Raw genomic sequence first — 133,220 nt, 5'->3', positions numbered from 1 at the left:
GTATGCGTCTCGTGATTAGCACTGACAGAGCCCTTCAATCCTCAGGTAGAGGAGGATGTGGTTAGAAGCCTGTACATAACTACGGCCAAAGTCTCACACACAGACACACACACACATCACAAGGTGTTAAGTCAGTACTAAGACATATGAAGAGAAAAGACACAACAACAGAAAAGTGAGATTACATTAGAGATTCGAACTCCTATTGCTACCACTAATCCCTTTCATCGACCAATCAAACGTCCAATTCATCAATCACTCTACAAATCAATGAATCAGAAAATCAATTCATGCACTCAGGTGGTCTTAATGAACTATGTGTGTGAGCGTCTACTGTACTGTAACCTACTTTAAGTAGTGAATCCTCCTCACCTGGTTATTGTCTGTACCATCTACCTTAGCAGGTGTGTGTGTGTGTGTGTGTGTGTGTGTGTGTGTGTGTGTGTGTGTGTGTGTGTGAGTGTGTGTGTGTGTGTGTGTGTGTGCAGAAGGGTTTCCTTACTGGATTTTATCCTATAGGATTCTATTTTATAGGATTCTATTTTACAGGATTCTATTTTATAGGATTCTATCTTACAGGATTCTATTTTATAGGATTCTATCTTACAGGATTCTGTCTTATAGGATTCTATTTTATAGGATTCTATCCTATAGGAGTCTATCTTACAGGATTCTATCCTATAGGTTTCTATCTTACAGCCTTCTATCCTATCGGATTCTATTTTATAGGATTCTATCTTACAGGATTCTATTTTATAGGATTCTATCCTATAGGATTCTATCTTACAGGATTCTATCCTATAGGTTTCTATCTTACAGCCTTCTATCCTATCGGATTCTGTTTTATAGGATTCTATCCTATAGGACTGGTTCCAAAATTAGGATTTGTTTTGTGGACTAGGGTAAAATGTACTTTTCTTTGGAGATGGGAGTTATTTTATTGACTGGACAGATGTAAGTGCAGACAGGGATACAGAAAGTGGTTAAAGACAGTCGAGGCTCAAACCCACGTCGCCAACAGGGCATAGAGCATGTGGTCCGGACTCAGGACCTTCGACCCCTACACAAGACTCCAGCATACTGATATAATGGTTCTGTTAGATTCTTGTATATAAAATCCCATATAAAGTCCAATAGGACTGGTTCCAGTAGCATGGTTCCAATAGGACTGGACGACCCAGTAGCATGCAGCCCCTCCTCTAGCCGGCCCAGTAGCATGCAGCCCCAGCCCCTCCTCTGGCCCAGAAGGATGCAGCCCCAGCCCCTCCCCTGGCACAGAAGGATGCAGCCCAAGCCCCTCCTCTGGCCCAGTAGCATGCAGCCCCAGCCCCTCCTCTGGCCCAGTAGCATGCAGCCCCAGCCCCTCATCTAGCACAGAAGGATGCAGCCCAAGCCACTCCTCTGGCCCAGTAGCATGCAGCCCCAGCCCCTCCTCTAGCACAGAAGGATGCAGCCCCAGCCCCTCCTCTGGCCCAGAAGCATGCAGCCCCTCCTCTAGCACAGAAGGATGCAGCCCAAGCCCCTCCTCTAGCCCAGTAGCATGCAGCCCCAGCCCCTCCTCTAGCACAGAAGGATGCAGCCCCAGCCCCTCCTCTGGCCCAGTAGCATGCAGCCCCTCCTCTAGCACAGAAGGATGCAGCCCAAGCCCCTCCTCTAGCCCAGTAGCATGCAGCCCCAGCCCCTCCTCTAGCACAGAAGGATGCAGCCCAAGCCCCTCCTCTGGCCCAGTAGCATGCAGCCCAAGCCCCTCCTCTGGCCCAGTAGCATGCAGCCCCAGCCCCTCCTCTGGCCCAGAAGCATGCAGCCTCAGCCCCTCCTCTGGCCCAGTAGCATGCAGCCCCAGCCCCTCCTCTAGCCCAGTAGCATGCAGCCCCAGCCCCTCCTCTGGCCCAGTAGCAAGAAGCCCAAGCCCCTCCTCTGGCCCAGTAGCAAGAAGCCCAAGCCCCTCCTCTGGCCCAGTAGCATGCAGCCCCAGCCCCTCCTCTGGCAAATAAGCATGCAGCCCCAGCCCCTCCTCTAGCCCAGTAGCATGCAGCTCCTCCTCTAGCATGCAGCCCCAGCCCCTCATCTAGCCCAGTAGCATGCAGCCTCAGCCCCTCCTCTAGCCCAGTAGCATGCAGCCCCTCCTCCAGCCCAGTAGCATGCATCCCCAGCCCCTCCTCTAGCCCAGTAGCATGCAGCCCCTCCTCTGGCCCAGTAGCATGCAGCCACAGCCCCTCCTCTAGCCCAGTAGCATGCAGCCCCAGCCCCTCCTCTATCCCAGTAGCATACAGCTCCTCCTCTAGCCCAGTAGCATGCAGCCTCAGCTCCTCCGCTAGCCCAGTAGCATGCAGCCCCAGCCCATCCTCTAGCCCAGTAGCATGCAGCCCCAGCCCCTCCTCTAGCCCAGTAGCATGCAGCCTCAGCCCCTCCTCTAGCCCAGTAGCATGCAGCCCCAGCCCCTTCTCTAGCCCAGTAGCATGCAGACCCAGCCCCTCCTCTGGCCGACCCAGTAGCATGCAGCCCCAGCCCCTCCTCTAGCCCAGTAGCATGCAGCCCCAGCCCCTCCTCTAGCCCCGTAGCATGCAGCCCCAGCCCCTCCTCTAGCCCAGTAGCATGCAGCCTCAGCCCCTCCTCTAGCCCAGTAGCATGCAGCCCCTCCTCTAGCCCAGTAGCATGCATCCCCAGCCCCTCCTCTAGCCCAGTAGCATGCAGCCCCTCCTCTGGCCCAGTAGCATGCAGCCCCAGCCCCTCCTCTAGCCCAGTAGCATGCAGCCCCAGCCCCTCCTCTAGCCCAGTAGCATGCAGCCCCAGCCCCTCCTCTAGCCCAGTAGCATGCAGCCCCAGCACCTCCTCCAGCCCGAGAGCATGCAGCATCAGCCCCTCCTCTAGCCCAGTAGCATGCAGACCCAGCCCCTCCTCTGGCCGACCCAGTAGCATGCAGCCCCAGCCCCTCCTCTAGCCCAGTAGCATGCAGCCTTAGCACCTCCTCTAGCCCAGTAGCATGCAGCCCCAGCCCCTCCTCCAGCCCAGTAGCATGCAGCCTCAGCCCATCCTCTAGCCCAGTAGCATGCAGCCCCAGCACCTCCTCTAGTCCAGTAGCATGCAGCCCCAGCCCCTCCTCTAGCCCAGTAGCATGCAGCCCCAGCACCTCCTCCAGCCCAGTAGCATGCAGCATCAGCCCCTCCTCTAACCCAGTAGCATGCAGCCCCAGCCCCTCCTCTAGCCCAGTAGCATGCAGCATCAGCCCCTCCTCTAGCCCATTTTTAAATCTTGACACAATTGAGACAAGGATTGTGTATGTGTGCCTTTCAGAGGGTGAAAGGGCAAGACATAAGATTTAAGTGCCTTTGAACAGGGTATTGTAGTAGGTGCCAGTCGCACTGGTTTAGGTGTGTCAAGAACTGCAACACTGCTGGGTTTTTCAGGCTCAACAGTTTCCTGTGTGTATCAAGAATGGTCCACCACCCAAAGGACATCCAGCCAACTTGACACAACTGTGGGAAGCATTGAAGTTGACAAGGTAAAAATACAGTGCCTTGCGAAAGTATTCGGCCCCCTTGAACTTTGCGACCTTTTGCCACATTTCAGGCTTCAAACATAAAGATATAAAACTGTATTTTTTTGTGAAGAATCAACAACAAGTGGGACACAACCATGAAGTGGAACGACATTTATTGGATATTTCAAACTTTTTTAACAAATCAAAAACTGAAAAATTGGGCGTGCAAAATTATTCAGCCCCTTTACTTTCAGTGCAGCAAACTCTCTCCAGAAGTTCAGTGAGGATCTCTGAATGATCCAATGTTGACCTAAATGACTAATGATGATAAATACAATCCACCTGTGTGTAATCAAGTCTCCGTATAAATGCACCTGCACTGTGATAGTCTCAGAGGTCCGTTAAAAGCGCAGAGAGCATCATGAAGAACAAGGAACACACCAGGCAGGTCCGAGATACTGTTGTGAAGAAGTTTAAAGCCGGATTTGGATACAAAAAGATTTCCCAAGCTTTAAACATCCCAAGGAGCACCGTGCAAGCGATAATATTGAAATGGAAGGAGTATCAGACCACTGCAAATCTACCAAGACCTGGCCGTCCCTCTAAACTTTCAGCTCATACAAGGAGAAGACTGATCAGAGATGCAGCCAAGAGGCCCATGATCACTCTGGATGAACTGCAGAGATCTACAGCTGAGGTGGGAGACTCTGTCCATAGGACAACAATCAGTCGTATATTGCACAAATCTGGCCTTTATGGAAGAGTGGCAAGAAGAAAGCCATTTCTTAAAGATATCCATAAAAAGTGTTGTTTAAAGTTTGCCACAAGCCACCTGGGAGACACACCAAACATGTGGAAGAAGGTGCTCTGGTCAGATGAAACCAAAATTGAACTTTTTGGCAGCAATGCAAAATGTTATGTTTGGCGTAAAAGCAACACAGCTGAACACACCATCCCCACTGTCAAACATGGTGGTGGCAGCATCATGGTTTGGGCCTGCTTTTCTTCAGCAGGGACAGGGAAGATGGTTAAAATTGATGGGAAGATGGATGGAGCCAAATACAGGACCATTCTGGAAGAAAACCTGATGGAGTCTGCAAAAGACCTGAGACTGGGACGGAGATTTGTCTTCCAACAAGACAATGATCCAAAACATAAAGCAAAATCTACAATGGAATGGTTCAAAAATAAACATATCCAGGTGTTAGAATGGCCAAGTCAAAGTCCAGACCTGAATCCAATCGAGAATCTGTGGAAAGAACTGAAAACTGCTGTTCACAAATGCGCTCCATCCAACCTCACTGAGATCGAGCTGTTTTGCAAGGAGGAATGGGAAAAAATGTCAGTCTCTCGATGTGCAAAACTGATAGAGACATACCCCAAGCGACTTACAGCTGTAATCGCAGCAAAAGGTGGCGCTACAAAGTATTAACTTAAGGGGGCTGAATAATTTTGCACGCCCAATTTTTCAGTTTTTGATTTGTTAAAAAAGTTTGAAATATCCAATAAATGCCGTTCCACTTCATGATTGTGTCCCACTTGTTGTTGATTCTTCACAAAAAAATACAGTTTTATATCTTTATGTTTGAAGCCTGAAATGTGGCAAAAGGTCGCAAAGTTCAAGGGGGCCGAATACTTTCGCAAGGCACTCTATCTCTGCAGCACCCGGCAAAGTGTGTCAACATTTATAGATATAAACGAATGTTGAAGAGAGTAAGGCTTAAGCTGCATCCCTGTCTCACCCCACGGCCCTGTGGAAAGAAATGTGTGTTTTTTTGCCAATTTAAACCACACACTTGTTGTTTGTTTTCATGGATTTAATAATGTCATTTGTTCTTCCCCCAACACTACTTCCTGTCAGTTTGTAAAGCAGACCCAAATTGAGCCAAAAGCTTTTTTGAAATCAACAAAGCATGAGACATTTCCTTTCTCTTGGTTTATTTGTTTGTCAGTTAGGGTGTGAGTATGTGGTAGGTCGTACAGTAATTAGGTAAAAAGACAATTTGACGTTTGCTCAGTACATTGTTTTCACTGAGGAAATGTACAAATATTCCGGAGCTCATCTGCTCATCTGCTCTCTCTCTGTCTTTGTCTCTGTATCTCTGTCTCTGTTTTTGTCTCTGTCTCTCTCGCTCTCTCTGTATCTCTCTCTCTCTTTTTCTTTGTCTCTGTCTCTGTCTACCTGTTTCTGTCTCTGTCCCCGTCTCTGTCCCTGTCTCTGTCTCTGTCCCTGTCTCTGTCTCTGTCCCTGTCTCTGTCTCTGTCTCTGTTTCTGTCTCTGTATCTCTGTATCTCTGTCTCTGTATCTCTGTCTGTGTCTCTGTATCTCTGTCTCTGTCTCTGTATCTCTGTCTCTGTCTCTGTATCTGTCCCTGTCTCTGTATCTCTGTCTCTGTCTACCTGTTTCTGTCTCTGTCTCTGTATCTCTGTCTCTGTCTCGGTATCTCTGTCTCTGTCTCTCTGTCTCTGTATCTCTGTCTCTGTATCTGTCTCTGTCTCTGTATCTCTGTCTACCTGTCTCTGTATCTCTGTCTCTGTATCTTTCTCTGTATCTCTGTCTCTGTCTCTCTGTCTCTCTGTCTCTGTCTCTCTGTCTCTGTATCTCTGTCTCTGTCTACCTGTTTCTGTCTACCTGTTTCTGTCTCTGTCTCTGTCTCTCTGTCTCTGTATCTGTCTCTGTCTCTGTGTCTCTGTATCTCTGTCTCTGTATCTTTCTCTGTATCTCTGTCTCTGTCTCTCTGTCTCTGTCTCTCTGTCTCTCTGTCTCTGTATCTCTGTCTCTGTATCTCTGTCTCTGTCTCTCTGTCTCTGTCTCTCTGTCTCTGTCTCTCTGTCTCTGTATCTCTGTCTCTGTCTACCTGTTTCTGTATCTCTGTCTCTGTATCTCTATCTCTGTATCACTGTCTCTGTATCTCTGTCTCTGTCTCTGTATCTGTGTCTCTGTATCTCTGTCTCTGTATCTCTGTCTCTGTATCTCTGTCTCTGTCCCTGTCTCTGTCCCTGTCTCTGACTCTGTCTCTGTCTACCTGTTTCTGTCTCTGTCTCTGTCTCTGTATCTCTGTCTCTGTCCCTGTCTCTGACTCTGTCTACCTGTTTCTGTCTCTGTATCTCTGTCTCTCTGTCTCTGTCTCTGTCCCTGTCTCTGTCTCTGTCCCTGTCTCTGTCCCTGTATCTGTCTCTGTCTCTGTCTACCTGTTTCTGTCTCTGTATCTCTGTCTCTGTCTCTGTCCCTGTCTCTGTCTCTGTGTGGGTTCAATAGGATATACAGGTATGTCTGTAGGTGGTTAGCTATGTGTGTGAGTGGAATGGTGTGTGTGTTAACATGTGGTTAACTGTGAGTGTGTGTTAGTTAAATGTTGTTTTCACACAGCAGACGGTCTGTTCCAGTAACTGCTCTATGTATGACTGTGACTGTGGGTTAAAAAGACAGAAAGGTTATATTATGTGGTCTGTTTCTTAGACGACCACAATGGAAATGAGTTTTTTTTCTTTCTATCTTCAGCCATTTTTTTAAAATATGTTTTATATAGAATGTAAATGTTATCTGTGGCTGGAGCAGCCCACTACTTTCCATTAAATCAATCTTAAACAGGAGGGAGTGAAGTGTAAACAACAGACAAGATGTGGATGAGTGTTGCTGAAAACAATGAACCCTGTCCTCTCCATAGCAGTGTTTGTTTATATCCTGGTACCGAGGAATCCACTAAGGAACTCATCATTAATCCTTAGATTAGTGGAATCAGGTTTGTAATGCCATGGCAGAAACTAAAACGGCAGCTAGGCTTGGACAGTATACCGGGGTATCTGGGGGAGGGGGGGGGGACACGGGATGTTTTTTTCAATACTGCTGAAACAATTCCAGATACATTTCCTGTTGTTATGCTTACAGTTCATCTCTCATTTTATCTTTCAAAAATAGGCCGTCTACACTGATAAACTTACAGGACAAAATAATCTACACAGAGTGCTGTCTGCTGATAGAATGCCCATTAATGAATTCTCATTTGTGTTTAGAAGTGCAACTGAAGCATAAAATTTGTCTGAAATAATACAAAAAAATGTGTTTGATGCCGAGCAGAAATTACAATAAGAACCATTTTAGATCTGTGTTTACAAAACGCAGCAAGATATTTCTTATGTGTTTTATATATATATTTTCCGCGTGAAAAACACAGAATGATGCGTTAACACGACCCCCGTGTGATTCACATCAATGCGCTATGTATATATCAATAATAAGTGATATCCGTATCACCGTAGACTACACCACTGCTGTCATCCTGACCTCCAAGCATTTATTCAAGTTGGATAATCTTTGGATGCCAACAGCAGTCGGCACCATTGGAAGACATAGCTTGGACTGTATAGCCTACAAAAGCCTATTCCTGCTATTTTCCCCGCGATCCATCAAACACATTTGTTGTGTCATCATAGTGGTCTCTGATTGGTGGTCATCATTTGGTGTGTCATCATAGTGGTCTCTGACTTGTGGTCAGACTTGCTCAGGTGGAACAAATTTAAACTTGCGCCTTTTTTCAAAGCTGATTTGAATGTCATTGAGAAAACAGAGAAGTGTCAAATATTTTTTTCCCCAGCAAACTACCTTTCTGAATTTAAAAGTAATCGTCTAAGAAATCATCTAGTTTTTCAAAAGTAATCTGATTACAATATTTTTGCTGGTAACGTTAAAGGATTACAGTTAATGTTTTTTGTTGTAATCTGTTACTTCCCAACCCTGTTGGTAGGTGAGGGCAGGAGGTCCTGTATAAACACAAACTAACTGCTCCGCAAAGCTCAATAAGTATGAATGCCCTGACTTTTAAAGAGGTTCTGGTCATTATAGTGTATGGCAATGCATAGAATATTATGTTATTACTGTATCCTGTATATGCTAGTCCTAGCATTCATGTCAGTGTATATTATATCTAACCTAGATGACTATTTCATTACATACAACTTATTTATGTTCCTCCGTAGAAACACTTTTATAAACTCTTACTTTCATCACGGAGCAGTGTGGTGTGTTGAATCCATTATCTGAATAAACCTGTTTTGAAGATATCTTAGACTTGATTCTTGCTGGACAGACGGCTGAACCTTATCCACTGGCCCCTCTACTAGTGCCCGTTCTACATGGTCCTCCCAGATCAGATCTTTACTCATTTTTCACATCTAGTCACAACCCCATGTACAGTATGGGTTGTTTCATAGGAGGTTGGTGGCACCTTAATTGGGGAGGACGGGCTGAAATACGTGGAATGGCTGGAATAAGTGGAATTTAATCAAATATCTCAAACGCATGGTTTCCATGGTTTCCATGTGTTTGATGCCATTCTATTTTCTCAGTTTCGGCCATTATTATGAGCCGTCCTCCCCTCAGCAGCCTCCACTGTCTTGTATAGTTGTTGTGTTTTTGGAGATGTCACTTCTTGCCACTGGGTGGCAGTAATGCATAAGGTGATGGGTCAGGTTAGCTTTAAAGGTAGACTCGGCGAGATGACAGATGCACCAAGTAAACAGTAGTAGTGGGTCAGTCTCCACAACAACCAGGAGCGTTGAAGCATGTTTTGTTCCTACCCTGATGAAGACAGCTTATCTGTCTGTCTGTCTGTCTGTCTGTATCAATCTGTCTGTTGGACATCAATATTTTTTTGCATCTGAGCTTCTAGAGTGTGCGGCTCTCCTTCATTTTTTAAAAGTGTTCTACTCCGCGTGTTCTACTACTTTGCGCCTAAATAAGTGTGCGTTTATTTCGCCTCTAGATTGGTCCTGGAGCTACCGCGTTGTAGCAGCTGAAGCGCGCCCGTGCACATGCGCAGATCACTTTTGTCAAGTCGATCGTCACCAGTCTTTCACGGTGTGTTGCAGTCTGCGGATAAAAGTTGTCCGTTTTGCGCCTGATGTCAACTGCATTAACTTGACAAAAAATCATGTCATCAAAGGTCATGAATTTTTCACTCTTCACCAACTTCATCCTGCAGACATCAGTGTGGGGGGCTCTGTTGTTTTAATTTGACCTACGTGACCAAAGACTGAAACAGGAACCACTTTGCTGCGATTAATGTGGATATAAACATATACAAATACCACAATAAATGTGATATCTGGACGCTGAATCCAGAGAAATAGCGGACCATGTAAAAAAAACCTGCTGGTTGCTAAATCCCGGAGAAATGGTGCACACCCTGTGGTAGCGTGTGCATGCAAAAGACTATGTTTACCAATACAACAATTAAACCACTTCTGCAAAAGTAGTTGTGCAACCAATGTAATAACACTTATGGCAATTCAAAATAATACTGCATACGATAAACAATAGGCAAAGCAGTATTGGCAACTCTTGACATAAAAAAAATAGTAACAGCCATACAGTAGGACATATGGCTGAAAGCTATCAAAGTAACAGGAAGTAATTAGTGGTAATTACCTAATTATTACACAGCATGTATAAGCCCCAATAACAACAACTCTGGAACTTACATTTCAATGCACACACTGTTGTTCAGACATTCGTGTTACTCAACAATAAAAAGTAATTCGGAGGATGATAACACTGTGACCTGAGTGGGCCGGTGCAGTGTCCAGATGCGCATTTCCAAGCGCCCTGATTGGTTGGGAATGGCAGGGAAATGATGGGTGAGGGTTAACTAAGGTAGGCTGAGCAGCCAAACTAACGGGACTTAATGGAAACTAAAGGGACTGTGAGAGGAAGTTAGGTAGAGAGGAGAGGAGCAGGACTGATTTTTTTAGTGACCATACAAAACATAAGGAACACCTGCTCTTTCCATGACATTGACTGACCAGGTGAATCCAGGTGAAAGCTGTGATCCCTTATTGATGTCACTTGTTAAATCCACTTCGATCAGAGTAGATGAAGGAGAGGAGACAGGTTAAATCCACTTCGATCAGAGTAGATGAAGGAGAGGAGACAGGTTAAATCCACTTCGATCAGAGTAGACGAAGGAGCGGAGACAGGTTAAATCCACTTCGATCAGAGTAGATGAAGGAGAGGAGACAGGTTAAATCCACTTCGATCAGAGTAGATGAAGGAGAGGAGACAGGTTAGACTATTGTGACTATTGAGACATGGATTGTGTATGTGCGTCATTCAGAGGGTGGATTGGCAAGACAAAAGATGTGTGTCTTTGAATTGGGTATGGTAGTAGGTAACAGGCGCACAGGTTTGTGTCAAGAACTGCAACGCAGCTGGGTTTTTCAGGCTAAACCGTTTCCTGTGTGTATCAAGAATGGTCCACCACCCAAAGGACACCCAGCCAACTTGACATAATTGTGGGAAGCATCGGAGTCAACATCGGCCAGCATCCCTGTGGAACGCTTTCAACACCTTGTAGAGTCCACGCCCCGACAAAATTGAAGCTGTTCTGAGGGCAAAGGGAGGGGGGGAACTAAACATTAGGAAGGTATTCATAATGCTTGGTATACTCGGTGTACATTATAAAGAAAAACATTATATAAACAATGTCAACACTGCCATGTTGATCTGAGCCTTGCTGTTGGAAAACCACATTAGTGTCCAACTTTTCGGCTGTCGCAGATGCACCTCTTCAGACTTCACGTCTCTTTCTTCTACAGTTGGTTGCTTTAGCCCTACCACTCAAACGGATCCAATACCCGTGGTGTTGCTCATGGCAACACCATCTCACTAAGTCTACGTTTATGACAATCTTAATGTGACCCGCCAGATTCTGAAGCTTGATAACCTCATTAGAAGAAGAAGAAAAACCCCGTCAAAACCCCATTTTGAAAACCCTTTCAGAAGTTATTCATTAGTTTTATATTTTAAATTTGTTTTGGCGTTAAAGATAACCGTTTCAATGTATTTTGAGTTTGACAAACGAGTTTGTTAATTATTTTGTTTCCGTTTACTAAATCGTGTTTTCATGATTCATTTTAGTCTCAGTTTTAGTTTACTAAATAATCTATAATATATATATATTATATAATAACCTTATAACCTGAAAGAATAGAACCAGGTGAGTGTGAACAGCCTGCCTCTCCTCCTCACTTCTCACCTACAACAACAGCCTTTGACCTACTAGAGACAAACGCCTAACTAGTTGATCAATAATTTAGAATAGCACACTTCTCTATATATTACCATAGATCCCGGCAGATAATTCATATTTCAACACACATCCATAACCGCACATTCGGCGATCTGGTGATCTGCGTGTAAGATTAGCCTCGGGCTTTGAGTTAATCATTTTCCATAAAAAAAGCATTTGATCTTTTAACCGGTTGCCTTCAAGAGCGTTTTACAGCAACAGTCGCGCTGCGCTGATCGTCAGATCTCAAATCAAAAATCAAATCAAATGTTATTTGTCACATACACATGGTTAGCAGATGTTAATGCCAGTGTAGAGAAATGATTGTGCTTCTCGTTCCGGCAATGCAGTAATAACCAACGAGTAATCTAACCTAACAATTCTACTACTACTACTGTGGGAGTAAATGATACATATAGGGACAGATATACGGCTATAGAGCAAGGACATCAGACCACAGGAGGAGAAGGCGACACTTAAGTACATAGGACAGCTGAACATACTCATGTTAGAGGGACACATAGTCTACTAGTCCTAATAAGGACAGACATACCAAAGAAGCACACCAAGCTAAACATAAGTACGAAGACCAAAGACATGGGCCCATAGGATAGATGGACATATTTTATTTTTAGGACATGAAGGGGTCCTGCCACCATTATAACTTAACTGAAAGCAGACGTAAACAAGCAGGACGCTTAGACTGAAAGATAATGGTGGCAGATGAACTGAGGGAAGGAACTTCATTTGCATGTGGGATGGACTCATGTGTTGTATGTGTATAAGAACAGAGCCAGAGCTCAGGGTCCGTGGTGGTTCCGCGGACCAGCTCGGCTTCTGATATTTTGTATTAAAAAGCCTTTATTGAATTCACAAGTTCTTGTAAGTGTTATATTTGGAAGACGATTTCCCACCACACTACCTTATACACACAAGTGTAAAGGGATAAAGAATATGTACATAAAGATATATGTGTATGTGACAAATAAATTTGATTTGATTTTGATTTGATTTGATTTGATATATGAATGAGTGATGGTACAGAGCGGAATAGGCAAGATGCAGTAGATGGTATTGAGTACAGTATATACATATGAGATGAGTAATGTAGGGTATATAAACATAAGTGGCATAGTTTAAAGTGGCTAGTGATACATGTATTACATAAAGATGGCAAGATGCAGTAGATGGTATAGAGTACAGTATATACATATCACAACGTCTATATACACATCACAACGTCTATCTCAGGACCCACAAACACAGTAGTGTGACCGTTTCTTCCTGTCCCACAAGTCAGCGAGTCAGCACACAAATGATTTTTATTTTATTATTTTTTTATTAGTGGGAGGATAGTGTGTTTATTACCAACGCTGCAATCATGGGACACAGTATGTTCAGTCCTCAATATTAGCAGCACTCCCACAACAATTCTCCATAGATTTGCTGTGGATTACCCAGAATTCCATAATGTTACCACTGAGTGCATTATACAACGCAAACACACCAATCTGACAGGAGGTGGCGTATTACCCATTTTAAGCAGAAATTCAACTCAATTTATTTACTACACTTTTACAGCAGCAGTTTATCATGTGCACAGCGGCACGAGTACATTAATGACGACCTAGAACGCATCGACTCATTTAGGGGAGGAGTTGTGTAGCGATAGAACATTATTACATAAATTGTTCTCAGTAGGTCAGAGTTTCACTTTGTCACCCACCTCCCCTGTCCTCAGTAGAGACTCCCCCGGACAGAGAGATCGGTGAAATGGCGACCAAGAAGGCGGTTTTGTTCAACCTGTGGGGGGTCGTTGTTTCTCCCAGCCCTGCAGAAGTTTTCCTCAAATTCGAAGAAACCCTCAAACTCCCCAGGTAGGAATCAAATCTTTTTTTCAGCGGTGAGATATAGTGCAAACTAAATCTCATGCATTGTTCAGCGCGTACTGACGGACACTGAAACATCAGTTAGTTAAGCGCATGTTCGGGAATAATAAACATTTGGCTACACAACAACATAACGGTGATTTTGTTACTGAAGTTACAGTTTGACCATAGATTTGTTAGATATTACTTGTTAGATATTGCTGCACTGTCGGAACTAGAATAACACGCATTAATATATTGCTACACTCGCAATACTATTTGCTAACCATGTGTATGTGACCAATAAATGGGACATTTCACCAGGCAAGTCCGTTAATAACACATTCTTATTTTCAATGACGGCCTATGAACAGTGGGTTAACTGCCTTGTTCAGGGGCAGAATGAAATAATTTAACCTTGTCAGCATAGGGATTCGATCTTGCTACCTTTCGGTTACTGGCCCAACGCCCTAACCACTAGGATACAAAGCCGCCCCCAAACATCATGTCATTGGATTTAGGCTAAATTGGGTGAAGAAAAGACAACTCTTAATATTGATTACTTTTTGGAAATCCAATCAGTTTTCCGCGTTGATTCAACGGCATAACATTATTTACCTTTTTCTTATGACCTGTTGATTCAACTCGTCCCCCCCCCCCCCCAATGGGTAGAGACAAGGGGCTAACTTGCCCCCCCTAACATCAATGTGAAAGACCGGCGGAGAGCATGCCAAGACGCAGGAAAGCTGTGATTAAAAAAATCGGGGTTATTCCACCAAATATTGATTTTTGATCTCTTCCTAAGTTAAAACATTAGTAGTGTTTAAAAATAAATATGAACTTATTTTCTCTGCATTTTTCGAGGTCTGACAACACTGCATGTTTTTGTTATTTTGACCAGTTGTCATTTTATGCAAATAAATGCTCTAAATTACAACATATTTATTAGGATTTTGTGAGAAATGTTGTCAGTAGTTTATAGAATAAAACAAAAATGTTCATTTTACCCAAACACATACCTATAAATAGTCAAACCAGAGAAACTGATAATTTTGCAGTTGTCTCTTAATTTTTTCCAGAGCTGTATATATCTTCATTGTTAGACTATGTCTACAACTTTTTTTTTTAAATTGCAACAAGGAGATCAACTTACCACAAAATCGTTTGGTTGAAATATCTCCAAAAGTTGTGATGACACAGAGGAACTCTTTTGTTCAGCAAGAACAGTGACAGCCAGGGGAAATAATTTGGTGACATCTTGTGGTCTTTAGGTGAACTGCAGGGGGAGGGGCAGTTACTGCAGGGGGCTAGTTACCCCCTACTACCCTACGTCACCAGTAGCCTCCTTTTACATGGACTGAATGGAAGAGAATGTGGAGTATTTAAACAAAACAAACAAACAAAATCCATCTGAAATGGCTCTAAACACTCAGACAGATTGTGTGTGTGGTATGAGACGTTCTATACGTTGATACCTTCGATTGTAAAATATTCAACTTAACAACTGATAAGTCAAAGCCGCAATACAGTAGTGTGGTGTGTAATTGAATGGTTAAATGGTTCTGTTCTGTTTTAGTGGTTTTCTGAAGAAGGTGGTGACTGACAAGCACAGCGCCATGGAATGCGCAGAGCGGGGCAAACTCACACTCTCTCAGGTGAGTTAACTTCTTATGGGCAGGTGGGACGGCAGAGCGGGGCAAACTCACACTCTCTCAGGTGAGTTAACTTCTTATGGGCAGGTGGGACGGTAAGCGTCCCACCTGGCCAACATCCGGTGAAATTGCAGAACGCGAAATTCAAACTACAGAATTATAACATCACAAGTGTAATACGTCAAAATAAAGCTTAACTTCTTGTTAATCCAGCCGCCGTGTCAGATTTCAAAAAGGCTTTACAGCGAAAGCAAACCATGCAATTATCTGAGGACAGCGCCCCGCATACAAAAGCATGAAAAACATATTTCAACCAGGCAGGTGCGCCACGAAAGTCAGAAATAGTGATATAATAAATGCCTTACCTTTGATCTTCTTCTGTTGGCACTCAAAGGTTCCAGATACATCACAAATGGTCCTTTTGTTCGATAATGTCCTTTTTTATATCCATAAAAACTCAGTTTAGCTGGCGTGCTTCAGTCAATAATCCACCCAGTTTCCCTCCATCAAAATGCATACTAAATTAATCCCAAACGTTACTAATAAACTTTTCCAAACAAGTCAATCAATGTTTATAATCAAACCTTAGGTACCCTAATACGGAAATAAACAATACAATTGAAGACGGAGAATCGTTATTGTCTTTACCGGAGAAAAATACCAAAGAACGCGCTCTCATCCACGCGCTTGGAAACACTACAGCCAAAATGGGAGCCACCTAGAAAAACTACAATTTCTGGCTCATTTTTCCAAAAACCTGGATGGAACTCATTCTAAAGACTGTTGCCATCTAGTGGAAGCCATAGGAACTGCAATCTGGGAGGACTTGGCCTTACAATAAATGTGACAGCCATTGAAAACAGTGGTAGGCTGAAAATATTTTGGGGGGGGGGGTGGTTTGTCCTCTGGGTTTCGCCTGTCATATCAGTTCTGTTATACCCACAGACATAAGTTTTAGAAACTTTAGAGTGTTTTCTATCCAGATCTACTAATTATATGCATATCCTAGCTTCTGGGCCTGAGTAACAGGCAGTTTACTTTGGGCACGTTTTTCATCCGGACGTGAAAATACTGCCCCCTACCCAAGAGAGGTTAAAGGCGCTGCATGGTCAATCCGAGGGGCCGTGCAGCATTTACGGTGATTCGGCCTCTGTAGAAGTCAGGGCATCCGTACTTCCTGCGCTTTGCAGAGCTGTTGTCAAGGACCTTGTTCAGGAAGTAAGTTTGTGTTGATACAGAACCTCCCGCCCTCACCTACCATCAACCAATCATGTCAATGCAGAGCTATAAGGGGCCCTCCTGATGCAGTATGGAGTTCGGTTTGGCCTCTGCATGACCCGTAATTGCATCACACCATCCATATGACGTATCCAACCACATTTACAGACCAAGCATACATTTCCTTTTACACAGGCAGCCTACTCAGACAAATAACGTCACATTCAAACGACCAACATGGTCAGAACTCCGTTGCCAAGGTGTTAACTCTAAAAGTTCAAGATCTTGATTTTATTTAACAAGGCAAGTCAGTTAAGAACAAATTCTTATTTGCAATGACAGCCTAGGAAGAGTGGGTTAACTGCCTTGTTCAGGGGAAGAACAACAGATTTTTAATCTTGTCAGCTCTGGGATTTGACCTAGCAATCTTTCAGTTACAGACCCAACGCGCTAACCACTAGGCTACATGCCACCTCAAACATTGGTTCCTCAATGACCCCTGGAACTGGTACAAACATGACACAGCAGAAATAGTTTAGTCAATGGATATTATAATCCATGGAAATGGGCCCTCTATTGAAATGTGTTCCCTCTATTGAAATCTCTTCCTTCGATTGAAATAGGCCTTCCATGGAAATTCTTGCATCACCTTACATGACATGTGACAACAAGTCATTGTGTGTGTGTGTGTGTGTGTGTGTGTCTACCACTGTGTAGATGATCCCAGAGCTTGATGCAGAGTGTGTGAGTGCAGCATCAGATCAGAAGGTCAGTCTTCCTGCTGGGTTCTCTGTTAAGAGCCTGTTGGAGGAACTCAGAGACTCAACCACCGTCAACAAACACATTCTGCAGACCGTAGCTACGCTCCGCAGCCAAGGTAACACACACACACACACACACACACACACCTGACACAGAGTTCACATTGTACAGTCTAAGGTCACATGTCATGTCCCGCTTCCTTGTGTTGTCTGTCAGGGTTATTGACAGGCGTGTTGGCCAACCAGTGGGTGGATGACAGTGGGAGTGGAGATAGCTCTGGCCGGCTCCTCTCTCTGCTGGGCGGCCATTTTGATGTGGTGCTACAGTCCTGTCGTACAGGCCTCAGGGTCCCAGAGACCGACCTGTTCACCTCCGCTCTCACACAGCTGGGAGTGCCTCCGAAACAGGTATACACACACACTGGCACGCTTGCACACACACACACTGCACGCATACACACACACTACAGCGCACACACACACTGGCATGCTTCACTCATGCTGCCAAACATACCCTTGTAAAACTGACCATCCTACCGATCCTCGACTTCGGCGATGTCATTTACAAAATAGCCTCCAATACCCTACTCAATAAATTGGATGCAGTCTATCACAGTGCCATCCGTTTTGTCACCAAAGCCCCATATACTACCCACCACTGCAACCTGTACACTCTCGTTGGCTGGCCCTCGCTTCATACTCGTCGCCAAACCCACTGGCTCCAGGTCATCTACAAGACCCTGCTAGGTAAAGTCCCCCCTTATCTCACTTTGCTGGTCACCATAGTAGCACCCACTCGTAGCACGCGCTCCAGCAGGTATATCTCTCTGGTCACCCCCAAAACCAATTATTTCTTTGGCCGCCTCTCCTTACAGTTCTCTACTGCCAATGACTGGAACGAACTACAGAAATCTCTGAAACTGGAAACACTTATCTCCCTCACTAGCTTTAAGCACCAACTGTCAGAGCAGCTCACAAATTACTGCACCTGTACATAGCCCATCTATAATTTAGCCCAAACAACTACCTCTCCCCTACTGTAATTATTTATTTATTTTGCTCCTTTGCACCCCATTATTTCTATCTCTACTTTGCACATTCTTCCATTGCAAATCTACCATTTCAGTGTTTTACTTGCTATATTGTATTTACTTTGCCACCATGGCCTTTTTTTTTGCCTTTACCTCCCTTATCTCACCTCATTTGCTCACATTGTATATAGACTTATTTTTCTACTGTATTATTGACTGTATGTTTGTTTTACTCCATGTGTACTCTGTGTTGTTGTATGTGTCGAACTGCTTTGCTTTATCTTGACCAGGTCTCAGTTGTAAATGAGAACTTGTTCTCAACTGGCCTACCTGGTTAAATAAAGGTGTTCTCAACTAGCCTACCTGGTTAAATAAAGGTGTTCTCAACTGGCCTACCTGGTTAAATAAAAAAAAATCAATGTCTTGAAAGTCACAGCTTCTACCTCCCTTGAAGAAGTTGTTACATTCCTAAAACCTCTGCTTATACATATCAGTTTACAACGTTTACACATGCCACGAGAAATCCTTATCTGACCTCCCTGTGTAGAGTTGCTCTCAGCTATTGTGTCATTAACAACAGGAAGTTATCTGTGTAACAGAGTTCAGAATGTGTTGTAAGCTCACTCCACAGCTAACTTGAAATGTTGCCAATGGTGCTATCGAATTCAAGTCCTTTTCTATAGCTCAACTGGTTTGTACGTTGTCAAGCGGGTGGTCACCTGTGTGTTTGTACGTTGTCAAGCGGGTGGTCACCTGTGTTTGTACGTTGTCAAGCGGGTGGTCACCTGTGTGTTTGTACGTTGTCAAGCGGGTGGTCACCTGTGTTTGTACGTTGTCAAGCGGGTGGTCACCTGTGTTTGTACGTTGTCAAGCGGGTGGTCACGTGTGTTTGTACGTTGTCAAGCGGGTGGTCACCTGTGTTGGCGAGGTAGAGGACCTTGGCTCAAGCCCAGTCAGAGGCGGGTTGATGGAGGCAGGGTCATTTACAGAGTGGTCAGACATTGGCGACAGTTCTCATACTTCCTTCTCTCATTATAACTAACACATTACCTGCGATTCTACACATTTTGCAGAGACCGATGCCACGTTCTCGTGCTGTCAGAGTTATTGGCAGCTCCTAGTCTCCATTGTTGTTACAACTCTGAATTCTGGGTGACGTTTCACCCCTGACCTTGAACCTTTTCAACCAAAAGATTGACGATTACAACTTTATCAATATGGAGAATGTAGCTAGTTTGACCTTTATGTTAATGTTAAGCAAGCTAGCAATAGTAGCAACCTGGACGACACTGGGCCAATTGTGCGCCGCCCTGTGGGACTACCAATCACAGCCGGATGTGATACAGCCTGGATTCGAACCAGGGACTGTAGTAACGCATCTTGCACTGAGTTGCAGTGAGTTGCGAGTGGCGCAGCGGTCTAATGCACTGCATCTCAGTGCAAAATGCGTTACTACAGTCCCTGGTTCGAATGTGATCGGTAGTCCCATAGGGTGGTGCAGAATTGGCCCAGTGTCATCCAGGTTTGGCCGGAGTAGGCCATCATTGTAAATAACAATTTGTTCTAAAATGACTTGCCTTGTTGAATAAAAATCAAGCTAGCTAAAATCGTATTGGTTGAAGCTAGCTAAAATCGTATTGGTTGAAGCTAGCTAAAATCGTATTGGTTGAAGCTAGCTAAAATCGTATTGGTTGAAGCTAGCTAAAATCGTATTGGTTGAAGCTAGCTAAAATCGTATTGGTTGAAGCTAGCTAAAATCGTTTTGGTTGAAGCTAGCTAAAATCGTATTGTTAGAAGCTAGCTGAAATCGTATTGGTTGAAGAATTGTTCTGACTTCAAAAGCACGTGAACACAATCATGTCGGACTTATGAATTCCCAGTTTCCCACAAGCACATAAAGCCACCCATATGTCATTTTAATTATAACTGAGTGAGGGTGATGAACAAAATCAATGGGCGCCCCCTGGAGGTCAGGGCACATGCTCTGTCGGTATTTGGCCATGATTAACAAAAGTTTTTAGATTGGTTAACTTGCTAATCTAAAACCTGTTAGCTGACATGGCTAATTGAGTTACTGTCAGTGACTGACACAACAGGATAAAAAAATAGCTGATGCAAAACCAAATGTCGAACTTCTAACTCTCAATTCTAAAACAAAAAAAACAACTCATTTTTTGGAGGGGGGATTCAGGGGCCCCCTAGTGGCCTGGCGCCCTATGAAATGTCGCTTATGCCTGGAGCCGGCCCTGGTCTCTCATCTGTGTTCCAGGTGTTGTGAGTGGACAGCTGACCTGTCCGTCTGTTTTTCAGGCTCTGTGGTTGGGTGATGACGAGGAGGGGGTGGGAGCAGCAGAGGCAGTAGGGATGACAGCTGTTCTGGTGAAGGACCTGCCGGAAGCTCTGAAACAAGTAGAGACCTTCACTGGCGTACAGGTAACACACACACAATGATATACAACTTTTCTTGTCCGTCACAATGTCTGTGAGAATGTGATGGTTATTTTTTTCAGACTTAAAGTAAACGTGTCATCGCTGACTTCCCAGATACATTAGCCAGCTGCAGGATTCCAAACCCTTTTTTTTTAAATTAAGTCTTATATTTCAAATGTTATGGTGATTTCAGGAATCTCCGTTCTGAGGGCTGATTAGCAGATAGATGATATCTCTGTTTATGCCTATAATTTACATTTCCTCTGGGAATCAATCGAGTAGCCTATTATTCAATGTAGGTTTTGTTATGGAGGAGGCGTGTGTGTGTGTGTGTGTGTGTGTGTGTGTGTGTTCCAGGTCGTAACAGGGGAAAGCTACCCAGCCTCTTGCAACCCAGAGGAGGTGTCTCATGGATATATCACCATCAAGGTAACAACACAATGCTTTATGAAGCAGAAAGCGTATACGTGATTACACAATGGTATTACTTTATTGAAGATCTCACTCACCTCTCTCTCTCTCTCTCTCTCTGTCTCTGTCTCTCTCTCTCTAGCCCAGGGTAAAGCTGCACTATGTGGAGATGGGAACGGGGCCTCCAGTCATGCTGTGTCATGGCTTCCCTGAGAGTTGGTACTCATGGAGATACCAGGTACACACACACACACACACACACACACACACACACACACACACACACACACACACACACACACACTACTCACTCACACACCTCTCTCTCTCTCAGATTCCAGCTCTAGCTGATGCAGGGTTCAGAGTCTTATCTCTGGACATGAAGGGCTATGGAGAGTCTACAGCTCCACCAGGTTAGTGTGTGTTGGAACATTGTCTATATGTCTATAGTGAATTGAATTATGACGGTTACATTTGGGCACTAATTCCTAAGGGTTAAGGTAAGGGATAGGGTTGAATCTAAACAATATATAATGAGTGCTTGGCACTGAACACGGGACCCTCGGAGCCGGAGCTCGCGGCTTTACGCCCACCCGCCGTCCACAACACCTTACTTGATGGTAATAGCACTCACCGTTGCCCCTAGTGGCCGGTTTTAGAGGCATCTCCTGACGTACTGGGGACCTGGATGAACAACACATATAACCTTGGATCTGGAGTGACCTGGCTGGAGTAGGGTCTGGAGTGACCTGGCTGGAGTAGGGTCTGGAGTGACCTGGCTGGAGTGACCTGGCTAGAGTAGAGTTTGGAGTGACCTGGCTGGAGTAGGGTCTGGAGTGACCTGGCTGGAGTAGGGTCTGGAGTGACCTGGCTGGAGTAGGGTCTGGAGTGACCTGGCTGGAGTAGGGTCTGGAGTGACCTGGCTAGAGTAGAGTTTGGAGTGACCTGGCTGGAGTAAGGTCTGGAGTGACCTGGCTGGAGTGACCTGGCTAGAGTAGGGTCTGGAGTGACCTGGCTGGAGTAGGGTCTGGAGTGACCTGGCTAGAGTAGGGTCTGGAGTGACCTGGCTGGAGTAGGGTCTGGAGCGACCTGGCTGGAGTAGGGTCTGGAGTGACCTGGCTAGAGTAGGGTCTGGAGTGACCTGGCTGGAGTAGGGTCTGGAGTGACCTGGCTGGAGTGACCTGGCTGGAGTAGGGTCTGGAGTGACCTGGCTAGAGTAGGGTCTGGAGTGACCTGGCTGGAGTAGGGTCTGGAGTGACCTGGCTAGAGTAGGGTCTGGAGTGACCTGGCTGGAGTAGGGTCTGGAGTGACCTGGCTGGAGTAGGGTCTGGAGTGACCTGGCTGGAGTAGGGTCTGGAGTGACCTGGCTGGAGTGACCTGGCTGGAGTGACCTGGCTGGAGTAGGGTCTGGAATGACCTTGCTGGAGTAGGGTCTGGAGTGACCTGGCTGGAGTAGGGTCTGGAGTGACCTGGCTGGAATAGGGTCTGGAGTGACCTGGCTGGAGTAGGGTCTGGAATGACCTGGCTGGAGTAGGGTCTGGAGTGACCTGGCTGGAGTAGGGTCTGGAATGACCTGGCTGGAGTGACCTGGCTGGAGTGACCTGGCTGGAGTGACCTGGCTGGAGTGACCTGGCTGGAGTAGGGTCTGGAGTGACCTGGCTGGAGTGACCTGGCTGGAGTGACCTGGCTGGAGTGACCTGGCTGGAGTGACCTGGCTGGAGTAGGGTCTGGAGTGACCTGGCTGGAGTGACCTGGCTGGAGTGACCTGGCTAGAGTAGGGTCTGGAGTGACCTGGCTGGAGTGACCTGGCTGGAGTGACCTGGCTGGAGTGACCTGGCTAGAGTAGGGTCTGGAGTGACCTGGCTGGAGTGACCTGGCTGGAGTGACCTGGCTGGAGTAGGGTCTGGAGTGACCTGGCTAGAGTAGGGTCTGGAGTGACCTGGCTGGAGTGACCTGGCTGGAGTGACCTGGCTGGAGTAGGGTCTGGAGTGACCTGGCTGGAGTAGGGTCTGGAGTGACCTGGCTGGAGTGACCTGGCTAGAGTGACCTGGCTAGAGTGACCTGGCTGGAGTAGGGTCTGGAATGACCACAACATTCACATAACCATCTTTATGAGAAGTGCTGTGTGGCACCTTCCTTCCTTATTTATACCCTATGAGAAGTGCTGTGTAGCACCTTCCTTCCTTATTTATACCCTATGAGAAGTGCTGTGTGGCACCTTCCTTCCTTATTTATACCCTATGAGAAGTGCTGTGTGGCACCTTCCTTCCTTATTTATACCCTATGAGAAGTGCTGTGTGGCACCTTCCTTCCTTATTTATACCCTATGAGAAGTGCTGTGTGGCACCTTCCTTCCTTATTTATACCCTATGAGAAGTGCTGTGTGGCACCTTCCTTCCTTATTTATACCCTATGAGAAGTGCTGTGTGGCACCTTCCTTCCTTATTTATACCCTATGAGAAGTGCTGTGTGTGGCACCTTCCTTCCTTATTTATACCCTATGAGAAGTGCTGTGTGGCACCTTCCTTCCTTATTTATACCCTATGAGAAGTGCTGTGTGGCACCTTCCTTCCTTATTTATACCCTATGAGAAGTGCTGTGTGGCACCTTCCTTCCTTATTTATACCCTATGAGAAGTGCTGTGTGGCACCTTCCTTCCTTATTTATACCCTATGAGAAGTGCTGTGTGTGGCACCTTCCTTCCTTATTTATACCCTCTATCTTTCCTTTCTCACGCTAGAGAAGTACAGTTATGTGATTGTAGACACGTACAGGGTTTACTGACAATGTCTCGTTACATGGTTTTACAGATTTAAGTTTAGTCTGCTGTTAGTTGAACAGTTTAAAGCCTTGGTTTCTCCGTCTCCCTGCTGTTAGTTGAACAGTTTAAAGCCTTGGTTTCTCCGTCTCCCTGCTGTTAGTTGAACAGTTTAAAGCCTTGGTTTCTCCGTCTCCCTGCTGTTAGTTGAACAGTTTAAAGCCTTGGTTTCTCCGTCTCCCTTCTGTTAGTTGAACAGTTTAAAGCCTTGGTTTCTCCGTCTCCCTTCTGTTAGTTGAACAGTTTAAAGCCTTGGTTTCTCCGTCTCCCTTCTGTTAGTTGAACAGTTTAAAGCCTTGGTTTCTCCGTCTCCCTGCTGTTAGTTGAACAGTTTAAAGCCTTGGTTTCCCCGTCTCCCTGCTGTTAGTTGAACAGTTTAAAGCCTTGGTTTCTCCGTCTCCCTGCTGTTAGTTGAACAGTTTAAAGCCTTGGTTTCTCCGTCTCCCTGCTGTTAGTTGAACAGTTTAAAGCCTTGGTTTCTCCGTCTCCCTTCTGTTAGTTGAACAGTTTAAAGCCTTGGTTTCTCCGTCTCCCTTCTGTTAGTTGAACAGTTTAAAGCCTTGGTTTCTCCGTCTCCCTGCTGTTAGTTGAACAGTTTAAAGCCTTGGTTTCCCCGTCTCCCTGCTGTTAGTTGAACAGTTTAAAGCCTTGGTTTCTCCGTCTCCCTTCTGTTAGTTGAACAGTTTAAAGCCTTGGTTTCTCCGTCTCCCTGCTGTTAGTTGAACAGTTTAAAGCCTTGGTTTCTCCGTCTCCCTGCTGTTAGTTGAACAGTTTAAAGCCTTGGTTTCTCCGTCTCCCTGCTGTTAGTTGAACAGTTTAAAGCCTTGGTTTCTCCGTCTCCCTGCTGTTAGTTGAACAGTTTAAAGCCTTGGTTTCTCCGTCTCCCTGCTGTTAGTTGAACAGTTTAAAGCCTTGGTTTCTCCGTCTCCCTGCTGTTAGTTGAACAGTTTAAAGCCTTGGTTTCTCCGTCTCCCTGCTGTTAGTTGAACAGTTTAAAGCCTTGGTTTCCCCGTCTCCCTGCTGTTAGTTGAACAGTTTAAAGCCTTGGTTTCTCCGTCTCCCTGCTGTTGGGGGACTGTAGTGTCAAACACAATAGGAACACCATAATTATTACAGATCAAGATGGATTTATCCAAGTTCAATAACACTCTCGCTTCCTCTTTCCTCTCCCACACGTTCTCTCTCTAGACATAGAGGAGTACTCACAAGAACAGATCTGCCAGGTAAAGGACACGCTTACATACGAACAAAACATCCTCTGTCTATCCTTGACATGATTGTAATGGTTTTCTGTATGTTCTTATCTCTGTTGTAGGATCTTGTGACTTTCATGGATAAAATGGTGAGTCCACTCTCAATAATCAGCCCTGTATGTTAAGCTATCAGGGTGATGTATTAGTCGCCACATGGGCGGTGTGGTGCTACAGGAAGAGCTCAACGCTTCCTTTAATGCCCTCTCTCTCGCTCTGTCTCTCTCTCGCTCTGTCTCTCTCTCGCTCTGTCTCTCTCGCTCTCTCGTTCTGTCTCTCGCTCTCTCGTTCTGTCTCTCTCGCTCTGTCTCTCTCTCGCTCTGTCTCTCTCTCGCTCTCTCGTTCTGTCTCTCTCGCTTTGTCTCTCTCGCTCTGTCTCTCTCTCGCGCTTTCTCTCTCTCGCTTTCTCGTTCTGTCTCTCTCTCGCTTTGTCTCTCTCGCTTTGTCTCTCTCGCTTTGTCTCTCTCGCTTTGTCTCTCTCGCTCTGTCTCTCTCGCTAACAGGGTATTCCCCAGGTGACTCTGGTTGGTCATGATTGGGGTGGAGCTGTGGTCTGGAACATGGCCCGGTGTCATCCAGAGAGAGTCAGGTAGACTAAAGGGGTCTACACACCTTACGCAAACGGTTATGTGAATGTCGTTTTACGGCATAAAATGGGCGTAGTCCTGCTCAAATATTTTTACGGACTACACAATTCCTTCCGCGGCGGTGGGGACCGCGTTGAGTAGTATGAAGCTTTGTATTTTATCACCAAACTCACTTTGGTTGAAAATGGAACTTCTAAACGAAGGTATTTTTTTGTGTATTATTAACTACCTAAAAACAGCCTCAAGCCATGTGATTTTTCTCTGTGAGCAAAAAAAGATTTCATTCAATTTTTTTGCTGATATTTGGAGACGAATACATTTAAGCAGCATGTTAAACTGCGATAATGTTCGGCTTGGTTGGGTTGTGTATCGGAGGACGCATGACTTTCAACCTTCGTCTCTCCCGAGCCCGTACGGGAGTTGTAGCGATGAGACAAGATAGTAGCTACTACAACAATTGGATACCACGAAATTGGGGAGAAAAAGGGTGTGTGTTTTTTTTTATATATATATATATTTTTTTAAAACTGCGATAATGTTGTAGGTTACACTAGCAAGTATAAAAATATTTACCAGGGCATATTCTTACATTTATAAATGGGATTATTTCACATGGGGGAGAGGTGGGAAACTAAAAGCCTAGTTTGCTTGCTGTTTTTAGCCTGCTAGCTAGCAGGCTGCTAGCGGAACAGCCTACAGACAACAGACAGGCACCAAACGAGGTAATGTAAAGCAAACTTAAACTTGTAGCTATTATTCAACATGCAGTTGGTTTTCATTGAAATTAGCTAACAGTGGTGATGTTTTTGATTCACAAGTGGTGATGTTTTTACCACAAGTGGGGCCGGCAGGGTAGCCTAGTGGTTAGAGCGTTGGACTCGTAACCGAAAGGTTGCTAGATTGAATCCCCAAGCTGACAAGGTACAAATCTGTCGTTGCCCCTGAACAAGGCAGTTAACCCGCTGTTCCTTAGGCCGTCATTGAAAATAAGAATTTGTTCTTAACTGACTTGCCTAGTTAAATAAAGGTCAAATAAATAAAAAGTGGGACGACATCAGGAAGATTAGCTAGCGTTAGCTAATGGGGATCCTAATAAAAATAAGTAAAAAAATTACATCAAGAAAATCTCTGCTATCGCCCCCTTGTGTATGTTGCTATTGGGGGGTTTAGGAACACATGGACAAGGCTATTATGTTACACCCCCCCCCCCCCCCCCCCCCCCCAACATCTGACTCCACCCAAGAGCACACATGCGTGTAGGTAGATCTACGCACGTTAAGTATGTGGAAACCTTAACACACACACGCACACACACACACACACTCCCTGAGACGGTAAAAAATTAAACCAATACCTTGTGTGTCTGTGTGTGTGTCTGTGTGTGTTTGTAGAGCGGTAGCTTCTCTGAACACCCCTCTGTTCCCTGTGGACCACTCCAAGGATCCTATGGACTTCCTGAAGACTGTGCCAATCTTTGACTACCAGCTCTACTTCCAGGACCCCGTAAGTGTGTGTGTAGAACGGAGGAGAGGAGAGGAACTTTACTCTATTGTCTCCCTCCTGTACGGTACCATATTCATCCATTATGCCTCAGTACAACAGCTTTGGCAGCCAGGTCACTCGTGATACAAGTCAGTGTTCGACTTCCATCCATGTCTGAGGATGTCAGGAGATGACGTGGAAACCCACCACTAGAGTGCTGTTACCTTTAAATAGGTTTCAGTTGTAGAAGGGGATGGGGGATGGGTGTAAGCATCTGACTGACTCAAAAGGTCCCAAACATGAACTCTTACCTTAACCATTTAGAGATAATGATTAACCTTAATGTCCCAAACCTTAACCCTTACCTTAACGTCCCACACCTTAACCCTTACCTTAACCATTTAGAGATAACAACTAACCTCAACAATTTGGAGTTAATATCTATCTTTAAACACGTAAAAATGTGATGATTGAACAACATCGAAATTTGACGTTTGAGAAACATGGAAGAACGTCTCATTTTAACCTGAGACTGTGAAAGCTAGTTGGGTCTTGGTTCCAGTTTTTCGTAAGTACTCAATTAATTGTTGCTAGTGCTAAATGATCCTCTAATTACTCAAGTTGCTTTTGTTTACATTGTGAACAAAGTCAATGTAGCTAGCGAGAGTTTGTGCTAGCTAGCAGCTTCTTGACTTTATACATCTTAGTACAATAACCAGTGGTGTGTCTAGTGGAGGCCATATGCAACCAAAATCAACTTTTATTTCTCATTATTTCAATTCACAAGATAGAATGAGCACGTGACACACAGCACACCGAGAATTGAACCTCTGTGATTCTTGAGCTTGGACGCTGCCATTGGACATGACTCAACACGAGTGCATAGGAGCTTTCATTGCTTTTAACGGGAGGATTTTCTCAATGCTCCTCTACAGGGTGTAACAGAGACCTGTCCTTATGAAACTCCTCTACAGGGTGTAACAGAGACCTGTCCTTATGAAACTCCTCTACAGGGTGTAACAGAGACCTGTCCTTATGAAACTCCTCTACAGGGTGTAACAGAGACCTGTCCTTATATAACTCCTCTACAGGGTGTAACAGAGACCTGTCCTTATGAAACTCCTCTACAGGATGTAACAGAGACCTGTCCTTATGAAACTCCTCTACAGGGTGTAACAGAGACCTGTCCTTATGAAACTCCTCTACAGGGTGTAACAGAGACCTGTCCTTATGAAACTCCTCTACAGGGTGTAACAGAGACCTTTCCTTATGAAACTCCTCTACAGGGTGTAACAGAGACCTCTACAGGGTGTAACAGAGACCTGTCCTTATGAAACTCCTCTACAGGGTGTAACAGAGACCTTTCCTTATATAACTCCTCTACAGGGTGTAACAGAGACCTGTCCTTATATACCTCCTCTACAGGGTGTAACAGAGACCTGTCCTTATATAACTCCTCTACAGGGTGTAACAGAGACCTGTCCTTATATACCTCCTCTACAGGGTGTAACAGAGACCTGTCCTTATGAAACTCCTCTACAGGATGTAACAGAGACCTTTCCTTATATAACTCCTCTACAGGGTGTAACAGAGACCTGTCCTTATGAAACTCCTCTACAGGGTGTAACAGAGACCTGTCCTTATATAACTCCTCTACAGGGTGTAACAGAGACCTGTCCTTATGAAACTCCTCTACAGGATGTAACAGAGACCTTTCCTTACGTAACTCCTCTACAGGATGTAACAGAGACCTGTCCTTATATAACTCCTCTACAGGATGTAACAGAGACCTGTCCTTATATAACTCCTCTACAGGATGTAACAGAGACCTGTCCTTATGAAACTCCTCTACAGGGTGTAACAGAGACCTGTCCTTATATAACTCCTCTACAGGGTGTAACAGAGACCTCTACAGGGTGTAACAGAGACCTGTCCTTATATAACTCCTCTAAAGGGTGTAACAGAGACCTGTCCTTATATAACTCCTCTACAGGGTGTAACAGAGACCTCTACAGGGTGTAACAGAGACATGTCCTTATGAAACTCCTCTACAGGGTGTAACAGAGACCTGTCCTTATGAAACTCCTCTACAGGGTGTAACAGAGACCTGTCCTTATGAAACTCCTCTACAGGATGTAACAGAGACCTGTCCTTATGAAACTCCTCTACAGGATGTAACAGAGACCTGTCCTTATGAAACTCCTCTACAGGGTGTAACAGAGACCTGTCCTTACGTAAATCCTCTACAGGGTGTAACAGAGACCTGTCCTTATATAACTCCTCTACAGGGTGTAACAGAGACCTGTCCTTATATAACTCCTCTACAGGGTGTAACAGAGACCTGTCCTTATGAAACTCCTCTACAGGATGTAACAGAGACCTGTCCTTATGAAACTCCTCTACAGGGTGTAACAGAGACCTGTCCTTATGAAACTCCTCTACAGGGTGTAACAGAGACCTGTCCTTATGAAACTCCTCTACAGGGTGTAACAGAGACCTGTCCTTATGAAACTCCTCTACAGGGTGTAACAGAGACCTTTCCTTATATAACTCCTCTACAGGGTGTAACAGAGACCTGTCCTTATATACCTCCTCTACAGGGTGTAATAGAGACCTGTCCTTATATAACTCCTCTACAGGGTGTAACAGAGACCTGTCCTTATATACCTCCTCTACAGGGTGTAACAGAGACCTGTCCTTATGAAACTCCTCTACAGGATGTAACAGAGACCTTTCCTTATATAACTCCTCTACAGGGTGTAACAGAGACCTGTCCTTATGAAACTCCTCTACAGGGTGTAACAGAGACCTGTCCTTATATAACTCCTCTACAGGGTGTAACAGAGACCTGTCCTTATGAAACTCCTCTACAGGGTGTAACAGAGACCTGTCCTTATATAACTCCTCTACAGGGTGTAACAGAGACCTGTCCTTATGAAACTCCTCTACAGGATGTAACAGAGACCTTTCCTTACGTAACTCCTCTACAGGGTGTAACAGAGACCTGTCCTTATATAACTCCTCTACAGGGTGTAACAGAGACCTGTCCTTATATAACTCCTCTACAGGGTGTAACAGAGACCTCTACAGGGTGTAACAGAGACCTGTCCTTATGAAACTCCTCTACAGGGTGTAACAGAGACCTGTCCTTATGAAACTCCTCTACAGGGTGTAACAGAGACCTGTCCTTATGAAACTCCTCTACAGGATGTAACAGAGACCTGTCCTTATGAAACTCCTCTACAGGGTGTAACAGAGACCTGTCCTTACGTAACTCCTCTACAGGGTGTAACAGAGACCTGTCCTTATATAACTCTTCTACAGGGTGTAACAGAGACCTGTCCTTATATAACTCCTCTACAGGGTGTAACAGAGACCTGTCCTTATGAAACTCCTCTACAGGGTGTAACAGAGACCTTTCCTTATGAAACTCCTTTACAGGGTGTAACAGAGACCTGTCCTTATGAAACTCCTCTACAGGGTGTAACAGAGACCTTTCCTTACGTAACTCCTCTACAGGGTGTAGCTGAGACTGAGATGGAGAAAGACCTGGCAAGGACCTTCAAGATCTTCTTCCATGGCAGTGGAGATAAGGTGACACACACACACACACACTCTCTCTCTCTCTCTCTCTCTCTCTCTCGTGAATGATCTCTCTCTCTCGTGAATGATCTCTCTCTCTCTCGTGAATGATCTCTCTCTCTCTCGTGAATGATCTATGTTGCGTTGTTCTCCAGGATAATGTTCCTGAGATCAACACTGCTGGAGTTTGTGCCAGAGGTGAGTCTAGAAGACAAACCAACGTTCTGATTGGAGGCTTGGGGCTGAAGGCTTGACCTATGGTATTCAACTAACTAACCAACTGACTGGATGGACAATATTGTGCTGTAAAACTTGTGCAACATAGTACATTGCTGTCAATAAATCTTCACACTGCAGACTACACTGTGTGTGTGTGTGTGTGTGTGTGTGTGTGTGTGTGTGTGTAGGTGGTCTGTTCGTAGGACTGCCTGACGAGATACCCAGGAGTTCTATCCTCAGTGAGACTGCTCTGCAGTTCTACATCACTCAGTTCAAAGACAAGGGATTCAGGTACACACACACACACACACACACACACACACACACAATGGCAGCAGCAGAAGGAGAGTGACAGAGTGTTCTGTTTTTCCAGAGGGCCGTTGAACTGGTACCGAAATGTTGTGAGCAACTGGAAATGGCTATGCTCCCGACCCAGGGCTAAGGTAGGGGTGTGTGTGTGTGTATACTGTTACACAGTTACAGTATAAGTTGAGGAATGATGGTGGTTTCCTGTGTTTGTGTAGCTCTTGATGCCAGCTCTCATGGTGACAGCTGGTAAAGATCCTGTCCTGCTGCCTGTCTTCTCCAAGGGAATGGAAAACGTGGTGAGACCACACACACACACACATATTTATACACACATGTATACATGTAGATGCCACGTGTGACTGTGACATCTCTGTGTGTCAGATCCCGAACCTAACAAGAGGACACATCGAAGAATGTGGACACTGGACCCAGATGGAAAGGTCGGTCCCAGTGTGTGTGTGTGTGTGTGTGTGTGTGTGTGTGTGTGTGTGTGTGTGTGTGTGTGTGTGTGTGTGTGTCCTTGCAAAGACCAATGGATGGGAGGCTGACTGTGTGAACTCTGCAGTCAGTTCCTGTTAGTCCCCAGAATAACCTCTGATCTAAAGCCCTGCTGAGGGAGACGGGTCAGGTAGAGGTTAAAGGTCATAGCTTCACTTCTGCTCTGCAGTCTAAAGAAGTTGGTGTGTTGTTTTGTGTGGTATAAACTGTGTAAAGTGTACTGGTTGAAAGAGTTGTGTATATTGGCTGACATACTGTATTTGGTGTGTGTGTGTGTGTGTGTGTGTGTGTGTGTGTGTGTGTGTGTGTGTGTGTGTGTGTGTGTGTGTGTGTGTGTGTGTGTGTGTGTTCTTTTTAGGCCGTCTGAGCTGAACACCATTCTGATCTCCTGGCTGAAAGACACTCACAACAACACCGGGGTTGCCATGACACCCAAGCTGTGATCAGTTACCAGGACAACATATTCCTTTGTATTCAGAATTATTTCTACAACTGTACGATGCCCTTTTAAAAACGTGAAAACATTTTCTCTTCTAAAGACGCACACGCTGCACAAGTAGACTGTATCAACAGCCACGACACCTCCAGCATGATGTCTCAAAACGGCCCTTTTTGAGACATTTCGTGAGAAAGTGCGACTGACCTATACGTTGAGTGTACAAAATATAGAAGAACACCTGCTCTTTCCATGACTTAGGCCCTATTCTACACCTGCATTGCTTGCTGTTTGGGGTTTTAGGCTGAGTTTCTGTACAGCACTTTGTGACATCAGCTGATGTACGAAGTACTATATAAATACATTTGATTTGAATTTGATTTGACAAGTGTTACTATAGAATGTCGATTATGTCATTATTACCACAGCTTGTCTGTTTTTTTCCAGTGGACGATTCAGACGGGATTAGTTTTTACCAAACTGCCCCTGTAATTATTTTTGTTCCCCCGACCCCCTGATTGGCCGTTACGACGGAAGCCTGGAGGCTCGTCTAGGTCGTGAAGATATTTTAAATGTCTAGGGATCAACCAGCTCTGTCTCACAATAGTACAAAGTTTAACAGGTGCTGCACCCAGTTTGGGTAAGAACCCCAGAACAAATGTATGCTTAAAACAAAGTGCTATACAGGTACCCTACAGATTAATGATTTGTTTTGTTAAACAGCAACTTTTCTAGTGCCACACTTCTCTTTCAATAGATGAAGTGGACGATATTGTGCCAATGAATTGATCATTTGCCAAAATCCGTCAGGTAATTAAATGTCTGCGTAGTTTACAGTTCATGGTTCTTATTAATATGCATTCTCATTATTATTATTATTATTATTATTTAGTCTTTCTCCGAACTGAAGGCCATTAGCTCAATATTAGGCAATCCCTAGACATTTAAAATATCTTCACGACCTAGAAGAGCCTCCAGGCTTCCGTCGTAACGGCCAATCGGGGGGGGGGGGGGGGGGAACAAAAATAATTACAGGGGCAGTTTGGTAAAACTAATCCCGTCTGAATCGTCCACTGGAAAAAACAGACAAGCTGTGGTAATAATGACACACCTGACTTTCTATAGTAACACTAGTCCCGTACGAATAGGGGGTAAAGAAGGATTTTTAAGCCTTGAGACAATTGAGACATGGATTGTGTATGTGTGTCATTCAGAAGGTGAATGGACAAGACATATAAGATTCAAGTGCCTTTTAAACGGGGTATGGTAGTAGGTGCCAGGCGCAACGGTTTGTGTCAAGAACTGCGAGAGTGGAGGAGAGGGTGTAGGAAGAGGAGAGAGTGGAGGAGAGAGTTGAGGAAGAGGAGAGAGTGGAGGAAGAGGAGAGGGTGGAGGAAGAGGAGAAAGTGGAGGAGAGAGTTGAGGAAGAGGAGAGGGTGGAGGAAGAGGAGAGCGTGGAGGAAGAGGAGAGAGTGGAGGAAGAGGAGAGAGTGGAGGAAGAGGAGAGCGTGTGTTATCATCAAACAGCTTCCCTCTGTAATGCTGTACACACATTCACACTATAGGAGAAAGCGCTTCGAAGATTAAATTACTTTTCTAAGTAAATGCTTTCCTTCAATGTACCGCGCCTTTTCATTCCCCAGAACACAAGCACAAAGAGCAGATTCATATTTTCGCCATCGATTCATGTCCCACATCACCTTAACAACAATATGAGATCGAATTCAGGGCTCTACTCAATCCGCATCGTGGAAGTACAGCGTGATTGAAACGTGAAGGCAATGTTCCCGCGTTAGTGGAGACTGCATTCACGGTAAACGCTGCATATGTCAGCACATATACAAATTACCTTTCCATTTCTGTAACGCTTTGGCAGTACAGATTGAATGGTGCCCACGTCCCTTACACTGAAGTAAAACCCTCACCCCCCCCTTCTCTCTCGCTCTCTCTGAGACACACAGAATAATGGGAAAGTGTTTTACTGTATTTTATTGATGTGTGTATATATATATATATATATATATATATATAAAAAACAGTGTTCAATGTAACCCTGAATGTAAAAACTCAGATAGAAATATAATTGACCCTATATCAGCATCCTACACTGATGAGTTACATTTAAAAAATGTACTGTTATGATTCTCCTTGTACCTCGTTAGTAGATATCTAGAGGGAATTAAACTGTAGACCGTGTTCCAATCTAGAACACAGCCACGGTCGTCGTCATGGTTACAACTTCTTCTTCTCAAACGGCTTCTTCCAGGTGGGCAGGATCTGGGCGTAGACCTTTTCAATCTGTAACCAATGACAACAGATCTTCTCAATCTACAACCAATCACATCCGACATTGTTGCACATCATACCCCTCTTCCCCCTCAAAAGACACACACACGCACTCACCATCCCTACCCTTACCTGGGTGGACTTCTTGAGTCCGTATCGGAAGAGCGTGGCCTGGTGTTCAGAGTTATGAAACAGGATGTCGAAGGTGACGTCTCTACCTATCATGTCGTCTATAGCAGGTTTCACCAGAGAGTAGAAGTCCCTGGGAGGATGGACCTCATCCAGCAAGTTCCTCACCTGCATACATTCACACAGAGGAGCTATAACCTCACCTACACACACAGTAAATATTTTAGTACTATAGTTTGCATCTGAGTGAGTGTGTTACCTTGTATTTCCGTCCCACTAGCTCCACTGGGTCCAGTTTGACCTCTGACTTTAGGGCTCGACCAAATAACAGCAGCTTCGTCTCCGAGTCTACACACATAGTCGATCAGTACAGCATAGCAAGTGTGTGTGTACACGTTTTACGATACTTGTGATTACTTAAAAAATATATATTGAACCTTTATTTAGCTAGGCAAGTCAGTTAAGAACAAATTTTTATTTACAATGACAGGCTAGGAACAGTGGGTTAACTGCCTTGTTCAGGGGCAGAATGGCAGGTTTTTACCTTGTCAACTTGGGGATTCGATCTATCAACCTTTCTGTTACTGGCCCAACGCTCTAACCACTAGGCTACCTGCCACCTCTACACTCTAACCACTAGGCTACCTGCCACCTCTACACTCTAACCATTAGGCTCCCTGCCACCTCTACACTCTAACCACTAGGCTACCCTGCCACCTCTACACTCTAACCACTAGACTACCTACCGCCCTGGTAGCCTAATGGTTGGACTTGAAGATAGTTAACCAAATGAAATTCAGAGAAGTGAAGACATTTTGACGGTTCTCACTTGTAAAAAAGGCCAATTTAGGCTTCGGGGTTATGATATCAAATGTTGGTCCCCAAAAAGACCTCACAAGTATAATAACACAAAAACGAAAACAAATGCAAATTGTTGTGGACATGGAAACAGGTTGTCTGAATTCAATAAAGTTTTGCGTCTACTTTCCCCTAACCTAAACACTGCCCGCAGATTCTGAAACAGGTTGTCTGAATTCAATACTGTTTTGCGTCTACTTTCCCCTAACCTAAACACTGCCCGCAGATTCTGAAACAGGTGTGTACGTTACCACTGTAGTTGTCTTCCAGAGTAGACGATGTTTATGAATTCGTGGGCATTGTAGCATATTTAGGGTCCTCATTTATAAACCGTTACTTGACGTGAGAATGTGCTTGCCACCCCACAAACCTGCGATATATGCGTACGCACATCTGGTAGCAGTTGAAATATTGTATTGCGTTGCTGGAAAGTAAGTATGTCGTGCAAATGGGGGATATGATGTAAAGCTTACCTTGTTTTATGCTGTGTCTGAATAGCTTACTGTAAGTTGAAATGTCTCAAGGTGAACATTATTTTATTTATGATACATAATACATAGTTCTTTAACACCTTTTCTGTCCATGACGGTTCATATTCCAGAATAAGCTTTAGCCCAAAACAAATTCAGACTGGTCACCCATGACACAAGTCAGTATTCCATCCATGTGTGTGGATGTCGGGAGATGACGTGGAAACCGGCCACTAGGGGACGCTGTTACTTCACGTAGGTTTCAACGTTGTGGACGGCGATAAACATCTGCCTCTGAATCTGAAAGTTGCGTGTTTGAATCCAGTTATAGAAAGTTGTTTCGACCCTTACCTTAACCTTACCTTAACCATTCAGAGTTAATGCCGAAACCTTAAGAATTCAGAGTAAATGTCTAAACTTAAACATTAAAAAAATGTGACATTTGGAACAACTTCTACATTTGGCATTTGAGAAACATGAATGAACGTCTAATTCTGACAAGAGTTTGAAGAACAAATTACCATGTTACATCTCTCATTTAATTGAGCCTATCCGTATTTTGCTCTATACATCTGAAAGGGAACGCGGTTTATAGGGTAATACTGAGTCGAATTTAAAACATGGACAGTTGATATTTTGCTTTGAAGTGTGTAGGCTATTGCTAAAAATTAAGGCTACTGAGTAGACAGACAGTAGGCTTCTAGACAATGTTTCAGAATATGCGGGCAGCGCAGCACATTTAGGTTTGGGAAAAAGTAAATGCAAAACATGATTGAAATCAAACGATCAGTTTACAGGTACACAACACATTTATTTTTATTTTTTTACTGCAAATAATTCAATGTATTTGTAAAAAATGTAAACATTCTGACAACAGACATTTAATCAAGATTGCCATTGCTCCTTATTTTAGTAACTTGTCTAATTCCAATACTTTTAGTAACTTCCCTGGTCTAATTCCAACACTTTTAGTAACTTCCCTGGTCTAATTCCAATACTTTTAGTAACTTCCCTGGTCTAATTCCAATACTTTTAGTAACTTCCCTGGTCTAATTCCAATACTTTTAGTAACTTCCCTGGTCTAATTCCAATACTTTTAGTAACTTCCCTGGTCTAATTCCAATACTTTTAGTAACTTCCCTGGTCTAATTCCAACACTTTTAGTAACTTCCCTGGTCTAATTCCAACACTTTTAGTAACTTCCCTGGTCTAATTCCAATACTTTTAATAACTTCCCTGGTCTAATTCCAATACTTTTAGTAACTTCCCTGGTCTAATTCCAATACATTTAGTAACTTCCCTGGTCTAATTCCAATACTTTTAGTAACTTCCCTGGTCTAATTCCAATACTTTTAGTAACTTCCCTGGTCTAATTCCAATACTTTTAGTAACTTCCCTGGTCTAATTCCAATACTTTTAGTAACTTCCCTGGTCTAATTCCAATACTTTTAGTAACTTTCCTGGTCTAATTCCAATACTTTTAGTAACTTCCCTGGTCTAATTCCAATACTTTTAGTAACTTCCCTGGTCTAATTCCAATACATTTAGTAACTTCCCTGGTCTAATTCCAATACTTTTAGTAACTTCCCTGGTCTAATTCCAATACTTTTAGTAACTTCCCTGGTCTAATTCCAACACTTTTAGTAACTTCCCTGGTCTAATTCCAATACTTTTAGTAACTTCCCTGGTCTAATTCCAATACTTTTAGTAACTTCCCTGGTCTAATTCCAATACATTTAGTAACTTCCCTGGTCTAATTCCAATACTTTTAGTAACTTCCCTGGTCTAATTCCAATACTTTTAGTAACTTCCCTGGTCTAATTCCAACACTTTTAGTAACTTCCCTGGTCTAATTCCAATACTTTTAGTAACTTCCCTGGTCTAATTCCAATACTTTTAGTAACTTCCCTGGTCTAATTCCAATACTTTTAGTAACTTCCCTGGTCTAATTCCAATACTTTTAGTAACTTCCCTGGTCTAATTCCAATACTTTTAGTAACTTCCCTGGTCTAATTCCAATACTTTTAGTAACTTCCCTGGTCTAATTCCAATACTTTTAGTAACTTCCCTGGTCTAATTCCAATACATTTAGTAACTTCCCTGGTCTAATTCCAATACTTTTAGTAACTTCCCTGGTCTAATTCCAATACTTTTAGTAACTTCCCTGGTCTAATTCCAATACTTTTAGTAACTTCCCTGGTCTAATTCCAATACTTTTAGTAACTTCCCTGGTCTAATTCCAATACATTTAGTAACTTCCCTGGTCTAATTCCAATACATTTAGTAACTTCCCTGGTCTAATTCCAATACTTTTAGTAACTTCCCTGGTCTAATTCCAATACTTTTAGTAACTTCCCTGGTCTAATTCCAATACTTTTAGTAACTTCCCTGGTCTAATTCCAATACTTTTAGTAACTTCCCTGGTCTAATTCCAATACTTTTAGTAACTTCCCTGGTCTAATTCCAATACTTTTAGTAACTTCCCTGGTCTAATTCCAATACTTTTAGTAACTTCCCTGGTCTAATTCCAATACTTTTAGTAACTTCCCTGGTCTAATTCCAATACTTTTAGTAACTTCCCTGGTCTAATTCCAATACTTTTAGTAACTTCCCTGGTCTAATTCCAATACATTTAGTAACTTCCCTGGTCTAATTCCAATACATTTAGTAACTTCCCTGGTCTAATTCCAATACTTTTAGTAACTTCCCTGGTCTAATTCCAATACTTTTAGTAACTTCCCTGGTCTAATTCCAATACTTTTAGTAACTTCCCTGGTCTAATTCCAATACTTTTAGTAACTTCCCTGGTCTAATTCCAATACTTTTAGTAACTTCCCTGGTCTAATTCCAATACTTTTAGTAACTTCCCTGGTCTAATTCCAATACTTTTAGTAACTTCCCTGGTCTAATTCCAATACTTTTAGTAACTTCCCTGGTCTAATTCCAATACATTTAGTAACTTCCCTGGTCTAATTCCAATACTTTTAGTAACTTCCCTGGTCTAATTCCAATACTTTTAGTAACTTCCCTGGTCTAATTCCAATACTTTTAGTAACTTCCCTGGTCTAATTCCAATACTTTTAGTAACTTCCCTGGTCTAATTCCAATACATTTAGTAACTTCCCTGGTCTAATTCCAATACATTTAGTAACTTCCCTGGTCTAATTCCAATACTTTTAGTAACTTCCCTGGTCTAATTCCAATACTTTTAGTAACTTCCCTGGTCTAATTCCAATACTTTTAGTAACTTCCCTGGTCTAATTCCAATACTTTTAGTAACTTCCCTGGTCTAATTCCAATACTTTTAGTAACTTCCCTGGTCTAATTCCAATACTTTTAGTAACTTCCCTGGTCTAATTCCAATACTTTTAGTAACTTCCCTGGTCTAATTCCAATACTTTTAGTAACTTCCCTGGTCTAATTCCAATACTTTTAGTAACTTCCCTGGTCTAATTCCAATACTTTTAGTAACTTCCCTGGTCTAATTCCAATACATTTAGTAACTTCCCTGGTCTAATTCCAATACTTTTAGTAACTTCCCTGGTCTAATTCCAACACTTTTAGTAACTTCCCTGGTCTAATTCCAATACTTTTAGTAACTTCCCTGGTCTAATTCCAATACTTTTAGTAACTTCCCTGGTCTAATTCCAATACATTTAGTAACTTCCCTGGTCTAATTCCAATACTTTTAGTAACTTCCCTGGTCTAATTCCAATACTTTTAGTAACTTCCCTGGTCTAATTCCAACACTTTTAGTAACTTCCCTGGTCTAATTCCAATACTTTTAGTAACTTCCCTGGTCTAATTCCAATACTTTTAGTAACTTCCCTGGTCTAATTCCAATACTTTTAGTAACTTCCCTGGTCTAATTCCAACACTTTTAGTAACTTCCCTGGTCTAATTCCAACACTTTTAGTAACTTCCCTGGTCTAATTCCAATACTTTTAGTAACTTCCCTGGTCTAATTCCAATACTTTTAGTAACTTCCCTGGTCTAATTCCAATACTTTTAGTAACTTCCCTGGTCTAATTCCAATACTTTTAGTAACTTCCCTGGTCTAATTCCAATACTTTTAGTAACTTCCCTGGTCTAATTCCAATACTTTTAGTAACTTCCCTGGTCTAATTCCAATACTTTTAGTAACTTCCCTGGTCTAATTCCAATACTTTTAGTAACTTCCCTGGTCTAATTCCAATACATTTAGTAACTTCCCTGGTCTAATTCCAATACTTTTAGTAACTTCCCTGGTCTAATTCCAATACTTTTAGTAACTTCCCTGGTCTAATTCCAATACTTTTAGTAACTTCCCTGGTCTAATTCCAATACTTTTAGTAACTTCCCTGGTCTAATTCCAATACATTTAGTAACTTCCCTGGTCTAATTCCAATACATTTAGTAACTTCCCTGGTCTAATTCCAATACTTTTAGTAACTTCCCTGGTCTAATTCCAATACTTTTAGTAACTTCCCTGGTCTAATTCCAATACTTTTAGTAACTTCCCTGGTCTAATTCCAATACTTTTAGTAACTTCCCTGGTCTAATTCCAACACTTTTAGTAACTTCCCTGGTCTAATTCCAATACTTTTAGTAACTTCCCTGGTCTAATTCCAATACTTTTAGTAACTTCCCTGGTCTAATTCCAATACTTTTAGTAACTTCCCTGGTCTAATTCCAATACTTTTAGTAACTTCCCTGGTCTAATTCCAATACTTTTAGTAACTTCCCTGGTCTAATTCCAATACTTTTAGTAACTTCCCTGGTCTAATTCCAATACATTTAGTAACTTCCTTGGTCTAATTCCAATACTTTTAGTAACTTCCCTGGTCTAATTCCAATACTTTTAGTAACTTCCCTGGTCTAATTCCAACACTTTTAGTAACTTCCCTGGTCTAATTCCAATACTTTTAGTAACTTCCCTGGTCTAATTCCAATACATTTAGTAACTTCCCTGGTCTAATTCCAATACTTTTAGTAACTTCCCTGGTCTAATTCCAATACTTTTAGTAACTTCCCTGGTCTAATTCCAACACTTTTAGTAACTTCCCTGGTCTAATTCCAATACTTTTAGTAACTTCCCTGGTCTAATTCCAATACTTTTAGTAACTTCCCTGGTCTAATTCCAACACTTTTAGTAACTTCCCTGGTCTAATTCCAATACTTTTAGTAACTTCCCTGGTCTAATTCCAATACTTTTAGTAACTTCCCTGGTCTAATTCCAATACTTTTAGTAACTTCCCTGGTCTAATTCCAACACTTTTAGTAACTTCCCTGGTCTAATTCCAATACTTTTAGTAACTTCCCTGGTCTAATTCCAATACTTTTAGCAACTTCCCTGGTCTAATTCCAATACTTTTAGTAACTTCCCTGGTCTAATTCCAATACTTTTAGTAACTTCCCTGGTCTAATTCCAATACTTTTAGTAACTTCCCTGGTCTAATTCCAATACTTTTAGTAACTTCCCTGGTCTAATTCCAATACTTTTAGTAACTTCCCTGGTCTAATTCCAATACATTTAGTAACTTCCCTGGTCTAATTCCAATACATTTAGTAACTTCCCTGGTCTAATTCCAATACTTTTAGTAACTTCCCTGGTCTAATTCCAATACTTTTAGTAACTTCCCTGGTCTAATTCCAATACTTTTAGTAACTTCCCTGGTCTAATTCCAATACTTTTAGTAACTTCCCTGGTCTAATTCCAATACATTTAGTAACTTCCCTGGTCTAATTCCAATACATTTAGTAACTTCCCTGGTCTAATTCCAATACTTTTAGTAACTTCCCTGGTCTAATTCCAATACTTTTAGTAACTTCCCTGGTCTAATTCCAATACTTTTAGTAACTTCCCTGGTCTAATTCCAATACTTTTAGTAACTTCCCTGGTCTAATTCCAATACTTTTAGTAACTTCCCTGGTCTAATTCCAATACTTTTAGTAACTTCCCTGGTCTAATTCCAATACATTTAGTAACTTCCCTGGTCTAATTCCAATACTTTTGGTAACTTCCCTGGTCTAATTCCAATACTTTTAGTAACTTCCCTGGTCTAATTCCAATACTTTTAGTAACTTCCCTGGTCTAATTCCAATACTTTTAGTAACTTCCCTGGTCTAATTCCAATACTTTTAGTAACTTCCCTGGTCTAATTCCAATACATTTAGTAACTTCCCTGGTCTAATTCCAATACTTTTAGTAACTTCCCTGGTCTAATTCCAATACTTTTAGTAACTTCCCTGGTCTAATTCCAATACTTTTAGTAACTTCCCTGGTCTAATTCCAATACTTTTAGTAACTTCCCTGGTCTAATTCCAATACATTTAGTAACTTCCCTGGTCTAATTCCAATACTTTTAGTAACTTCCCTGGTCTAATTCCAATACTTTTAGTAACTTCCCTGGTCTAATTCCAATACATTTAGTAACTTCCCTGGTCTAATTCCAATACTTTTAGTAACTTCCCTGGTCTAATTCCAATACTTTTAGTAACTTCCCTGGTCTAATTCCAATACTTTTAGTAACTTCCCTGGTCTAATTCCAATACTTCCACAGTATACAGCAGATAAGGGTGTAATATTGTCACCACAAAGGGCATTTTTTCAGGCAGAGTTTTAATACTCGTTCACACGTGCAGTTTCAAGACGGGTCAGATTTATATTGGGGAAAAATGTGCATGTATTGCTTGCGACAAGTTTCTAAATCTTTTGTACAAATTGTTTTCAGAAATGGCGCATGCAGATATTTAGTGTCAAATGTACGCAGAGGATATAAATGAGGCCCCTGTTCTTCAGGGGGCCCCCTAATGATTTTGTTAGTCACTCTCACTCAGATATCATATTAACAAAAATGGCGCCTGGAGAGGAAGGCAGATGTATCTCATGATAAGCTGTAGACCACACTATCTACCTAGAGAGTTTTCAGCTGTATTTTTCGTAGCTGTTTACATACCACCACAGTCAGAGTCTGGCACTAAGACAGCATTGAATGAGCTGTATTCTGCCATAAGCAAACGAGAAAACACTCACCCAGAGGCGGCACTCCTAGTGGCCGGGGACTTTAATGCAGGTAAACTAAAATCAGTTTCACCTAATTTCTATCAGCATGTTAAATGTGCAACCAGAGGAATTATTTTAGAACACCTTTACTCCACACACAGACATGTACGAAGCTCTCCCTCACCCTCCATTTGGGGAATCTGACCATAACTCTATCCTCCTGATTCCTGCTTACAAGCAAAAGCAGGAAGCACCAGTGACTAGATCAATAAAAAAAGTGGTCAGATGAAGCAGAGGCTAAGCTACAGGACTGTTTTGCTAGCACAGACTGGAATATGTTCAGGGATTCCTCCGATGGCATTAAGGAGTACACCACATCTGTCATTGGCTTCATCAAGTGCATCGATGATGTCATCCCCACAGTGACTGTACGTACATACCTAAACCAGAAGCCATGGATAACAGGCAACATCCGCACTGAGCTAAAGGCTAGAGCTGTCGGTTTCAAGGAGCGGGACACTAACCTGGAAGCTTATAAGAAATCCCGCTATGCCCTCCGATGAACCATCAAACAGGCAAAGTGTCAATACAGGACTAAGATGTACACTCTTTTCACTCATGACTGCACGGCCAGGCGCGACTCCAACACCATCATTAAGTTTGCCGATGACACAACAGTGATCGGCGTAATCACCGACAATGACAAGACAGCCTATAGGGAGGAAGCCAGAGACCTGGCCGTGTGCTGCCAGGGCAACAACCTCTCCCTCAACGTGATTAAGACAAAGGAGATGATTGTGGACTACAGGAAAAAGAGGACCGAACACAACCCCATTCTCATCGACAGGGCTGCAGTGGAGCAGGTTGAGAGCTTCATGTTCCTTGCTGTCCACATCACCAACAAACTAACATGGTCCAAGCACACCAAGACAGTCGTGAAGAGGGAACGACAAAACCTATTCCCCCTCAGGACACTGAAATGATTTGACATGGGTCCTCAGATCCTCAAAAGGTTCTACAGCTGCAGCATCGAGAGCATCCTGACTGGTTGCATCATTGCCTGGTATGGCAACTGCTCGGCCTCCGACCGCAAGGCACTACAGAGGATAGTGCGAACAGACCCGGACGTTACTGGAGCCAAGCTTCCTGCCATCCAGGAACTCTATACCAGACGGTGTCAGAGGAAGGCCCTAAAAATTGTCAAAGACTCCAGCCACCCTAGTCATAGACTGTTCTCTCTGCTACCGCACGGCAAGCGGTACCGGAGTGCCAAGTCTAGGTCCATGAGGCTTCTAAAACAGCTTCTACCACCAAGCCATAAGCTATTTGTATTGTTCCCCCCCCTTTTTACACCACTGCTACTCTCTGTTGTTATCATCTATGCATAGTCACTTTAATAACTCTACCTACATGTAAATATTACCTCAACTAACCAGTGCCCCCGCACATTGACTCTGTACCGGTACCCCCCTGTATATAGTCTGGCTATTGTTATTTTACTGCTGCTCTTTAATTACTTGTTACTTTTATTTCTTATTCTCATCCATATATAGAGATGTTTTTTTAACTGCATTGCTGTTTAAGGGTTTGTTAGGTTCACTGTAAGGTTCACTGTAAGTTTCACTGTAAGGTTCACTGTAAGGTTCACTGTACCTGTTCTATTCATGTGACTAATACATTTTGATTTGCACATGCGAGTCATTGCAACATTTGTAGAATTGTAGGAAATATCTTTAAACGTGCACAACTTTTCCCCAACCAATGTCAAAATGTGTAGAATTGTAGGAAATTAGCTGTAAAACTTCAACAACAACAAAACAAGTTCTGTAAAGCAAACTGTTTTGTTTACCTTTGTTGACAAAATATATAACAGATCCCTCTGTATGTATTTAATAATTTTTCATCCCGGTGCTGAGTTGATGTGTCGTGGCTAATCTGTGTTTGTAGATCAGTGAATGGAGCTACAACAACCAAAGAGATAATGGCTGGGAGGGGGGGCTCACTAAAACTCAAACCCTGTTTAAGGCCCTGTGTGTGTGTGTGTGTGTGTGTGTGTGTGTGTGTGTGTGTGTGTGTGTGTGTGTGTGTGGACACAGACCTCTGCAGGTGAGATGTGCTACGTAGGGCACTCCATCCCTCTCTCCGTAATAAATTCCAAAATGGGAGAAGTATTTATTCAGAGGAAACTCCAGGATGTCTCCTGGGAACGGCTTCGGATGGGAACTCCCCTACAAGGGAGAGAGAAACTGGAACTGAGACATGGTTACACACACACACACACACTTCCCCAAACTCAGAACCAAAACCCCACTACAGTTCCTGTGTTGACATAAAGTGCTAGTTGCTACAGATTGGTCTTTCCTCTAAAGTCATTATAGAACCAGTCTAAAATATATTAATCACGATAACAAACACTACAATAATGTCTCATCACATAACAATCTTAGCTCAATAACCAATAATGTAGCTGCAAGCAGCAATGAACGGGGTTCACAGGATGACAGAAAGGACACGAGAGCAGTTGGATAACAAAGCAAGGACTGTCCTGTAGTAACTATGTTCCTTTATGTGCAATCAGTGAAAGCATTACCACGTTTATCTCTCAGTAACACAAGGATGAAGTTTGGTCTTTGGATACAGCAGGTAATCATTCTTAGGGCTCCATTTTACCAAACGTAACACAATGGTAAATTGTACCGCTGGAGCTAGGTCTATAGGTCCGGGTGTGTGTTCGAAATATTGTTTTTGCTATTTTCACTGTGGGCATTATCAGCGCAATAGCTGGAGGTGGCACGAAAGGGCTGTTTTGATAAATATATTATAGGTGTGACGAGGGCTTGGCCACTCATTGGCCAATCAACACGCTGCATGCCGTTGTCTCAAGTTCTGTAGGTTATTAGCAGTATTTGCGTTGTCATCAACCTGGGGGCCAAGGAATATATTCTACCTAGTCCATTGTGGATTGATACAGTTTGGTTGATACAGTTGTTTAAATAAGATAAGATAGGCTACAGTAATGAGTAATAGCAACAGTAAAAAATAAGATAATCCATTGTTTGCTCTACACATTTGGAGTGTTAACAGCCAACATTGTTGCAATTGGCTTAAAATCTCTGTTTAATTAAGACGAGACAGACTTCATGACCAAAATGATCCTATTTAGACTTTGCAGTACATTTTTACACTAGAATAAAAGTTTGTTGACTCACATCAATGCCACAACATGCCGTTTTTAAAATGAGAAGTGGATTTTTAAAAATCTAACATTCATTTTCATGAGACAAAGTCCACTTGATCGATAGTTATTGATCTAATATTTCATGGTGCCAATGACATCTATAGCGCCACCAACTGGTCTGGTGAAGCCATCTAAGGTTGAAGTGACTTTATATTCACACAGTTTCTAAGGGCATAAGGTTTACATACCAAACGTTATGGTCCCATGTCCATCGGTTCAATCCTTATAGCCCTGTTGTGATATGGTGCCATCTAGTGGTGTAGCGTGGCCCACTTTGAATGCAACAACAATCATTCTCAAATCGAGTCAATCTGATTCACGGTTCATGAGAAAACCATATCTAAAAAGTGTTTTTAGCATTAGCATATTGGGAAAAGTACATCTGTGGTTCATAATGAGAAAATTATTGCAGATGAGCATTAAAAGTTGCATATGCTAATAATTAGTTGCTAATAGTTTCCTTGTGAATACCACATTCAGTGAGGTTCTTCTAAGGGACGTCCATGATGGCGATGGCACGTTTCAAGTTCATAGGCCAGTGGTTTAAATCGACTTGTAAAATCTAATTTGTGATTTGTCAATAACTCTGCCATCTTTAGACCAATGAGTCATTTGGTCCTATGGTTCATGAGAACATTTCCAGTATTTTTTGTCTGCATAATAACGTATTTGCTAGCATCTACTGGTATTAGTGTGCCCATCTTTGAATGCATCAACGTTTTGTTTCTCAAACTCTTTTGGGACTATTGTGATGAGTCGAAAGACCAAATTTGCTGTGAATCTGGCTTTTAGTCCATGAGAATAATTTGGGGAATTATTTTAAGCATTAGCTTTACATAATCAAAAAGTGAATTGTCAACAGTTATTCCTTTTAAGATATCAATGCCAAACTTGTTATTTGTAAATCCCATCTCTTAACCAATCCCTTAGCCTTGCTGAAACGAAGTTAAGATGTACAATTGGCCTACATATTTAATTTCATGTTTTTGGGGTTTATGGTTCATGACATTATTTTTTTAGTTTTTAGAGGTTTTCCAATTATGTGCAATATAAAGGAAAAATCTATCCTGACGGACATTGAGTCATTGAGGCAAATATGTTCAGCCTGAGGAAAGACACCTGAATACGTTTCAGCGCCACCTACAGGCCAACCAGCGCCATTATTTTAGACCAGGTTGCTCATGGCTTCTAGTTTCTGCATGCCAAATTAGAAAATAAAGTTACCAATCTATGCTTGAGTTATTTGACCATGTCAAGGAAGAAAAAAATTATCAAATAATAACAATAGGTTTCACAGATTTGCTGTGAACCCCTAATAATGCCTAATCATATATGATTAAGTAGAATCCTACCAGGTAGTAATGACAAGATAATATAACAATGACAAGATAATATAACAATATGATTAAGTACAATCCTACCAGGTAGTAATGACAAGATAATATAACAATATGATTAAGTAGAATCCTACCAGCCCCATGGGTGTTGGTGTTTCTCTTCTGTGTGCTTTGAAACTCCAGTCACAGACACACACTTTAGAGAGACACTGAGAAATGCATAGATGATCTGAGAGCCTCTACTATCTTAATAATATCTCAGTCGTGTTTTGCATAAGGGACCGTGATAATATGACCCCTCTTCAGTCAGGAAACACCTGTTGACACAGCCACACACCCTCAAATATAGAGAAAGATATCAGATGGATTACAAGCATTACACATTACACCGAAACCACTCCTATTACAAGTATAAACTCTCAAAGGGTTCACAGTTGACTGTCTTTATTTCAGGATTGGAGAGATGTATAAGGCAACGTGTGCAGACAGAACTTTACAGTGGCCCTGTCCATTCTCTGAGTAGCCTTGCACTCAGCTGTGAAACATTGTTGAAATAATGATTAAGAAAATAACTCATATATAAATCATAACATTTGTACTTTCACAATTCGGGTTCATTGCAGTTTATAAAAAAAAATATTAGTCACACAAAACCTGATTGTGAAATGGGCTGCAATCCAATCAAAACAATTTTAAACATTGAATCCACTGAATTAAAAACTGAATGTTACCATTCAAAAACAAGATCAATCTTTAATGGCACGCCCACATGCCCTTTAATGCCCAAGGTAAAGGTCAGTGCAACATTCACATGCAGTACAGCGGCTCATGTAGCTCCGCCTCTAGAGGCACCTGAGATAAGCCCCACCCCTCTGAGGCCTGAGCAGAGGAAGGGGGTCACTAGTGTAATAAACACACACCCCCTCCCCCCAACTACACCTCTCCCTGGCTATGGTTCCCTGTCTCTTGAACCCAGTGTTGGTCTGTGGTATGTGGTGGTGTGTGTTTCTCCGTTTTCTCCTGTGTGTTCCAGCCCTCGCTGTCTGCTGCTGTAGTGTCCTGGTGTGTGTGTTTGTCCCAGCTGTCTGCTGTAGTGTCCTGGTGTGTGTGTTTGTCCCAGCTGTCTGCTGTAGTGTCCTGGTGTGTGTGTTTGTCCCAGCTGTCTGCTGTAGTGTCCTGGTGTGTGTGTTTGTCCCAGCTGTCTGCTGTAGTGTCCTGGTGTGTGTGTTTGTCCCAGCTCTCGGTGTTGTGTCCGTGTTTCCTCTGATGGCGTTTGTAGTTGTCCCAGTGTCCCGTAGTGTAGTCACACTCAGCACAGCCATACGGCTTCTCCCCCGTGTGTCTCAGCATGTGTCTCTTCAGGTTCATACTCTGGTTACAGCTGTAGCCACACACAGAGCAGTGGAACGGCTTGGCTCCAGAGTGAATCCTCTCATGGCGCCTCAGGTTGGCCAGGTTCCCGCAGGCGTACGAGCACTGGGGACAGCGGTAGGGCTTCTCCCCCGTGTGGACCCGGAGGTGGCGTTTCAGGTTGTCCAGGTGGGCCGAGGCGTAAGGGCACTGAGGGCAGCGGTGGGGCTTCTCCCCGCTGTGGGTGTGGGCGTGTCGGGCCAGGTGGTTGGGGTAGAGGGAGAGGAAGGGGCAGAGAGGGCAGCGGTACAGCTTGCTGGCCCCTGACTGGAGTGTGTCAGTGGGGTTTGGGGACCCTGGTTTCTTGGAGATGAGAGTCTCAGAACATTTATTACACACCTGCCCTCCGCCCTCCCCCTCCGTCTCTCCTCCTCCTCCCTCCAGGGTGAGGCCACAGGAGCGACAGCAGAGGGGGAAGAGGAGGTCAGGGAGGGGAGCGGAGGAGGGGAGACGGGGGGAGGAGGGAGAGGCTACCCCCTCTCGGTTCTGGAGGAAATCAGAGTCCTCCCTCATACACACTGTCAGGTCTGACACCATGGCATCTGAAGGAGAGAACAGTACACACACACACACACACACACACACACACACATTAACACACAACTGGGGGTGTGACAGACCGTTCAGTAGGGGGACCTTTGTCACCTACTAAGGAAATGGCCTCTCTGACAGCATTTTAGGCAGTTAAATGTAACAAAAAACATTATTTATAAAAAGCAATATATTAATATGTTTTTTGAACACTACAATTTATTTACAAGCATGATGGCTGTAGGCAGCTAGCTGGCCATCAGCCAATCTGTGTTTCTCAACGAGTTAAAAATCACATAATTGCATCCAACCGGTATTTATAACCTCACAACAGGTAAATTCCCACCTTCCACATGGTTACAAACACAGCATCGGGGTGTAAACTTGAGGCACGACATAACAATCCTGTCACAACAGACAACGCCAAGAACATTTTTTTGGAATGGCGTTTCAAAACCGAACCGTAACCCCAAAACTGCAACACATACGGACCGTGGGTTTGGTGAACCGGAGAGACACCCGTCAACAGCGGGAAATGTACGTGCGTAGCCGGAGTCAATGCACTCCGAAGCGCATGCCAACGTCGTCATGACAATCCATAATAAACAGTTGTATTTGTTTGATATGTAGCCCCTGGGAGTTGTTGTCGTGAGTTCCCTTTGACTCACCTTAAATGTACCTGTGCTAAACTGTTGTTGCTTTGCTAGCCCTCTTCATCGACAAAGAGTAACGTTATTCTCTCTTGACATCGGACTCGTCTACTCTTCCAGCCGTAGCCTGCCTAGACTATATGCCTATGATGAAAGTTAAACACCGCTAAGCTGCAATTGTTTTCAAATATCTAGCCTATTTGATTGATAAACCTTAACTTTACAGGTCAACTACATTTAGTCTACTTGGTATAGGGAAGATCATAAAAATCATAAAAATGTATTTTCTAAATCGAACCACACAATTTATCCACTTATTTTTAAAGCAGGAGTCAACTCATTCCCACGGAGGGCCGGGTGTCTGTGGGGTTTCGCTCCTCCCTTGACCTTGATTGATACATGGAGCCTTCGCCTGATTGTCTTGGTCTTAATCGAAAGGGAGAACAAACTAAAAAAACATCTGCAAACACTCGGCCCTCCGTGGAATGAGTTTGATACCCAATTTAAAAGCAGTGCTCTGCGCAGACGTGTAAAATATAGACTTGCTTATGACTCCATAGACGTCTGTTCTCTCATTTGCATTCTATTTCCAGCATGAGCATGTTCGTTCAAGTGCTTAAACAATTATTATTTTTTTTTAAATTTGAATTAGGCGTTGCAGCCCGACACACAACCCAGAGATCTTAAGTTCAGTAACCAGCCAACCAAACAGAGCTTATTCCTCTTTTCTAACAGTTTCAGGAAGTTAACCAACACTTCTCCTTTCACTCTGAGCTGTGTGCTACAGGACATAATGTTATCAGTAAAACTATCCTCTAACATTTAACTAACTCCCAGTTTGAGTGAGGATCATTGGTGCTGGTTGGGTAAATATGTTGAACAGGTGTGTGTAATGCATATATATATATATATATATATATATATATATATATATATATATATATACACACCTCCAGGCTGTGTAAGGGCTATTTGACCAAGAAGGAGGGGTTCATCAGATGACCTGACCTCCACAATCACCCAACTTCAACCCGATTGAGATGGTTTGGGATGAGTTGGACCTCAGAGTGAAGGGAAAGCAGGCAACAAGTGCTCAGGATATGTGGGAACTCCTTCAAGACTGTTGGAAAAGCATTCCAGGTGAAGCTGGTTGAGAGAATGCCAAGAGTGTGCAAAGCTGTCATCAAGGCAAAGGGTGTCTCCTTTTAAGAATCTAAAATATATTACGATGTGTTTAACACTTCTACATGATTCCATATGTGTTATTTCATACTTTTGATGTCTTCACTATTATTCTACAATGTAGAAAATAGTAAAAATAAAGAAAAACCCTTGAATGAGTAGGTGTGTCCAAATGTTTGACTTGTTGTAAAGGTGACATGTACATACAGTGCCTTGCGAAAGTATTCGGCCCCCTTGAACTTTGCGACCTTTTGCCACATTTCAGGCTTCAAACATAAAGATATAAAACTGTATTTTTTTGTGAAGAATCAACAACAAGTGGGACACAATCATGAAGTGGAACGACATTTATTGGATATTTCAAACTTTTTTAACAAATCAAAAACTGAAAAATTGGGCGTGCAAAATTATTTAGCCCCCTTAAGTTAATACTTTGTAGCGCCACCTTTTGCTGCGATTACAGCTGTAAGTCGCTTGGGGTATGTCTCTATCAGTTTTGCACATCGAGAGACTGACATTTTTTCCCATTCCTCCTTGCAAAACAGCTCGAGCTCAGTGAGGTTGGATGGAGAGCATTTGTGAACAGCAGTTTTCAGTTCTTTCCACAGATTCTCGATTGGATTCAGGTCTGGACTTTGATTTGGCCATTCTAACACCTGGATATGTTTATTTTTGAACCATTCCATTGTAGATTTTGCTTTATGTTTTGGATCATTGTCTTGTTGGAAGACAAATCTCCGTCCCAGTCTCAGATCTTTTGCAGACTCCATCAGGTTTTCTTCCAGAATGGTCCTGTATTTGGCTCCATCCATCTTCCCATCAATTTTAACCATCTTCCCTGTCCCTGCTGAAGAAAAGCAGGCCCAAACCATGATGCTGCCACCACCATTTTTGACAGTGGGGATGGTGTGTTCAGCTGTGTTGCTTTTACGCCAAACATAATGTTTTGCATTGTTGCCAAAAAGTTCAATTTTGGTTTCATCTGACCAGAGCACCTTCTTCCACATGTTTGGTGTGTCTCCCAGGTGGCTTGTGGCAAACTTTAAACAACACTTTTTATGGATATCTTTAAGAAATGGCTTTCTTCTTGCCACTCTTCCATAAAGGCCAGATTTGTGCAATATACGACTGATTGTTGTCCTATGGATAGAGTCTCCCACCTCAGCTGTAGATCTCTGCAGTTCATCCAGAGTGATCATGGGCCTCTTGGCTGCATCTCTGATCTGTCTTCTCCTTGTATGAGCTGAAAGTTTAGAGGGACGGCCAGGTCTTGGTAGATTTGCAGTGGTCTGATACTCCTTCCATTTCAATATTATCGCTTACACAGTGCTCCTTGGGATGTTTAAAGCTTGGGAAATCTTTTTGTATCCAAATCCGGCTTTAAACTTCTTCACAACAGTATCTCGGACCTGCCTGGTGTGTTCCTTGTTCTTCATGATGCTCTCTGCGCTTTTAACGGACCTCTGAGACTATCACAGTGCAGGTGCATTTATACGGAGACTTGATTACACACAGGTGGATTGTATTTATCATCATTAGTCATTTAGGTCAACATTGGATCATTCAGAGATCCTCGCTGAACTTCTGGAGAGAGTTTGCTGCACTGAAAGTAAAGGGGCTGAATAATTTTGCACGCCCAATTTTTCAGTTTTTGATTTGTTAAAAAAGTTTGAAATATCCAATAAATGTCGTTCCACTCCATGATTGTGTCCCACTTGTTGTTGATTCTTCACAAAAAAATACAGTTTTATATCTTTATGTTTGAAGCCTGAAATGTGGCAAAAGGTCGCAAAGTTCAAGGGGGCCGAATACTTTCGCAAGGCACTGTATATAGATAGCGCTAGAGATATATAATATATATATACACACACTACAAACTGAACAAAAATATAAACACAACATGTAAAGTGTTGGTCCCATGTTTCATGATCTGAAATAAAAGATCACAGACATTTTCCATACGCACAAAAAGGCTTATTTCTCAAAAACGTAGTACAACATATGTGTTTATACCTGCGGGATCGTCTGAGACCAGCCACCCGGACAGCTGATGAAACTGAGGACTATTTCTGTCTGTAATTAAGCCACTTTGTTGGGAGAAAATAACTGTGATTGGCTGAGCCTGGCTCCCCTGTGGCCTCCTAGGCCAACCCAAGGCTGCTCCCCTGCCCAATCTGGTGAAATACATAGACTAGGACTCTTCAAATGAATCTATTCAGCTATTTCAGCCACACTCGATACTGACACGTGTATAAAATCAAACACACAGCCATGCAATCTCCATAGACAAACATTGGCAGTAGAATGGCCTTACTGAAGAGCTCAGTGACTTTAAACGTGGCACCGTCATAGGATGCCACCTTTCCAACAAGTCAGTTCCTCAAATTTCTGCCCTGCTAGTGCTGCCCCGGTCAACTGTAAGTGCTGTTCCATATTAACGCTACAGTATACAATGACATTCTAGACTATTCTGTGCTTCCAACTTTGTGGCAAAAGCTTGGGGAAAGCCTCCTGTTTCAGCATGACAATGCACCTGTACACAAAGTAAGTTCCATACAGAAATGGTTTGTCGATATCAGTGTGGAAGAAATTGACTGGCCTGCACAGAGCCCTGACCTGAACCGCATCGAACACCTTTGGGATGAATTGGAACACTGACTGCGAGCCAGACCTAATCGCCCAACATCAGTGCCCAACCTCACTAATGCTCTTGTGGCTGAATGGAAGCAAGTCCCTGCAGCAACGTTCCAACATCTAGAGGAAAGCCTTCCCATAAAGAGTAGAGGCTGTTATAGCAGCAATGTTCCTACATCTAGTGGAAAGCCTTCCCAGAAGAGTGGAGGCTGTTATTGCAGCAATGTTCCAACATCTAGTGGAAAGCCTTCCCAGAAGAGTGGAGGTTGTTATAGCAGCAATGTTCCATCATCTAGTGGAAAGCCTTCCCAGAAGAGTGGAGGCTGTTATAGCAGCAATGTTCCAACATCTAGTGGAAAACCTTCCCAGAAGAGTGGAGGCTGTTATAGCAGCAATGTTCCTACATCTAGTGGAAAGCCTTCCCAGAAGAGTGGAGGCTGTTATAGCAGCAATGTTCCAACATCTAGTGGAAAGCCTTCCCAGAAGAGTGGAGGTTGTTATAGCAGCAATGTTCCATCATCTAGTGGAAAGCCTTCCCAGAAGAGTGGAGGCTGTTATAGCAGCAATGTTCCAACATCTAGTGGAAAGCCTTCCCAGAAGAGTGGAGGCTGTTATAGCAGCAAAACGGGGGACCAACTCCATATTAATGCCCATGATTTTGGAATGAGATGTTCGATGAGCAAGTGTCCACATACTTTTGGTCAAAGCAACTTACAGTCGTGCGTGTACACATTTCACATATGGGTGGACCTGGGAATCGAACCCACAACCCTGGTGCTGCAAGTGCCTTGCTCTACCAACTGAGTCATACGGGACCCGTGTGTGTTTGTACATGCCTGATTGTGTGCTCTTAACTTCAGCGTTTCCTCGGTGTGTGTGTTTTCGTCTGCTGCGTCTCTTCAGTGTGTGCGCGCGTTGCGCCCGGGGTTCCTGGCTGTGCGAGCGCTGGTGCCTCCGCAGGTTCCCCAGGGAACTACAGGCATAGTTGCAGGCGTTGCAGAGGTAGGGCTTCTCCCCGGTGTGTGTGCGCGTGTGTCTCTGCAGGTTGACCCTCTGTGTAGAGGCGTAGGGGCAGTGGGGACAGCGGTAGGGCTTCTCTCCATCATGGGTTCTCATGTGGCGTTTGAGATGGTTGGAGTAGCGAGAGGAGAAACTACACAGAGAGCATGTGTACAGCTTCATACAGACTTCTTCATCACCCGCCTTACTCCTCTTCCTCTTCCTGTCTTGCACCGCATGGGATTGGACGGCTGGGGTTGACTCCTCCCCTTGTGAGGTGTCCTCCAAGGCTGTGTGCGATTCTGATTGGACGTCCTCCTCACAGGTCGTGCAGTAGAGTCCCACCCCCAAGTGTAGTCCCGCTCCTAGGTCAAGGTCGGCCCCAATCAGTTGACCACACCCCTTACAGGAGAGGAATGCTGGGAAGGTGGAGTCATCCGGGGCTGGAAGGCTGGAGCTTTCATCACTCAGAGAGAACACCGTCATGGCTGGGAGAGGAGATACAACAGCATTTAGTCAAGGACTCTGAAATCCATGTGTGTGTGTGTGTGTGTGTGTGTGTGTGTGTCTCTAACCTGTGTCTCTGTCCAGCCCCATGATCTCCGTGTCTCCAAACTCACAGAGCTCTCCACTAAGCAGGAAGTCACTGTCCAGAACCAGGCATCCTGGATTACAATCCACACCGTCTACTATATCACACACACAAACACACACACACACCACACATCATTACACTACACACCGTCTACTGCAACACACAGCATCATAACACTCCACACACATCATCATCACACAGAGCATCATTACACTCCACACACAGCATCATTACACTACACATCATCATCATCACACACAGCATCATTACACTCCACACACAGCATCATAACACTCCACACACAGCATCATAACACTCCACATACAGCATCATTACACTACACACACAGCCTCATAACAATACACACACAGCATCATAACACTCCAAACACAGCATCATCACACTACACATCATCATCATCATCATCACACACAGCATCATTACACTACACATCATCATCATCATCATCACACACAGCATCATTACACTCCACACACATCATCATTACACTACACATCATCACACTACACTGTCTACTATAACACATCATCATCGTTACACTTAGTGGTGCAACGGATCACAAAACTCACGGATCGGATCACAGTTTTGAGCCACGGATCGGATCACAGTTTTGAGCCACGGATCGGATCACAGTTTTGAGTCACGGATCGGATCACAGATTTGAGTCACGGATCGGATCACAGTTTTGAGTCACGGATCGGATCACAGATTTGAGTCACGGATCGGATCACAGTTTTGAGTCACGGATCGGATCACAGTTTTGAGTCACGGATCAGATCACAGTTTTGAGTCACGGATCGGATCACAGATTTGAGTCACGGATCGGATCACAGATTTGAGTCACGGATCGGATCACAGATTTGAGTCACGGATCGGATCACAGTTTTTCACTATATATTTTACCTCTTGGGGATGTTATTCGAAAACATAATGTTAACTTTCACTGCTATGCGGATGACACACAGCTGTACATTTCAATTAAACATGGTGAAGCCCCAAAATTGCCCTTGCTAGAAGAATGTGTCTCAGACATAAGGAAGTGGATGGCTGCAAACGTTCTACTTTTAAACTCGGACAAAACAGAGATGCTTGTTCTAGGTCCCAAGAAACAAAGAGATCTTCTGTTGAATCTGACAATTAATCTTAATGGTTGTACAATAGTCTCAAATAAAACTGTGAAGGACCTCGGTTACTCTGGACCCTGATCTCTCTTTTGAAGAACATATCAAGACCATTTCAAGGACAGCTTTTTTCCATCTACGTAACATTGCAAAAATCAGAAACTTTCTGTCCAAAAATGATGCAGAAAAATTAATCCATGCTTTTGTCACTTCCAGGTTAGACTACTGCAATGCTCTACTTTCCGGCTACCCGGATAAAGCACTAAATAAACTTCAGTTAGTGCTAAATACGGCTGCTAGAATCCTGACTAGAACCAAAAAATTTGATCATATTACTCCAGTGCTAGCCTCTCTACACTGGCTTCCTGTCAAAGCAAGGGCTGATTTCAAGGTTTTACTGCTAACCTACAAAGCATTACATGGGCTTGCTCCTACCTATCTCTCTGATTTGGTCCTGCCGTACATACCTACACGTACGCTACGGTCACAAGACGAAGGCCTCCTAATTTTCCCTAGAATTTTTAAGCAAACAGCTGGAGGCAGGGCTTTCTCCTATAGAGCTCCATTTTTATGGGACAGTCTGCCTACCCATGTCAGAGACGCAAACTCGGTCTCAACCTTTAAGTCTTTACTGAAGACTCATCTCTTCAGTGGGTCATATGATTGAGTGTAGTCTGGCCCAGGAGTGGGAGGGTGAACGGAAAGGCTCTGGAGCAACGAACCGCCCTTGCTGTCTCTGCCTGGTCGGTTCCCCTCTTTCCACTGGGATTCTCTGCTTCTAACCCTATTACAGGGGCTGAGTCACTGGCTTTACTGGGGCTCTCTCATGCCGTCCCTGGAGGGGGTGCGTCACCTGAGTGGGTTGAGTCACTGATGTGGTCATCCTGTCTGGGTTGGCGCCCCCCCCCTTGGGTTGTGCCGTGGCGGAGGTCTTTGTGGGCTATACTCAGCCTTGTCTCAGGATGGTAAGTTGGTGGTTGAAGATATTCCTCTAGTGGTGTGGGAGCTGTGCTTTGGCAAAGTGGGTGGGGTTATATCCTTCCTGTTTGGCCCTGTCCGGGGGTGTCCTCGGAGTGGGCCACAGTGTCTTCTGACCCCTCCTGTCTCAGCCTCCAGTATTTATGCTGCAGTAGTTTATGTGTCGGGGGGCTGGGGTCAGTGTGTTATATCTGGAGTACTTCTCCTGTCCTATTCGGTGTCCTGTGTGAATCTAAGTGTGCGTTCTCTAATTCTCTCCTTCTCTCTCTCGGAGGACCTGAGCCCTAGGACCATGCCCCAGGACTACCTGACATGATGACTCCTTGCTGTCCCCAGTCCACCTGGCTGTGCTGCTGCTCCAGTTTCAACTGACCTGAGCCCTAGGACCATGCCCCAGGAATACCTGACATGATGACTCCTTGCTGTCCCCAGTCCACCTGACTGTGCTGCTGCTCCAGTTTCAACTATTCTGCCTTATTATTATTCGACCATGCTGGTCATCTATGAACATTTGAACATCTTGACCATGTTTTGTTATAATCTCCACCCGGCACAGCCAGAAGAGGACTGGCCACCCCACATAGCCTGGTTCCTCTCTAGGTTTCTTCCTAGGTTTTGGCCTTTCTAGGGAGTTTTTCCTAGCCACCGTGCTTCTACACCTGCATTGCTTGCTGTTTGGGGTTTTAGGCTGGGTTTCTGTACAGCACTTTGAGATATCAGCTGATGTACGAAGGGCTATATAAATAAATTTGATTTGAGCCACGGATCGGATCACAGTTTTGAGCCACGGATCGGATCACAGTTTTGAGCCACGGATCGGATCACAGTTTTGAGCCACGGATCGGATCACAGTTTTGAGCCACGGATCGGATCACAGTTTTGAGCCACGGATCGGATCACAGTTTTGAGCCACGGATCGGATCACAGTTTTGAGCCACGGATCGGATCACAGTTTTGAGCCACGGATCGGATCACAGATTTGAGCCACGGATCGGATCACAGTTTTGAGCCACGGATCGGATCACAGTTTTGAGTCACGGATCGGATCATTTTCGGATCAGCAAAATAATAAAAGGGAGACAAATAACTTTGCTTTCCATTTATTACTTAAATAAAGAGCAATTAAAATAAAGGAACTTTTCAATGTTGAAATAAAATCTTAAAACAAAAATATTAAATTAGTGAATTTAAAAAAAAGTGCCTTGTGTCCAACGTCATTAAACAAAACCAGTCATGTAAAGAAAGCAAAGCAGACCTGAGCTTGAAACTTCAAATTCTTGTAAAAAAAGAGAGAGAAAAAAAAAAGATGAGGTTGTCTACATTGTCTGGGGAGAGGGTAGACCTCTTGGCAGTCCCCTGCCGTGGAGAACACCCTCTCGCTAGGAACTGAAGTGCCAGGCACAGCCAGGTAGCATCTTGTCGTCATGGTAATGTGAGGGTATTTACACTCATTGCTTTTCCACCATGTCAGTGGATCACCATCCAGTGGAACGCCGCTCGCTGCCTTGCAGGGTGTCACCTCCTCTTTGATGGTGTTGGCAAACGTCTTGTCTGTGTCCTTGTTCATAAAGGTCTCCCCGAAAAACTCCTTCATGGCTGAATGAGTGTGTGGAGGAGATGCCTCTGAGTCTGCTCCTGTTGCTCTGTGGCTTGACCCTGCAGAAAAAAATGACTTGATCTATTAAACTAACTAATTATTTATTATACTATAAAATGTGGCAATAACATTTAATAAGCCATTATTAATCCAAATCCAAAAAGTATTATTCTAATAGCAATAGACTAAGATTAGACTGCAGTATATTTATTATGTAAGACATTCACTCTTATTTTAAAAATGTTTACCTGTTCAGTGGCCACAATCTCAGTGGTGAGATCACTGTATGCCCTCCGGGTGTAAGGCAGGCTCTAGGTGAGACAGGGACTTGAACCTTGGATCCAGTGCAGTAGATCTATGAAGGTAGTCCTGTACATTAGGGGGGGGTGGTATCTGGGGTTCAGGTCCTCTCTAATGGCAGCCGTGACATCTCTAGTGATGGTGCTGTCTTCCTCACTTGGGGCCATGGATTGTAGAACCCTTGTTTTCAGAGTTAGGATCATGGACACAGACGGTGCAGTTTCAGTGCTCCTTAGGGTTGTAACCATTTTGAGGGGTTTGAGCACCTGGAGGACCTCCTCTGCCACTTCCACGTCATCATCAGACAAGGTGACGATGTCTTTATATTTTTCCAGGGTCTTGTCTGTCAGTGCAGAGTATACAGCTGTCTGCTGCTCAAGATAGCTCTCCAACATGTCATAAGCGGAGTTCCATGTTGTTGTGACATGGTGTATGAGCTTGTGGGTCGGTAGCTGGAACATTTCCTGCTTGGTCTTAAGCACATGAGTGGCTGTTGTTCTTCGATGGAAAAAGGAAACCGCCTTCCTGATCCTCCCGCCTCGGTCCATCTGGTTCACTGAGAATCCCCTTTAGGATCCTAAATTGATCACGTGCAAAGCAAGCTATCTGTTGCCCCAGTCCAGCCTCTATCACTGCATTTACTTGGTTCTGGCATTATCTGTGGTGATTGGGATATTTCTATTGGGCTTCTCTAGCTTCCACTCTGCTACTGATCCCAGCAGTACCTGCACCAGAGTTGTGCCCGTGTGACTCTCATAGAGGGGGCATGTCTGTAGCACCGGACTTCACATCTCCCACTCCTGTGTGGTGTAGTGAGCAGTCACAGTCACGTAGCTTTCCGTTACCCTGGAGGTCCACTCCTCTGTGGTGTAGTGAGCAGTCACGTAGCTTTCTGTTACCCTAGAGGTCCACTCCTCTGTGGTGTAGTGAACAGTCACGTAGCTTTCTGTTACCCTAGAGGTCCACTCCTCTGTGGTGTAGTGAACAGTCACGTAGCTTTCCGTTACCCTAGAGGTCCACTCCTCTGTGGTGTACTGAACAGTCACGTAGCTTTCCGTTACCCTGGAGGTCCACTCCTCTGTGGTGTTGTGAACAGTCACAGTCATGTAGCTTCCTGTTACCCTGGAGGTCCACTCCTCTGTGGTGTAGTGAACAGCCAGTCATGTAGCTTTCTGTCACCCTGGAGGTCCACCCGTCTGAGGTGAGGGCAACAGAGGATGTCTTGGATAATTCGTCGACAATTTTGATATTTTTCCTGTTCATAAAGACCTGGCATGATCTTCATAGTGAAGTGGATGCGCCAGGGGATTTCGTAGCACGACTCAAGCACTTTCACCTTATGTTTTAACCCTTTGTTTTCCACAACAGAATATGGCCTCACGTCTGCAGCGTTAAAACATCCCAATAGATTTGGTGATGGCTATAGTCCGGTCTGACTCTGCAGCAAAGGGCTGCTTAAATGTCGCGGTGAGAAGTTGTTGTCTCTTGGCTGAGTTGGCTCCCGTCACTGACACACCGGGGTGATGACGCTTTAAATGTGTGGCCACGCTCCATCTATTTCCATGATCATACGTCTTTCTTGTGGCACCTACACGCCGTAATGGTGTTGTCCACCACCCTTCTTCCGTCATCATATTTGACAGGGAAGCCAAAATGCTCCCATACATGAGACTTAAATGAAGCGGGAGGCTTTTCCAGTTCTTCAGCTCCTCCGCCAGCCATGTCTGTCACCGCTCTTTTTTCTTCTTTGCTTTTTGCAACGCAAGCCTCCAGGATTTATTCGTTGGGATTCAACATGCCCCATTAACATGAACAGTACAAACAACTGCTTTAAAAAAATAAATCAAATCAACCTTCAGGCTTCAGAGTAAAACACAGCACACATTTGTCTTGTCTTTATCATATCACTGCAACTCTGCAATTATTACTTTAAAAAGTAACAGCGTCAGTGAAACTGTATTTTACACTATGATGGTTAGACTTTGCAATTGATCAGCGGTTCACATGCGTGCCGAACCGTGGGGGGTGATCCATATGGAACACCACTAGTTACACTACACTGTCCACTGCAATACACACACACACAGGAGAGGGCAGAGGGGGAGGAGAAAGAGATGGAGAGAGAGAGGTAGGGAAGGACAGCAGGAGAGTGAAGAGGGAGATAGAGGAGGGAGGAAATGGAGCGGGGGAGGGATTGGGAGTGGAGGGGGAGGGAGAGAGAGTGAAAGAGAGAGGGAGATAGGGAAAGAGAGAGATCGGAGAGAGAGGGAGAGGAGGTCAGGTAGGGGTGAGCCTGTAGAGGAAGTGGAGACAAGAAGTATTTGAGAAGGAAGAGAGGAAGTCCAGGATGAGATGAAACACAGAAAAACAGGATGAGAAACACACATCCGCGAGAGGAAAGAGGATGACGACACCGGGTGACCCAACATATAAATCGTGACACACGCATGCACACACGCATGACACACACGCATGACACACACACAGGAGAGCAACAAAAAAAATAAATCTGTTCAGTTGTGTAAACTGGTGGGGGTTTAGCAACTGTGTACACCTCAACTCGCTCACTAAATGACCTAATCCTTTATCAAAGTTAGATATAAATATAATGTTACTATCCAAACCCAAGACTTCAAATAGTACGAAAGACAGATTTGATTTATTAAGGTTACAGTTGATCTAGTTACCATCCATGAGCCAGGGATCAGTCCTGTAGTATGTACACATAGCAACATATCTCTGTAACCAAGACTCAAATGACATCCAGCTAGTTAGCTTTGGGATAACTCCTTCACTACCCAGTCGATAGTATGACTAGTAGCTAGCTAGGCTACTACACTTGACTTACATTTCACGGGCTGTGGGTTCGACTGTTTTCTCCTCGGCATTCTTCCTCTTCTTTGTCTGCCTCGTTGTCCTGTCCGTCAGCCAGTCGCTGTTCCCGCTGTGGTCTGGTCTGGTGTCTCAGTCAGCACGTCAATCTCCTTACTCTGTCATCTTCCTCTTCCTCTTCCTCCAACGGACAAAAGCAGAAGTATCAATGCCATCGATCAAACACACGAGTTAGCTAGCTAAATATGTGCGGGGAACTGGCTGGCTTAGTTTGCCATTCTAAAGCGTTAGTCAAACCGAGAACATCATTAGTTAGGTAACTCTATTAAAACACATTGAGCTATAGGAGAGAAATTGGGCAGATGAAAGCTAATCCTCTAACGTTACCTAGCTAGCTAACGTTACATATAGCTCAACTATCTAGCGTTCAGTATTTAGGAGAAAAAAAATAGTAAATTACGTCAATACGTTTGATGAAATGCAAAGGCTACATAGATATCAACTTAAGTTGTCGTTTAGAAAAACAAATACAACCTCTTACTAACTTCCTCGAAGGTCCATTGTGTACATACAGCAATTTCCTGGAGCGTGACGTCAGAGTCATTCTAAACTACTTCCGGATCTTTGGGCTTGTAGTTTTTAAAATGTAGTCAGCTAACTTTGTACTGTTGCAATTATCACATCCACACACTACAGAGCCAACAAACGTTGACTTTTTTTAAAATTAAAATAAAATGTTTTTTTTTTCATTAGCCTCTCTGTATAATACTAATTTAAAGTTGAAGCTAATTGTGCGCGCAAATAAGTCCTAATATATCTGTATTTACCGGATACTGTGTTTGACCACAAGGGGGCATCACTGGTCGGGAGTTTTTTTTTTGTTGCTCCTGATAGATGAGAGCAACTAGGACTGGAAGTTAGGATATTCGTAATGTAATGTTATAGGTTACTGATAGAGGAGCAGCATGGAAACAGCTTTTAAGAATCACAGGAGATTAAAGTTGTTTTCCTTTGACTGCCTATGGAACATATGCGCTGCTCCTCCTAATCCAATTATGTGTTTATACAAAGCAAATCAAATTATTTTTGTCACATGCGCCGAATACAACAGGTGTTACCGTGAAATCCTTACTTTACAAGCCCTTAACCAACAATGCAGTTCGAGAAAGAGTTAAGAAAATATTTACTAAATAAACTAAAGAAAAAAATTAAATGATAAGTAACACAATAAAATTACGTAACAATAACGAGGCTATTTACATGGAGGTACCGGTACCGAGTCAATGTGTGGGGGTACAGGTTAGTCGAGGTAAATTGTACATGTAGGTAGGCATAAAGTGACTATACGTAGAAAATAAACAGCGAGTTGTAGCAGTGTTAAAAACAATGGAATAGTCCGGTGGCCATTTGATTGGATGGTCAGTAGTATTTTGGCTTGGGGTTAAAAGCTGTTAAGAAGCCTCTTGGACCTAGACTTGGTGCTCCGGTACCGCTTGCCGTGCGGTAGCAGAGAGGACAGTCTATGACTTGGGTGACAGGAGTCTTCAACATTTTTTGGGGCATTTCTCTGAAACCGCCTAGTATATGCTGGAGTGTTTACGGACATATTCAATCTCTCCCAATCCCATTCTGCTGTCCCCACATGCTTCAAGATGTCCACTATTGTTCATGTAACCCAAAAAACAAAGATAACTGAACTAAATGACTATCTGTCATCATGAACTAGTCTCTCAACTTTGAGAAACTAGTCAATTTTTTATTTTTTTATTTTTTATTTTTTTATTTTTTATTTCACCTTTATTTAAACAGGTAGGCTAGTTGAGAACAGTTCTCATTTACAACTGCGACCTGGCCAAGATAAAGCATAGCAGTGTGAACAGACAACAACACAGAGTTACACATGGAGTAAACAATAAACAAGTCAATAACACAGTAGAAAGAAAATAAAGTCTATATACATTGTGTGCAAAAGGCATGAGGAGGTAGGCGGATAATTACAATTTTGCAGATTAACACTGGAGTGATAAATGATCAGATGGTCATGTGCAGGTAGAGATCCTGGTGTGCAAAGAGCAGAAAAGTAAATAAATATAAACAGTATGGGGATGAGGTAGGTAAATTGGGTGGGCTATTTACCGATAGACTATGTACAGCTGCAGCGATCGGTTAGCTGCTCAGATAGCAGATGTTTGAAGTCGGTGAGGGAGATAAAAGTCTCCAACTTCCGCGATTTTTGCAATTCATTCCAGTCACAGGCAGCAGAGAACTGGAAGGAAAGGCGGCCAAATGAGGTGTTGGCTTTGGGGATGATCAGTGAGATACACCTGCTGGAGCGTGTGCTACGGGTGGGTGTTGCCGTCGTGACCAGTGAACTGAGATAAGGCGGAGCTTTACCTAGCATGGACTTGTAGATGACCTGGAGCCAGTGGGTCTGGCAACGAATATGTAGCGAGGGCCAGCCGACTAGAGCATACAGGTCGCAGTGGTGGGTGGTATAAGGTGCTTTAGTAACAAAACGGATGGCACTGTGATAAACTGCATCCAGTTTGCTGAGTAGAGTATTGGAAGCTATTTTGTAGATGACATCGCCGAAGTCGAGGATCGGAAGGATAGTCAGTTTTACTAGGGTAAGTTTGGCGGCGTGAGTGAAGGAGGCTTTGTTGCGGAATAGAAAGCCGACTCTAGATTTGATTTTAGATTGGAGATGTTTGATATGAGTCTGGAAGGAGAGTTTACAGTCTAGCCAGACACCTAGGTACTTATAGATGTCCACATATTCTAGGTCGGAACCATCCAGGGTGGTGATGCTAGTCAGGCGTGCGGTTGCAGGCAGCGAACGGTTGAAAAGCATGCATTTGGTTTTACTAGCGTTTAAGAGCAGTTGGAGGCCACGGAAGGAGTGTTGTATGGCATTGAAGCTCGTTTGGGGGTTAGATAGCACAGTGTCCAAGGAAGGGCCAGAAGTATACAGAATGGTGTCGTCAATGATCATATCACCTCTACCTTACCGGCCACCCTAGACACACTTCAATTTACTTACCGCCCCAATAGATCCACAGACGATGCAAACGGATACTGCCCTATCTCATCTGGACAAGAGGAATACCTATGTAAGAATGCTGTTCATTGACTACACCTCTGCATTCAACACCATAGTTCCCTCTAAGCTCATCATTAAGCTCAGGATGCAGGGTCTGAACCAAGCCCTGTGCAACTGGGTCCTGGTCTTCCTGACGGGCTGGGCTGGTCTTCCTGACGGGCTGGGCTGGTCTTCCTGACGGGCCGCCCCCAGGTGACACCTCCACTTCGCTCATCCTCAACACAGGGGCCCCACAAGGGTGAGTGCTCAGTCCCCTCCTGTACTTCCTGTTCACCCATGACTGCGTGGCCACGCATGGCTCCATCTCAGTCATCAAGTTTGCAGACGACACAACAGTAGTAGGCCTGATTAACAACAATGACGAGACAGCCTACATTGAGGAAGTGAGGGTGAGTGCGATGCTAGTAAATAACCTCTTACTCAACGTCAACAAAACAAAACAGCTGATCATGGACTTCAGGAAACAGCAGAGGGAGTAACCCCATATCCGCATCGAAGGGGCAGCAGTGGAGAAGGTGGAAAGCTTCAGCTTCCTTGGCGTGCATATTACTGACAACCTGAAATGGTCCACCCACACAGACAGTGTGATGAAGAAGGCGAAACAGTGCCTCTTCAACCTCAGGAGGCTGAAGAAAATGGCTTGGCACCTAAAACCACAGGGCTCTCCAAAGGGTGGTGCGGTCTGCCCAACGCATCACCGGGGGCAAACTACCTGCCCTCTAGGAAACCTACAGCACCCAATATCACAAGAAGGACATAAAGATCATCAAGGACAACAACCACCCGAGCCATTGCCTGTTCACCCCGTTATCATCCAGAAGGAGAGGTGCATCAAAGCAGGGACCGAGAGGCTGAAAATCAGCTTCTATCTCAAGGCCATCAGACTGTTAAATAGCCATCACTAGCACATTAGAGGCTGCTGCCCTATATAGATAGACCTGAAATCACTGTCCACTTTAATAATTGAACACCAGTCACTATAATAATGTTTACATATTTTGCATTACTCATCTCATATGTACATACTGGATTCTGTTCTATTCTACTGTATCTTAGTCTATGCCGCTCTGACATTGCTCATCCAAATATTTATAAATTCTTAATTCCATTCCTTTACTTAGATTTGTGTGTATTGTGTGTATTGTTGTGAAATTGTTAGATGTTACTATTAGATATTAGTGCACTGTTGGCGCTAGAAACACAAGCATTTCGCTATACCCGCAATAACGTCTGCTAAACACGTGTATGTGACCAATAACGTCTGCTAAACACGTGTATGTGACCAATAACATCTCCCGAATATGTGCATGTGACCAATAACGTCTGCTAAACATGTGCATGTGACCAATAACGTCTGCTAAACATGTGGATGTGACCAATAACATCTGCCGAACATGTGCATGTGACCAATAACATTTGATATGATTTGAAATAAGGTCCTGGGTGGCAGGAAGCTTGGCCCCTGTGATGTTTTGGGCCGTACGCACTACCCTCTGTAGCGTCTTACGGTCAAATGACGAGCTCTTGCCATACTAGGAGGTGATGCAACCGGTCAGGACGCTCATGAAAGGTGCAGCTGTCTAACTTTTTGAGAATCTGGGGACCCATGTCAAATCTTGTCAGTCTCCTGAGCGGGAAAAGTTGTTGTTTTGCCCACTTCTCGACTGTCTTGGTGTGTTTGCACCACGATTGTTTGTTGGTGATGTCGACACCAAGGAACGAGAAACTTTCGACCAGCTCCATTACAGCCCTCGTTGATGTTAAAGGAGGCCTGTTCGGCCCTTCTTTTCCTGTAGTCCACGATCATCTCCTTTGTCTTGCTCACATTGATGGAGAGGTTGTTGCCCTGGCACCACACGGCCAGGTCTCTGACCTCCTCCCTATAGGCTGTCTCATTGTTGTCGGTCATCAGGCCTACCACTGTTGTGTCATCAGCAAACTTGATGATGGTGTTGGAGTCGTGCCTGGCTACGCAGTCGTGGGTGAACAGGGAGTACAGGAGGGAACTAAGCACGCAACCCTGAGGGGCCCCCGTGTTGAGGATCAGCGTTGCAGATGTGTTGTTACCATCAGGAAGTCCAGCATCCAGTTGCAGAGGGAGGTGTTTAGTCCCAGGGTCATTAGCTTAGTGATGAGCTTCGAGGGCACTATGGTGTTGAACCCTGATCTGTAGTCAATGAACTGGATTTTCATACAGTACCTTCTGAAAGTATTCAGACATCTTGACTTTTTCCATATTTTGTTACGTTACAGCCTTATTGAAAAATGTATTACATTGTTTTTTTCCCTCCCTCATTAATCTCCACACAATACCCCATAATGACATCACAATACCCCATAATGACATCACAATACCCCATAAATGCAAGGCAAAAACAGGTTTTTACAACTTTTTGCTCATTTATTTGTAAAAAATAACTGAAATATCACATTTACAAAGGACTCAGACCGTTTACTCAGTACTTTGTTGAAGCACATTTGGCAGCGATTACAGCCTCGAGTCTTGTTGGGTATGACGCTACAAGCTTGGCACACCTGTATTTGGGTACTTTCTCCCCTTCTTCTCTCTGTACTTGGCTCCATTCATCTTTCCCTCTATCCTGACTAGTCTCCCAGTCCCTGCCACTGAAAAACATCCCCACTGCATGGTGCTGCCACCACCATGCTTCACCGTAGTGACGCTTGGCATTTTGGCCAAAGATTTCAATCTTGGTTTCATCAGACCTTTTGGCAAACCCCAAGCAGGCTGTCATGTGCCTTTTACTAAGGAGTGGCTTCCGTCTGGCCACTCTACTATAAAGTCCTGATTGGTGAAGTGCTGCAAAGATGGTTATCCTGGAAGGTTCTCTCATCTCCACAGAGGAACTCTAGAGCTCTGTCAGAGTGACCATTGGTTTCTTGTTCACCTCCCTGACCAATGCCCTTCTCCCCCGATTGCTCAGTTTGGCCGGGCTGCCAGCTCTAGCAAGAGTCTTGGTGGTTCCAAACTTCTTCCATTTAAGAATGATGGAGGCCACTGTGTTCTTGGGGACCTTCAATGCTGCAGAAATGTTTTGGTAACCTTCCCCAGATCTGTGCCTCGACACAATCCTGTCTCGGAGCTCTACGGACAATTCCTTCCACCCCATAGCTTGGTTTTTCCTCTGACATGCACTGTCAACTGTTGGATCTTATATAGACAGGTGTGTGCCTTTCCAAATCATGTACAATCAATTGAATTAACACAGGTGGACTCCAATCAAGTTGTAGAAACATCAAGGATGAGATGCACCTGAGCTCAATTTTGAGTCTCATAGCAAAGGGTCTTACATACTTACATTAGGTATTTCAGTTTTTTTTATTTTTAATACATTTGCAAACGTTTCTAATAACCTTTTTTCGCTTTGTCATTCTGGGGTATCGTGTGTAGATTGCTGACGATTTCTTTGTACTTAATCCATTTTAGAATAAGGCTTTAACCTAACAAAATGTGGGAAAAAGTCAAGGGGTCTGAATACCTTCCGAAGGCACTGTAGGTGTTCCTTTTGTCCGGGTGGGAATGGGCAGTGTGGAGTGCGAGTGGGATTGCGTGATCTGTGGATCTGTTGGGGCGGTATGTGAATTGGAATGGGTCTAGGGTTTCCGCGATGATGGTGTTGATGTGAGCCATAACCAGACTTTCAAAGCACTTCATGGCTACTGACGTGAGTGCTACGGGCGGTAGTCATTTAGACAGGTTACCCTTGCATTCTTGGGCACAGGGACTATGGTGGTCTGCTTGAAACATGTAGGTATTACAGACTCGGTCAGGGAGAGGTTGAAAATGTCAGTGAAGACACTTGCCAGTTGGTCTGCCCATGCTCTGAGTACACACCCTGGTAATCCATCAGGCACAGCGGCCTTGTGAATGTTGACCTGTTTAAAGGTCTTGCTCACATTGGCTACTGACACACAGTCGTCCGGAACAGCTGGTGCTCTCAAAGTGAGCATAATAGGCATTTAGCTAATCTGGTAGGCTCGCGTCACTGGGCAGCTCGCGGCTGGGTTTCCCTTTGTATTCCGTAATAGTTTGCAAGCCCTGACACATACAACAAGCATCGTAGAATTCAATCTTAGTCCTGTATTGACACTTTGCCTGTTTGATGGTTAGTCTGAGGGCATAGCAGGATTTCTTAGAGCGTCCAGATTAGTGTCCCGCTCCTAGAATGCGGCAGCTCGAACCTTTAGCTCTGTGCGAATGTTGCCTGTAATCCATGGCTTCTGGTTGGGATATGTACGTACGGTCACTGTGGAGATGACGTCATCTATGCATTTATTGATGAAGCCGGTGACTGAGATGGTTTACTCCACAGTGGCTTTGGATGAATCATGGAACATATTCTAGTCTTTGCTCGCAAAACAGTCCTTATCAGTGGACGTCCCTCAGGTAACTTCTGCCTAACTCTCCGTCTATGCTTCTGCTATTGCATCGCATTTGATTCTAAAATAATTGTAAACATAATTGTTTTTTTAAAGCTTTAATTAATATGTAACTTTTTGGGCTACCAACCAAATTCACATAGAATGTGCGTTATAGATCTGTCATTCTCATTGAAAACTAGTCTAAGATGTGGTAGATTTGTTCTATGTGAGCTTCAAACAGTAGAAAATACAATATTGTTGGTTCTGGAACATATAATACACAGTGGTTTACATGGCACAATGATTCTCTACACTATGACTGCTTGTTTTGTCACATAAACTGAAATTAGTCAAACTATTTGTCACGCCCTGGCCATAGAGAGGCTTTTTATTCTTTATTTTGGTTAGGCCAGGGTGTGACTAGGGTGGGCATTCTATGTTACTTTTTCTATGTTTTTGGCCAGGTATGGTTCTCAATCAGGGACAGCTGTCCGTCGTTGTCTCTGATTGAGAACCATACTTAGGTAGCTCTTGCCCACATGGGTTTTGTGGGTAGCTGTTTTCTGTTTTAGTGTATTTGCACCTTGCAGAACTGTTCATTTGTTGTTTTTTGTTCAAGTGTTTGTATTTATTAAACATATAATTAATACTTACCACGCTGCACCTTGGTCCTCACCTTCTCCTTCTCCTTCTACCACGCTGCACCTTGGTCCTCACCTTCTCCTTCTCCTTCTACCACGCTGCACCTTGGTCCTCACCTTCTCCTTCTCCTTCTCCTTCTACCACGCTGCACCTTGGTCCTTTTCTCCTTCTCCTTCTACCACGCTGCACCTTGGTCCTCACCTTCTCCTTCCCCTTCTCCTTCTACCACGCTGCACCTTGGTCCTTTTCTCCTTCTCCTTCTACTTCTACCACGCTGCACCTTGGTCCTCACCTTCTCCTTCTCCTTCTACCACGCTGCACCTTGGTCCTCACCTTCTCCTTCTCCTTCTACCACGCTGCACCTTGGTCCTCACCTTCTCCTTCTCCTTCTCCTTCTACCACGCTGCACCTTGGTCCTTTTCTCCTTCTTCCGACGACATTCGTTACACTATTATAATTTCAGTTACCAGAAAATAGTGGACCAATTTCTACATTTTGCACCTTTAAATGAAAACAGAAATATATTGTAAAGTCCAAAAATAACTTTACATGCCTGGGAGGCAGCCTGGTTCCAAAACTAATATAATCACTTTTCACCATTGCAAATACATTTGTACTGAGAGTTCAAGACCATACCCACAGTCTGTCAACTCAAACCAGAGACTAGACATTTTCTCATTTGGGAAAAAGTCTGTGGTTGTCAATTCGTTAGTAGGCAAAAAGAAGACGGCCCTCCCCTCCTCGATAGCCTCCTTTGGGCGATCAAGCACAAGTGTATCCTACCGCAGAAGAGTTTTGTTAACTGCCTGGCGGTTTGGACAGCATCCGCAGACGTTTCTAGTTTCACATTTGTCTCCAGCGATTATCAGGTAAAATACAGCACCAGTCAAAGATTTGGACACACCTACTCGTTACAGGGGTTTTCTTAATTTTTTTTAAACCATTTTCTACATTGTAGAATAATAGTGAAGACATCAAAACTATGAGATAACACACATGGAATCATGTAGTAAACAAAAAAGTGTGAAACAAATCAAAATATGTTTTATATTTGAGTTTCTTCAAAGTAGCCACCTTTTGCCTTGATGACAGCTTTGCACACACTTGGCATTCTCTCAACCAGCTTCATGAAGTAGTCACCTGGAATACAATTAACAGGTGTGCAATGTTAAAAGTTAATGTCTAATTTCTTTCCTTCTTAATGCGTTTGAGCCAATCAGTTGTGTTGTAACAAGGTAGTGGTGGTATACAGAAGATAGCCCTATTTGGTAAAAGTCCATATTATGGCAACAACAGCTCAAATAAGCAAAGAGAAATGAGAGTCCATCATTACTTTAAGATTTGAAGGTCAGTCAAAATAGAAAATGTCAAGAACTATCAAAGTGCAGTCGCAAAAAGCGCTATGATGAAACTGACTCTCATGAGGACCACCACAGGAAAGGAAGACCCAGTATCAAGCCACAAGGCGAGACCCAGATGCAGACACAGGAGGCAGATTGAAGTTGAAGTCTTACAATGTTTATTAATCCAAAGGGGTAGGTAAGAGAATGTTTGTGAACAGGCAAAAAAGTTACAAAAAAAACAGATCAGAGTCCAGGAGGTACAGAGTGGCAGACAGGCTCATGGTCAAGGCAGGCAGAATGGTCAGGCAGGTGGATACAAAGTCCAGAAACAGGCAAGGGTCAATCTGTGAGGACTAGAAAGGGAGAATGCAAACAGCAGGAGAATGGGAAAAATCACTATTTGACTTGGAAACATACAAGACACAGAGAGACAGGAAACACAGGGATAAATACACTGGTACAGAGAGACAGGAAACACAGGGATAAATACACTGGGGAAAATAAGCGACATCTGGAGTGTGTGGAGACAATCACAAGGACAGGTGAAACAGATCAGGGCGAGACACCCAGAGTTACCTCTGCTGCAGACGATAAGTTCATTAGAGTTAACTGCACCTCCTTCAAGGCTGTTGGAAAAGCATTCCAGGTGAAGCTGTTTGAGAGAATGCTCTTTATGTAATACATGTATCACTAGCCACTTTAACTATGCCACTTTGTTTACATACTCATCTCATATGTATATACTGCACTCAATACCATCTACTGTATCTTGCCTATGCCGCTCTGTACCATCACTCATTCATATATCTTTATGTACATATTATTTATCCCCTTACACTTGTAAGGTAGTAGTTTTGGAATTTTTAGCTAGATTACTTGTTGGTTATTACTGCATTGTCGGAACTAGAAGCACAAGCATTTCGCTACACTCGCATTAACATCTGCTAACCATGTGTATGTGAAAAATAACATTTGATTTGATTTGATTTACAGCTTGGAATCGAACCAGGATCAATAATACCTGTTTATTTCCAGTAAAGCTATTGCATCACCTGTCTCTCCCTCTGCCCTCCCTGGATAAATATGGTAATGAGGTCAGCAGCCTCTGCCCCTCCCTCTGCCCTCCCTTCTCTGGATAAATATTGACACATAAAACCACTATAAAGCGCTGCTCACATGGACACAGCAACAACCCTTCAACAGGTACATGGGTGAATTAGTACCTTCTCTCTGAACTAAATGTGACAACTGTGTTTCTGCTGTTTTTAATAAACAACATGTCTAAGTTTGTTTTCCATAACTTCAGTTAACCTTCATCTGTTTTGTCTTGGATAGAGGACATCAGTCAGCCATCTACAATCTAGAGGACATCAGTCAGCCATCTACAATCTAGAGGACATCAGTCAGCCATCTACAATCTACAGGACATCAGTCAGCCATCTACAATCTACAGGACATCAGTCAGCCATCCACAATCTCTGTAAGTGTATTCTACTTGACTTATATCTAATGTTATTGTTACTGCTTATCAACATGGTTGATTTTATATACATTTTATATAAACAGGAGCATTGTAACCCTCCATGAGCTCCTTGAACAGAATAAGTAAACACAAAGTATACAAAACATTAAGAACTTCTTAATACTGAGTTACCCACGTCTTTCTCAGAACAGCCTCAGTTCGTCAGGTCATGGACTCTACAAGGTGTCGAAAGCGTTCCACAGGGATGCTGGCCCATGTTGACTCCAATGCTTCCCACAGTTGTGTCAAGTTGGCTGGATGTCCTTTGGGTGGTGGACCATTCTTGATACACACGGGAAACTGTTGAGCGTGAAAAACCCAGCAGCGTTACAGTTCTTGACACAAACCGGTGCGCCTGGCACCTATAACCATACCCCGTTCAAAGGGGTAAATAATTTGTCCTGCCCCTTTCACCCTCTGAATGGAACACATACACAACCCATGTATCAAGGCTTATAAATCCTTCTTTAACCTGTCTCCTCCCCTTCATCTACACTGATTGAAGCAGATTTCTTATCAATCAGTCTTATGTAATGGAAAGAGTAGTGTTCTTAATGGTCAGTTAGTCTGTGTCCTTGAAAGACATAACAGACTATTATGATGGTGTTGTCATTATCATATTGTTTTGTCCACTCATTGTATTGTATTGTATATATATATATATATATATATATATATATATATATATATATATATATATATAGTGTATTAATGTGTTTCAGCTGTGTGTATATATATATATATATATGTATATATATATAGTGTATTAATGTGTTTCAGCTGTATATATATATATATATATATAAATATATATATATAGTGTATTAATGTGTTTCAGCTGTATATATATATATATAAAGTGTATTAATGTGTTTCAGCTGTATATATATATATATATATATGTATATATATATATAGTGTATTAATGTGTTTCAGCTGTATATATATATATATATATATATATATATATATATATATATATATATATATATATATAGTGTATTAATGTGTTTCAGCTGTATATATATATATATATATATAGTGTATTAATGTGTTTCAGCTGTATATATATATATATATAGTGTATTAATGTGTTTCAGCTGTATATATATATATATAAATAGTGTATTAATGTGTTTCAGCTGTGTGTATGTATATATATATATATATAGTGTATTAATGTGTTTCAGCTGTATATATATATATATATAAATAGTGTATTAATGTGTTTCAGCTGTGTGTATATATATATATATATATGTATATATATATAGTGTATTAATGTGTTTCAGCTGTATATATATATATATATATATATATATATATATATATAGTGTATTAATGTGTTTCAGCTGTATATATATATATATAAATAGTGTATTAATGTGTTTAAGCTGTGTGTATTATATATATATATATAGTGTATTAATGTGTTTCAGCTGTATATATATATATATATAAATAGTGTATTAATGTGTTTCAGCTGTGTGTATATATATATATATATATATATAGTGTATTAATGTGTTTCAGCTATGTATGTATATATATATATATATATAGTGTGTTCCTGTGTGTTTCAGCTGTGCGTATATATATATATATATATATATATATATATATAGTGTATTAATTTGTTTCAGCTGTATGTATTTATATATATATATATATATATATATATATAGTGTATTAATGTGTTTCAGCTGTGTGTATATATAGTGTGTTCCTGTGTGTTTCAGCTGTGTGTATATATATATAGTGTGTTCCTGTGTGTTTCAGCTGTATGTATATATATATATATATATATATATATATATAGTGTATTAATGTGTTTCAGCTGTATGTATATATATATATATATATATATATAGTGTATTAATGTGTTTCAGCTGTGTGTGTATATAGTGTATTAATGTGTTTCAGCTGTGTATATATATAGTGTGTTCCTGTGTGTTTCAGCTGTGTGTGTATATATAGTGTGTTCCTGTGTGTTTCAGCTGTGTGTGTAGCTATGAGGGGAATTGTCCTTCTCTTTCTGCTGTCTCTCTGGCCTGGAGGCAACGTGGATGCTATCAATCAAGAAGTCTTGGCTAATGTGGTACAAGAGATGAGAAGGTGGGTGTTTCTCTGTTCTTTCATAATCTATGAACTCCTAAAATACTTTTAGACATCATTATTAGCCATTATAAGAAATAAAACATTTTTGGGGAACATTTGAAGTTTATATTCCTCTTAACATTCGTTCAATATTTTTATTCTAGCCTGACTGTTTGATCGACCGTTAAAAACACTGGTTCAAACCGTGTACCCGGGACAACGCTTAGCCTAAATGAAGCCCCTGGACTGCAGACAAGATAAGATGCTAGTATAGACTGTATTGTTAGTAAAGACTATATTGCTAATATAGACTGTATTGCTAGTATAGACTGTATTACTAATGTAGACTGTATTACTAATATAGACTGTATTGCTAATATAGACTGTATTGTTAGTAAAGACTATATTGCTAATATAGACTGTATTGCTAATATAGACTGTATTGTTAGTAAAGACTATATTGCTAATATAGACTGTATTGCTAATATAGACTATATTGCTAATATAGACTGTATTGCTAATATAGACTGTATTGCTAGTATAGGCTGTATTGTTAGTAAAGACTATATTGCTACTATAGACTGTATTGCTAATATAGACTATATTGCTAATATAGACTGCATTGCTAATATAGACTGTATTGCTAGTATAGACTATATTGCTAATATAGACTGTATTGCTAATATAGACTGTATTGTTAGTAAAGACTATATTGCTAATATAGACTGTATTGCTAATATAGACTATATTGCTATTATAGACTGTATTGCTAATATAGACTGTATTGTTAGTGAAGACTATATTGCTAATATAGACTGTATTGCTAATATAGACTATATTGCTAATATAGACTGTATTGCTAATATAGACTGTACTGCTAGTATAGGCTGTATTGTTTTGTAAAGACTATATTGCTAATATAGACTGTATTGCTAATATAGACTGTATTGCTAGTATAGACTATATTGCTAATATAGACTGTATTGCTAGTATAGACTGTATTGCTAATATAGACTGTATTGTTAGTATAGACTGTATTGTTAGTAACGACTATGTTGCTAATATAGACTGTATTGCTAATATAGACTGTATTGCTAATATAGACTGTATTGTTAGGAAAGACTATATTGCTAATATAGACTGTATTGCTAATATAGACTGTATTGCTAGTATAGACTATATTGCTAATATAGACTGTATTGCTAATATAGACTGTATTGTTAGTAAAGATTATATTGCTAATATAGACTGTATTGTTAGGAAAGACTATGTTGCTAATATAGACTGTATTGCTAGTATAGACTATATTGCTAATATAGACTGTATTGTTAGTATAGACTGTATTGTTAGTAAAGACTATATTGCTAATATAGACTGTATTGCTAGTATAGACTGTATTGTTAGTAAAGACTATATTGCTAATATAGACTGTATTGCTAGTATAGACTATATTGCTAATATAGACTGTATTGCTAATATAGACTGTATTGTTAGTAAAGACTATATTGCTAATATAGACTGTATTGTTAGGAAAGACTATATTGCTAACATAGACTGTATTGCTAATATAGACTGTATTGCTAATATAGACTGTATTGCTAGTATAGACTGTATTGTTAGCAAAGACTATATTGCTAATATAGACTGTATTGCTAATATAGACTGTATTGCTAGTATAGACTATATTGCTAATATAGGCTGTATTGTTAGTATAGACTGTATTGTTAGTAAAGACTATATTGCTAATATAGACTTATTGCTAGTATAGACTGTATTGTTAGTAAAGACTATATTGCTAATATAGACTGTATTGCTAGTATAGACTATATTGCTAATATAGACTGTATTGCTAGTATAGACTGTATTGCTAGTATAGACTGTATTGCTAGTATAGACTGTATTGTTAGTATAGACTGTATTGCTAGTATAGCCTGTATTGCTAATATAGACTGTATTGTTAGTATAGACTGTATTGTTAGTATAGACTATATTGCAAAAATAGACTGTATTGCTAATATAGACTGTATTGTTAGTATAGACTGTATTGTTAGTATAGACTATATTGCTAATATAGACTGTATTGCTAATATAGACTGTATTGTTAGTATAGACTGTATTGTTAGTATAGACTATATTGCTAATATAGACTGTATTGTTAGTATAGACTGTATTGTTAGTATAGACTATATTGCTAATATAGACTGTATTGTTAGTATAGACTGTATTGTTAGTATAGACTATATTGCTAATATAGACTGTATTGCTAGTATAGACTGTATTGTTAGTATAGACTATATTGCTAATATAGACTGTATTGTTAGTATAGACTGTATTGTTAGTATAGACTATATTGCTAATATAGACTGTATTGTTAGTATAGACTGTATTGTTAGTATAGACTATATTGCTAATATAGACTGTATTGCCCTCTGTAGTTATTATGGAGCCACTTTTATTGTAAATAAGAATACAATAGAATATGTCTTAGGTGTATGATATGAAATGCTAACCTCCCCTGTTATTGTAATGGTGAGATGTTAGCATGTCTTGGGGGTATGATATGAAATGCTAACCTCCCCTGTTATTGTAATGGTGAGATGTTAGCATGTTTTGGGTGTATGATATGAAATGCTAACCTCCCCTGTTATTGTAATGGTGAGAGGTTAGCATGTTTTGGGGGTATGATATGAAATGCTAACCTCCCCTGTAATTGTAATGGTGAGAAGTTAGCATGTATTGGGGGTATGATATGAAATGCTAAACTCCCCTGTTATTGTAATGGTGAGAGGTTAGCATGTCTTGGGTGTATGATATGAAATGCTAACCTCCCCTGTAATTGTAATGGTGAGAGGTTAGCATGTCTTGGGGGTATGATATACAATGCTAACCTCCCCTGTTATTGTAATGGTGAGAGGTTAGCACGTCTTGGGGGTATGAAAGAGGATGAGTAATTTCCCACTCATTTTTATTCACGATTAATTCAGGATTATCCGTAATCATGGTAGCATCCACATGGATGTAGAAGTGTTTATAAACATATTCTATTCTTTTATACAATTAAAGTGACTCCAAATTGATTTATATTGGGAACAAAATAATCTGAAACACAACCTAAATAAACAGCTTATGCATCCAACAAGGGTAATAAAAAGTCACAAGCTTGATGTAGTCATCGAGTGCTAGGAACATGGGACCAAATACTAAACATTGGACTACTAGAGGTCTGAGATAGTAATTATTGGGACAGTGACACATTGTTGTTTTGGCTCTGTACTCCAGAACATTGGATTTGAAATGATACAATGACTGACTGTGAGGTTAACTTTGTCCATGAGATGGAGGTGATAATTTATGCAAAAGTAACAGTGCACATATTTACTCCATGAAATGGCAAGTTGAAGCGTTCTAAACTTTTGTTTTGGTCAAATAGACGGGAGTGACTTCGTCCTGTCTGTTTATAATGTTTCTGATCCTCTGTGTTCTGTCTCCTGTCTGTTTATAATGTTTATGATCCTCTGTGTTCTGTCTCCTGTCTGTTTATAATGTTTCTGATCCTGTGTTCTGTCTCTTCTGTCTCCTGTCTGTTTATAATGTTTCTGATCCTCTGTGTTCTGTCTCCTGTCTGTTTATAATGTTTCTGGTCCTCTGTGTTCTGTCTCCTGTCTGTTTATAATGTTTCTGGTCCTCTGTGTTCTGTCTCCTGTCTGTTTTATGACCCTCTGTGTTCTGTCTCCTGTCTGTTTATAATGTGTCTGATCCTCTGTGTTCTGTCTCTTCTGTCTCCTGTCTGTTTATAATGTTTATGATCCTCTGTGTTCTGTCCCCTGTCTGTTTCTAATGTGTCTGATCCTCTGTGTTCTGTCTCTTCTGTCTCCTGTCTGTTTATAATGTTTATGATCCTCTGTGTTCTGTCTCCTGTCTGTTTATAATGTGTCTGATCCTCTGTGTTCTGTCTCTTCTGTCTCCTGTCTGTTTAGAATGTTTCTGATCGTCTGTGTTCTGTCTATTCTGTCTCCTGTCTGTTTATAATGTTTCTGATCCTGTGTTCTGTCTCTTCTGTCTCCTGTCTGTTTTATGACCCTCTGTGTTCTGTCTCCTGTCTGTTTATAATGTTTCTGATCCTCTGTGTTCTGTCTCTTCTGTCTCCTGTCTGTTTATAATGTTTCTGATCGTCTGTGTTCTGTCTCTTCTGTCTCCTGTCTGTTTATAATGTTTCTGATCCTTTGTGTTCTGTCTCTTCTGTCTCCTGTTGTTGTTCAGGTTCGGCCTGGAGAACCGCCAGTATGCCATGGCTGTCTTACTCACCCAACAGCAGTGCACCCAAAATGGAGCAATCTTTGATGTTGGCGTGCAACCTCAGGTTGTCCAGCAGAGTCTAACGGATGATCATGTCTACATAGGAATCCGGCTCATCGCAGCCATACCTGACACCTACCATGCTGAGTACCTTCTCTTGTGGCATGATGAAACCAACCCCAGCGTTATGCAGACTCTGTTAACAGCAGCAAAGCCTAATGACTGCATTGTCTTCTTCTCCAACTACTCTCCCTGCCTGGAGAGATGCAACGTCCCTAATGGAGCAACCAGCATTCTGCCCTTCATGACCGTCTTCAACGGCTGGAACGCCAACCAGATGGCCTTTGTCTTCTCCTCGGTTTGGGACCCCACAAGGCACCATACAGGAGTGACCAAACCGACTAAGAAGCAGGTGTTGGACTCCTTCAGGAGAATAGAAAGATACCTCCCTTTATATCGTTGTGTCAGATTCCAGGGACAAAACACATGTTACCGTTGTGTCACTGCCAACACAAATCCTGAGACCAATGAATGTCTGTATGGATACTAATAGTGTACACTGTCTGTATGGATACTAATAGTGTACACTGTCTGTATGGATACTACTAGTGTACACTGTCTCAATGGTGGAAATATAGAAATTTATATTTTCTTTCTTTCCCTCTCTCCATCCCCCTCTCTCTGTCCATCTCTCTCTCTGTCCATCCCCCTCTCTCTGTCCATCCCCCTCTCTCTGTCCATCCCCCTCTCTCTATCCATCTCCCTTTCTGTCCATCTCTCTCTCTCTCTGTCCATCTCTCTCTCTCTTTCTCTGTCCATCTCTCTCTCTACACAGTTCATTAAAGTTCACCATAGCAGCAACACTACTGTCTCTATCATTACTGTTGTTGTTATTTCTGTCTTTATTAGGTTTTATTACACTGACATAAACACTACATGACAGAAAGACCACTTCCTGTTTCCCTGCATCTTCTGAGAACAAAAAGGTTGAACATAGGACTATAAACAGTCTTGTAAATGTTGTTGAAAACACTTGCAATGTGGTGAGACTGATAGAGTTAAGATTTGGACCCACGGATACAAACACCTGACATTATGACAATAACCGAAGGAGATCTCAACACACATGTAGCTGTGTAATATATAGTCCTTAAAACTATTCATATTCTCCTAACTATATTTATATGGTTGGGACTGTCTACAGACTGTCTACAGACTCTATATTGTTATAGAAGAACACATTCTGTCAGTTCAGGGACTTTTAACTCTTGTCCTGGAGTGAATAGGTATAGCAGGGTTTAGTTCCAACCAAGCACCACACCGGACTTCACACATTGTTCTATAGAGAAACTGGTAGCAGGAGTCCACCTTCTGGAAGACAAGTTGATGATGAGGGAGATGAGAGCTGGACAAAAAATACTGAATCTGGTCAAAATGTCTGCTTTATTTAATATTCAGAAGATAATATTTTGTGTGTTATCTTTCTTCATGGCCAACATGGCAGTTTGATTCGTTAACTCTATACTTGAAGGGGGTACATTAGTCATTCATAAGTCATTTATTTGGGGTAGCAGGAAGCCTAGTGGTTAGAGTGTTGGACTAGTAACTGAAAGGTTGCAAGTTCAAACCCCCGAGCTGACAAGGTACAAATCTGTCGTTCTGCCCCTGAACAGGCAGTTAACCCACTGTTCCCAGGCCGTCATTGAAAATAAGAATTTGTTCTTTAACTAACTTGCCTAGTTAAATAAAGGTTAATAACAAATATATACAGTGCTTTGCGAAAGTATTCGGCCCCCTTGAACTTTGCGACCTTTTGCCACATTTCAGGCTTCAAACATAAAGATATAAAACTGTATTTTTTTGTGAAGAATCAACAACAAGTGGGACACAATCATGAAGTGGAACGACATTTATTGGATATTTCAAACTTTTTTAACAAATCAAAAACTGAAAAATTGGGCGTGCAAAATTATTCAGCCCCCTTAAGTTAATACTTTGTAGCGCCACCTTTTGCTGCGATTACAGCTGTAAGTCACTTGGGGTATGTCTCTATCAGTTTTGCACATCGAGAGACTGAATTTTTTTCCCATTCCTCCTTGCAAAACAGCTCGAGCTCAGTGAGGTTGGATGGAGAGCATTTGTGAACAGCAGTTTTCAGTTCTTTCCACAGATTCTCGATTGGATTCAGGTCTGGACTTTGACTTGGCCATTCTAACACCTGGATATGTTTATTTTTGAACCATTCCATTGTAGATTTTGCTTTATGTTTTGGATCATTGTCTTGTTGGAAGACAAATCTCCGTCCCAGTCTCAGGTCTTTTGCAGACTCCATCAGGTTTTCTTCCAGAATGGTCCTGTATTTGGCTCCATCCATCTTCCCATCAATTTTAACCATCTTCCCTGTCCCTGCTGAAGAAAAGCAGGCCCAAACCATGATGCTGCCACCACCATGTTTGACAGTGGGGATGGTGTGTTTAGCTGTGTTGCTTTTACGCCAAACATAACGTTTTGCATTGTTGCCAAAAAGTTCAATTTTGGTTTCATCTGACCAGAGCACCTTCTTCCACATGTTTGGTGTGTCTCCCAGGTGGCTTGTGGCAAAATTTAAACAACACTTTTTATGGATATCTTTAAGAAATGGCTTTCTTCTTGCCACTCTTCCATAAAGGCCAGATTTGTGCAATATACGACTGATTGTTGTCCTATGGACAGAGTCTCCCACCTCAGCTGTAGATCTCTGCAGTTCATCCAGAGTGATCATGGGCCTCTTGGCTGCATCTCTGATCAGTCTTCTCCTTGTATGAGCTGAAAGTTTAGATGGACGGCCAGGTCTTGGCAGATTTGCAGTGGTCTGATACTCCTTCCATTTCAATATTATCACTTGCACAGTGCTCCTTGGGATGTTTAAAGCTTGGGAAATCTTTTTGTATCCAAATCCGGCTTTAAACTTCTTCACAACAGTATCTCGGACCTGCCTGGTGTGTTCCTTGTTCTTCATGATGCTCTCTGCGCTTTTAACGGACCTCTGAAACTATCACAGTGCAGGTGCATTTATACGGAGACTTGATTACACACAGGTGGATTGTATTTATCATCATTAGTCATTTAGGTCAACATTGGATCATTCAGAGATCCTCACTGAACTTCTGGAGAGAGTTTGCTGCACTGAAAGTAAAGGGGCTGAATAATTTTGCACGCCCAATTTTTCAGTTTTTGATTTGTTAAAAAAGTTTGAAATATCCAATAAATGTCGTTCCACTTCATGATTGTGTCCCACTTGTTGTTGATTCTTCACAAAAAAACACAGTTTTATATCTTTATGTTTGAAGCCTGAAATGTGGCAAAAGGTCGCAAAGTTCAAGGGGGCCGAATACTTTCGCAAGGCACTGTATATATTTTTAAAGGGGGTACATAAGTCATCTGGGCTTCCAAGTGGCACAGTTGTCTAAGGCTCTGCATTTCAGTTTAAGACGGGTCACTACAGTCCCTGGTTCACATCCAGGCTGCATCACATCTGGCCGTTATCGGTAGTCCCATAGGGCGACGCACAATTGGCCTAGTGTTGTCTGGGGCAGGCTGTCGTTGTAAATAAGAATTTGCTCTCAGCTGACTTGCCAAGATAAATATAAAAAACGACTCCTGTCTGAAAACAGAACACCTTTAAAGGAGTCTTTACCCTCTTACACACTATTAACGTAACATGGTCAACACAGGGTTACTGACTAGCATGTTGGTATCAACACAGGGTTACTGACTAGCATGTTGGTATCAACACAGGGTTAATGGTTCCTGACTAGCATGTTGGTAGCAACACAGGGTTATTGGTTCCTGACTAGCATGTTGGTAGCAACACAAGGTTAATGGTTAGTGACTGTAGCATGTTGGTATCAACACAGGGTTAATGGTTAGTGACTAGCATGTTGGTAGCAACACAGGGTTAATGGTTAGTGACTGTAGCATGTTGGTAGCAACACGAGGTTAATGGTTAGTGACTGTAGCATGTTGGTAGCAACACAGGTTTACTGACTAGCATGTTGGTAGCAACACAGGGTTACTGACTAGCATGTTGGTAGCAACACAGGGTTACTGACTAGCATGTTGGTAGCAACACAAGGTTAATGGTTAGTGACTGTAGAATGTTGGTAGCAACACAGGGTTACTGACTAAAATGTTGGTAGCAACACAGGGTTACTGACTAGCATGTTGGTATCAACACAGGGTTAACAGTTAGTGACTGTAAGATGTTGGTAGCAACACAGGGTTAACAGTTAGTGACTAACATGTTGGTATCAACACAGGGTTAACAGTTAGTGACTAACATGTTGGTATCAACACAGGGTTAATGGTTAGTGACTAACATGTTGGTATCAACACAGGGTTAACAGTTAGTGACTGTAGCATGTTGGTATCAACACAGGGTTAACAGTTAGTGACTGTAACATGTTGGTATCAACACAGGGTTAATGGTCACTGACTAGCATGTTGGTATCAACACAGGGTTAACAGTTAGTGTCTGTAACATGTTGGTATCAACACAGGGTTAACAGTTAGTGGCTGTAACATGTTGGTATTAACACAGGGTTAACAGTTAGTGACTGTAACATGTTGGTATCAACACAGGGTTAATGGTTACTGACTAACATGTTGGTATCAACACAGGGTTAACAGTTAGTGACTGTAACATGTTGGTATCAACACAGGGTTAACAGTTAGTGACTGTAACATGTTGGTATCAACACAGGGTTAATGGTCACTGACTAGCATGTTGGTATCAACACAGGGTTAACAGTTAGTGACTGTAAGATGTTGGTATCAACACAGGGTTAACAGTTAGTGTCTGTAACATGTTGGTATCAACACAGGGTTAACAGTTAGTGACTGTAACATGTTGGTATCAACACAGGGTTAATGGTCACTGACTAGCATGTTGGTATCAACACAGGGTTAACAGTTAGTGTCTGTAACATGTTGGTATCAACACAGGGTTAACAGTTAGTGACTGTAACATGTTGGTATCAACACAGGATTAATGGTCACTGACTAGCATGTTGGTATCAACACAGGGTTAACAGTTAGTGACTGTAAGATGTTGGTATCAACACAGGGTTAACAGTTAGTGTCTGTAACATGTTGGTATCAACACAGGGTTAACAGTTAGTGACTGTAACATGTTGGTATCAACACAGGGTTAATGGTCACTGACTAGCATGTTGGTATCAACACAGGGTTAACAGTTAGTGACTGTAAGATGTTGGTATCAACACAGGGTTAACAGTTAGTGTCTGTAACATGTTGGTATCAACACAGGGTTAACAGTTAGTGACTGTAACATGTTGGTATCAACACAGGGTTAATGGTCACTGACTAGCATGTTGGTATCAACACAGGGTTAACAGTTAGTGTCTGTAACATGTTGGTATCAACACAGGGTTAACAGTTAGTGACTGTAACATGTTGGTATCAACACAGGGTTAATGGTTACTGACTAACATGTTGGTATCAACACAGGGTTAATGGTTACTGACTAACATGTTGGTATCAACACAGGGTTAATGGTCACTGACTAACATGTTAGTGACTGTGTGCATTGAGTGCTGTGTATCCTGTCTTGTGATCTTTCAACGTGGCTTGATGTTTCTTGGCAAACATTCCTTGGAACTATCGTGAATTTCTTATTGAAGGATGTCATTCTAATTTCCGTAGAAGACGGACGAAGGCGTGTCTCAAGTGAACAGAGTACACATCCTGTTAACTAGTGCTGTACTCCTTTGGAAACACGTCATAAAACCTCTCACACTGCACTATATATTTCACTCCCATCTTTAATGTTTCTAGTATTGTTTCCTCCCTTCCTGTTGGAATGATGTTTTTGTATTCATGTATGTGTTGACAGAGGACCATCATGGAAAATAACTTTTAAAACAGTATTGTGTTACACTGCATTTAAATCAATGAGGATGTCACTTGTCCACCAACTCCTGTGGCCTTATGGTTAGTGTTCGCCCTGAGATTGGAATGGTAGGAGGTTGATTGCCAGCAAAGTCATGCAATAAAGTGTAAAAATGGGAGTCAATGCTTCTCTGCTTGGCACACAGCAATAAGGATATCAGTGGAGGCTGCTGATGGAAGGGTCATAATAATGGCCAGAACAGAGCAAATGGAACGGCATCTAAAAACACGGAAACCATGTATTTGATTCCATAAAGCTCCAGCCATTACCACGAGCTCGTCCTCCCCAATTAAGGTGCCACCATCCTCCAGTGAAGGAGACGGAATGGGGGTAAGGCCCTGAGATGTACTAGACAGGACAGTAGTCTATCAAGCAGAAACCAGGCTACTTACTTAACAACTTGTTTTTCTGAATTGTGTTTTTAAATGGTCAAATACATCAAACCCCCCCAGAAGCTGGTTGGTGGATGCCAATGGAATGTTTAACAATCTATCAAACTACAGCATGCCCAGCAATAGTGCCATTCAATTATTTACACACACTGTTAAAACAGAATGTTGTGAAACCCCAGAACAGGTGGCAGGGGTCTTCCTTGCCTATTTTCTGATAAAAAAAAAGCTTGTAATTCAATACGTTTGCTTATCTTACTGTTTATCAAGTGGCATCCTGACAGATTTAAAGGGGAATGTGTCACGCCCTGTCCTTAGAGAGACGTCTTATTTCTCTATTTGGTTAGGTCAGGGTGTGATTTGGGGTGGGCGTTCTATGTTGTCTATTTCTTTGTTTTGGCCGAGTATGGTTCCCAATCTGAGGCAGCTGTCTATCGTTGTCTCTGATTGGGAATCATACTTAGGCAGCTTTTTTTCCACCTGTGTTTGTGGGTAGTTATTTTCTGTTTAGCATCTGTTACCTGACAGAACTGTTCGCTTTCGTTTTAATATGGCTAATGATACCAACTGCCTCTGTCTCTCCCTCTGCCTTCCCTTCCCTGGATAAATATGTTAAGGATGCCAGCAGCCTCTGTCTCTCCCTCTGCCCTCCCTTCCCCTGGATAAATATGTTAAGGATGCCAGCAGCCTCTGTCTCTCCCTCTGCCTTCCCTTCCCTGGATAAATATGTTAAGGATGCCAGCAGCCTCTGTCTCTCCCTCTGCCCTCCCTTCCCCTGGATAAATATGTTAAGGATGCCAGCAGCCTCTGTCTCTCCCTCTGCCCTCCAAACCCTGGATAAATATGTTAAGGATGCCAGCAGCCTCTGCCCTCCCTGGATAAATATGCTAATGATGCCAGCAGCCTCTGTCTCTGCCTTCCCTTCCCCTGGATAAATATGTTAAGGATGCCAGCAGCCTCTGTCTCTGCCTTCCCTTCCCCTGGATAAATATGTTAAGGATGCCAGAAGCCTCTGTCTCTCCCTCTGCCCTCACTTCCCCTGGATAAATATGTTAAGGATGCCAGCAGCCTCTGCCCTCCCTGGATAAATATGCTAATGATGCCAGCAGCCTCTGTCTCTGCCTTCCCTTCCCCTGGATAAATATGTTAATGATGCCAGCAGCCTCTGCCCTCCCTGGATAAACATGGTAATGATGCCAGCAGCCTCTGCCCCTCCCTCTGCCCTCCCTGGATAAATATGGTAATGATACCAGCAGTCTCTGCCCTCCCTGGATAAAGATGGTAATGATGCCAGCAGTCTCTGCCCCTCCCTCTGCCCTCCCTGGATAAATATGGTAATGATGCCAGCATGCTCTGCCCCTCCCTCTGCCCTCCCTGGATAAATATGGTAATGATACCAGCAGTCTCTGCCCCTCCCTCTGCCCTCCCTGGATAAATATGGTAATGATACCAGCAGCCTCTGCCCCTCCCTCTGCCCTCCCTGGATAAATATGGTAATAAGCCAGCAGCCTCTGCCCCTCGCTCTGCCCTCCCTGGATAAATATGGTAATGATACTGGATAAATATTGACACATAAAACCACTATAAAGCGCTGCTCACATGGACAAAGCTACAACCCTTCAACAGGTACATGGGTGAATTAGTACCTTCTCTCTGAACTAAATGTGACAACTGTGGTTCTGCTGTTTTTAATAAACAACATGTCTAAGTTTGTTTTCCATAACTTGAGTTAACCTTCATCTGTTTTGTCTTGGATAGAGGACATCAGCCAGCCATCTACAATCTAGAGGACATCAGTCAGCCATCTACAATCTAGAGGACATCAGTCAGCCATCTACAATCTAGAGGACATCAGTCAGCCATCTACAATCTAGAGGACATCAGTCAGCCATCTACAATCTAGAGGACATCAGTCAGCCATCTACAATCTAGAGGACATCAGTCAGCCATCTACAATGTAGAGGACATCAGTCAGCCATCTACAATCTAGAGGACATCAGTCAGCCATCTACAATCTAGAGGACATCAGCCAGCCATCTACAATCTAGAGGACATCAGTCAGCCATCTACAATCTAGAGGACATCAGTCAGCCATCTACAATCTACAGGACAATAACCAGCCATCCACAATCTCTGTAAGTGTATTCTACTTGACTTATCTTATATCTAATGTTATCTTTACTGCTTATCAACATGGTTGATTTTATATAAATAGGACCTTTGTAACCCTCAATGAGCTCCTTGAACAGAATAAGTAAACACTGAGTTTACAAAACATTAAGAATGCCTTAATACAGAGTTACACCCACGTCTCTCACAGAACAGCATCAATTCATCAGGTCATGGACTCTACAAGGTGTCGAAAGCATTCCACAGGGATGCTGGTCCATGTTGACTCCCACAGTTGTGTCAAGTTGGCTGGATGTCCTTTGGGTGGTGAACCATTCTTGAGACACACAGGAAACTGTTGAGCGTGAAAACCCCAGGAGCGTTGCAGTTCTTGACACACTCACACCAGTGTACCTGGCAACTATTACCCCATTTAAAGGCACTTCATCTGAATGGCTCACACACACAATCCATGTGTCAATTGTCTCAAGGTTTAAACACCTTCCTTAACCTGTCTCCTCCCCTTCATCTACACTGATTGAAGTGGATTTAACAAGTGACAACAATTAAGGGATCATAGCTGTCACCTGGATTCACCTGGTCAGTCTGTGTGATGGAAGGAGTAGGTGTTCATAATGTTTTGTATTATCGGTGAATGTACAGTGTGTTCCTGTATGTTTCAGCTGTGTGTGTATATATAGTGTGTTCCTGTGGGTTTCAGCTGTGTGTATATAGTGTGTTCCTGTGTGTTTCAGCTGTGTGTGTATATATAGTGTGTTCCTGTGTGTTTCAGCTGTGCATGTATATACAGTGTGTTCCTGTGGGTTTCAGCTGTGTGTGTAGCTATGAGGGGAATTGTCCTTCTCTTTCTGCTGTCTTTCTGGCCTGGAGGCAACGTGGATGCTATCGATCAAGAGGTCTTGGCTAAAGTGGTACAAGAGATGAGAAGGTGGGTGTTTCTCTGTTCATTCATAATGTAAATATTCCTAAATGTCTGTTAGACAGAATTATTAGGCATTATTTGAAAGATTTCAATTTTTGGGGGACACATGTATGAATAATGATAGGTAACTTTCCCACTCATCATCATTCACGATTCATCCAGGTTTATCCATAATCATGGTAGCATCCACATGGATGTAGAAGTGTTTAGAGACATATTCTGTTCTTATTCACAATAAAAGTGTAACGGTTTTCTGTATGAGAAGGAGAGTCGGACCAAAATGCGGCGTGTAGATTGCGATCCATGTTTATTGTGACTATAGCAACACGAATCTAAATACAAACAGTGCAAAATAATAAACGTAATGAAAACCGAAACAGCCTAAACTGGTGCAAACTAACACTAAGGACAATCACCCACAAACACACAGTGAAACCCAGGCTACCTAAATATGGTTCCCAATCAGAGACAATGACTAACACCTGCCTCTGATTGAGAACCATATCAGGCCAGACATAGAAATAGACAAACAAGACATCCAACATAGAATGCCCACCCAGTTCACGTCCTGACCAACACTAAAACAAGGAAAACACACACAAACGATGGTCAGAACGTGACAGTACCCCCCCTCCAAGGTGCGGACTCCGGACGCACAACTTAAACCTATGGGGGAGGGTGTGGGTGGGCATCTGTCCGCGGTGGCGGCTCTGGCGCTGGACGTGGACCCCACTCCATAACAGTTTTAGTCCACCTCCTTAGCGTCCCTAGATAGGTTACCCTCCTTAAAGACCGCTCGGGACAGAGGGGCAGCTCGGGACAGAGGTAGCTCGGGACTGATGGGTAGCTCAGCACTGAGAGGAAGCTCAGCACTGAGAGGAAGCTCAGGCAGGTGGTTGGATCCGGCAGATCCTGGCTGGCTGGCGGTTCTGGAAGATCCTGGCTGACTGGCGGATCCGGAAGAGTCTGGTCGACTGGCGGATCTGGAAGAGTCTGGTCGACTGGCGGATCTGGAAGAGTCTGGTCGACTGGCGGATCTGGAAGAGTCTGGTCGACTGGCGGATCTGGAAGATTCTGGTCGACTGGCAGATCTAGAAGAGTCTGGTCGACTGGCAGATCTAGAAGAGTCTGGTCGACTGGCAGATCTGGAAGAGTCTGGTCGACTGGCAGATCTGGAAGAGTCTGGTCGACTGGCAGATCTGGAAGAGTCTGGTCGACTGGCAGATCTGGAAGAGTCTGGTCGACTGGCAGATCTGGAAGAGTCTGGTCGACTGGCAGATCTGGAAGAGTCTGGTCGACTGGCAGATCTGGAAGAGTCTGGTCGACTGGCAGATCTGGAAGAGTCTGGTCGACTGGCAGATCTGGAAGAGTCTGGTCGACTGGCTGCTCTGGCTGCTCCATGCTGACTGGCTGCTCCATGATGACTGGCAGCTCTGGCTGCTCCATGCTGACTGGCTGCTCCATGCTGACTGGCAGCTCTGGCTGCTCCATGCTGACTGGCAGCTCTGGCTGCTCCATGCTGACTGGCTGCTCCATGCTGACTGGCGGCCCTGGCTGCTCCATGCTGACTGGCGGCCCTGGCTGCTCCATGCTGACTGGCGGCCCTGGCTGCTCCATACTGCCTGGAGGCCCTGGCTGCTCCATACTGACTGGCGGCCCTGGCTGCTCCATACTGACTGGCGGCCCTGGCGGCTCCTTGCAGACTGGCAGCTCTGGCGGCTCCTTGCAGACTGGCAGCTCTGGCGGCTCCTTGCAGACTGGCAGCTCTGGCGGCTCCTTGCAGACTGGCAGCTTTGGCGGCATCCTGCAGAAAGGCAGTTCTGGCGGCTCCTTGCAGACTGGCAGCTCCTTGCAGACTGGCAGCTCTATGCAGACTGGCAGCTCCTTGCAGACTGGCAGCTCCTTGCAGACTGGCAGCTCTATGCAGACTGGCAGCTCCTTGCAGACTGGCAGCTCCTTGCAGACTGGCAGCTCCTTGCAGACTGGCGACTCCGGCAGCGCTGTAGAGAAGGAAGGCTCTAACAGCGCTAAACAGGCGGGAGACTCCGACAGCGCTGGAGAGGAGGAAGGCTCTGGCAGCGCTGGACAGGCGAGGCGCACTGTAGGCCTGATGCGTGGTGCTGGCACTGGTGGTACTGGGCCGAGGACACGCACAGGAAGCCTGGTGCGGGGAGCTGCTACCGGAGGGCTGGGGTGTGGAGGTGGTACTGGAAAAACCGGACCGTGCAGGCGCACTGGAGCTCTTGAGCACCGAGCCTGCCCAACCTTACCTGGTTGAATGCTCACGGTCGCCCTGCCAGTGCGGCGAGGTGGAATAGCCCGCACTGGGCTATGCAGGCGAACCGGAGACACCGAGCGCAAGGCTGGTGCCATGTAAGCCGGCCCAAGGAGACGCACTGGGGACCAGCTGTGTAGAGCCGGCTTCATGGCATTAGGCTCGACGCTCAATCTAGCCCGGCCGACACCCGGAGCTGGAATATACCGCACCGGGCTATGCACCCGCACTGGAGACACAGTGCGCACCACTGCATAACACGGTGCCTGTCCGGTCTCTCTAGCCCCCCGGTAAGCACAGGGAGTCTGCCCAGGTCTCCTACCTGACGTAGCCATACTCCCTGTTAGCCCCCCCCCCAAGAAATTTTTGGGGCTGCCTCTCAGGCTTCCATCCGCTACGTCGTGCTGCCTCCTCATATCTGCGCCTCTCAGCTTTCGCCGCCTCCAGTTCTTCTTTGGGGCGGCGATATTCTCCTGGCTGAGCCCAGGGTCCTCTTCCTTCTAATTCGTCCTCCCATGTCCATACCTCCTCTTTGGGCTGCTCCTGTTGCCTCTTCTCCTGCTGCACCTTTGGGCGGCTACACTCCCCTGGTTTAGCCCAGGGTCCTCTCCCGTCAAGGATTTCCTCCCATGTCCAGAAATCCTTATTGCGCGTCTCCTCGCGCTGCTCCTGCCTGTTGACACGCTGCTTGGTCCTTTTGTGGTGGGTGATTCTGTAACGGTTTTCTGTATGAGAAGGAGAGTCGGACCAAAATGCGGCGTGTAGATTGCGATCCATGTTTATTGTGACTATAGCAACACGAATCTAAATACAAACAGTGCAAAATAATAAACGTAATGAAAACCGAAACAGCCTAAACTGGTGCAAACTAACACTAAGGACAATCACCCACAAACACACAGTGAAACCCAGGCTACCTAAATATGGTTCCCAATCAGAGACAATGACTAACACCTGCCTCTGATTGAGAACCATATCAGGCCAGACATAGAAATAGACAAACAAGACATCCAACATAGAATGCCCACCCAGTTCACGTCCTGACCAACACTAAAACAAGGAAAACACACACAAACGATGGTCAGAACGTGACAAAAAGTTACTCGAAATGACACAATACATTATTTACCATAATTTCTATTGGGCACAAAATAATCTGAAACAACCAAAACAAACAGGAAATGCCTCCAACACATTTGTAAAGTCACAAGATGTCGTCATTGTGAAGAATATGTTTGACTACTTTAATACACATAAGTGAATTTGCCCCAATAATTTTGGTCCCATAAAATATGGGAACTATGTACAAAAAGTGTTGTAATTTCTTTGTAATTTGTTTGTAATGTTTCTGATCCTCTGTGTTCTGTCTCTTCTGTCTCCTGTCTGTTTATAATGTTTCTGATCCTCTGTGTTCTGTCTCTTCTGTCTCCTGTCTGTTTATAATGTTACTGATCCTCTGTGTTCTGTCTCGTCTGTCTCCTGTCTGTTTATAATGTTACTGATCCTCTGTGTTCTGTCTCCTGTCTGTTTATAATGTTTCTGATCCTCTGTGTTCTGTCTCTTCTGTCTCCTGTCTGTTAATAATGTTTCTGATCCTCTGTGTTCTGTCTCCTGTCTGTTTATAATGTTTCTGATCCTGTGTGTTCTGTCTCCTGTCTGTTTATAATGTTTCTGATCCTGTGTGTTCTGTCTCCTGTCTGTTTATAATGTTTCTGATCCTGTGTTCTGTCTCTTCTGTCTCCTGTCTGTTTATAATGTTTCTGATCCTCTGTGTTCTGTCTCCTGTCTGTTTATAATGTTTCTGATCCTGTGTTCTGTCTCCTGTCTGTTTATAATGTTTCTGATCCTGTGTTCTGTCTCTTCTGTCTCCTGTCTGTTTATAATGTTTCTGATCCTCTATGTTCTGTCTCCTGTCTGTTTATAATGTTTCTGATCCTGTGTTCTGTCTCCTGTCTGTTTATAATGTTTCTGATCCTCTGTGTTCTGTCTCCTGTCTGTTTATAATGTTTCTGATCCTCTGTGTTCTGTCTCTTCTGTCTCCTGTCTGTTTATAATGTTTCTGATCCTCTGTGTTCTGTCTCTTCTGTCTCCTGTCTGCTTATAATGTTTCTGATCCTCTGTGTTCTGTCTCTTCTGTCTCCTGTCTGTTTATAATGTTTCTGATCCTCTGTGTTCTGTCTCTTCTGTCTCCTGTCTGTTTATAATGTTTCTGATCCTCTGTGTTCTGTCTCTTCTGTCTCCTGTCTGTTTTATGACCCTCTGTGTTCTGTCTCCTGTCTGTTTATAATGTGTCTGATCCTCTGTGTTCTGTCTCCTGTCTGTTTATAATGTTTCTGATCCTCTGTGTTCTGTCTCTTCTGTCTTCTGTCTGTTTTATGACCCTCTGTGTTCTGTCTCCTGTCTGTTTATAATGTGTCTGATCCTCTGTGTTCTGTCTCCTGTCTGTTTATAATGTTTCTGATCCTCTGTGTTCTGTCTCCTGTCTGTTTATAATGTTTCTGATCCTGTGTTCTGTCTCTTCTGTCTCCTGTCTGTTTATAATGTTTCTGATCCTCTGTGTTCTGTCTCCTGTCTGTTTATAATGTTTCTGATCCTCTGTGTTCTGTCTCCTGTCTGTTTATAATGTTTCTGATCCTCTGTGTTCTGTCTCCTGTCTGTTTTATGACCCTCTGTGTTCTGTCTCCTGTCTGTTTATAATGTTTCTGATCCTCTGTGTTCTGTCTCTTCTGTCTCCTGTCTGTTTATAATGTTTCTGATCCTCTGTGTTCTGCCTCTTCTGTCTCCTGTCTGTTTATAATGTTTCTGATCCTCTGTGTTCTGTCTCTTCTGTCTCCTGTCTGTGTATAATGTTTCTGATCCTCTGTGTTCTGTCTCTTCTGTCTCCTGTCTGTTTTATGACCCTCTGTGTTCTGTCTCCTGTCTGTTTATAATGTTTCTGATCCTCTGTGTTCTGTCTCTTCTGTCTCCTGTCTGTTTATAATGTTGCTGATCCTCTGTGTTCTGTCTCTTCTGTCTCCTGTCTGTTTAATGATCCTCTGTGTTCTGTCTGCTGTCTGTTTATAATGTTTCTGATCCTCTGTGTTCTGTCTCTTCTGTCTCCTGTTGTTGTTCAGGTTCGGCCTGGAGAACCGCCAGTATGCCATGGCTGTCTTACTCACCCAACAGCAGTGTACCCAAAATGGAGCAATCTTTGATGTGGGCGTGCAACCTCAGGTTGTCCAGAACACGCTTAATGATAACAAGGTCTACACAGGAAACCGGCTCATCGCAGCCACACCTCTTAAAATAGTCCAGGCTGACAGACCTGATAAAACAGACCATGCTGAGTACCGTCTCTTGAGTGGTGATAATAACAACTTCAGCCCAATGCAGACTCTGATAAACAATGCTGGTAGTAATGCTGGTCAATGCATCGTCTTCTTCTCCACCTACTCTCCCTGCCTGGAGAAATGCAACAACCCTAATGGACGATACAATATTCTCCAATTCATGAACGTCTTTCAAGTCTTTGACAACAACCGGAAGGCCTTTGTCTTCTCCTCGGTTTGGGACCGTTCAAGGAACCATCCAGGAGTGACCAACCCCGATAGGCAGTGGGTGGTTGACTCCTTCCAGAGAATAGAAAGTTTCCTCCCTTTATATCGTTGTGACAGATTCAAGGAAAACAAAAAATGGGTCAACAGTTGTTACCATTGTGTCACTAATCCAGATGACTGCTAGTGTCCACTGTCTGTATGGATACTGCTAGTGTCCACTGTCTGTATGGGTACTACTAGTGTACACTGTCTGTATGGGTACTACTAGTGTACACTGTCTGTATGGATACTAATAGTGTCCACTGTCTGTATGGGTACTACTAGTGTACACTGTCTGTATGGGTACTACTAGTGTACACTGTCTGTATGGATACTAATAGTGTCCACTGTCTGTATGGGTACTACTAGTGTACACTGTCTGTATGGGTACTACTAGTGTACACTGTCTGTATGGATACTAATAGTGTACACTGTCTGTATGGATACTAATAGTGTACACTGTCTGTATGGGTACAAATAGTGTCCACTGTCTGTATGGGTACTACTAGTGTACACTATCTGTATGGATACTAATAGTGTACACTGTCTGTATGGATACTAATAGTGTACACTGTCTGTATGGGTACAAATAGTGTCCACTGTCTGTATGGATACTAATAGTGTACACTGTCTGTATGGGTACTACTAGTGTACACTGTCTGTATGGGTACTACTAGTGTACACTGTCTGTATGGATACTAATAGTGTACACTGTCTGTATGGATACTAATAGTGTACACTGTCTGTATGGATACTAATAGTGTACACTTTCTGTATGGATACTAATAGTGTCCACTGTCTGTATGGGTACTACTAGTGTACACTGTCTGTATGGATACTAATAGTGTACACTGTCTGTATGGGTACTAATAGTGTACACTGTCTGTATGGATACTAATAGTGTACACTGTCTGAATGGATACTACTTGTGTACACTGTCTGTATATGTACTAATAGTGTACACTGTCTGTATGGATACTAATAGTGTACACTGTCTGTATGGATACTACTAGTGTACACTGTCTGTATGGGTACTAATAGTGTCCACTGTCTCAATGGTGGAAATATAGAAATGTATATTTTCTTTCTTTCTCTCTGTCCATCTCCCTCTCTGTCCATCTCCCTCTCTGTCCATCTCCCTCTCTGTGTCCATCTCCCTCTCTGTACCCATCTCTCTCTCTCTGTCCATCTCCCTCTCTCTGTCCATCCCCCTCTCTCTGTCGATCCCCCTCTCTCTGTCCATCTCCCTCTCTGTCCATCTCCCTCTCTGTCCATCTCCCTCTCTGTCCATCTCCCTCTCTGTCCATCTCTCCCTCTCTGTCCATCTCTCCCTCTCTGTCCGTCTCTCTCTCTCTGTCCGTCTCTCTCTCTCTGTCCATCTCTCTCTCTCTGTGCATCTCTCTCTCTCTGTGCATCTCTCTCTCTATCCACCCCTCTCTCTGTCCATCTCTCTCTCTCTATCCACCCCTCTCTCTGTCCACCCCTCTCTCTGTCCATCTCTCTCTCTGTCCACCCCCTCTCCCTGTCCATCTCTCTCTCTGTCCACCCCCTCTCCCTGTCCATCTCTCTCTGCCCACCCCTCTCTCTGTCCATCTCTCTCTATGTCCACCTCTCTCTATGTCCACCTCTCTCTCTGTCCACCCCCTCTCTCTGTCCACCCCCTCTCTCTGTCCACCCCCTCTCTCTGTCCACCCCCTCTCTCTGTCCATCGCTCTCTGTCCACCCCTCTCTCTGTCAATCTATCTCTCTGTCCATCTCAATTCAATTCAATTCGAGGGTCTTTATTGGCATGGGAAACATATGTTAACATTGCCAAAGCAAGTGAGGTAGATAATATATAAAGTGAAATAAACAATAAAAATTAACAGTAAACATTACACATACAGAAGTTTCAAAACAATAAAAACATTACAAATGTCATATTATATATATATATGTACAGTGTTTTAACAATGTACAAATGGTTAAAGGACACAAGATAAAATAAATAAGCATAAATATGGGTTGCATTTACAATGGTGTGTGTTATTCACTGGTTGCCCTTTTCTTGTGGCAACAGGTCACAAATCTTGCTGCTGTGATGGCACACTGTGGAATTTCACCCAGTAGATATGGGAGTTTTTCAAATTTGGATTTGTTTTCGAATTCTTTGTGGATCTGTGTAATCTGAGGGAAATATGTCTCTCTAATATGGTCATACATTGGGCAGGAGGTTAGGAAGTGCAGCTCAGTTTCCACCTCATTTTGTGGGCAGTGAGCACATAGCCTGTCTTCTCTTGAGAGCCATGTCTGCCTACGGCGGCCTTTCTCAATAGCAAGGCTATGCTCACTGAGTCTGTACATAGTCAAAGCTTTCCTTAATTTTGGGTCAGTCACAGTGGTCAGGTATTCTGCCGCTGTGTACTCTCTGTGTAGGGCCAAATAGCATTCTAGTTTGCTCTGTTTTTTTGTTAATTCTTTCCAATGTGTCAAGTAATTATCTTTTTGTTTTCTCATGATTTGGTTAGGTCTAATTGTGCTGCTGTCCTGGGGCTCTGTAGGGTGTGTTTGTGTTTGTGAACAGAGCCCCAGGACCAGCTTGCTTAGGGGACAGTTCTCCAGGTTCATCTCTCTGTAGGTGATGGCTTTGTTATGGAAGGTTTGGGAATCACTTCCTTTTAGGTGGTTATAGAATTTAACGGCTCTTTTCTGGATTTTGATAATTAGTGGGTATCGGCCTAATTCTGCTCTGCATGCATTATTTGGTGTTCTACGTTGTACACGGAGGATATTTTTGCAGAATTCTGCGTGCAGAGTCTCAATTTGGTGTTTGTCCCATTTTGTGAAGTCTTGGTTGGTGAGCGGACCCCAGACCTCACAACCATAAAGGGCAATGGGCTCTATGACTGATTCAAGTATTTTTAGCCAAATCCAAATTGGTATGTTGAAATTTATGTTCCTTTTGATGCCATAGAATGCCCTTCTTGCCTTGTCTCTCTCTCTGTCCACCCCTCTCTCTGTCCATCTCTCTCTCTGTCCATCTCTCTCTCTGTCCAACCCTCTCTCTGTCCATCTCTCTCTCTGTCCATCTCTCTCTCTCTGTCCATCTCTCTCTCTCTGTCCACTCCCTCTCTCTGTCCACTCCCTCTCTCTGTCCACTCCCTCTCTTTGTCCATCTCTCTCTCTCTCTGTCCACCCCTCTCTCTGTCCACCCCTCTCTGTCCACCCCTCTCTCTGTCCACCCCTCTCTCTGTCCACCCCTCTCTCTGTCCATCTCTCTCTCTCTGTCCATCTCTCTCTCTCTCTGTCCATCTCTCTCTCTCTCTGTCCATCTCTCTCTCTCTCTCTGTCCATCTCTCTCTCTCTCTCTGTCCATCTCTCTCTCTCTCTCTGTCCATCTCTCTCTCTCTCTCTCTGTCCATCTCTCTCTCTCTCTCTGTCCATCTCTCTCTCTCTCTCTGTCCATCTCTCTCTCTCTCTCTGTCCATCTCTATCTCTCTCTGTCCATCTCTCTCTCTCTCTGTCCATCTCTCTCTCTCTCTGTCCACCCCCTCTCTCTGTCCACCCCCTCTCTCTTTCTGTCCACCCCCTCTCTCTTTCTGTCCACCCCTCTCGCTCTCTGTCCACCCCTCTCTCTTACTGTTGTTGTTATTTCTGTCTTTATTAGGTTTTATTACACTGACATAAACACTGCATGACAGACCACGGCCTTCCTGTTTCCCTGCATCTTCTGAGAACAAAAAGGTTGAACGTAGAGGACTATAAACAGTCATGTAAATGTTGTTGAAAACACTTGAAATGTGGTGAGACTGATAGAAGATTTTAAGATTTGGACCCACGGATACAAACACATGACATTATGACAATAATCGAAGGAGATATCAACACACATGTAGCTGTGTAATACAGTGCCTTGCGAACGTATTCGGCCCCCTTGAACTTTGCGACCTTTTGCCACATTTCAGGCTTCAAACATAAAGATATAAAACTGTATTTTTTTGTGAAGAATCAACAACAAGTGGGACACAATCATGAAGTGGAACGACATTTATTGGATATTTCAAACTTTTTTAACAAATCAAAAACTGAAAAATTGGGCGTGCAAAATTATTCAGCCCCCTTAAGTTAATACTTTGTAGCGCCACCTTTTGCTGCGATTACAGCTGTAAGTCGCTTGGGGTATGTCTCTATCAGTTTTGCACATCGAGAGACTGAAATTTTTTCCCATTCCTCCTTGCAAAACAGCTCGGGCTCAGTGAGGTTGGATGGAGAGCATTTGTGAACAGCAGTTTTCAGTTCTTTCCACAGATTCTCGATTGGATTCAGGTCTGGACTTTGACTTGGCCATTCTAACACCTGGATATGTTTATTTTTGAACCATTCCATTGTAGATTTTGCTTTATGTTTTGGATCATTGTCTTGTTGGAAGACAAATCTCCGTCCCAGTCTCAAGTCTTTTGCAGACTCCATCAGGTTTTCTTCCAGAATGGTCCTGTATTTGGCTTCTTCCCTGTCCCTGCTGAAGAAAAGCAGGCCCAAACCATGATGCTGCCACCACCATGTTTGACAGTGTTGCTTTTACGCCAAACATAACGTTTTGCATTGTTGCCAAAAAGTTCAATTTTGGTTTCATCTGACCAGAGCACCTTCTTCCACATGTTTGGTGTGTCTCCCAGGTGGCTTGTGGCAAACTTTAAACAACACTTTTTATGGATATCTTTAAGAAATGGCTTTCTTCTTGCCACTCTTCCAGAAAGGCCAGATTTGTGCAATATACGACTGATTGTTGTCCTATGGACAGAGTCTCCCACCTCAGCTGTAGATCTCTGCAGTTCATCCAGAGTGATCATGGGCCTCTTGGCTGCATCTCTGATCAGTCTTCTCCTTGTATGAGCTGAAAGTTTAGAGGGACGGCCAGGTCTTGGTAGATTTGCAGTGGTCTGATACTCCTTCCATTTCAATATCATCGCTTGCACAGTGCTCCTTGGGATGTTTAAAGCTTGGGAAATCTTTTTGTATCCAAATCCGGCTTTAAACTTCTTCACAACAGTATCTCGGACCTGCCTGGTGTGTTCCTTGTTCTTCATGATGCTCTCTGCGCTTTTAACGGACCTCTGAGACTATCACAGTGCAGGTGCATTTATACGGAGACTTGATTACACACAAGTGGATTGTATTTATCATCATTAGTCATTTAGGTCAACATTGGATCATTCAGAGATCCTCACTGAACTTCTGGAGAGAGTTTGCTGCACTGAAAGTAAAGGGGCTGAATAATTTTGCAAGCCCAATTTTTCAGTTTTTGATTTGTTAAAAAGTTTGAAATATCCAATAAATGTTGTTCCACTCCATGATTGTGTCCCACTTGTTGTTGATTCTTCACAAAAAAATACAGTTTTATATCTTTATGTTTGAAGCCTGAAATGTGGCAAAAGGTCGCAAAGTTCAAGGGGGCCAAATACTTTCGCAAGGCACTGTATATAGTCCTTAACATAAACAAACACACACCCTAATGAACATGTACTAGGTTTTCCCAAGAGAGTTCTGGTCAGTCATCCTCTCAGCGGCGTACATTCCCCCTCGAGCAGACACCAAGACAGCTACTCTGGGACAGAGTAGGAGGCAGTTCAGTTTGGGCACGCAATTCATCCAAAAGTGGAAATGCTGCCCCTTATCCCAAACAAGTTAAGGAACTTCACTGGACTCTATGTAAACTGGAAACCATATATCCTGAGGCTGCATTTATTGTAGTTGGGGATTTTAACAAAGCAAATGTGAGAACAAGGCTACCTAAATTCTATCAGCATATTTCTGCACTACGCGCAGGGGTAATACACTTGATCACTGCTACTCTAACTTCTGTGATGTGTTATGACAATATGACAATAACCAAAGGAGATCTCAACACACTCTAACTTCTGCGATGCGTTATGACATTATGACAATAACCGAAGGAGATCTCAACACACTCTAACTTCCCCAATACGTTATGACATTATGACAATAACTAAAAGAGATATCAACACACTCTAACTTCCCCAATACGTTATGACTGTAACTGGCTATAAGGGAGTCAGGCGCAGGAGAGCAGAATTGGGGTAGCAAACGGAGCCTTTTATTTAGGCGAACAAAACGCACGGCACTAAGAACACTAAACACAATGCGGGTTGACACAACTCAGAGCAACCAGACTAACGTGCGCATGCACGAAACAATAAACCATTTCACACACAGACATGGGGGGGGGGGGGGGGGGGGGGTTAAGTACACAACGAGTAATGAGGGAAATGGACACCAGGTGTGTGGGAAAACAAGACAAAACAAATGGAAAATGAAAGGTGGATCGGCGATGGCTAGAAGAACCGGTGACGTCGACCGCCGAACATCGCTCCGAACAAGGAGAAGGAACCGACTTCGCCTGAAGTCATGACAATGACATGACAGTAACCGAAGGAGATCTCAACACACATGTAGATGTGTAATATATAGCCCTTGAAACTATTCATATTCTCCTAACTATATTTATATGGTTGGGACTGTCTACAGACTCTATATCGTTATAGAAGAACACATTCTGTCAGTTCAGGGACTTTTAACTCTTGTCCTGGAGTGAATAGGTATTGCAGGGTTTAGTTCCAACCAAGCACCACACCTGACTTAATTAATCATCTCACACATTGTTCTATAGAGAAACTGGTAGCAGGAGTCCACCTTCTGGAAGACAAGTTGATGATGAGGGAGATGAGAGCTGGACAAAACATACTGAATCTGGTCAAAATGTGTGACGTCTGTTTTATTTAATATTCAGAAGATAATATTTTGTGTGGTATCTTTCTTCATGGCCAACATGCTAGTCGCTCAAAAGTCAACTGGGCGCAGTTGTCTAAGGCACTGCATTTCCGTGCAAGAGGGGTCACTACAGTCCCTGGTTCAAATCCAGGCTGCATCATATCTGGCTGTGATTGACAGTACCATAGGGCGATAGTTTGTCGTTGTCAATAAGAATTTGTCCTTAACTGAACTGGCCAGTATATAAAACATTATTTGATGTGTTTTGCAGGTTCACTTGGCACATTTTGTTTTGGGGTGTTGCTATCAGCCACCAAGTGCTAACAGTCAGTATCTAGATAATGTATGTGAAATGCTTGATAGTGTATGTGATGTAAACAGAGAGGTCTACTTTCTTGGGGACTTGAAAAATGCCTGGTTTTCATCAAGCTGTCCGCTCAAGAGGAAGCTTCTCACTGTAACCAGTGCCTGTAATCTGGATCAGGTTATTAATCAACCTACCAGGGTGTTTACAAACACTACAGGAACAAGATCATCCACATGTATTGATCACATTTTTACTAATACTGTAGAACTTTGTTCTAAAGCTGTATCCGTACCCATTGGATGCAGTGATCACAATATAGTGGCTATATACAGGAAAGCCACAGTTCCATCAGATGGGCCAAAAATAGTGTTTAAGAGATCATACAAAATTGACATGAACATTAAACAGCACTGTTCACAGAGAGGAGGGGAAGAAAGAGACAGAGAAGAGAAGGAGGAGAGAATGAGATGTCTTGTCTTCTGTCTCCAAGGTTTGGCTGTTTTCACACACACACACACACACACACACACACACACACACACACACACACACACACACACACACACACACACAGAGAGAGAGAGAGGCTGCTCAGTGGCAGTGTGGTGCTGACCATGTTAGAGGTGGCCTTTAGGGCGGAGCTCTCTCTCTTCTCAGTAGCAAAACACACACATATCCTTCAGAGGTGGTTGATGAGAGGCCTCATCACATACTGGGGGGATTCTATTCCAAAGGTGTTTCTTGATGCTGTGTGTTTGATTGTGTGTGTGTTTGATGGTGTGTGTGTGTTTGATGGTGTGTGTGTTTGATGGTGTGTGTGTGTTTGATGGTGTGTGCGTGTTTGATGGTGTGTGTGTTTGATGGTGTGTGTGTTTGATGGTGTGTGTGTGTTTGATGGTGTGTGTGTTTGATGGTGTGTGTGTGTTTGATGGTGTGTGTGTGTTTGATGCTGTGTGTGTTTGATGGTGTGTGTGTTTGATGGTGTGTGTGTGTTTGATGGTGTGTGTGTTTGATGGTGTGTGTGTTTGATGGTGTGTGTGTGTGGTTGATGGTGTGTGTGTGTTTGATGGTGTGTGTGTGTTTGATGGTGTGTGTGTTTGATGGTGTGTGTGTGTTTGATGCTGTGTGTGTTTGATGGTGTGTGTGTGTTTGATGCTGTGTGTGTTTGATGGTGTGTGTGTGGTTGTGGAACCTCTGGTCACCTGGCTTTCCTCATGGCTTTAATGAAATGTATTTTATTATTATAATATAAATATTTTACCATTTGACTATATGTTACACGGAATATGGCATCTATATCGGCTGTGATGTGTCTCCAAGGGCTCTGAGAGACCAGCAGGAAGAGACTGTTTTAACAGAGCTCTGAGAGACCAGCAGGAGGAGACTGTTTTAACAAATCAAATCAACTCAAATTAATTTATATAGCCCTTCGTACATCAGCTGATATCTCAAAGTGCTGTACAGAAAGCCAGCCTAAAACCCCAAACAGCAAGCAATGCAGGTGTAGATGCACGGTGGCTAGGAAAAACTCCCTAGAAAGGCCAAAAGCTAGGAAGAAACTTAGAGAGAAACCAGGCTATGTGGGGTGGCCAGTCCTCTTCTGGCTGTGCCGGGTGGAGATTATAACACAACATGGCCAAGATGTTCAAATGTTCATAAATGACCAGCATGGTCGAATAAGGCAGAACAGTTGAACAGAGCTCTGAGAGACCAGCAGGAGGAGACTATTTTAACAGAGCTCTGAGAGACCAGCAGGAGGAGACTGTTTTAACAGAGCTCTGAGAGACCAGCAGGAGGAGACTGTTTTAACAGAGCTCTGAGAGACCAGCAGGAGGAGACTGTTTTAACAGAGCCCTGAGAGACCATCATTTTTTATATAATATTATAATAATGTATATTTTAGACCCGAGAGACTGAAAAACTAGTCTATTTTAATTGGTATGTAACTGTTATGAAAGTTGTATTGTCAATTTGTTTTGTATTTAAACACCACTTTCAATGTGTACATGACACTGCAACCAAATTTCCCCATGGGGACAATAAAGTCAGTAAAACAGCTTCTATCTGAAGGCCATCAGACTGTTATATAGCCATCACTAGCACATTAGAGGCTGCTGCCCTACATAGATAGACTTGAAATCACTGACCACTTTAATAAATGGATCACTAGTCACTTTAATAATGTTTACATATTTTGCATTACTCATCTCATATGTATATACTGGATTATATTCTCCTTTATTTTAGTCTATGCCACACTGGCATTGCTCGTCCATATATTTTTATATTCTTATTCAATTCATTTACTATATCTGTGTGTATTGGGGTATATGTTGTAAAATTGTTAGATATTACTAGTTAGATATTACTTGTTAGATATTACTTGTTAGATATTACTTGTTAGATATTACTGCCCTGTTGAAGCTAGAAACACAAGCATTTTGCTACACCCGTAGTAACGTAATAACATCTGCTGAACACGTGTTTGTGTAACTTCTCCCACCCTGCACTGTGAATGTTTACACGGTGTGTTCAATAAAGACATGAAAACGTTTAATTGTTTGTGTGTTATTAGTTTAAGCAGACTGTGTTTTTCTATTGTTGTGACCTAGATGAAGATCAGATACAACGTTCACTTATTTATGCAGAAATCCAGGTATTTCCAAAGGGTTCACATCATTTTTCTTGTCACTGTAGTGTAGTTTGTTTTTCTAATCTTAGCTCAGGTTATTATCCTTATTTTATGTAAAGAAGCCTACGTTACAAAACTACTTCTAAACATATAATCTACACACTTCATGGATTGGTGATAATCCCTGTTGAGTTCATGGATTGGTGATAATCCCTGTTGAGTTCATGGATTGGTGATAATCCCTGTTGAGTTCATGGATTGGTGATAATTCCTGTGGAGTTCATGGATTGGTGATAATCCCTGTTGAGTTCATGGATTGGTGATAATCCCTGTTGAGTTCATGGATTGGTGATAATCCCTGTTGAGTTCATGGATTGGTGATAATTCCTGTGGAGTTCATGGATTGGTGATAATCCCTGCTGAATTCATGGATTGATGATAATTCCTGTTGAATTCATGGATTGGTGATAATCCCTGTTGAATTCATGGATTGGTGATAATCCCTGTTGAATTCATGGATTAATGATAATCCCTACTGAATTCATGGATTAATGATAATCCCTACTGAATTCATGGTGCGTTTTGGTCAAATTAGATCACAATGTGTCCTCAATCTCACTCTAATATTTAAATGTTGTTGATTATTAGTCGAGTATAGTTTTCAAACGGGATATTACCTAAATTAAACTGGCTGTCTTGAGTCGGTTTATTAAGGTCAATCTCATTTATCAACTTCTCAACCAAATATTACCCACATTTCCACATGGAATGAAAACTTGTTCTCATCCTGCCTACCTGGTTAAATAAAGGTGAAAATAAATGAATAAATATATTGAATTGACGTGGTGGTTATCTACTAACATTGGAGTAAACTGGGATGGGCTCAGTGAATTGTTCTTTACTTCCTACTGTATGTAGATACATGTGGCAGCAGAGACTACTTCCTGTGTCTGTTTAAAAGATAGGAAGCGCCAAAAGACAGGAAATCGTGCAAGAGGCCCCTCTAGCCTCTGGCCCTCTCCGGCTCTGCAGTCAAATGAATCTGTCTAATCAATTTTTTGAATCACTCATGAATATGATGTCACTTCCTGGAAACAGTCCACATCAATTACAAATGTTCTGTTAAAAGACTCCTATTATCAAAAGCCTAACAATCAACCCACATTTAAAGATCCAAATGGAGGTTTAGTTGCTAATATGTCAAAGTTTGAGTTGAATGTTGGCTGTGTGGTTCAGACATTAAATTATATATTTATATTTTCTCTTGCTATCTTACTATATAATTAAACTACACAATGTTTTTGCTAGTGGATTTGGAGAGGTGTGCACATTTTGTGGTACCAGAATTTCTCCCCCCTTTGCCCAGCCCTGATAGAGAGCTCCTGGCCAAGGTAACAGTTTGTATTAATATGGCGTGGCACCGCCCTCTGCTGGCACAACAGGAGTCTGCAGAGACACAAAACCAATCCCAAATCATTCCTCATGCATAAACTGGTATACAGTAAACAACATGGTGAAACTTCAACCTAGCCTATCAGAGGGCAAGGTGGCGCCATTACCAGATTGTTTACACCAATCAAATCCTCTCAGATCGTCACAAGTGCATAGCCCCCCCCCCCCCCCCATCCCTTAAGTGAACATTTAAGTTAATAAAGTATGAATGTATGTACCAGATTTTCACCTAGTCATTATGGGGTATTGTGTGTAAATGGGTGAACAAATAAATATTGAATATGTTTCTAATTCAAGCTGTAACAACAAAATGGGGAATAACTCCAGGGGTGTGAATCCCTTGTGAAGGCTCTGTAAGAGTGGTTGAGTGGGAGTCGGTGTAGAAAGTCTCCTGAGAAGCAGAGAGTCAGTGAACACAGTCTCCAAGGTGCAGGTGACTGTCTGTGGTCTATTGAACAGATGTTCTGGGAACACAGTCTCTAAGGTGCAGGTGACTGTCTGTGGTCTATTAAACAGATGTTCTGGGAACACAGTCTCTAAGGTGTAGGTGACTGTCTGTGGTCTATTGAACTGATGTTCTGGGAACACAGTCTCTAAGGTGCAGGTGACTGTCTGTGGTCTATTGAACTGATGTTCTGGGAACACAGTCTCTAAGGTGCAGGTCTGTGGTCTATTGAACAGATGTTCTGGGAACACAGTCTCTAAGGTGCAGGTCTGTGGTCTATTGAACAGATGTTCTGGGAACACAGTCTCTAAGGTGCAGGTGACTGTCTGTGGTCTATTGAACAGATGTTCTGGGAACACAGTCTCCAAGGTGCAGGTGACTGTCTGTGGTCTATTGAACAGATGTTCTGGGAACACAGTCTCCAAGGTGCAGGTGATTGTCTGTGGTCTATTGAACAGATGTTCTGGGAACACAGTCTCTAAGGTGCAGGTGACTGTCTGTGGTCTATTGAACTGATGTTCTGGGTAGGGCTGCGGTGGATATGGACGGCTGCACCAGTTTAACTCCCCGTAAGACACTTGACCCTTCTTCCCCTGGTCTGCTGACACAATCAGGTCCTCAAATATGAGGAGAGCGCCAGGGTTGGGAGGTTATTTAAAAATACTTATCTGGCTCTGTCTCCACATCAGAAGAGTTATTTTGACCAACTGACCAAAGCCTGAGAAATTACAGGAGACTAAGTTATTCTGCCCAATAAGCAAACGGTCTTGAACACTGGAATCCCAAAACTAAAAAAACGTCACACTAAAATATCACTTTTCCCAACTCAGTACTGTATTTAAATGTATGGACTGGTTTACATTTATAAACAAACCTGTCTCTAAGGCAACGCCACCTTTGTTTTTTTTAATGTCCCATTCCTTTGCCCTGTCAGGGGAGTCCAACGACTTCTCTGTCTTTCACATACCGATGTGCAGCTGCATCTGAGGAGTCAGTGTGAAGTATTAGCAGTGGTTCTATGTTACAGTCAGTGTGGTGTATTAACAGTGGTTATATGTTACAGTCAGTGTGGTGTATTAACAGTGGTTATATGTTACAGTCAGTGTGGTGTATTAACAGTGGTTATATGTTACAGTCAGTGTGGTGTATAAGCAGTGGTTCTATGTTACAGTCAGTGTGATGTATTAGCAGTGGTTCTATGTTACAGTCAGTGTGATGTATTAGCAGTGGTTATATGTTACAGTCAGTGTGGTGTATTAGCAGTGGTTAAATGTTACAGTCAGTGTGGTGTATTAGCAGTGGTTCTATGTTACAGTCAGTGTGGTGTATTAGCAGTGGTTATATGTTACAGTCAGTGTGCTGTATTAGCAGTGGTTATATGTTACAGTCAGTGTGATGTATTAGCAGTGGTTCTATGTTACAGTCAGTGTGAAGTATTAGCAGTGGTTATATGTTACAGTCAGTGTGGTGTATTAGCAGTGGTTCTATGTTACAGTCAGTGTGGTGTATTAGCAGTGGTTATATGTTACAGTCAGTGTGCTGTATTAGCAGTGGTTATATGTTACAGTCAGTGTGCTGTATTAGCAGTGGTTATATGTTACAGTCAGTGTGATGTATTAGCAGTGGTTCTATGTTACAGTCAGTGTGGTGTATTAGCAGTGGTTATATGTTACAGTCAGTGTGGTGTATTAGCAGTGGTTATATGTTACAGTCAGTGTGAAGTATTAACAGTGGTTATATGTTACAGTCAGTGGTGGTGTATTAACAGTGGTTATATGTTACAGTCAGTGTGGTGTATTAACAGTGGTTATATGTTACAGTCAGTGGTGACGACCCATCATTCAGGTCCCCACCTGTTTAGCATGTTGTTTTGGCATGTATACCTGTCACATATCAGTTTGCAAACAATGTAAAAAATATACATAATTGAGCTAATAAAGCCTCCATACAAACATCGTCTCTTTTTTGCTTTCTTGAGTAAGGCAGCTCCAAAATGTTTCAGCCTAGCTCAGTGCTTTCTGTGGTGGTGGGGCAGCCAAAATATAACCACTGTTAATACACCTTGTAGGGGTTGGTAATGTTCTCTAGTTTGGCTCAGTGTTTTGTCACTCATAGGGACACTACGTCACTGCCAAATCTAAGGGTAGAGCTTGGGTGCTGCCATAGAGTTACATTATAAGGTTATTGGCCACAGATAAAATTACGACAAATCACTTTAAATCGACAGTAGCTTTGATTGGACTGAATCTTAGCTAGCAGTCATCATCATGAATCAAGTTGACAATCTCCTGGGAAATATTTTTTAATCCTTGTCATATGAAGAAATAATGAAGAGAAATTCTAGATAAAATGTATAGGTGCTCATCGGCCATTTGGACATAAATATTACACAACAAGTTGGAAATCGCTAATTCAACAATGAGTGGTTTGGAAGGAATCAGAGGCTAACTACAAGCATTGCTAAGCAATCACTCGCCTGCTATTCAGTGGAGTGGCTGTGTGTTCACAGTCTGGTTTTAAAGGTCTCTTTTCCAAGCTTAAATGAACATTCAACATTGGCTATGCTTTAAATCCTGCATGATTTCTGATGCGCTCAAAACATCTGTTAACTCATCTGACTTCAGTGAGTTCAAGACAACTGGGAACTTGGGAAAAGACTAGCTCCGACTGGCAAAATATGTTTTGAGAGGTCATCCGACTTGGAAAAATTTGAAAATAATGTGTTCTTTATTAATTCTAGGCAAAAAGATAACGGTGGCTAAATATTAAAGGGGATGAATCATTAACATAAAGAAGAGTATGACGTAAGGAGGAAAAATGTATAAGAAGTGTTGGTAAGTGAGTTACTTCATGAACCAACTCAGCTTATATTATATATAATAAAAGTCTATTCATTGAAGGCACAGGCTCCGGTATTTGAGAAATATTATTGACTGAATATTCCCATGACATACACATGTAGCCTATAAACTGTTTTAGAGAAATGTAATCATCAAATATTGTAAGAGCTTTCTTTGTCTGCTTATATGCCCCCTTTATTTATCTTATGGTTCTGACTTGGTGTACAGGGGGAACACTGTAAGAAAGGTCCATGCTCTGAATTCTGTTACTGTACATTTCAAAAGTGCTGAACAAATAGTTACTTGGTAAACAACACTGTTCCGTACACATTTTTAGAAACAAGGCTGCAACGAAAACTAATGGGACTGTAGTGACTGTGTTGACATCAAAATCCAGGGTGTAAACTATGTTTCCTCAGGGGTAGAGCTTCTCACGCAGATTAAACACAAGAATTGATTAGTGGTGCGTGTAAAGTTAATTACTCGTGAGTTCATCAATAGTTCATTCAATTAATAGTTCATGTTTTTGCATCATCACTGCCAGCCATCATGACTCTCAAAAACACTGTATATTCACCGCAGTTTACTGGTGAATATAACATTATATATTATATAATATAACATTAGCGGCGCCCTAAAAACCTTCAAATACAAAATGAGACATTATTTAAATTCTTGATGGTGTTTTATTTACATTTTAGATGTGATATGTTGGACAAATTGGGTGAAAAAAAAGCTTTTTCCCCCACACAATATATCTCCCCCTTTCACTCAGTAGCTTTCGACCCGGCTCCGTTGCCTTCTTCTGGCAGCATGAAGGTCTCGTCAAATTACAGTTGACCTGAAAGTATGTCATTTTTTTGGGCGCTAAAATAAAGTCGAGTGTACGGAACACTGCGATTAATGTCTTAATGAGTTGGATTGCTGACGCCATTTTCCGGTCACACCTTGCAGACTTGTTTAGCCTATAAACAGTAACCATTAATCCTGTGCTGCTCCCAGCCTTTTACGTTATTAAAGTGTAAGAGGGTTAAGGTAAAGAAATATATATTTGATTTAGAATATGTATTAAAGGTGGTATTGATTTCCTGATATACCCCCTTCAGTGTGAGAGTCCAGTCCAGAATGAGAGATAATATATGCATATAGAGGAATGAGGAAACACTGGGGTCTCTCTCAATATGTTCTCACACCAGGGTTTTATAGTAACAAAGTACAAATGAAGTATCTTTAATCAGCCCAGATGACATTAAACCAATGTCATCTGATAACAGTTAATTACATATCAAGATGTAACCTTGGAAATGGCAGATCTTTGAAAGCAGTGCTGAGCCACACACCTTTCAGTGATAGTTAATATGTAGATACTGGTACAGTGATGGAGGTAGTTAATATGTAGACACTGGTACTGTGATGGGGATAGTTAATATGTAGACACTGGTACAGTGATGGAGGTAGTTAATATGTAGACACTGGTACAGTGATGGTGGTAGTTAATATGTAGATACTGGTAGGGTGAGGGAGGTAGTTAATATGTAGATACTGGTACAGTGATGGAGGTAGTTAATATGTAGACACTGGTACTGTGATGGGGATAGTTAATATGTAGACACTGGTACAGTGATGGGGATAGTTAATATGTAGATACTGGTAGGGTGATGGAGGTAGTTAATATGTAGATACTGGTAGGGTGATGGAGGTAGTTAATATGTAGACACTGGTAGGGTGATGGAGGTAGTTAATATGTAGATACTGGTAGGGTGATGGAGGTAGTTAATATGTAGACACTGGTAGGGTGATGGAGGTAGTTAATATGTAGATACTGGTACGGTGATGGAGGTAGTCAATATGTAGATACTGGTACGGTGATGGAGGTAGTCAATATGTAGATACTGGTAGGGTGATGGTGGTAGTTAATATGTAGACACTGGTAGGGTGATGGAGGTAGTTAATATGTAGACACTGGTAGGGTGATGGAGGTAGTTAATATGTAGATACTGGTACGGTGATGGAGGTAGTTAATATGTAGATACTGGTAGGGTGATGGTGGTAGTTAATATGTAGATACTGGTACGGTGATGGAGGTAGTTAATATGAAGATACTGGTAGGGTGATGGTGGTAGTTAATATGTAGATACTGGTACGGTGATGGAGGTAGTTAATATGTAGATACTGGTAGGGTGATGGTGGTAGTTAATATGTAGATACTGGTACGGTGATGGAGGTAGTTAATATGTAGATACTGGTAGGGTGATGGTGGTAGTTAATATGTAGATACTGGTACGGTGATGGAGGTAGTTAATATGAAGATACTGGTACAGTGATGGTGGTAGTTAATATGTAGATACTGGTAGGGTGATGGAGGTAGTTAATATGTAGATACTGGTAGGGTGATGGAGGTAGTTAATATGTAGATACTGGTACGGTGATGGTGGTAGTTAATATGTAGACACTGGTACAGTGATGGTGGTAGTTAATATGTAGATACTTGTAGGAAGATGGGGGTAGTTAATATGTAGATACTGGTAGGGTGATGGAGGTAGTTAATATGTAGATACTGGTACGGTGATGGTGGTAGTTAATATGTAGATACTGGTACTGTGATGGTGGTAGTTAATATGTAGATACTGGTACAGTGATGGGGATAGTTAATATGTAGACACTGGTACTGTGATGGGGATAGTTAATATGTAGATACTGGTACAGTGATGGAGGTAGTTAATATGTAGATACTGGTACGGTGATGGTGGTAGTTAATATGTAGATACTGGTAGGGTGATGGGGATAGTTAATATGTAGATACTGGTACAGTGATGGAGGTAGTTAATATGTAGACACTGGTACTGTGATGGGGATAGTTAATATGTAGACACTGGTACAGTGATGGAGGTAGTTAATATGTAGACACTGGTACAGTGATGGTGGTAGTTAATATGTAGATACTGGTACAGTAATGGGGATAGTTAATATGTAGATACTGGTACGGTGATGGAGGTAGTTAATATGTAGATACTGGTACAGTGATGGAGGTAGTTAATATGTAGACACTGGTACTGTGATGGGGATAGTTAATATGTAGACACTGGTACAGTGATGGGGATAGTTAATATGTAGATACTGGTAGGGTGATGGAGGTAGTTAATATGTAGATACTGGTACGGTGATGGAGGTAGTTAATATGTAGATACTGGTAAGGTGATGGAGGTAGTTAATATGTAGATACTGGTAGGGTGATGGGGATAGTTAATATGTAGATACTGGTACAGTGATGGAGGTAGTTAATATGTAGACACTGGTACAGTGATGGTGGTAGTTAATATGTAGATACTGGTACAGTGATGGGGATAGTTAATATGTAGATACTGGTAGGGTGATGGAGGTACTTAATATGTAGATACTGGTACGGTGATGGAGGTAGTTAATATGTAGATACTGGTAGGGTGATGGAGGTAGTTAATATGTAGATACTGGTAGGGTGATGGAGGTAGTTAATATGTAGATACTGGTACAGTGATGGGGATAGTTAATATGTAGATACTGGTAGAGTGATGGAGGTAGTTAATATGTAGACACTGGTACAGTGATGGGGATAGTTAATATGTAGATACTGGTAGGGTGATGGAGGTAGTTAATATGTAGACACTGGTACAGTGATGGGGATAGTTAATATGTAGACACTGGTACAGTGATGGGGATAGTTAATATGTAGACACTGGTACAGTGATGGGGATAGTTAATATGTAGACACTGTTACAGTGATGGGGATAGTTAATATGTAGACACTGGTACAGTGATGGGGATAGTTAATATGTAGACACTGGTACAGTGATGGGGATAGTTAATATGTAGATACTGGTACAGTGATGGGGATAGTCATTATGTAGACACTGGTACAGTGATGGGGATATTTAATATGTAGACACTGGTACAGTGATGGAGGTAGTTAATATGTAGACACTGGTACTGTGATGGGGATAGTTAATATGTAGATACTGGTACAGTGATGGGGATAGTTAATATGTAGACACTGGTACAGTGATGGGGATAGTTAATATGTAGATACTGGTACAGTGATGGGGATAGTTAATATGTAGATACTGGTACAGTGATGGGGATAGTTAATATGTAGACACTGGTACAGTGATGGGGATAGTTAATATGTAGATACTGGTACAGTGATGGGGATAGTTAATATGTAGATACTGGTACAGTGATGGGGATAGTTAATATGTAGATACTGGTACAGTGATGGAGGTAGTTAATATGTAGACACTGGTACAGTGATGGGGATAGTTAATATGTAGACACTGGTACAGTGATGGGGATAGTTAATATGTAGATACTGGTACAGTGATGGGGATAGTTAATATGTAGATACTGGTACAGTGATGGGGATAGTTAATATGTAGATTCTGGTACAGTGATGGAGGTAGTTAATATGTAGATACTGGTAGGGTGATGGAAGTAGTTAATATGTAGATACTGGTACAGTGATGGAGGTAGTTAATATGTAGATACTGGTAGGGTGATGGAGGTAGTTAATATGTAGACACTGGTACAGTGATGGAGGTAGTTATAATGTAGACACTGGTACAGTGATGGGGATAGTTAATATGTAGATACTGGTACAGTGATGGAGGTAGTTAATATGTAGATACTGGTAGGGTGATGGGGATAGTTAATATGTAGACACTGGTACAGTGATGGGGATAGTTAATATGTAGACACTGGTACAGTGATGGGGATAGTTAATATGTAGACACTGGTACAGTGATGGGGATAGTTAATATGTAGACACTGGTACAGTGATGGGGATAGTTAATATGTAGACACTGGTACAGTGATGGGGATAGTTAATATGTAGATACTGGTACAGTGATGGGGATAGTCATTATGTAGACACTGGTACAGTGATGGGGATAGTTAATATGTAGACACTGGTACAGTGATGGAGGTAGTTAATATGTAGACACTGGTACTGTGATGGGGATAGTTAATATGTAGATACTGGTACAGTGATGGGGATAGTTAATATGTAGACACTGGTACAGTGATGGGGATAGTTAATATGTAGATACTGGTACAGTGATGGGGATAGTTAATATGTAGATACTGGTACAGTGATGGGGATAGTTAATATGTAGATACTGGTACAGTGATGGAGGTAGTTAATATGTAGACACTGGTACAGTGATGGGGATAGTTAATATGTAGACACTGGTACAGTGATGGGGATAGTTAATATGTAGATACTGGTACAGTGATGGGGATAGTTAATATGTAGATACTGGTACAGTGATGGGGATAGTTAATATGTAGACACTGGTACAGTGATGGGGATAGTTAATATGTAGATACTGGTAGGGTGATGGAGGTAGTTAATATGTAGACACTGGTACAGTGATGGGGATAGTTATTATGTAGATACTGGTAGGGTGATGGAGGTAGTTAATATGTAGACACTGGTACAGTGATGGGGGTAGTTAATATGTAGATACTGGTACAGTGATGGGGATAGTTAATATGTAGATACTGGTGGGGTGATGGGGATAGTTAATATGTAGATACTGGTACAGTGATGGGGATAGTTAATATGTAGATACTGGTAGGGTGATGGGGATAGTTAATATGTAGACACTGGTAAAGTGATGGGGATAGTTAATATGTAGACACTGGTACAGTGATGGGGGTAGTTAATATGTAGATACTGGTAGGGTGATGGAGGTAGTTAATATGTAGACACTGGTACAGTGATGGGGATAGTTAATATGTAGATTCTGGTACAGTGATGGGGATAGTTAATATGTAGACACTGGTACAGTGATGGGGATAGTTAATATGTAGACACTGGTACAGTGATGGGGATAGTTAATATGTAGACACTGGTACAGTGATGGGGATAGTTAATATGTAGACACTGGTACAGTGATGGAGATAGTTAATATGTAGACACTGGTACAGTGATGGAGATAGTTAATATGTAGACACTGGTACAGTGATGGGGATAGTTAATATGTAGACACTGGTAGGGTGATGGAGGTAGTTAATATGTAGACACTGGTACAGTGATGGGGATTGTTAATATGTAGACACTGGTACAGTGATGGGGATAGTTAATATGTAGACACTGGTAGGTTGATGGTGGTAGTTAATATGTAGATACTGGTAGTGTGATGGAGGTAGTTAATATGTAGACACTGGTAGGGTGATGGTGGTAGTTAATATGTAGATACTGGTAGGGTGATGGAGGTAGTTAATATGTAGACACTGGTAGGGTGATTGAGGTAGTTAATATGTAGATACTGGTAGGGTGATGGGGATAGTTAATATGTAGTTACTGGTAGGGTGATGGAGGTAGTTAATATGTAGACACTGGTAGGGTGATGGAGGTAGTTAATATGTAGATACTGGTACAGTGATGGAGGTAGTTAATATGTAGACACTGGTAGGGTGATGGTGGTAGTTAATATGTAGACACTGGTAGGGTGATGGTGGTAGTTAATATGTAGATACTGGTACAGTGATGGAGGTAGTTAATATGTAGACACTGGTAGGGTGATGGTGGTAGTTAATATGTAGATACTGGTAGGGTGATGGGGATAGTAAAAATGTAGACACTGGTAGGGTGATGGTGGTAGTTAATATGTAGATACTGGTAGGGTGATGGAGGTAGTTAATATGTAGACACTGGTACAGTGATGGAGGTAGTTAATATGTAGACACTGGTACAGTGATGGTGGTAGTTAATATGTAGACACTGGTAGGGTGATGGTGGTAGTTAATATGTAGATACTGGTACAGTGATGGAGGTAGTTAATATGTAGACACTGGTAGGCTGATGGTGGTAGTTAATATGTAGATACTGGTAGGGTGATGGTGGTAGTTAATATGTAGACACTGGTACAGTGATGGGGATAGTTAATATGTAGATAATGGTACAGTGATGGAGGTAGTTAATATGTAGATACTGGTACAGTGATGGAGGTAGTTAATATGTAGATGCTGGTACAGTGATGGGGATAGTTAATATGTAGACACTGGTACAGTGATGGGGGTAGTTAATATGTAGATACTGGTAGGGTGATGGAGGTAGTTAATATGTAGACACTGGTACAGTGATGGGGATAGTTAATATGTAGACACTGGTACAGTGATGGAGGTAGTTAATATGTAGACACTGGTACAGTGATGGGGATAGTTAATGTGTAGATACTGGTACAGTGATGGAGGTAGTTAATATGTAGATACTGGTACAGTGATGGGGATAGTTAATATGTAGATACTGGTACAGTGATGGGGATAGTTAATATGTAGACACTGGTACAGTGATGGAGGTAGTTAATATGTAGATACTGGTACAGTGATGGGGATAGTTAATATGTAGATACTGGTACAGTGATGGGGATAGTTAATATGTAGACACTGGTACAGTGATGGAGGTAGTTAATATGTAGACACTGGTACAGTGATGGGGATAGTTAATATGTAGATGCTGGTACAGTGATGGGGATAGTTAATATGTAGATGCTGGTACAGTGATGGGGATAGTTAATATGTAGACACTGGTACAGTGATGGAGGTAGTTAATATGTAGACACTGGTACAGTGATGGGGATAGTTAATATGTAGATGCTGGTACAGTGATGGGGATAGTTAATATGTAGATGCTGGTACAGTGATGGGGATAGTTAATATGTAGACACTGGTACAGTGATGGAGGTAGTTAATATGTAGACACTGGTACAGTGATGGGGATAGTTAATATGTAGACACTGGTACAGTGATGGGGGTAGTTAATATGTAGACACTGGTACAGTGATGGGGATAGTTAATATGTAGACACTGGTACAGTGATGGGGATAGTTAATATGTAGACACTGGTACAGTGATGGGGATAGTTAATATGTAGACACTGGTACAGTGATGGGGATAGTTAATATGTAGACACTGGTACAGTGATGGAGGTAGTTAATATGTAGACACTGGTACAGTGATGGGGATAGTTAATATGTAGACACTGGTACAGTGATGGAGGTAGTTAATATGTAGACACTGGTACAGTGATGGGGATAGGTAATATGTAGATGATGGTACAGTGATGGGGATAGTTAATATGTAGATGCTGGTACAGTGATGGGGATTGTTAATATGTAGATGCTGGTACAGTGATGGGGATAGTTAATATGTAGATACTGGTAGGGTGATGGAGGTAGTTAATATGTAGATACTGGTAGGGTGATGGGGATAGTTAATATGTAGACACTGGTACAGTGATGGGGATAGTTAATATGTAGATACTGGTACAGTGATGGGGATAGTTAATATGTAGATACTGGTAGGGTGATGGAGGTAGTTAATATGTAGATACTGGTAGGGTGATGGAGGTAGTTAATATGTAGATACTGGTAGGGTGATGGAGATAGTTAATATGTAGCTACTGGTAGGGTGATGGTGGTAGTTAATATGTAGATACTGGTACAGTGATGGGGATAGTTAATATGTAGATACTGGTACAGTGATGGGGATAGTTAATATGTAGACACTGGTACAGTGATGGGGATAGTTAATATGTAGATACTGGTACAGTGATGGGGATAGTTAATATGTAGACACTGGTACAGTGATGGGGATAGTTAATATGTAGACACTGGTACAGTGATGGGGATAGTTAATATGTAGATACTGGTACAGTGATGGGGATAGTTAATATGTAGATACTGGTACAGTGATGGGGATAGTTAATATTTAGATACTGGTAGGGTGATGGAGGTAGTTAATATGTAGATACTGGTAGGGTGATGGAGGTAGTTAATATGTAGATACTGGTACAGTGATGGGGATAGTTAATATGTAGATACTGGTACAGTGATGGGGATAGTTAATATGTAGATACTGGTACAGTGATGGAGGTAGTTAATATGTAGATACTGGTACAGTGATGGGGATAGTTAATATGTAGATACTGGTACAGTGATGGGGATAGTTAATATGTAGATACTGGTACAGTGATGGGGATAGTTAATATGTAGATACTGGTAGGGTGATGGAGGTAGTTAATATGTAGACACTGGTACAGTGATGGAGGTAGTTAATATGTAGATACTGGTAGGGTGATGGAGGTAGTTAATATGTAGATACTGGTACAGTGATGGAGGTAGTTAATATGTAGATACTGGTAGGGTGATGGAGGTAGTTAATATGTAGACACTGGTAGGGTGATGGAGGTAGTTAATATGTAGACACTGGTACAGTGATGGAGGTAGTTAATATGTAGACACTGGTAGGGTGATGGAGGTAGTTAATATGTAGACACTGGTAGGGTGATGGAGGTAGTTAATATGTAGATACTGGTACAGTGATGGGGATAGTTAATATGTAGATACTGGTACAGTGATGGAGGTAGTTAATATGTAGATACTGGTACAGTGATGGGGATAGTTAATATGTAGATACTGGTACAGTGATGGGGATAGTTAATATGTAGATACTGGTACAGTGATGGGGATAGTTAATATGTAGATACTGGTAGGGTGATGGAGGTAGTTAATATGTAGACACTGGTACAGTGATGGAGGTAGTTAATATGTAGATACTGGTAGGGTGATGGAGGTAGTTAATATGTAGATACTGGTACAGTGATGGAGGTAGTTAATATGTAGATACTGGTAGGGTGATGGAGGTAGTTAATATGTAGACACTGGTAGGGTGATGGAGGTAGTTAATATGTAGACACTGGTACAGTGATGGAGGTAGTTAATATGTAGACACTGGTAGGGTGATGGAGGTAGTTAATATGTAGACACTGGTAGGGTGATGGAGGTAGTTAATATGTAGATACTGGTACAGTGATGGGGATAGTTAATATGTAGATACTGGTACAGTGATGGAGGTAGTTAATATGTAGATACTGGTACAGTGATGGGGATAGTTAATATGTAGATACTGGTACAGTGATGGGGATAGTTAATATGTAGATACTGGTACAGTGATGGGGATAGTTAATATGTAGATACTGGTAGGGTGATGGAGGTAGTTAATATGTAGACACTGGTACAGTGATGGAGGTAGTTAATATGTAGATACTGGTAGGGTGATGGAGGTAGTTAATATGTAGATACTGGTACAGTGATGGAGGTAGTTAATATGTAGATACTGGTAGGGTGATGGAGGTAGTTAATATGTAGACACTGGTAGGGTGATGGAGGTAGTTAATATGTAGACACTGGTACAGTGATGGAGGTAGTTAATATGTAGACACTGGTAGGGTGATGGAGGTAGTTAATATGTAGACACTGGTAGGGTGATGGAGGTAGTTAATATGTAGACACTGGTACAGTGATGGAGGTAGTTAAAATGTAGACACTGGTAGGGTGATGGAGGTAGTTAATATGTAGACACTGGTACAGTGATGGAGGTAGTTAATATGTAGACACTGGTAGGGTGATGGAGGTAGTTAATATGTAGACACTGGTAGGGTGATGGAGGTAGTTAATATGTAGACACTGGTACAGTGATGGAGGTAGTTAATATGTAGACACTGGTAGGGTGATGGAGGTAGTTAATATGTAGACACTGGTACAGTGATGGAGGTAGTTAATATGTAGCTACTGGTAGGGTGATGGAGGTAGTTAATATGTAGATACTGGTACAGTGATGGAGGTAGTTAATATGTAGATACTGGTAGGGTGATGGAGGTAGTTAATATGTAGATACTGGTACAGTGATGGGGATAGTTAATATGTAGATACTGGTAGGGTGATGGAGGTAGTTAATATGTAGACACTGGTACAGTGATGGAGGTAGTTAATATGTAGATACTGGTAGGGTGATGGAGGTAGTTAATATGTAGATACTGGTACAGTGATGGAGGTAGTTAATATGTAGATACTGGTAGGGTGATGGAGGTAGTTAATATGTAGACACTGGTAGGGTGATGGAGGTAGTTAATATGTAGACACTGGTACAGTGATGGAGGTAGTTAATATGTAGACACTGGTAGGGTGATGGTGGTAGTTAATATGTAGACACTGGTAGGGTGATGGTGGTAGTTAATATGTAGATACTGGTACAGTGATGGAGGTAGTTAATATGTAGACACTGGTAGGGTGATGGTGGTAGTTAATATGTAGATACTGGTAGGGTGATGGGGATAGTAAAAATGTAGACACTGGTAGGGTGATGGTGGTAGTTAATATGTAGATACTGGTAGGGTGATGGAGGTAGTTAATATGTAGACACTGGTACAGTGATGGAGGTAGTTAATATGTAGACACTGGTACAGTGATGGTGGTAGTTAATATGTAGACACTGGTAGGGTGATGGTGGTAGTTAATATGTAGATACTGGTACAGTGATGGAGGTAGTTAATATGTAGACACTGGTAGGCTGATGGTGGTAGTTAATATGTAGATACTGGTAGGGTGATGGTGGTAGTTAATATGTAGACACTGGTACAGTGATGGGGATAGTTAATATGTAGATAATGGTACAGTGATGGAGGTAGTTAATATGTAGATACTGGTACAGTGATGGAGGTAGTTAATATGTAGATGCTGGTACAGTGATGGGGATAGTTAATATGTAGACACTGGTACAGTGATGGGGGTAGTTAATATGTAGATACTGGTAGGGTGATGGAGGTAGTTAATATGTAGACACTGGTACAGTGATGGGGATAGTTAATATGTAGACACTGGTACAGTGATGGAGGTAGTTAATATGTAGACACTGGTACAGTGATGGGGATAGTTAATGTGTAGATACTGGTACAGTGATGGAGGTAGTTAATATGTAGATACTGGTACAGTGATGGGGATAGTTAATATGTAGATACTGGTACAGTGATGGGGATAGTTAATATGTAGACACTGGTACAGTGATGGAGGTAGTTAATATGTAGATACTGGTACAGTGATGGGGATAGTTAATATGTAGATACTGGTACAGTGATGGGGATAGTTAATATGTAGACACTGGTACAGTGATGGAGGTAGTTAATATGTAGACACTGGTACAGTGATGGGGATAGTTAATATGTAGATGCTGGTACAGTGATGGGGATAGTTAATATGTAGATGCTGGTACAGTGATGGGGATAGTTAATATGTAGACACTGGTACAGTGATGGAGGTAGTTAATATGTAGACACTGGTACAGTGATGGGGATAGTTAATATGTAGATGCTGGTACAGTGATGGGGATAGTTAATATGTAGATGCTGGTACAGTGATGGGGATAGTTAATATGTAGACACTGGTACAGTGATGGAGGTAGTTAATATGTAGACACTGGTACAGTGATGGGGATAGTTAATATGTAGACACTGGTACAGTGATGGGGGTAGTTAATATGTAGACACTGGTACAGTGATGGGGATAGTTAATATGTAGACACTGGTACAGTGATGGGGATAGTTAATATGTAGACACTGGTACAGTGATGGGGATAGTTAATATGTAGACACTGGTACAGTGATGGGGATAGTTAATATGTAGACACTGGTACAGTGATGGAGGTAGTTCATATGTAGACACTGGTACAGTGATGGGGATAGTTAATATGTAGACACTGGTACAGTGATGGAGGTAGTTAATATGTAGACACTGGTACAGTGATGGGGATAGGTAATATGTAGATGATGGTACAGTGATGGGGATAGTTAATATGTAGATGCTGGTACAGTGATGGGGATTGTTAATATGTAGATGCTGGTACAGTGATGGGGATAGTTAATATGTAGATACTGGTAGGGTGATGGAGGTAGTTAATATGTAGATACTGGTAGGGTGATGGGGATAGTTAATATGTAGACACTGGTACAGTGATGGGGATAGTTAATATGTAGATACTGGTACAGTGATGGGGATAGTTAATATGTAGATACTGGTAGGGTGATGGAGGTAGTTAATATGTAGATACTGGTAGGGTGATGGAGATAGTTAATATGTAGATACTGGTAGGGTGATGGTGGTAGTTAATATGTAGATACTGGTACAGTGATGGGGATAGTTAATATGTAGATACTGGTACAGTGATGGGGATAGTTAATATGTAGACACTGGTACAGTGATGGGGATAGTTAATATGTAGACACTGGTACAGTGATGGGGATAGTTAATATGTAGACACTGGTACAGTGATGGGGATAGTTAATATGTAGATACTGGTACAGTGATGGGGATAGTTAATATGTAGATACTGGTACAGTGATGGGGATAGTTAATATTTAGATACTGGTAGGGTGATGGAGGTAGTTAATATGTAGATACTGGTAGGGTGATGGAGGTAGTTAATATGTAGATACTGGTACAGTGATGGGGATAGTTAATATGTAGATACTGGTACAGTGATGGGGATAGTTAATATGTAGATACTGGTACAGTGATGGAGGTAGTTAATATGTAGATACTGGTACAGTGATGGGGATAGTTAATATGTAGATACTGGTACAGTGATGGGGATAGTTAATATGTAGATACTGGTACAGTGATGGGGATAGTTAATATGTAGATACTGGTAGGGTGATGGAGGTAGTTAATATGTAGACACTGGTACAGTGATGGAGGTAGTTAATATGTAGATACTGGTAGGGTGATGGAGGTAGTTAATATGTAGATACTGGTACAGTGATGGAGGTAGTTAATATGTAGATACTGGTAGGGTGATGGAGGTAGTTAATATGTAGACACTGGTAGGGTGATGGAGGTAGTTAATATGTAGACACTGGTACAGTGATGGAGGTAGTTAATATGTAGACACTGGTAGGGTGATGGAGGTAGTTAATATGTAGACACTGGTAGGGTGATGGAGGTAGTTAATATGTAGACACTGGTACAGTGATGGAGGTAGTTAAAATGTAGACACTGGTAGGGTGATGGAGGTAGTTAATATGTAGACACTGGTACAGTGATGGAGGTAGTTAATATGTAGACACTGGTAGGGTGATGGAGGTAGTTAATATGTAGACACTGGTAGGGTGATGGAGGTAGTTAATATGTAGACACTGGTACAGTGATGGAGGTAGTTAATATGTAGACACTGGTAGGGTGATGGAGGTAGTTAATATGTAGACACTGGTACAGTGATGGAGGTAGTTAATATGTAGATACTGGTAGGGTGATGGAGGTAGTTAATATGTAGATACTGGTACAGTGATGGAGGTAGTTAATATGTAGATACTGGTAGGGTGATGGAGGTAGTTAATATGTAGATACTGGTACAGTGATGGAGGTAGTTAATATGTAGACACTGGTAGGGTGATGGAGGTAGTTAATATGTAGATACTGGTAGGGTGATGGAGGTAGTTAATATGTAGATACTGGTACAGTGATGGAGGTAGTTAATATGTAGATACTGGTAGGGTGATGGAGGTAGTTAATATGTAGATACTGGTACAGTGATGGAGGTAGTTAATATGTAGATACTGGTAGGGTGATGGAGGTAGTTAATATGTAGATACTGGTACAGTGATGGGGATAGTTAATATGTAGATACTGGTACAGTGATGGGGATAGTTAATATGTAGACACTGGTACAGTGATGGGGATAGTTAATATGTAGATACTGGTACAGTGATGGGGATAGTTAATATGTAGACACTGGTACAGTGATGGGGATAGTTAATATGTAGACACTGGTACAGTGATGGGGATAGTTAATATGTAGATACTGGTACAGTGATGGGGATAGTTAATATGTAGATACTGGTACAGTGATGGGGATAGTTAATATTTAGATACTGGTAGGGTGATGGAGGTAGTTAATATGTAGATACTGGTAGGGTGATGGAGGTAGTTAATATGTAGATACTGGTACAGTGATGGGGATAGTTAATATGTAGATACTGGTACAGTGATGGGGATAGTTAATATGTAGATACTGGTACAGTGATGGAGGTAGTTAATATGTAGATACTGGTACAGTGATGGGGATAGTTAATATGTAGATACTGGTACAGTGATGGGGATAGTTAATATGTAGATACTGGTACAGTGATGGGGATAGTTAATATGTAGATACTGGTAGGGTGATGGAGGTAGTTAATATGTAGACACTGGTACAGTGATGGGGATAGTTAATATGTAGACACTGGTACAGTGATGGAGGTAGTTAATATGTAGATACTGGTAGGGTGATGGAGGTAGTTAATATGTAGATACTGGTAGGGTGATGGAGGTAGTTAATATGTAGACACTGGTACAGTGATGGGGATAGTTAATATGTAGATACTGGTACAGTGATGGGGATAGTTAATATGTAGATACTGGTAGGGTGATGGAGGTAGTTAATATGTAGACACTGGTACAGTGATGGAGGTAGTTAATATGTAGATACTGGTAGGGTGATGGAGGTAGTTAATATGTAGATACTGGTACAGTGATGGAGGTAGTTAATATGTAGATACTGGTAGGGTGATGGAGGTAGTTAATATGTAGACACTGGTAGGGTGATGGAGGTAGTTAATATGTAGACACTGGTACAGTGATGGAGGTAGTTAATATGTAGACACTGGTAGGGTGAATGAGGTAGTTAATATGTAGACACTGGTAGGGTGATGGAGGTAGTTAATATGTAGATACTGGTACAGTGATGGGGATAGTTAATATGTAGATACTGGTACAGTGATGGGGATAGTTAATATGTAGATACTGGTACAGTGATGGAGGTAGTTAATATGTAGATACTGGTACAGTGATGGGGATAGTTAATATGTAGATACTGGTACAGTGATGGGGATAGTTAATATGTAGATACTGGTACAGTGATGGGGATAGTTAATATGTAGATACTGGTAGGGTGATGGAGGTAGTTAATATGTAGACACTGGTACAGTGATGGAGGTAGTTAATATGTAGATACTGGTAGGGTGATGGAGGTAGTTAATATGTAGATACTGGTACAGTGATGGAGGTAGTTAATATGTAGATACTGGTAGGGTGATGGAGGTAGTTAATATGTAGACACTGGTAGGGTGATGGAGGTAGTTAATATGTAGACACTGGTACAGTGATGGAGGTAGTTAATATGTAGACACTGGTAGGGTGATGGAGGTAGTTAATATGTAGACACTGGTAGGGTGATGGAGGTAGTTAATATGTAGACACTGGTACAGTGATGGAGGTAGTTAAAATGTAGACACTGGTAGGGTGATGGAGGTAGTTAATATGTAGACACTGGTACAGTGATGGAGGTAGTTAATATGTAGACACTGGTAGGGTGATGGAGGTAGTTAATATGTAGACACTGGTAGGGTGATGGAGGTAGTTAATATGTAGACACTGGTACAGTGATGGAGGTAGTTAATATGTAGACACTGGTAGGGTGATGGAGGTAGTTAATATGTAGACACTGGTACAGTGATGGAGGTAGTTAATATGTAGCTACTGGTAGGGTGATGGAGGTAGTTAATATGTAGACACTGGTACAGTGATGGAGGTAGTTAATATGTAGATACTGGTAGGGTGATGGAGGTAGTTAATATGTAGATACTGGTACAGTGATGGAGGTAGTTAATATGTAGATACTGGTAGGGTGATGGAGGTAGTTAATATGTAGACACTGGTAGGGTGATGGAGGTAGTTAATATGTAGACACTGGTACAGTGATGGAGGTAGTTAATATGTAGACACTGGTAGGGTGATGGAGGTAGTTAATATGTAGACACTGGTAGGGTGATGGAGGTAGTTAATATGTAGACACTGGTACAGTGATGGAGGTAGTTAAAATGTAGACACTGGTAGGGTGATGGAGGTAGTTAATATGTAGACACTGGTACAGTGATGGAGGTAGTTAATATGTAGACACTGGTAGGGTGATGGAGGTAGTTAATATGTAGACACTGGTAGGGTGATGGAGGTAGTTAATATGTAGACACTGGTACAGTGATGGAGGTAGTTAATATGTAGACACTGGTAGGGTGATGGAGGTAGTTAATATGTAGACACTGGTACAGTGATGGAGGTAGTTAATATGTAGCTACTGGTAGGGTGATGGAGGTAGTTAATATGTAGATACTGGTACAGTAATGGAGGTAGTTAATATGTAGATACTGGTAGGGTGATGGAGGTAGTTAATATGTAGATACTGGTACAGTGATGGGGATAGTTAATATGTAGATACTGGTAGGGTGATGGAGGTAGTTAATATGTAGACACTGGTACAGTGATGGAGGTAGTTAATATGTAGATACTGGTAGGGTGATGGAGGTAGTTAATATGTAGATACTGGTACAGTGATGGAGGTAGTTAATATGTAGATACTGGTAGGGTGATGGAGGTAGTTAATATGTAGACACTGGTAGGGTGATGGAGGTAGTTAATATGTAGACACTGGTACAGTGATGGAGGTAGTTAATATGTAGACACTGGTAGGGTGATGGTGGTAGTTAATATGTAGACACTGGTAGGGTGATGGTGGTAGTTAATATGTAGATACTGGTACAGTGATGGAGGTAGTTAATATGTAGACACTGGTAGGGTGATGGTGGTAGTTAATATGTAGATACTGGTAGGGTGATGGGGATAGTAAAAATGTAGACACTGGTAGGGTGATGGTGGTAGTTAATATGTAGATACTGGTAGGGTGATGGAGGTAGTTAATATGTAGACACTGGTACAGTGATGGAGGTAGTTAATATGTAGACACTGGTACAGTGATGGTGGTAGTTAATATGTAGACACTGGTAGGGTGATGGTGGTAGTTAATATGTAGATACTGGTACAGTGATGGAGGTAGTTAATATGTAGACACTGGTAGGCTGATGGTGGTAGTTAATATGTAGATACTGGTAGGGTGATGGTGGTAGTTAATATGTAGACACTGGTACAGTGATGGGGATAGTTAATATGTAGATAATGGTACAGTGATGGAGGTAGTTAATATGTAGATACTGGTACAGTGATGGAGGTAGTTAATATGTAGATGCTGGTACAGTGATGGGGATAGTTAATATGTAGACACTGGTACAGTGATGGGGGTAGTTAATATGTAGATACTGGTAGGGTGATGGAGGTAGTTAATATGTAGACACTGGTACAGTGATGGGGATAGTTAATATGTAGACACTGGTACAGTGATGGAGGTAGTTAATATGTAGACACTGGTACAGTGATGGGGATAGTTAATGTGTAGATACTGGTACAGTGATGGAGGTAGTTAATATGTAGATACTGGTACAGTGATGGGGATAGTTAATATGTAGATACTGGTACAGTGATGGGGATAGTTAATATGTAGACACTGGTACAGTGATGGAGGTAGTTAATATGTAGATACTGGTACAGTGATGGGGATAGTTAATATGTAGATACTGGTACAGTGATGGGGATAGTTAATATGTAGACACTGGTACAGTGATGGAGGTAGTTAATATGTAGACACTGGTACAGTGATGGGGATAGTTAATATGTAGATGCTGGTACAGTGATGGGGATAGTTAATATGTAGATGCTGGTACAGTGATGGGGATAGTTAATATGTAGACACTGGTACAGTGATGGAGGTAGTTAATATGTAGACACTGGTACAGTGATGGGGATAGTTAATATGTAGATGCTGGTACAGTGATGGGGATAGTTAATATGTAGATGCTGGTACAGTGATGGGGATAGTTAATATGTAGACACTGGTACAGTGATGGAGGTAGTTAATATGTAGACACTGGTACAGTGATGGGGATAGTTAATATGTAGACACTGGTACAGTGATGGGGGTAGTTAATATGTAGACACTGGTACAGTGATGGGGATAGTTAATATGTAGACACTGGTACAGTGATGGGGATAGTTAATATGTAGACACTGGTACAGTGATGGGGATAGTTAATATGTAGACACTGGTACAGTGATGGGGATAGTTAATATGTAGACACTGGTACAGTGATGGAGGTAGTTAATATGTAGACACTGGTACAGTGATGGGGATAGTTAATATGTAGACACTGGTACAGTGATGGAGGTAGTTAATATGTAGACACTGGTACAGTGATGGGGATAGGTAATATGTAGATGATGGTACAGTGATGGGGATAGTTAATATGTAGATGCTGGTACAGTGATGGGGATTGTTAATATGTAGATGCTGGTACAGTGATGGGGATAGTTAATATGTAGATACTGGTAGGGTGATGGAGGTAGTTAATATGTAGATACTGGTAGGGTGATGGGGATAGTTAATATGTAGACACTGGTACAGTGATGGGGATAGTTAATATGTAGATACTGGTACAGTGATGGGGATAGTTAATATGTAGATACTGGTAGGGTGATGGAGGTAGTTAATATGTAGATACTGGTAGGGTGATGGAGGTAGTTAATATGTAGATACTGGTAGGGTGATGGAGATAGTTAATATGTAGATACTGGTAGGGTGATGGTGGTAGTTAATATGTAGATACTGGTACAGTGATGGGGATAGTTAATATGTAGATACTGGTACAGTGATGGGGATAGTTAATATGTAGACACTGGTACAGTGATGGGGATAGTTAATATGTAGACACTGGTACAGTGATGGGGATAGTTAATATGTAGACACTGGTACAGTGATGGGGATAGTTAATATGTAGATACTGGTACAGTGATGGGGATAGTTAATATGTAGATACTGGTACAGTGATGGGGATAGTTAATATTTAGATACTGGTAGGGTGATGGAGGTAGTTAATATGTAGATACTGGTAGGGTGATGGAGGTAGTTAATATGTAGATACTGGTACAGTGATGGGGATAGTTAATATGTAGATACTGGTACAGTGATGGGGATAGTTAATATGTAGATACTGGTACAGTGATGGAGGTAGTTAATATGTAGATACTGGTACAGTGATGGGGATAGTTAATATGTAGATACTGGTACAGTGATGGGGATAGTTAATATGTAGATACTGGTACAGTGATGGGGATAGTTAATATGTAGATACTGGTAGGGTGATGGAGGTAGTTAATATGTAGACACTGGTACAGTGATGGAGGTAGTTAATATGTAGATACTGGTAGGGTGATGGAGGTAGTTAATATGTAGATACTGGTACAGTGATGGAGGTAGTTAATATGTAGATACTGGTAGGGTGATGGAGGTAGTTAATATGTAGACACTGGTAGGGTGATGGAGGTAGTTAATATGTAGACACTGGTACAGTGATGGAGGTAGTTAATATGTAGACACTGGTAGGGTGATGGAGGTAGTTAATATGTAGACACTGGTAGGGTGATGGAGGTAGTTAATATGTAGACACTGGTACAGTGATGGAGGTAGTTAAAATGTAGACACTGGTAGGGTGATGGAGGTAGTTAATATGTAGACACTGGTACAGTGATGGAGGTAGTTAATATGTAGACACTGGTAGGGTGATGGAGGTAGTTAATATGTAGACACTGGTAGGGTGATGGAGGTAGTTAATATGTAGACACTGGTACAGTGATGGAGGTAGTTAATATGTAGACACTGGTAGGGTGATGGAGGTAGTTAATATGTAGACACTGGTACAGTGATGGAGGTAGTTAATATGTAGATACTGGTAGGGTGATGGAGGTAGTTAATATGTAGATACTGGTACAGTGATGGAGGTAGTTAATATGTAGATACTGGTAGGGTGATGGAGGTAGTTAATATGTAGATACTGGTACAGTGATGGAGGTAGTTAATATGTAGACACTGGTAGGGTGATGGAGGTAGTTAATATGTAGATACTGGTAGGGTGATGGAGGTAGTTAATATGTAGATACTGGTACAGTGATGGAGGTAGTTAATATGTAGATACTGGTAGGGTGATGGAGGTAGTTAATATGTAGATACTGGTACAGTGATGGAGGTAGTTAATATGTAGATACTGGTAGGGTGATGGAGGTAGTTAATATGTAGATACTGGTACAGTGATGGAGGTAGTTAATATGTAGATACTGGTAGGGTGATGGTGGTAGTTAATATGTAGATACTGGTACAGTGATGGGGATAGTTAATATGTAGATACTGGTACAGTGATGGGGATAGTTAATATGTAGACACTGGTACAGTGATGGGGATAGTTAATATGTAGATACTGGTACAGTGATGGGGATAGTTAATATGTAGACACTGGTACAGTGATGGGGATAGTTAATATGTAGACACTGGTACAGTGATGGGGATAGTTAATATGTAGATACTGGTACAGTGATGGGGATAGTTAATATGTAGATACTGGTACAGTGATGGGGATAGTTAATATTTAGATACTGGTAGGGTGATGGAGGTAGTTAATATGTAGATACTGGTAGGGTGATGGAGGTAGTTAATATGTAGATACTGGTACAGTGATGGGGATAGTTAATATGTAGATACTGGTACAGTGATGGGGATAGTTAATATGTAGATACTGGTACAGTGATGGAGGTAGTTAATATGTAGATACTGGTACAGTGATGGGGATAGTTAATATGTAGATACTGGTACAGTGATGGGGATAGTTAATATGTAGATACTGGTACAGTGATGGGGATAGTTAATATGTAGATACTGGTAGGGTGATGGAGGTAGTTAATATGTAGACACTGGTACAGTGATGGAGGTAGTTAATATGTAGATACTGGTAGGGTGATGGAGGTAGTTAATATGTAGATACTGGTACAGTGATGGAGGTAGTTAATATGTAGATACTGGTAGGGTGATGGAGGTAGTTAATATGTAGACACTGGTAGGGTGATGGAGGTAGTTAATATGTAGACACTGGTACAGTGATGGAGGTAGTTAATATGTAGACACTGGTAGGGTGATGGAGGTAGTTAATATGTAGACACTGGTAGGGTGATGGAGGTAGTTAATATGTAGATACTGGTACAGTGATGGGGATAGTTAATATGTAGATACTGGTACAGTGATGGGGATAGTTAATATGTAGATACTGGTACAGTGATGGAGGTAGTTAATATGTAGATACTGGTACAGTGATGGGGATAGTTAATATGTAGATACTGGTACAGTGATGGGGATAGTTAATATGTAGATACTGGTACAGTGATGGGGATAGTTAATATGTAGATACTGGTAGGGTGATGGAGGTAGTTAATATGTAGACACTGGTACAGTGATGGAGGTAGTTAATATGTAGATACTGGTAGGGTGATGGAGGTAGTTAATATGTAGATACTGGTACAGTGATGGAGGTAGTTAATATGTAGATACTGGTAGGGTGATGGAGGTAGTTAATATGTAGACACTGGTAGGGTGATGGAGGTAGTTAATATGTAGACACTGGTACAGTGATGGAGGTAGTTAATATGTAGACACTGGTAGGGTGATGGAGGTAGTTAATATGTAGACACTGGTAGGGTGATGGAGGTAGTTAATATGTAGACACTGGTACAGTGATGGAGGTAGTTAAAATGTAGACACTGGTAGGGTGATGGAGGTAGTTAATATGTAGACACTGGTACAGTGATGGAGGTAGTTAATATGTAGACACTGGTAGGGTGATGGAGGTAGTTAATATGTAGACACTGGTAGGGTGATGGAGGTAGTTAATATGTAGACACTGGTACAGTGATGGAGGTAGTTAATATGTAGACACTGGTAGGGTGATGGAGGTAGTTAATATGTAGACACTGGTACAGTGATGGAGGTAGTTAATATGTAGCTACTGGTAGGGTGATGGAGGTAGTTAATATGTAGATACTGGTACAGTGATGGAGGTAGTTAATATGTAGATACTGGTAGGGTGATGGAGGTAGTTAATATGTAGATACTGGTACAGTGATGGGGATAGTTAATATGTAGATACTGGTAGGGTGATGGAGGTAGTTAATATGTAGACACTGGTACAGTGATGGAGGTAGTTAATATGTAGATACTGGTAGGGTGATGGAGGTAGTTAATATGTAGATACTGGTACAGTGATGGAGGTAGTTAATATGTAGATACTGGTAGGGTGATGGAGGTAGTTAATATGTAGACACTGGTAGGGTGATGGAGGTAGTTAATATGTAGACACTGGTACAGTGATGGAGGTAGTTAATATGTAGACACTGGTAGGGTGATGGTGGTAGTTAATATGTAGACACTGGTAGGGTGATGGTGGTAGTTAATATGTAGATACTGGTACAGTGATGGAGGTAGTTAATATGTAGACACTGGTAGGGTGATGGTGGTAGTTAATATGTAGATACTGGTAGGGTGATGGGGATAGTAAAAATGTAGACACTGGTAGGGTGATGGTGGTAGTTAATATGTAGATACTGGTAGGGTGATGGAGGTAGTTAATATGTAGACACTGGTACAGTGATGGAGGTAGTTAATATGTAGACACTGGTACAGTGATGGTGGTAGTTAATATGTAGACACTGGTAGGGTGATGGTGGTAGTTAATATGTAGATACTGGTACAGTGATGGAGGTAGTTAATATGTAGACACTGGTAGGCTGATGGTGGTAGTTAATATGTAGATACTGGTAGGGTGATGGTGGTAGTTAATATGTAGACACTGGTACAGTGATGGGGATAGTTAATATGTAGATACTGGTACAGTGATGGAGGTAGTTAATATGTAGATGCTGGTACAGTGATGGGGATAGTTAATATGTAGACACTGGTACAGTGATGGGGGTAGTTAATATGTAGATACTGGTACAGTGATGGAGGTAGTTAATATGTAGATGCTGGTACAGTGATGGGGATAGTTAATATGTAGACACTGGTACAGTGATGGGGGTAGTTAATATGTAGATACTGGTAGGGTGATGGAGGTAGTTAATATGTAGACACTGGTACAGTGATGGGGATAGTTAATATGTAGACACTGGTACAGTGATGGAGGTAGTTAATATGTAGACACTGGTACAGTGATGGGGATAGTTAATGTGTAGATACTGGTACAGTGATGGAGGTAGTTAATATGTAGATACTGGTACAGTGATGGGGATAGTTAATATGTA

The 133,220-nt window shown here is 42.3% G+C and overlaps 5 protein-coding genes across 8 annotated transcripts; 3 read left to right on the top strand and 2 right to left on the bottom strand.

The window, feature by feature from the left end:
• The first annotated feature begins 13,146 nt into the window (after positions 1-13,146).
• Positions 13,147-34,120, top strand: LOC139384224 (bifunctional epoxide hydrolase 2-like). Of its 2 annotated transcripts, XR_011628819.1 has the most exons (20): positions 13,147-13,424; positions 14,992-15,070; positions 17,003-17,162; positions 17,264-17,454; positions 20,388-20,510; positions 20,865-20,936; positions 21,061-21,156; positions 21,253-21,331; positions 24,925-24,959; positions 25,052-25,078; positions 25,490-25,575; positions 26,965-27,076; positions 30,575-30,649; positions 30,793-30,835; positions 31,045-31,147; positions 31,230-31,299; positions 31,381-31,461; positions 31,547-31,605; positions 32,022-32,623; positions 33,069-33,711. XR_011628819.1 is itself a non-coding variant. In XM_071128953.1 (19 exons), exons 1-19 carry the CDS (start codon positions 13,321-13,323, stop codon positions 32,104-32,106), a joined length of 1,680 nt encoding a protein of 559 aa, XP_070985054.1. In that variant the 5' UTR covers positions 13,147-13,320; the 3' UTR covers positions 32,107-34,120. The 2 variants fall into 2 exon arrangements, 1 of the variants encoding a protein (XP_070985054.1); XM_071128953.1 differs by having other exon boundaries at positions 32,022-34,120.
• Positions 34,076-47,742, bottom strand: LOC139384225 (phospholipase A and acyltransferase 4-like). The gene is made up of 5 exons (XM_071128954.1): positions 47,537-47,742; positions 44,926-45,055; positions 34,774-34,862; positions 34,518-34,682; positions 34,076-34,397 (listed from the first exon to the last, which is right to left on the bottom strand). The coding sequence occupies exons 1-5, from the start codon at positions 47,543-47,545 to the stop codon at positions 34,332-34,334; spliced, it is 459 nt and encodes a 152-aa protein (XP_070985055.1). The 5' UTR covers positions 47,546-47,742; the 3' UTR covers positions 34,076-34,331.
• A 100-nt stretch (positions 47,743-47,842) lies between these two features.
• On the bottom strand, positions 47,843-62,827 carry LOC139383979 (zinc finger protein 513-like). Of its 3 annotated transcripts, XM_071128607.1 has the most exons (5): positions 62,787-62,827; positions 62,269-62,427; positions 55,384-55,497; positions 54,646-55,296; positions 47,843-49,354 (listed from the first exon to the last, which is right to left on the bottom strand). In XM_071128607.1, the coding sequence occupies exons 2-5, from the start codon at positions 62,306-62,308 to the stop codon at positions 48,336-48,338; spliced, it is 1,824 nt and encodes a 607-aa protein (XP_070984708.1). In that variant the 5' UTR covers positions 62,309-62,427; positions 62,787-62,827; the 3' UTR covers positions 47,843-48,335. The 3 variants fall into 3 exon arrangements, with proteins under 3 accessions (XP_070984708.1, XP_070984709.1, XP_070984710.1); XM_071128608.1 differs by lacking the exon at positions 62,787-62,827 and having other exon boundaries at positions 62,269-62,429; XM_071128609.1 differs by lacking the exon at positions 62,787-62,827 and having other exon boundaries at positions 55,384-55,494; positions 62,269-62,429.
• A 10,051-nt stretch (positions 62,828-72,878) lies between these two features.
• Positions 72,879-80,495, top strand: LOC139383884 (uncharacterized). The gene is made up of 4 exons (XM_071128479.1): positions 72,879-72,920; positions 73,053-73,197; positions 75,237-75,354; positions 79,597-80,495. The coding sequence occupies exons 1-4, from the start codon at positions 72,894-72,896 to the stop codon at positions 80,180-80,182; spliced, it is 876 nt and encodes a 291-aa protein (XP_070984580.1). The 5' UTR covers positions 72,879-72,893; the 3' UTR covers positions 80,183-80,495.
• Positions 80,496-87,758: 7,263 nt separating this feature from the next.
• LOC139383883 (uncharacterized) lies at positions 87,759-97,492 on the top strand. Its single transcript, XM_071128478.1, has 3 exons — positions 87,759-88,106; positions 88,912-89,029; positions 94,412-97,492. The coding sequence occupies exons 2-3, from the start codon at positions 88,926-88,928 to the stop codon at positions 95,016-95,018; spliced, it is 711 nt and encodes a 236-aa protein (XP_070984579.1). The 5' UTR covers positions 87,759-88,106; positions 88,912-88,925; the 3' UTR covers positions 95,019-97,492.
• Positions 97,493-133,220: the final 35,728 nt, after the last annotated feature.

Source organism: Oncorhynchus clarkii, chromosome 25 (genome assembly GCF_045791955.1).
Source record: "Oncorhynchus clarkii lewisi isolate Uvic-CL-2024 chromosome 25, UVic_Ocla_1.0, whole genome shotgun sequence".
NCBI classification, from domain to species: domain Eukaryota; kingdom Metazoa; phylum Chordata; class Actinopteri; order Salmoniformes; family Salmonidae; genus Oncorhynchus; species Oncorhynchus clarkii.
This window is presented reverse-complemented; position numbering and strand designations above follow the sequence as displayed.

Coding starts and splice junctions, on each gene's coding strand:
- LOC139384225 (XM_071128954.1), bottom strand. Junction 34,863..44,925: donor AGCACATCTCACCTGCAGAG/GTCTGTGTCCAC, acceptor CTATGTGTGTAG/ACTCGGAGACGAAGCTGCTG. Junction 34,683..34,773: donor TAGTGGGACGGAAATACAAG/GTAACACACTCA, acceptor GAATGTATGCAG/GTGAGGAACTTGCTGGATGA.
- LOC139383979 (XM_071128607.1), bottom strand. CDS start 62,308: ATGCCGAGGAGAAAACAGTCGAACCCACAGCCCGTGAAAT. Junction 55,498..62,268: donor GAACCCACAGCCCGTGAAAT/GTAAGTCAAGTG, acceptor TGTGTGATATAG/TAGACGGTGTGGATTGTAAT. Junction 55,297..55,383: donor GGGGCTGGACAGAGACACAG/GTTAGAGACACA, acceptor CTCCTCTCCCAG/CCATGACGGTGTTCTCTCTG.
- LOC139383883 (XM_071128478.1), top strand. CDS start 88,926: ATGAGGGGAATTGTCCTTCTCTTTCTGCTGTCTTTCTGGCCTGGAGGC. Junction 89,030..94,411: donor GTGGTACAAGAGATGAGAAG/GTGGGTGTTTCT, acceptor GTTGTTGTTCAG/GTTCGGCCTGGAGAACCGCC.
- LOC139383884 (XM_071128479.1), top strand. CDS start 72,894: ATGGACACAGCAACAACCCTTCAACAG. Junction 72,921..73,052: donor CAGCAACAACCCTTCAACAG/GTACATGGGTGA, acceptor TGTCTTGGATAG/AGGACATCAGTCAGCCATCT. Junction 75,355..79,596: donor GTGGTACAAGAGATGAGAAG/GTGGGTGTTTCT, acceptor GTTGTTGTTCAG/GTTCGGCCTGGAGAACCGCC.
- LOC139384224 (XM_071128953.1), top strand. CDS start 13,321: ATGGCGACCAAGAAGGCGGTTTTGTTCAACCTGTGGGGGGTCGTTGTT. Junction 15,071..17,002: donor GCAAACTCACACTCTCTCAG/GTGAGTTAACTT, acceptor ACCACTGTGTAG/ATGATCCCAGAGCTTGATGC. Junction 25,576..26,964: donor TGTCATCCAGAGAGAGTCAG/GTAGACTAAAGG, acceptor GTGTGTTTGTAG/AGCGGTAGCTTCTCTGAACA.